The 129624-nt window shown below is 35.5% G+C and overlaps 4 protein-coding genes, 1 long non-coding RNA gene and 1 other non-coding gene across 6 annotated transcripts; 1 reads left to right on the forward strand and 5 right to left on the reverse strand.

Annotated features, from left to right (window-relative positions):
- Positions 1-9921: 9921 nt before the first annotated feature.
- On the reverse strand, positions 9922-33597 carry LOC123654379 (rho GTPase-activating protein 39). The gene is made up of 23 exons (XM_045590290.1): positions 33469-33597; positions 33197-33287; positions 30333-30425; positions 30133-30261; positions 28326-28468; positions 27806-27929; positions 26280-26436; positions 25072-25181; positions 24659-24757; positions 23926-24050; positions 23117-23269; positions 21466-21608; positions 20903-21019; positions 19033-19188; positions 18507-18790; positions 15810-16016; positions 15199-15404; positions 13336-13528; positions 13113-13244; positions 12416-12532; positions 12008-12131; positions 11327-11481; positions 9922-10232 (listed from the first exon to the last, which is right to left on the reverse strand). Exons 1-23 carry the CDS (start codon positions 33480-33482, stop codon positions 10008-10010), a joined length of 3297 nt encoding a protein of 1098 aa, XP_045446246.1. The 5' UTR covers positions 33483-33597; the 3' UTR covers positions 9922-10007.
- Positions 17032-17714, reverse strand: LOC123654381. Its single transcript, XR_006743233.1, has 2 exons — positions 17513-17714; positions 17032-17420 (listed from the first exon to the last, which is right to left on the reverse strand). It is a non-coding gene; the product is annotated as an uncharacterized LOC123654381 (long non-coding RNA).
- On the reverse strand, positions 20604-20707 carry LOC123654836. Its single transcript, XR_006743277.1, has one exon. It is a non-coding gene; the product is annotated as a U6 spliceosomal RNA (small nuclear RNA).
- A 10059-nt stretch (positions 33598-43656) lies between the features above and the next one.
- On the forward strand, positions 43657-59256 carry LOC123654382 (dipeptidyl peptidase 3). The gene is made up of 13 exons (XM_045590291.1): positions 43657-43785; positions 43863-44015; positions 46231-46458; positions 46573-46699; positions 47466-47754; positions 50930-51183; positions 51896-52038; positions 52248-52359; positions 52718-52850; positions 53455-53578; positions 58262-58409; positions 58582-58755; positions 59052-59256. The coding sequence occupies exons 1-13, from the start codon at positions 43666-43668 to the stop codon at positions 59201-59203; spliced, it is 2157 nt and encodes a 718-aa protein (XP_045446247.1). The 5' UTR covers positions 43657-43665; the 3' UTR covers positions 59204-59256.
- A 90-nt stretch (positions 59257-59346) lies between these two features.
- Positions 59347-109173, reverse strand: LOC123654383. The gene is made up of 27 exons (XM_045590292.1): positions 108941-109173; positions 82793-82898; positions 78306-78505; positions 77325-77433; positions 77149-77257; positions 76955-77074; positions 76736-76868; positions 76352-76430; positions 75694-75835; positions 74932-75037; positions 73892-74015; positions 73251-73341; positions 72973-73170; positions 72714-72834; positions 72388-72474; positions 71852-71964; positions 71283-71389; positions 70750-70850; positions 70246-70396; positions 69714-69878; positions 69281-69478; positions 68560-68619; positions 68142-68253; positions 67713-67810; positions 66110-66183; positions 60883-64387; positions 59347-60460 (listed from the first exon to the last, which is right to left on the reverse strand). The coding sequence occupies exons 2-27, from the start codon at positions 82891-82893 to the stop codon at positions 60400-60402; spliced, it is 6465 nt and encodes a 2154-aa protein (XP_045446248.1). The 5' UTR covers positions 82894-82898; positions 108941-109173; the 3' UTR covers positions 59347-60399.
- Positions 109174-122078: 12905 nt separating this feature from the next.
- Positions 122079-123490, reverse strand: LOC123654384. Its single transcript, XM_045590294.1, has one exon. The coding sequence runs from the start codon at positions 123078-123080 to the stop codon at positions 122325-122327; it is 756 nt and encodes a 251-aa protein (XP_045446250.1). The 5' UTR covers positions 123081-123490; the 3' UTR covers positions 122079-122324.
- Between the last annotated feature and the right edge of the window lie 6134 nt (positions 123491-129624).

Consider the following 129624-nt stretch of genomic DNA (forward strand, 5'->3'; position numbering starts at 1 on the left):
TTTGATTAGAACTTGTCTAGACACAAAGTCAAAAGAATCTTTTACAGATGCGGCTTTTCTAGGCGAACCAGTTTTATAAATCTTTTTATTAAATACTAGCGACCCGCTCCGGCTTCGCACGGGTATAAAATATAATTATAGCCTATGTCATTCACTGAAAAAATGATTAAAATCCATCAGTGAAAAAATGATTAAGTTCCAGTAGTTTTGATTTATTCATTACTGCCCGTGGCCCTCACGCGTTAACTTTAGAGTAAAAGCCGGCCGGAACCGCCGCTACGTACCGCAATTTTTAAATCTGTAATATCTTCGAAAATATTCATTGAAATTATATGCTGTAAAGGGCCATATTATAGAGATCTATATTAAAAGAGATTAGAGATCTATATTAAATCAACGTAACGTCTATGTATTTAAGGTATTTAATTAGATAAGAATTAATGCTGTATTGGTTAAAATCGCTTTGAAAATTAGCCATTATTTGTCGTAAAAAGTAAATGACACAAAAAATGTTGTTGTGGGATATCCATGAGCGATAGACGGAGTTTTCTGTAGACCTTTTCAATGTGTACAATACTAAGTACCTTTTTTTGATAAATCTCGTAGGGTTCAGGCTGCGTTTGCAATGTAAGCAGAAAAAGCAGTCGCTTATTTACGACATCACATTAGAAACCTCAAAAATAACAGTATTTCTCCACTATTTAATGGATGTTATTATACATATAAACCTTCCTCTTCAATCACTCTATCTATTAAAAAAACCGCATCAAAATCCGTTGCGTAGTTTTAAAGATTTAAGCATAGGTATATAGGGACATAGGGGCATAGGGACAGAGAAAGCGACTTTGTTTTATACTATGTAGTGATGACACTACTATCCCATCCAGTGCTACTACAAAGATATTTTACGGACTAAACGATCATCGCTGTCGGATGACAATTTTAATATGCTAATTTTTATGAATGGCAATGCACCTAAAGCTAGATTAACCTTTAAGTATGGACGTGGAGTTTCACAGGCTACTCGATGTTTTGGTTTTCTTAGTTTCACCTATTTGCCCTAACTCCTAGCGGTTGAGCAGCTCAGTAGCTTTTGTTTTTGTTGTAAAACTACCAACGAGAGAGGGGGTTGCATTTTCCAATGAATACCACCTAAGTAATGACCATCAAAATATTGACCGGAGCCTGTCAGGCTACACGTCCATTTTTGCCCTATGATATATTTTACAAGAGCGATTACGTTTGTATCAGATTTTGAAGTACAAAATGTCAAAAAGCAATAAAGCCGGTAGTTCTAAATCAAAACGACCATATACGAGTTCTGTTCAGGACCCTGTGAGAAAAAAATTTGTGCAGGAGATCCACTTTTTCGGTGAAGTGAGTTAGTTGTTATTAGCTTCGGATCAGTCTGACAATGAAGAGAGTACTGAAGATTTTTTTTTTTGATATTGGAGTCCAAACTGATACAAAATCATGAAAGTGACAGTGATGATGACCAGGACCAAGACCAAGACATAGGAGAATAATTTTGTAGTTATAGAGATAGCCTATGGTGTTGCTATATCGTGTCCTAGACTTGAGTACCATGAATGCGTACATCTTATATAAGATGCACCAAACAAAAGCTGCGGAAAGAGATTTAAAAAATTAGTACATGTGCTTGTGGTGCCTTATGTGCAAAACGGTTTTATAAATACACGACTGCCAGGAGAGCTGAGGTTGACCATGACTCTAGTTTTAGGTATATTATGGATGTCTAGGATCAAGAAACCAGTCAAAAAACCAGAAGAGCATATAAAATCTGTTCAACGAAAAAACATAGGATGATTATCCATGTTTGTATTGGGTGCAACAAACCTGTGTGTCTCCAATGTTCTAGACCTTTGTGCACTGACTGCCAATAAATTTACGTTATTTGACTGTTGTCAAATTTTTTTATATTGGTTATATGAAGTAGTTCTTTTGTGTTTTTGGTTTGTTATACATTATATTTCGAGAAAAAAAGACTTATTTTGTTATAGGAATAAGTTTGGCTGCTTTTATTACCTAAAAATGTAACCTAAGTAGATTTCGATTGAAAAGAGCCATAATTTTGTATTTTTAATATTTCTATAATTTTTTAAATAAAATTTGATGATATGGGCACGTTATTTAATTGCTAAACTACATAACTTTAATATGTAATTAGTTCTAAAGCGATCTTATATCAAATTCTCCAAAAAAAATTTGTTTGTATATAGGAGCCTGTGAGACTACACGTCCACAGTAGTGTTAAGAAAAAGTGACGTCCATACTTAAAGGTTAAGATTTATTATAATCAAAAGATTAAAATAAATAAAAGATTTAGAATAAATGTGTTTAATTCTTCTTCCTTTCTACTTATTTTTGTATTATTTACTTACCTATGTTTGAATGTTTAACTTTTAACGGTTAACTTTAACTAGCGTTAAATTTTCGAAACTTTAACGCTAACGATTATCGATGTTAACTTTTTAACTAAGGGTTTAATGATTAACGAAATTAACTTCTGGATTAACTGTTCCCAACTATAGTCCTATCTAATATCTATATAATTTATTCTTAATGTACATCGAAATACAGACACATATAAAGAAAGATACAATACAAGATGTACAAAGGCGATCTTATCGCTAAATAGCGATTTCTTCCAGATAACCTTTGGGTACTGGACACGGATACAGTAGCAGCGGTTAGGAGTGTGCACAAATTAAGGATGAATCAGTAATAACTAGATAAAAACTAAGATATGATACACTTACATAATTATTAAAGAAGAAAAAAAACATATAATAAGTAAATATTTTAGTATATAATATACATATACACACATATATACATAAAAAATATAAAAATATATACATATATACACACACACACACACACACAAACATAAATACATACATATATGTACACATAAAGTAAACTACAAATCGCAACAGTTATGACTAATGAGTGACATATAACGCTTTTTGAGGCGTTGCTTGAAGCAAGCTTGCGTTGGAGCTTGTTTTATTGAAAGCGGAAGAGAATTCCACAGACGAACAGCATTAACAGTAAATAAATTGGAGTAGAAGGAGGTAGAATGGGGAGGAATTTTCAGAAGCAAATTGGATTCAAATCTAAGGGAGCGTTCATGAGAATCGCAAAGAAACGTAAACCGTTCTTTAAGGCAATGAGGGGCATTAGGATTAAAAAGAACACAGTAGAGTAGAGTAAGTACGTGAGTATTCCTGCGAAGGCGAATTGGGAGCCACTTGAGTTTACTGCGAAAATCGAAGACGTGGTCATATTTGCGAAGACCAAATATGAACCTTATACAGAAATTTTGAAGGCGCTGATCCAAAAAACACGTATCTACATAGTCAAGGATTGGTAAAATCTATCTTATCAGATGTCTTATATTTCATTCAAATTTTTGATGACAAGAAACAAACGATAGCTGTCAAGCGCGTGATGATTTATGGTCGCACGCCCACTAGTGGTTGTATAGAGGTAAAAACTACACTGGATTCTGGTAAGTGTTAAGCTTTATTTCAATATAAAGCTTTTTCTCTACATAAAGAGGGAAATCTACATATTGCTTCTTCACACAACGCTGTCTGTTTTATACAACACATAATACCTAATTGTTTTATTGGAATCGCTTTAGCCTGTTATATCCCACTACTGGGCATAGGCCTCTTTCCCCATGTAGGAAAAGGATCAGAGCTTAATCCACCAGAGGTTAATGCTCCAATGCGGGTTGGCGGATATATTCCCTACTATGAGTAACGATCGCTATCAAGTGTACATGATAACAACCGGGACCGACGGCTTAACGTGCTCTCCGAGGCACGGTGGGGAGACCCCACAAGGACTGCACAAATACCCAGACCACGGCAAACACCTGTATGGCCAATACAAATGTTTATCATGTACGGGAATCGAACCCGCAGCCGCCAGCGCAACAGATACAATCCATGGCTGTAACCGTTGCGCCAACGCGGCGTTTGTTGGAATGCAAAACATTATAATATATGACCGTAAATGAAGAGTTAACAATAATCCCGGCTCGTTCAGCACGTGGAGAAAGGCTCGGGACCCGGACTCTCAGAATCTCAATTCGAGTTTCGAGCACGCCGGTCGACAATCGACGCCCTCAAACGCCTGCGGGCGGTGACAGATGAGGCGGAACACGGGAGGGAGGTTGTGATCGCGGTGTCGTTGGACATCGCGAACGCCTTCAACAGCCTCCCGCACGCAGTGATTCGGGAGACACTGAAATTCTTCGGAGTGCCCCCGTATCTAGGGAGGCTGTTGGAGGCGTACCTCTCCAACCGGAAAGTAGGCCTCGAGAATCGGTCGGGGTCCGTGGAGTGGCGGCAAGTCGGCTGTGGTGTTCCGCAGGGATCGGTACTGACCCGCTCCTATCGGGCACGACTGGGTCCTGCGAGGCCGTCTCCTCCCCGGGATGGGTGTTATCTGCTACGCGGATGACACCCTCGTTTACTCCCGGGAACAAGACTACAAGGAGACGGCGCGGCTGGCCGAGGTCGGACTCAACCTCGTGATCAGCCGCATACTTTGGGGCTTCGTATCAGAATTGACAAGACTAAAGCCCTCCTCTCTTGCGGAACCGATACTTAATGCACCTCCAGTAACGCCCCTGTGCCCGTGTCGGGGCGGGATGGTAACCCGGTCCTGCTAGACATGGCGTCGTCGGGATTGTTCAGAGGTGAGCAGCAGAGTGACAGTCCCCATGGAGGAGATGTCTAGTATTTTCGCCGAGGCCAGCCTGTCGCTGGAGGAATCGTGTTGCCTGCAGATCCGGGACCATCCAATTAATGCGGCTGAAGGCTCCCGCAGGGGTTTTGGTCGGTATTGCCCAAGTGCTGAAGTCGACATACGGTCTAGAAAAGCCTACCCGGGCATCCTAGATATCACCCGTAAATGGGTTCCCCTGCGAAACCAAAAAAAAAAGGGGGTTTACAATAAAAGAAAGTTTGGTTTTTGCATTTATCCAATGGATAATCAATTTATTTCTCTCGAAAGTCCGCGTTTGCAGCGATACTTCATTTATGAACATCATAGGCATTAGGTATATTGTCCCAATCAACATAGGAGGCATATTATATACATAAGGTTATAGATATTGAATTTTCTTATTGCATTTATTTATAAGCACTATACAATTTTACATATTTTGATATTACAAGCGATTTAATATACAATATAATACTATGATAAATCTAGCTGCCAAAAATACGGCAAACACCAGTATTTCTATTAGTAAATAAAACGGAAAATGAACAGTGCTCCTCACATGTTCATCACAAGTTCCCGCTTGCTTCGTAATAGAGTATTAGTCATGATCTACATTTATAACAGGACTTAACAGCATATCGAAATTATTAATAAGTTCAACTGCAACTTAGTAACTAGAACTATTATAGGTAGGTACATAAAATTCGAATAATACCAGCGCTAGGTAAACATTGGTGTGGGTCGATTATAAGAGTTAATTCGAGGCAGAAACAATTTTCGACTTGTTCAAGATTAATACAAGTATCAAATCTATAAAACGAAACAGTTTTGACATCGACGAAGGAAAATTTTCTTTACTCCTTAGTATAGTAATGGCACAATATATGTGAATTATTGCGGTAACATTTATGTATGCAGCTTCTTAATATGATCACAGCTTGGCGAAATTCAGGTTTTTGAGATTTTTTTTATAATGAAAATATTCTTTCAATACAGTTTGTAGCTACTCTGTAGGGTTAACTTTTCTTCCATAAAAAACATTACAGTAGCGTCTACGCAAATTTTACCAAAGAAAATTTTTATAGTAATTAAGTTAACAACTGCTGTAAGTAATTCGCCTACCATATTTTGCCACCCTACACAGGTTTACCCATACAGGTTTGATCGCTACAAGTGCAAAATTGCTAATATTGCTGTTTTTAAGATCTAATATTTAATCTGTTACTTTTCATTATTATATTCAAAAACTGTTTTTTAAGTAAGACAATCTAAGACATCTTCAAAAGACTATTTTTATATTAATATTTTTAATAAACAATTTATTGTTTAATGTTCTTTGTATTTTATCGCAAAGAGTATACAATCATATCTATTAATACGCTAAGTTTAAGATGTTTACCTCCCTTTTTAGAAAAAAACCTCACAATTACTCGACATAAATTATATATAATTTTGTAGATAATTGCTTGCTCTACTGGCATTCACAACTAAAAAATTTACAATTGCTTTTGTTTTTGTAAATTAATTAATCATTAAGATTATATATGTGACGGCTTTAATTTTGAAACGGTAATTTTTTTTCTTATTTAGTGCAAATGGTTCGTACAAGTATTGCTAGTGTTAATATAAATTGCATAAGCATGTCCCAACATTATAAAAATAATGTTACATTTATAAATCAAGTACAGACTGTATGCATGTGAAATGCCTTTTATTAAGTATCGCAGGTGTGCATTAATTGAAAGATCATAAAATTGTAGCAAGTACTATCGTTAGACATGTATTTTATCGTTTTTACGAAACATAAAACAAATTTTATATATGTCTAACGAATTAACACAAGCATTTAATTAAAACTGTTTAACTTTGATATTAACGAATGCATAAAGATTTTTATTGCCGCTACAAAGTCATATACATAATTGTATTTAAAAAGAAATTAGTATGTACAACTTAAATCAACAAAACTGCAAAAAAAAGTATTATGTAAATACATGCACAGAAGTTAACCAAGAAAAAAACGTATATCTTTTTTAAAATATTTTCGAGAATGGAATGTATTTTAACGTGTTTTGTGAATACTTTATATTACTTACTTCAAATGTAAGATACAAATTGTGTACAAAAATATAATTCATATTAATTCATTAAAAAAAATGTAATCTTTCACGTGGATGGATCGCGTCTCTATTTAACTGATTGCTAGTTATACATAACATATAGGTAAAGAATTCGAAGAGGTTTAATATAAATAAAACTTCTACGTAAACATTTCATTAAAAAAAAATAAACTCAATAAAAAAAACTCGCGCCTATAGCTAGCGCAACAAGAATGTTTTCTAGTACCAACTTTTATAAGAATATACTTAGTTAAGTCAACTATTTCCCAAGAACACTATATAAGGCAGGCAGCACAGAAATTTGAACATAGCATAATTATCTACATTCAATAACTGGTATAAAATTAAAATTATGTATATTTTACTACTACAATTTAAAATAAGATGCCGACGTAACTTTCGTAAATATCATTAGCTGCATTCAACAAGTCAATTTGCATTATTTATAAAAAAAAAAAAATATGTTTTTCTATTAAAATAGTGTACCTCCTCAAAATTTAATCAATATTTTGTCAACGATTCATTTTCAATATATAGACATGCTAAAGCTTAATAAATATTTTATAACGAATAGTAAATTAGCCCTATTTTTATGAAATGAGACTCTTTGTGGAACGAATAATATATACCTTTCTGACTATTCTATTATGTAGTATGTAGGTATTTAAATCTTATATCACTTTTTTATGAGTCTATTACGAGTCGCTACGTTGTTGCTAAATGAACATCCTATAAATACAATCACGAAGCATATCATTGGTAATTACATTAACTACAAGTTTCATTTTATAGTACATTTCATTTTAATATCGATTTTATTCCATAACTAGATAATATTGTTTTTTTTTTTTTTTTGATTCATAATGATTACTCTGGCATAACATATACATCCATAGACATCTTCGAGGCACAGGGTTGATAGTATATTTTAATTACATATGTTAGATGTCAATATGAAAACATTTTATCCTAAAATCATACGACATAAATAAAATGAACCTTTTATAATAAATGCATTATTGTGACCTTAGATTTATAAAGAGTAAAGTTTAATGATGAGAGAATGATAAGAGCGGTTTATGAAATTATTTCGAATGCCCGTAAATTACAATTACGACGCTAATGTTCGAAAATAGTATGGCTTTAATTTAAGTGCTCTTATCATTAACATCAGGTTCAGAATCTTTACGATATGGTTTGTATATTGATATTACCTTTCATATTTTTATATAATTTTACTTTTAGAATGCTGTTGTCTAATGAACTAGTAAATGCAAGCTTGTGCGTTTTAATTGTATCTAATCAGTATCGATGGAGATTCTGAGGTAAGTACTAAAAATTAATATATATTTTTTTATTTTTTTATTTTAATAGTTATTGTTAACTTGTAAAATGAGTAAACTACCCGTATGTGAAAAAATTTAGCCCGAAAATTTCATTAGACAACAACAATGTTACTACGTGAATCAGTTAGCAGAACATTACGGGACCCTAAAGTTGACGGTCGAAGCTACTAATATTGATCCAATAGCATTAGGTAGGCGTCACAAACGTACTAGTCCTATGTAATAGTTGTGATGTATTTTTTCGTAAAACTACCATTTTCTTAAAAATTAATCATTAATTCGTCATGGGGTTCGACTTTGTTCTTTCACGCACTAATTTGTGTATACCTAGAAGATAAAAATAAACCTTAACTTAATGAGTCCGCACATCCTCCACGCAAACTATACTAACTAATAACATACACGCAACCGTCCCTATAACAACTCAGCGCGGAACATTGCACATATATTTTTGTAAAGCTCAATTCTAAATATACTTTAAATCACATCTCATTAAATATCTTTGGATACGACCAAATAAAATTATTACATAGCGTACAAAAATACAAAAAATATACAAGAACGTCAAATATAATTCAATCAAGAGAATTTACACGTTCGTATACCACACGGTCACTCCCTAGGCTTAGACGTGGAAGTCGAGACACCGTACGCATACTCTAGGAAACGGTCACCGCGCCCGAACTACGGACTAAAGGCTCGCTTCTGATTAGCTACTAACGGCCGAACCCAATATTCAATCTAAAGATAGAGATAGGTAGTTATCATCGACTGCTAATAACTAACTATCTATCCTTTGTAGTTGTCCCAATAATTCGCATAGGGGACTACTATCTCCAGTTAGCTGTAGATAGACCGGCTACCTGAGCTCTTCCTTACATTCCAGTATACGCAGCGTCACAGACGGCCTCAGTTATGTTACACAGATGTTTTGTAGTATTTAAATTTGTCATACAAATTTTATTCATATCAAAGTAATCTTGTTTTATAAAAATATGGACAAATCAATTTTTACACAGACTTTTTAATTTAAAATAAATGATATTATTTTAATATGGAATCCATAGTAAATCTAGTAACGGAACGTTTTAACACGACACGAAAAGACGCTACGACGCCATTACCCTTTATTGAATCGTCGTTTCGTTTGAATTTGTATATTTTTTTTACAATTCAAATTATACAAATCATTGCAAATTATACAATCATTCACCAAATTGTTTGTTTTATTCACAAGATGAGTAAAGTAAGTATTATTTCAAGAAACTTATTATTTTTATTCAATTAATTGTTGGAAAAGAGCAATATCACTTGAACTGCTACTTGAACTTGAGTCTGCCGTTATTTTTCACTCGAAATTAATTTTATTTTAAACAAAGAAAATACTTTTGCTATTGATAAATCTTAGTTATCCCCCGAAAACTATAGATCGGATATTGTTGTTACTAAAGATAACCAACGTTACTGACAGATAGAACTCTATTATTATTGGGACGCTTACACTGTCATTTTCATACGAACTGTTATCTCTGGTAAGCTATCCTCCCTCTCGTCGATAGACAGCTTTGAAGGATAAGATTGCCTATCGTCGACAAGATTATTGGGTCAGTAAAATGAATGATAGATAGATATTTCTGTCTCTAGTAGGACATAACCAGAGATAGATTGAATATTGGGTTCGGCCGTAAGAGATTTCGTAAAGGTTTACACGCAACAGTCGCTAGGTGGCGCCGACGACGTTGTTGTTGCAGAGGTTGAGATTGGTTGGATCATTCGGTCACAGCAGGTCGCGCACGTGCGACGTGTCCAGGTTGGTGATGAGAGTCTTGAGGAAGGTCATCTCTTTATGCGCGTTTTCCAGAATAACGCGTGGGTCGGGCGACGTGCAGCGCAAGCAATTGGGCGCGAACACCATCGCCAGATTCGATGAGTCCATCTTGGTCTGGCTCACCACCTCCGGGGCCGCGAACTGTTGCAGGAAGCTTATCAGGTAGGTCAGCACCTGTACGATACATTAGCTTCGTTTCATATCGCGTTCAATACTGCATCTGCTTATATGGGACAGATTTAACTAATAATCCATATAGGATGTTCAGTCTGAAATCATTTTTTGTTTTAATTTGTAATTCAACCTTTGCATGCGCAATTTTATAATTGATATCACTTGTTAAAAATGTTTATTGAAATAAAGCTTATATAGGTTGAATCATACAAACCAAATTAAGCATTTAATAGTTCTGGGTGTAAAAATATGACCAAGGAAGTAATAAGTCTCCATATGACTAAGACTCCATATGCTTTGGTAACTGCTTAACATCAGGTTAGCCGTACGCTTGTTTGCTTCTTTATATTAGGTCGGCAAAAAGTTCTTCGTATTTTATACAGAAATTCAAGGTAAGATGTTACCAAATTTATTTACATTCATTATAATATATTTCTACCATTTTGTTTGATAACTTAACTCGGTCACTATCTTGTAGGTTGTGACAGGGTTAAGTTGCTATAGAAATTTTGTGACTTTTCATTAAAAATCCAAGACCTTTTCGTGGTATCAAAACCTGCCAGTTACAAAAAATACAGCAAAAAAAAAGTACATATATGGCAACTTTTTACTAGAAAATACGAAAAGGCCTTTTACCCGACCTTTTTTTTTACCCTACCTACGACCTATTAGTATCTATACTATTTTTTTTTTTACATTACTGGGTCGACAAACAAGCGTACGGCTCACCTGATGGTAAGTGATTACCGTAGCTTATAGACGACTGCTACACCAGAAGCGTCTTAAGTGCTTTACCGACCCTATCCCCTATTCACCCCAGGAGCTCCGGTCACCTTACTAGCCAACAGGAACACAAAACTGCTTAAAAACAGTATTATTTAGGTAGAGGTACTACCCCAGTGGATCTGCTCCATGTTTTGAGCAGGAAATTTCCTGCTGTGCCCTAACTCGGTTAAAAGTTCACAATATTATAAAACTGAAGTTTGTTTGTTTGAACGCGCTACTCTCAGGATCGGATAATCCATTCACCAAGGAAGGGTAGGCTAGACATGAGACACGAAAGGGACGCGAGCCGCAATACAAAGGCTAGCTACCAGCCGGTTGAGCGGCGGCAGGCGCTGCAGCGCGCGCGAGCAGGCGCCGAAGTCGCCGCCGGCCGCCACGCAGGCGCCGTACAGCGCGTCCGGGATCAGCGGCTCGTACAGCTCGCGGTACCACAGCTTGAGCAGGCTGGCCGGCGCGTGCGCGTCTGCAACCGAGCATCTCTCACTACGCATCTCTCACTACGCGCCACTCGCAGCGCACGCGGCGCGCCGGCTACAGTGCGGAGCCGGCGTTATTGTGCCGTGAACGTCGTAATAAAGGCAATCGAGATAAATATAATATAATAATAAACTATTCAAATACAAAAACTAAAGGTAAGTAATAATAAATCTAAAACTTATAGCCCACATCAGTATGCCTATGCACCTTGACCAAATGAATGCTGTCTGTCTGTCTGTTTGTTCCGGCCAATCTCTGAAACGGCTGAACCGATTTTGACGGGGCTTACATTAGCAGATAGCTGATGTAAAAAGGAGAAACTTAGGATACTTTTATTTTAGAAATTTATTTATTTTATAGCTCTGCAAACTGAACAATAATTTTTTGTTAAATTCCACGCGGACGAAGTCACGGGCACGGCTAGTACATACACTAAAATGCACAATAATATAAACAAAAAATGAAACCGAAAATATTTAAACTAAAAAACTACAAGGCAAATGGTTCCGTACCGGTGAGCATGGTCGCGTCGGGCAGTTCCCAGTTATCGATCTTGGCCTTGAGCGCGTTGACCTCGTCGACATCAGCGGGAACGCGAAAGATGCCCTCGGTCTCGCGGCCGCTTAGCGCCAGCACCTGATGAACCATAACTGAGGTAAGGCACAGCAGGAAATATCCTGCTCAAAGTCTAGAGCAGGCCAACTAGAGAAGTAACTCGACCTTACAGACGTCTTACATCTAAATTATACTGCTTTCAAGCAATGTTGTGTTACTGAGGTGAGTAAGGTGTCCAGAGCTCCTGGGGGGGACTGGGGGGGAGATGATTGCGATGCTTCTGGTGCTGCGTCTTGGCTACGGTAATCACTTACCATCAGCTGAGCCCCCTACGTTTGATTGGACCTAGTTGTAAAAAAAAACACCTGCTGCGACAGCGCCGTCTGCACCCATGGCAGTGCGCGCGCCGGGAACCGCTCACGCTGCAGCGCCATCACCTCCGCCAGCGTGTTGCCGAACATCGACTGCCGGAAGATCTGGATCTGAAAGTTACGATACCGTTAATTGAACTTGCTGACGTTCGTCACTTCATCAGCAATGCGTATTATATTAAAAAGTAGATGTGCCCGTAACTTCGTCGCGTGGAATTTAACAAAATATTTATTTTCAGTTCGCAATTATTAAGAAAAAAAACTAAAATAAAATGAGCCTAAGTTACTCTTTATAACATCAGCTAAAAAATGTTATTTTGGTATATGTACCGAGGTGGTTTTGCTGAAAATCGCTAGAAACTCATTTCTTTTACCTTTGACCTTGAATAATAAAAATTCCATACAGAGGAAAGAAGGGGAACTTTCAAATTTTATGTATTTTGTAATTACATTTTGAGCGATTTCACCAATTACCAGCTTGTAAACTTATGTAGCTTCGAATGTCTAAATTGACCGGACTAATGAGGAACAAGTTTCTACGAAATAGAACTTATGAAACTTAATCAAAATCTATCTGGTAGTTTACTACAATACATGCACAGCGCCAGCTCGTTATCTTGTTCTATTACATTATAACAAGCTATTAATATTCATTTATTATGATTACTGTCAAAAACAGAATGCAACTTACTCTAGCTTGATCAATATCTTCAGTGCTTGGTTTCCGCGGCGGCCTCTTTCCTCCGAATCCAATTCTTTCAAGTCTTTTACATGCTACGCTCGCATAGTGTGATACTTGAACGTGGATCGGCCATTTACCAACCTATAAAATAGGGTATTGTGTATACACGAACTTCGTATTAGGATTATAGAGTATAATTAAATAATATAAAAAAATATATATGGTACTTTACCTCTGGAAAACAGTCGGCAAATGCCGGATCTCGATGTCTATTAACGTAATTAGTAAGAGCGGGCTGGAAGGCAGGAGAAGGCGGCACGAAGGCGAGGCAGACCGCGAGCAGCTCCCAGCCGCGGAGGAGCGAATCTCGGAGAGGGTTTTCCGTTGTCTGTCTGCATAGCTGAACGTAGAGTTCATCTCGGAGTCTGTTTAAATATATTATTATATAGAACATTTTAGTAAAAATTAGTAAGACATTCTTACTAGATCGTTCAATAAGTCCCGAGACTAACCTGGAAATGGCGCATATATTAAAAACTCTTTTGATTTTTAAAAAGTACTGGCTATCAATACAAGAATATGTGTCATTTTTAAAAATGGAACAATAAAATTATTGATTTTGAAACATTTAAGTGACGCTACGGTTGTAATTTCGATACAATGGAAAAAAACGAGTTTCGCGTGTTGTTAAAACATTGTTTTTTAATGGGAAAAAATACCGTTGAAGCACAGCAATGGCTTATAAAATGTTATGCAGGATCAGCTCCCTCTAAAACAAACATTTGTCGGTGGTATGCCGACTTCAAACGCGGTCGCATGGACACCAATGATGGGGAACGCTCGGGTCGTCCAAATGAAGCAGTGACTCAACAAAATATTAACCAAGTCCTCAAAATCGTATTGGAAGATCGGAAGGTAAAAGTGCGAGAGATAGCCGAGATAGTGAAGATTTCAGCTGGTAGTGTTTTCACTATTTTACATAAAAATTTGGCCATGAAAAAGCTTTTTTCTAAGTGGGTGCCGCGTTTGCTTACAACTAATCAAAAGGAACAACGTATCAATGATTCAGAGCGATGTTTGGCGCTGATGAATCATAATAAAAAGGATTTTTTACGTCGGTATGTAACAATAGATGAAACCTGGATATACCATTTCGCTCCGGAATCCAATCGGCAGGCAGCGGAGTGGAGAGCGGCTGGTGAAAGCCGCCCGAAGCGTCCAAAGACTCAGAAATCGGCCGGTAAGGTTATGGCGTCTATATTTTGGGATGCGCATGGAATACTTTTCATCGACTACCTTGAAAAGGGGCAAAATATAAATAGTGACTATTACATGTGCTTATTGGAGCGATTGAAGTACGAAATTGCGGATAAACGGCCTCACATGAACAAAAAGAAAGTGGTGTTTCACCAGGACAACGCGCCTTGTCACAAGTCCGTGAGAACGATGGCCAAAATTAACGAATTGGGCTTCGAATTGCTTCCTCATCCCCCTTATTCGCCAGACTTGGCCCCCAGCGATTACTGGCTGTTTGCAGACCTCAAAAAAATGCTTCAGGGTAAGAAATTTGACTCAAATAGTGAAGTTATCGCAGCAACGGAGGCTTATTTTGAAGCCAAAGACAAATCGTTCTACACACATGGGATAGAAAAGTTAGAAAAGCGTTGGAGGGACTGTATCGCTCTTGGAGGAGACTATGTTGATGAATAAAAATTAATTTTATAAAAAAGACCTTTTTTAGTACTTAGTCTCGGGACTTATTGAACCACGTGTTAAAAGAACTGAAAACATTGCTATTTTATAAATCTTCACATAAACCGGTACCAACTTAATAACTAACAGCTGTAGAATGTTCTTGGCGCATGGTGTTATGCATATCACATCAAAACATAATCTACATGCATATAATAAGAAGTTAAGTACGTCTTTTTAAAAAAATGCAATACTAAGGGTAATTTCTTGCTTTTCCAAATTTAAAATATGTGTTGCTAGAAAGACGACAACTACAGTAGCGTCACACAAATAAAAGCTGTGTATTCATAGAAGGACGCACACATAGCTTGGACGCCAAGAAGAGAACTACATAAACACTAACTTCTCGTTGCTGAAGGTGGCGTGCAGGATGTCCTGCGCGACGGAGTTGAGCGTCATGCCGGGCCGCGCCTTGCGGTCGCCCATGTAGATCTGCACGAGGCGGAACAGGTCGATGGCGGCCTTCTTGTGCGCCTTGTCCCACTCCGCGCCCACCATCGGCGCGCTAATCGACGACGACGTCCACGACAGCATGTCGCGGACCGACGCCTGCGAGAGTTCACGAATAACATTACTTACTAAACTGTCGTGCTCTATGCTACTGAGTAAATTACAACACATCCGCTTTCCCATTACTTATGAGCTCAAATATCTTATTTAGGAGCTCTAGGGCCGCAAGTACTAATCGAGTTTTGTAGTTTTTGTCAGGAATAGTAACAAACATCATCAATTCATGTATGCATAAAACCATTTCCCAGCTTAAAACAAAATTTTTGGCAAAGAATGTTACTCATTGTAGGGAATATGTGTATATAGCAGCATGGTGGCTAACAACGTGGCTTCTATCCTTCTCCTACATGAAGAAAGAGGCCTTTGTCCAGCAGTTGGATGTTACAGGCTGAATCATATCATACCATATAAGGAACGTGAATCAGGCAAAGAGACGAGACCAACCTTCCTCCTGAATATTCCCTTATTGAAGTTGAGGTTGTCCTTGGCGAAGATCTCGATGTCCTGCTCGGGCGGCGGGTGCGCGTGCGCGTGCGGGTGCGGGTGCGAGTGCGCATGCGCACGCACTGGGCTGTACAGCGCGCCGTCCGCGCGCGCGCCGCTCGCCTCGCCCGCGCCCGCACTGTTGCCTCCTCCACCCAAAGACGACGTCTGAAGAAAAAAATATAAAAGATTAAACACTACCATACCAACTTTATGATTTTATTACCACGAGTAATCAAGGTCATTTATTTTGTTGTATTTACATTGTAATTAAATTTGGTTTACGTTAAGAGATATCTTAAAATACCTAAAATCTTAGTCGAGAGTTTATCTTAGAGTTAGAGTTTCCCATTAATGCTATATTAGCTAGTTATTAATTTAAATGAAAAAAATCCCAAAGTCCCTTTAACTTATCTACAATATGTGTATTAAGAGGGCGTCGAGCGCAAGACGCTGGTGCAAATTAGGTATTTTACAGCTTGTGTGCGTAACGCACTCACACAGCCATGCCTTTTAGCCGGCCATCAGTCGGTAGCGCGGTAAAACGAAGTAACTCATGTAAAATCACTTTCGCAATCACATTTATTAGTAAATTTAGAATTTTAGTATTTTGCTTGTATGTGTATTACAAAACGTAAATGTTGTAATGATGGATGTTTGTTAGGACCTCTTTCATACGAAAACTACAAGTATATTTTGCTTTCCTGTAAGTAGATATAGGTACACAATTATAGTTTATTTTTGAAGTGAAAACTGTGTGTATTAAATATTGTCACAATCTTGTACAGCCCGTAATATATTCAAATAAAAAATCTTATCTTACTAATATTATAAATGTGGAATTGTGTTTGGAGTGTTGTGGAGTGGTTTGGATGTTAGTTACTCAATCACGACAAAACTACTGAACGGATTCAATCGGATTTTTTTTAATATTCTTTATTGAAAGACAAATTAAAAAGTTCCTGACTATTTACGATAAAGTTAATATTTTTAGAGATATGGATTTTTAAACGTTCGAAAAATCTCAAATTTGGGTACTTTTGACCCATGAAAAATATATTAAAAAAATAAATAAAATATATATTCTTCTATTATTATATATATATCTTATCTTCTATTAAATAATTCTTTATACAATAGTGAATAATATTATTTATAGAGATTAAAATAAAATAACTTTTTATCAGTTTAATAATAAATATTTTTTTGTTATTAAAACAGAAATTAGTATTTGATAACTTTTTCAAACGAAGGTTATATATGTAGAAATATTAAATAATGAAACAAGATTTAAAATCAAGTATTTATTTAATATCAATATCATTTTTATATATTATATTTTTCGGTATGTTATTTGTGATTCTTTACTTCTTATTTGTTCTTGTTCTTTAGTTGCTTTTCGTTTTTTTATTATTTCTCTTTCCTTTATTGCATTAAGAATATAGTCTGGTTCTTTAATTTCCATTTGTCTATCTAACCTAGAGTCAATGAATTCTGGAAGCAAACAATCAAAATAAAAAAAGTTTTACACTTTTTTCGTAAAATATTTGTCTTTTCGCTTCCCCATTTTCACTAAAACAAAAAAAAAAACTATGTAATATTAAATTCTTTCGAACATCAATAAATATGATCTAGTAAATCAAAATTTTAAAAAGTATACATACATCCCTTTGGCTTTGTGCCGCTGTATACGCACAAGCTAGATCGCGATGAATATTTAGGAAGCGTCGCTCGGCAAACTGACGTGACCACTCCTTGAGCTCTGCTGAGCGACTGAATTTTTAGAAGCGCGCGTCGTGAATTAGTTGCGAATGCGCGCGCCCATAGTAATAATGTATGGGGAAAAACAGCCACTTTTTAAAAAAATCGCAATAAATAAATGTAAGCAAACATCCAAAATGTAATGCGGTCAAACTGTAGTGTAAACTTTGCTAAATTGATTGAATCGAACTTAAAATATTTTTTTGACTGTTAGACGTTGAATATTTACTAAACGCGGACATGCTTTTTTCGATTTTTGTCCTACTTTAGATATGTATATCACTATACCTACACATTATTTTAAAAATTGGGTTCGGTGTAATTGTAAAGGCTTTCATTTTCATGCCAACAAGGTATATTTGATGCCTATTATAAGAATATTTTACTTGCTATCTACTTAACCCGGACAGCCTTTCGAGCCATTTTTGCTCGATACAGTCTTAATTAAATCACTCTAACGATTTATTTTTGTGTTACCCACACATTAGGAAATTTAAAAAAAAAATTAATATCATATCAACGCCGTGGCCGTGGCGTAAGGTCGCTGAGACCGAATATAAAATCATCATATCAAAAATTTCTATCTAGCGAGTACATCGTTCCATAGCTTAATTGGCTAAAGCACCGACACGGTAAGTCGGAGATGCAGGTTCGATCCCCGCTGGAACTGTCGATTTTTGATATGATATTAAAAAATTGTTTAAATAACTCTATTTACATAAATATATGCGACATCCATTAATTTAACCATTATCATCACGGTTAACGGTCACTGTTATCACAAGTGTGTTGAAGCAACATGAGCTCGGGCTACATTGCTACAGTAATCCAACATTACTTGAAAACAATACTATTCATATTTTACTACTTACTATAATAAATAGTCGCACATCTCACCCTATGTATCCCGGGCGAGGGCTGCCGGTCGCGCTCGAACCCGACGAACGTGTTGTAGTACGAGACGCCGTGGTTCATGTACTCGACGTCCTGCGGGCGGTGCGCGTACGTGTGCGGCAGGTACACGCCGGAGCCGTCGTCGTCGTCCGGCGTCCGCGCGCCGCCGTCCGACGACTCGTTGTCCGGCTCGTGACCGGACAGCGACCGGGACTCCGACCCGGACCGGGACCGCGACGTGCCCGACTCGCCGTCCGACTCCGACCCGGCTGCGTAGCGTCCTCGACCTGTAAATTAGTACAATTACATATAAAATACTATAATACTATTATACTAAGCAAAAATAGTTACATAAATCTAGATCTTAGCATACAGACGGGGTAAATGAACAGCGGGAAGCAAATTTGTTTTATACTATGTAGTGATATGTACATTGTACACCGAACTCGTATAAATAAACAAACTGGACACAAAACTTTTATAATCGAAAATTATACAAATTACTACATCCAAAAAAATTAAGGCTTACTAGACAGTTTAGCTTGTTGTATAATATAGTCCTGCAGAGGCAATAAGTGTTGCATGCCACGCAGGTCCCAGTTGCAATAAAGAGGTGAGCCACCTCCTTCGTCGTCTTCGTCCTCGCCGTCCACTTGCGGATCTTCTTCTACAGGCCGCTTATGCCCTGGTACAATTAAGTAATACAAATTGCGATTAAAGTTTAAAAATTACTACAATTTCAAAAAGTAAAATGAACATAAAATTGCATTCAGCTTGTATAACATGACTGCCCGTTGATGACTAGCCCGTTGGCGAAGTTGTAGTGGCCCTGCTTTCTGTTCCGCGGGTTGCGGGTTCGGTTCCCGCCTGAGTTTGGGTGTAATATTTATATTTATACTAGCTGACCCGGCGAACTTCGTATCGCCTAACAGTCGATTCTTTAATTTTATTAATTTTTTTTTTTAGAATTTTTCTCTCCGTAAGAACCATCCTCGTACTTCAAGGAATATTTTAAAAAAAGAATTAGCGAAATCGGTCCAACCGTTCTCGAGTTTTGCGCTTAGCAACACATTCAGCGACTCATTTTTATATTATAGATATATATATTATTTCTATGTATATTTATCAAAAAAAATAATAGTTATAACCGTCGGCTGTTGCCAGTAACACAATCATTCAGTTGCTTATTATAGGAACAGACGACCGTGTGTGTATGTTCATCATCATCATCATCATTTCAGCCTATTGCAGTCCACTGCTGGACATAGGCCTCCACAAGTTCGTGCCAAAAATGGCGCAAACTCATGTGTTTTGCCCATAGTCACCACGCTGGGCAGGCGGGTTGGTGACCGCAGGGCTGGCTTTGTCGCACCGAAGACGCTGCTGTGTGGCTACAGCAATAAAGAATATAGCCACCCCCTCTCTTCCCGTAGGTGTCGTAAAAGGCGACTACGGGATAGCATAGTTCCACTACCACCTTGGAACTTATAAAGCCGACCGATGGCGGAATAACCATCTAACGGCTGGCTTTGAAATACACAAGCCGAAGACGGGCAGCAGCGTCTTCGGTGTGTGTATGTTATAAAATATTTATTTATTTATTTATTATAACATCCCACTGTTGGGCATAGGCCTTTTTCTCCATGTAGGAGAAGGATTTTAGCTTAATCCACCATGCTGCTCCACTGCGGGTTGGCAGATATATTCCCTACTGTAAGTAACGATGATAACAGGTGTATGTGTTAACAACCGGGACTGACCACTATCGTGTTCTCTGAGGCACGATGAGGGGGACGCACAAAGACATCCAAGCAGGAAAGAAATATTTGTACAAATACAAATACCCATCCCGAGCGGGAATCGAACCCGCAAACAGTTGGTGATTTTAGGCGACTACTCGCACCACTACATCAGAGCAGTTGTTAGAACAATAAAATTAGTAATCTTAAAGCCTCTAGTAAGACTTAAGAGTCGGTTTAGTTGATTGATCATTTTAGCCTGTACCATCCTACTACTAGGCATAGGCCTCTTTCTCCATGTAAGAGTAGGATCAGAACTTAATCCACCACACCGCTCCACTGCGGGTTAGCGGGTGTATTCAAAAATGTGCAACGCATCACGATTTTGCGTGTCATCTTTTCTCAGGAACATGCTGATATTATCTGTACCATACAAATTTTAGTAGTTATGTACTGCCCAAGCAAGTAGTTTTTGAGTCGGTTTACTTGAAATAATAAAATAGTATAACTTTAGATACAATTACAAATATTTTACATTATATTAAAGATCACTGCATAATATTTTCAGGCTTCTAGGGTTTGATTTAAGAAGAATCACTCCTTAGTTGGCATATAAATTACTAATTGAAAGAAAATATAACAATCATTAAATATACTTACGACGTGATTTTGTTCGGTCCCGTGGCGTTGAAGTTCTTTCTAGGCGTTGATTGTGCTTCTGTACATTGGGCTCCGTTAGAGCGGGTTCCAAATTGACGCATTTCAGTTTATAATTAACTGCAGAGAAAATTTTTTATAATTCATAATCACTTTAAATTCAAAATTTGATGATGGTTACCATAATGAAACATCGAAACTAATAAAACCGTAAAAAAACTTTTAAATTTATTTTTGTGAAAATTTATTAGGATGGGTGGATTGTACAGGCTAAACGTAATAATATAAAATTTAGTATTGTGATTCTTATTCATTATCGACTTATACAAGTAAAACCGCGGCGCAAATTGCAAGACCCTGTTATATTGAACTAGCGACCTGCCCCGGCTTCGCACGGTTGCAAAAACTATCAGTGTTCCTCTACTATATTATGCATGTATTATAGATATAAACCTTCCTCTAGAATCAGTCTATGTACTAATGAATCGCCGCATCAATACCCGTTGCGTAGTTTTACAGACAGCGGGTAGCGAGCTTGTTTTATAGAATGCAATGACGCTAGTCACCGGCGGCGACGTTGTCCTGCTCGATGGCGGAGGCGAGGCGCGTGAAGTTGTGCGGCTCGTGCGGCGCGCGGTGCTTGCCGCTGCCGCCCGACGACACGGACGCCTTGCTCGACGAGTAGCGCTCCGGCTCCGCCTGCTGCCGCCTGCGGGCGCAAGGGGCACGGGGCGTGACACGGCGCACGTGGCGTGTCACGGCGCACGTGGCGTGTCACGGCGCACGTGGCGTGTCACGGCGCACGTGGCGTGTCACGGCGCACGTGGCGTGTCACGGGGTACGTGGCGTGATAGATGTTGCGTGTAAGTTATGCGTAACAATTATCAGTAAGCGCGAAAGGATACTAGAAATAGTTTCCATCCTTTCGCGCTTGCAGAAATGCAAGTAATCCATCTTCTAAAATTCTAAACCATCGCGTTCTACGGTTTTAACATTTTAAGTCACTTATGCACTTTTACACGAACATCGAACACAGAATTTCACAGTCATTCATTTAACTTATAATGTTAAACTAATAATAAGGAATCTTTTTTTTTCTTTATTTTTTTTTTATTTTTATTTTTTTATACAATGATAGGCTTGCGTTTGACTACTATTTCACAAAAATGCGGTGAAAATGCGAAAATGCGGTCTAAGATGGAGCATGCTTACCTAGAAGTAACCTATTCACTCGCGACTTAAAGATCCCCAGGTTATAATTTTCTGGAAACACAGACGCTGGTAGAGAGTTCCATTCTTTGGCTGTACGGATCAAGAATGTACTAGCGAATCGCTTAGTGCGTATAAGGGGAATGTCAACCATATAAGGGTGGCGTAACGCAGAGCGTCTGGTTGTACGATGATGGAAGGGTGAAGGGGGAATCAGGTTATGGAGTTCCTGCGCACACTCTCCGAAGTGTATCCGATAAAAAACCGATAGGCCGGCCACCCTCCGTCGATGATGCAAGCTTTGCAGCTTTGCAGCGACCAGTGCATCGTCACCGATGAGCCTCCTGGCTCGTCTCTCAATCGACTCGAGAAGCTCCAGCTGGTACTTGGCTAAGCCATCCCAAAGATGAGAGCAGTACTCCATGCATGATCGAACTTGCGCTTGATATAAATTTAGAAGCTGTTCCGGAGTGAAGTACTGTCTCACCTTCGAGAGGACGCCCAGACGCTTTCTACCGAATTACGGTTCAGTCCCCTAGTTCCAGTTCTGCTAAGGTAAGCAGTTACCGTAGCCTATAGTACTAGACGTATGCAACATTAGGTGCATCACAAATGCGTTGTCGACCATATCCCCGCTTTCAACAAAGTGCATCCACTCAGGAGCTCTGCTAACTTGTGTTCCTTACACAACACTACTTGAGAGCTTAATATTTTGCTTTTACGTACCCAGTGACGCTGCTTCTGACTATGTGCGAGATAATTCCTACTGGATGATATCCCTTCAATAAGATAATAAACAATATCATTGAAGAGGCATTAGCACAACATACAGATGTTTGGGAATTTTTGGGCGTTCGTGCTTGTGTATTTTATGTTTCCAGACACCTGACACGGGATAATGCTAGTACCATTGAGTGTAAGGAGTGTGTGTCATAACAGGCCTATAAATTAAGCGTAAGACATTCTCAAATTTTCAATTTTTGAATTTTATATACATTGATTATGTACCTCGTGAACTCCCGAGGCGGATGCCAGCTAGATGCGTTGTGCCGAAGGTCGAGGCTGGTTTGACGGAAGGGTTTGTCCACACTGTACACGGCTTGTTTCTCCGGGTACCGCTCCATACGTTCGAGTTCCGCGAGACGTTCTTTGTCTAGGTGTCTGATAATGATATTATTAAATTTAAATATAATCCACTTATGAATTCAACCAATGGGATATTTAGAGGTGGTCTCTTTGTGAAGAGATTTTTTTTTAAATGGTATTATTTATATTTGTAATAAAAATAACTTATTTTATAATGCTCTCAGTTAATAATCTTATCAAATTTATCTTATATTAAGGAAGAAAAGAACATTAAATAGTCTACAACAACCAATTAAATTTATCTATATAAATAAAAACGAATGTTGCTAAGCGCATAAACCCGAGACTGGCTCGACCAATTCGGCTAATTTATTTTTTCGTATGTTCCTTGAGGCCCACGGAAGGTTTTTATGCAAAAAAAATTTACTATTAACTTTTGACAGAATGAAGTCTGTCTGGGCAGCTGGTTTAAAAAAATATATATAATAATTTATTTATTTATTTATTATTTATTTAAAGACTTTATTGTCCAACAATATAAACAACTGTAACAAAAGGCGGACTTAATACCTAGTGGCATTCTCTCCCAGTCAACCAGAACATATTGCCATGGCCAAACAGAAAATATTGTAGAATAATTACTGTGTACAGTAATTATTTATTTTCCCAAGTTGAAATTATATTTTCAACATAGTTTAATATAAGTATTTCCTGTTATATATACAAATAACCTGTCGGAGAAGCGCTCGCGGCCGTGTCGCGACAGCGGCTGCGGGCGCTCGAGCGAGTGCAGCGCGCGCGCGCCGTCCGCCGCCAGCGAGATGGACGACACCAGCGACGGCCGCGCCGCGCTCGCCTGCGGGCGCACCACGTTACAGCTGGCCACTGCCTACTTAGCTAAGTGGCTATAATGGATCACAAATTGAGGGAACTAAACGTATCTCTACGAGAGTATGGGGCTCCATATGGGGGGCACACAAAGTTCAATGACATACTTTATGTTTTTTTTTGTATACAACGAGGTCGGTAATCAAATTTACAGCCCACTTGATAATAAGTGGTTACTGTAGACCCCTTGCAGCACCAGAAGCATCGCAAGCGCGTTGCCGACCCTACCCCCGACCCTCTCCAACAGCTCTGGCCACCTTACTCACCAGAGGAATACAACAATGCTTGAGAACAGTATTTCATAGCTGTGACTTTTTATAATGTTAAGGTACTTTCCTAGACGAGCTGCTTCAACTTTTGAACAGAATATTCCCCTGCTGTACACTACCTCAATAAAAAAAAAATCATTGCTAATATAATGAAATGGATTTGGACGGACCTAAGGACTGAGACTTCCACATTTAAAGTTAATGATGGCATTATTTTCCTTTACATTAGATAAGATAAGAAATGCAGTGATATTCTGTGAGTGTTAACCTACCCTGGTCTTGTCAATTATCTTTAACATTAAACTACCTGTAAGAATGGTGTGGGTTGTGGTTTCTGCAATGGACTGCTCGGACTCTGTGGTGACGCTGAATCGCATGACGAACCCCCGGTTGATTGCTGTTTTAACTAAAATGAAGTGTTTAATAATAATAAATATATATATTTCTAAACTCAAGGAGTTATATACACAGAGTTTATTAAAAAGATTTACATAGTCATGTATCAAAGTATTTAAAAGACAAAATATATTGATATTAACATGGCACATTAACAAATTCGTGATTTATAAAAAGAAACATGATGAATATAATGATATAGAAAAAATTTGTAAAAATATAAAAACAAGGACTCAACCACAATTTCATAAACTAAAAACCAAATAAATAAATTACAATTAGTAATAAAATATACAACACAACCCTGCACTCTAGATTATATACCTTACGTCTCATTAAAGGTGTGCTTTCGACGGATTTAAAATACTTTTCGTGCATGGAATCATCTGAGGCATCCTTCCGAGGCGACACGAAACTGCCGCTTCGATTAAGACCTGTAATTAATGCGAACATTGACAATTAATTACAAATACATAATGATTAAGCATTATAGAACATATACATTTAGAACATATAGCTGACTTAAAACATCGTCGCTATACTAAGTCCGCAATCTGTGAACACAGTCTAGACACAGCTAGCCCTTATATTAGATTCGATAAACCACAGATCCTCGCAAAAGAACACCGATTCCAACCAAGGATGATCCGTGAGGCTATTGAAATTAAAAAACATCCAAATTTCAATAGAGAAGATGGCTGGCAATTACCACCTGCTTGGGACCCCATTATTAATATAATTAAATCAAAAACCAAGCATAATTCACCACAGATTAAAGACTCAATTAGCACATTCTGCGTAGATAGGACTATATAAGATATTGATGTATGTCGGGTAGTTTCGAATAACTTTGTAACGTTGGGACGTCTGACACCTCAGTCCTCCCGTGACCATGGTTGCTGTAAAGTATCCGAAACGTCGGGAATCAAAAGTTAATAATAAACCGCGATAAAATCCGAAAAAAGTTGTTTCATTAAATGAGTAAAATTCGCGTAAACATTAGAAAACAATATTAATTCTTCTTTATGACACGAGAATAACTTTCTAGTAATGAGATATTTATATTGACTGTATCTCTTAATATCGACATGCATTACCTCTATACAGTTGTATATATATAACAATATTAACCATTCACGTTGCTTTCGAATTCTACTTAAATAAGGAAATTTTTATTTTTATTTCATGTATAGGGTAGGTACACCCGCAGTGGGGCAGCATGGTGGGTAAAGCTCCTAACCTTTTTCTAAATCGAGAAGGAGGCCTTTGTCCAGCAGTAAGATATTGCAGTCTTTTTTTCGCTGGGAAATGCTTTTACGCACCTGGCCGTCGAGGCCGGCGAGAGTGTGGAACTCCTAACCCGGAGTGAAAAACCCAGAATACCCACTAAAGCCCAGCGGTGTCCTCATCATCATAGCGGGGCGCCACGGCATCGCTTTCGCATGCTTCCGTGACGCCCCGACGGTTGGCACGCCAGGATATTGCAATCTGAATCAAGTTAAGCGAAGGTATAAATAAGAGTCGATAATTACCGGAGTGCGGAGACCATTTGTCGCCATCGTGGGGTGGCGCAGGGTGAGTGGGGTGGACGGGGTGAGCGGGGTGAGCGGGGTGAGCGGTTTGCGCGCTCGTGCGCTTGCGCAGTTGCGGCGTACACGCGCTCGCACTACACGCGCCACTGCTCAGCTCCTGAAAGCATTTCGTCATTATAAATTACATTAAATTATATGACACGCATGACGTCTTTGTACGTCATTTTTAAACTGCATATTATCTGAAAACACATAATCATATTCATAAAAAAAAGCAATATTTTTTATACTATAGTTCGCGTCATGTAAAAAGAACGCTGAAAGAAACTGGAGGGGATGCGTTTGCGCATGGGTATACTCGCGCACAAAAGTACTACTGTTTTATTTTTTAATTAGGCTTTCACTCGCTGCTTCGTATAATATTTATTGGTAGGTACATTAAAAAATACTAGAAATACCAGTGTGAATAATTCGGACTAAATAAGTATAATAATTATCACTTTACAAAATTACAATTTTTTTTCAAACAAAAGCAATAACAAATTTTTTAGTTATTGAAATGTCCTATTCAAAAATATTAATTATCTGAACTCTCGATATTAGTATCTTAATAGTTTTTATGTGTTTAAAATGATAAATTGATATTTGCTTTTTAGTAAAATAAATAGTAAATGGAGTTTTACAAGTGTCCGTATGCCAATGTGTTGTGAAAGTGAGTGATAAATGCGGAAAAAACGTGAATTACGATTGACAGTGGTTTGTTTACCAAATAAGACTGTTCCAAAAAATGGACAGTACGAAAAAGTTTTTTCAAGAGTTGGCAACACTATAAATCGCCTTTACGCATTTTGACAACCAGCGTTCTTTTTACATGACGCGAATTATATGTTATAAATAATTTTTCTCACTTTTCTATGTAAAACTATTTCGTAATTTAAAACTTTTGTGCGCGATAGTATTTTGTGTCGACATATCACGTGTTGCCGGTGTGCTATTGGTTGGACACAACTGTTCAACCAATAGCACACCGGCAAGCATGCGACACGTGATAAACACTCGCGTCCCGCTACCCCATACCACCAAATAGACCGATAAATCGCTTCTGCGCAGCTTCAAGGCCAGCGTTCTTTTTACATGACGCGAACTATACTAGGTATAAAAAAAGAGACAAAAGAGTACAAGAGTATGGTTAAGTACAAGAGTACGGCTCATCTGATGGTAAGCGATTACCATAGCTTATAGACGCCTGCAACACCAGAAGCTGATCACCTTACTCACCACAGGAACATAACACTGTTTGAGAACAGTGTTGAGTGTACTTTCCCAGACAGGCTGCTCTAGATTTGAGCAGGATATATCCTACATTGCCCTACCTCAAGAAAGTCTTAAGAGTCATTATTAAGAATTATCTGTTTTAAGACATACTATAAACATATGATTTTAATTCAATCCTATTTAATGTAAGTTCTGGTTAAAATATAAACCAACCTTTAAAAAAAATATGGATATTTATGGTTGTTTCATACCTGCTTACGCCGCTGCTGCGCACTGCTAATGCTGCTATCCGAAGAACGACCAGAATCTGTGTGGCGACACATGGCAGTGGTGCCGTCTTCACTTAGCCGTCCACGCCTACTCTCCCCACTATTCCTAAACACAAAAGTTGTAAACTCAATAATATAATATTGGACATATTTTTAACTCTTAACTTGCTAATTGCGTTCCATATAATAATTTTGATTGAAATTTATATTTTACTGTCCGCTGACAGTCACGCAACATGTCGAATTCATCTTAATTTTTCTCATTTATGAACTGAACAATCTTGTCAGCTTGGGCTTTTACACTCGAGCGGGAATTCTCACGCCACTGTCGATGTTAATAGAGCTTTATAGCATTGCACGCTATTACACTAGGAATGTTTTCTTCCCTATATAGGCGAAAATAAATGTATATAGCAGTAGCCACGTTTGTAAATTGTTATATTCTGTTTCGATTTCAAAAGAATTCAGATGAACACTGTCAAAACAGCTTTTTGTTTATTACCTGTGATGATAGTGAGTTCTCCTAGTACGCACGGGGCTGGTTTGTGTGATAGTGACATTCTTGGTATTGCTCGGAGACAGTTTGCTGACACTCGCCACGGTGTTGTTGCCATTGCTACTAATCGGTTCTAGAGTAGCGGCCATCTAAAATTCAACGTTATATTTCATTAAAAACACAACGATTACATAATTAAAAACTTTACCATTAAGTTTTTTAAAAGAGCTAATTATCAGAATCGATAAAAATATCTTTGTGTTTACTTATTGAAAAATCAAGCATCAACCTATGACTCATAAAAGTAGCGTTATATCAAAAAACCATACGTTCGTAACTGTTTTAGTAATAGAATAATAAACGTTGTCTTGCCGCTAAACACTATTTAAAAATAGGGGTTAGTGGTAAAAGGGTGAAAATTTAGGGTTGTATGTATTTTTCAACGCCATATCATAATAAAATATAAAAATAAATAACTTATCTAAAGATTAAAAAAAATTAGGGGTGGACTACCCTTAACATTTAGGGGGATGAAAAACAGATGTTGTTCGATTCTCAGACCTACCCAAAATGTACACAAAATTTCATGAGAATCGGTCAAGCCGTTTCGGAGGAGTTTAACTACAAACACCGCGACACGAGAATTTCATATATTAGATAGATATAATTATATATACGGTCGAATTGAGTAACCTCCTCCTTTTTTGAAGTCGGTTAAAAATAAAATAAATCGTTCATTATTAAAGTAAAACTTGTTTACGTACGCTTGACTTGGAGAGCAAGCTCATGAAAGCGTGACGAGAGCATAACAAAAAATGTGATCGGGCGAGGCGAACGAAATTTGAGAAGGAGATATAAGTTAGTGAAGATAGAAAGAAAGAGAGTTACGTTTCGTAAGTTTTACTTCTGTCGTGTGGTCTAAAGCACACTTGTTTTTTTTTTACTATATACCGAATCGATCTTTATGAAATAATCGAATGCAATGAAAAATTAGAAACGACATTTTTTTTACTCAGTTCGATAATAAAAGACAATGGCAGAGGTCGGGTTAAGCTTCCGTCCTCGATAAGCACAATGAACTCCCGTATACGGCCGGGGATAAACTTTGTTAGACAGACACTGTTTTAGAATAAAATAAGAATAGGTACTTCACAACCGACCAGACATCCGTTTTCAGTTTTTGCAGATTCACTATAAGTAGGGAGATTTCGTATAGTAATAATAAGTGCAACAGACCTTTAGAATATTTTTTGTCTTGATTCTAAACTATGCACATACAGACTATTAACAGAGTGATAAGCTGTGTATCCCGCCGCGTTGGCGCAATGGTCACAGCCATGGATTGTACCTATTGCGCTGGCGGTTGCAGGTTCGATCCCCAGACACGACAAACATTCGTATTGGCCATACAGGTGTTTGCCGTGGCCTGGGTGTTTGTGCAGTCCTTGTGGGTCTCCCCACCGCGTCTCGGAGAGCACGTTAAGCCGTCGGTCTCGGTTGTTATCATGTACACCTGATAGCGATCGTTACTCGTAGTAGGGAATATATCCGCCAACATTGGAGCAGCGTGGTAGATTAAGCTCTGATCCTTCTCCTGCATGGGGAAAGAGGCCTATGCCCAGTAGTGGGATATTACAGACTGAAGCGAAGCTGTGTATCTACGCTATTATTCTGATTGATACCATTCACAGAATGTGATAAATATGCTAATAATACTACCACACATATACATAAAAAAATATAATATAATTAAACTATTGACCAAAATTAACCAACCGAATATGGTTCTTGAAAAATATGCATTTGAAACTACCTGCGGCACAGCTTGACTTGTTTGCGTTGCTGTCTCTCGTCTTTTTTGAGGGTCAGTGTTTTGCTTTAAAGTTTGTAACTTTGCTAGGGGGATAATATCACAATCTGTAGGTCTGTGCCACACAGTACTCTGAAAGAGAAAAATATTTTATCATATCGAGTTTTAATTTACAAAGTATGCCAATAACGTAACAAACCTACCTGTGTTGAAGCATTATAGTAATAAAATCTATGAGTATTTATGTCGAATAATTCCCACCATTGTGATGAATCTGTACGTTTCACCTTTACACCCTGGAAAAAAAACTGAACTGTATACCATTGTAAATTCTTCCATAAATTATATACATAAAAACATACAGTAAAATTTGCAATTGCAATTAATTTAACAACAAATCTATACATATAATAAAATGATAGGAAAGTCAAAACTGTACATTAAATATTTTTTTAAAAGAATATTTGGGGTGTGATCTAAAATCGATACCGAAGCCAAAAATATGGTTTTTAGAATTTTTGTCTGTTTGTCTGTATGTATGTCCAGAATAAACTCAAAAAGTACTGCATGGATTTACTTCAAATTTGGCACGAATATTATTAAGAACTCAGGTCAACATATAGGCTACAAATTATCACGCTATCACCTACGGGGAACAAGCAGTGAACCTTTATTTCTTCAACGCATTCTGTAACAACGTGTAATCTAATGACGCATATTTGAATGTTGTTATTATGTTAATAACCATGCTATAAGCTAGCTTCACACTATAAATAAAGACATTCTGTAGTATATTTAGTATCAGCATTGCACCCGTGCGAAGTCGGTGCGGGTCGCTAGTAATATAAATAAATATAACTTCATAATCATAATACTGTATATTATCCTATATCTAAAGGTTGTCTGGAAGAGATCGCTACTAAGCGATAAGACCGCCTTTGTACATTACTATCTCTATGTGTAAATAACTGTTTTATGTAAGGTTTTTTTTTTCCGAGTGGTGTGCAATAAAGTATATTCTATCTACTGTAATTACATCATAAAAAAACAAATCTAATAATATACAACAATATCAAAATTTAATTTTAGTGTTTATATACTATTTAATTTATTATCATTTATGATAGTATGCTGTACATTGATTTTAAATTAATTTCATTCTTTTCCCATTAAAAGTCTACACTATCCAGAAAATAAAAATAGGCTATGCAAAATTAAATATTGATCTTGAATTGAGAGAGATAGTTCCTAGCTTTATTTATAAATTTAAGCTCATCTTAATATACAAGCTAGTCACTCTTGCTAGGTACTTCTGCATAATCATCCAGTGAGCGCGTAAGCACGGCTATAATTTAAATAAATAATATTCTATTATTCAATATGCAGTTCTTTAGTTGTATTCATCAGTTAGAAATAATTTACCTTAAAAAGACTTGTTTATGTGCTCACAAAAGGTATCCTATCAAAGTATCTTGGCTATTTAAACAAAGTCAAATTTTAAAAGGGCTAACAAATTTTTTTTCACACGGAACGTGATGTATTACACCTACAGAACTCTGCAATTGAAGGAACGTAGTTAGGAGTCGAACACTATGTATATTATGCATAAGCAGAGTAGCATAGTTGAAGTAGACACAATTTTCCAATTTTATCAATAATTATACAACCACCATTTTTTTTAAGATATCAAGGTATTCAATATACTATTATTGCTTTCATTATTTTAATATCTTTGACATTATAAAAGACTGATGATGATGATTTTGATTATAAGAGGTTTAAATAATAATAATAAATTACTTGTCACTAAAATAACTAAAATGAATAATATTTTTTTTAATATTGAATAATAAAAATAAGTACAAAAAAGTAATAAGAATTACGGCCTTAATTCAGAAAGATGTCTATTATTCATATAATACTGTTGTTAAAACATTTTAGGCAGCTATCAACAAGAAAACCAACAGTAATCAGATTAGTTGCCCTTATTTGGCTTAGTGTATGTTCTGAGGTATTTCAGATTTAATAAATTGATAATTGAAACAATATTCAAAATTAGAAAACTGCCATTCTATTGCCTATATTTTTTTGCCAAGACACCAATGTTGATAGCCAATTTCAAGAGAATTCAATTTAGATAAATTCAATGTTTCTTATAATGGCTTATAATTAGCATCAACTATACGAATATTATTTCACGTTGTATATGGGATAGAGACAATACATTTCTTGATGAGTGCACTAATATTACATTGTCATTAGATATACCATTGACATGGTTAATAAGTAATAAGAAAAATCAAAACCTACTTAGGTTCATGTCTCCAATATAAGACTAAAATCAATTAATATAATTTAATTAATGATTTAATATTTAAAAAAAAATGTTTTTACATCAAATGTCGACTACAAGATTTAATACTTAATTAATGTATTTTAACACATTATACACAATAAATGAATCAAATACACAACAAATTAATCAAAAATAGCAAAATCTGCAATACACTTGCGCATTTAGTTTTAACTTTTATAAAAATTAATTTTTCCTTATAATTTTTATATTTACATGTAAGTGTTGTATATAATTTTAAAGGTATTTACATAAAATTGAGATATTGTTGTTATTTTAAAAAATTAAAATATTTATAATAAAGGGCAGAGCGACATTTTTCTACAATCAATATGGTGGTGACTGCAGAGTACCAAAATTACACGGGTGTCATCTAGTAAGTTTGATGTATAATTTTATAAATGGTTTTTTATCCATATAAATATAACGTTGTTAACATACTCTTTCCAGTAATAACTTTACTTTTAGAAAAATTTTAGATTTTTTTTCTCCTATTCACATTTAAAACTACATTGATTCTAAAGCCCTTCTCAATAGCGTCAGCATAGACATAGAACGAAGAACATTTGTCATATTACTATAAGACAAAAGACTAATAAGAAAACATTTTTTCCGGAATTTATAAAGTAATATACACAAGTAAATGTTAGTTAAATAATATAGCACTTGTGAAAGGGTCGTTGTAATTTCGGAAAACGTATTATTAACTTATACCTCAGGAGGATCCCATACACACTCGCCAGTTGTTAGGTTAGCATACATATGCTCCTTTGTCTTCGGTTCTATAATCTCCACCCATTCGACCCTAGAATAAAACATCACTTTGTTTTAATTTATCACAGCAATCAACCGTACACTAACAAACTAATTCAGGGCGTGACATTAGCGATTTCCGCGTACTTTATTGATTTTGCAACTTTCAACTAAATTTCGAAAACAATTTTATATCAGCGTCAACTTAAAAAAGAGCACATTTAACGCTTTACCTTTCTGACGACATTTTATGTATTTTATTTGGTTCCTCCTAAATAATGCTAAAGCATTTTTTACAATTTATTCTAAAATCCGAACGAAAGAAGTTAGAAACCATCCATGTTGAGTGTTTACTTCATCCCACAGATGCAAAAATATATCAGTGCAGAAACCAATCAAGCGCTTATGTCAGTTTACAGCTGTGTCACTTCTAGGAACATATATCAGCTGTATCTCTTATCTACTACTGTAGATAGTTACCTACTACCTAGTACCATGCTAGTACCTATTCAAAAAAGAATTTACGATGTTCCTATTCTAGCAAAGTATTTTTTTAAAAAATAATCAGATTAGGACTGTTGATAAAATATCGATATATCGAAATATCGATATTATTATTTAGAAATATCGATATTTATTAATAATATATCGATAGTTCGATATTGAAATTCAAATATCGACACTCGATATTTTGAAGTAAAACTTCTCTACACAAGCTTGTCTTGGGGAGTAAACTGGGAAATACGTGATGAGAGTGTTACGAAAAGTGACATCAGGTGAGGCGAACGGAAGTTGAGAGGGACACATAAGTTAGTGAAAGTAAAAAGAGAGAGACTTATGTTTCGTAACGCTTCAGTCGTGTAGTCTAAAACTTACTCGTTTTTCTGACTTCCAAAAAAGGAGGAGGTTCTCAATGCGACTGTATTTTTTATTTTATATATTTTTTTTTTTGTCTTTATTTAGGTGGACCGATTTCGACAAAAAAAATTTTAATCGAAAGGTGGTGTTTGTCATTTTACTCCACTTAAATTTATTTGAGATCTAACAACCACTTTTCGAGCTATATCTAATAATGCGTTTTTACTTGATTTTTTTTTGTCGACCTATGTTGTATTATACCGCATAGCCTTTTACTGGGTGTACCGATTTTGATGATTTATAATTTAATCGAAAGCTGACATTTATCTACTATTATATAAGCTGACATGACATTATGTATATATATTTAGTGCTGTGTGGCTACGGCACTAAAGAATTTAGCCACCCCCTCTCTTCCCGTGGGCGTCGTAAGAGGCGACTAAGGGATAACAAGGTTCCACAACCACCTTGGAACTTAAGAAGCCGACCGATGGCGGGATAACCATCCAACTGCTGGCTTTGAAATACACAGGCCGAAGACGGGCAGCAGCGTCTTCGGTGCGACAAAGCCAGTACTGCGGTCACCAACCCGCCTGCCCAGCGTGGTGACTATGGGCAAAACACATGAGTTCACGTTATTTTTGGCGTAAACTTGTGGAGGCCTATGTCCAGCAGTGGACTGTATAGGCTGTAATGAAAATGATGATAACATTTATCATGTGGTCACATTTAGATTTCATTAAGATCTGATAACAACTTTTTGAGTAATCTTTGATAACGCGTATTTACTTGATTATTTTTTCATCTACCTAAGTTGTATTACTTGTCAATGTAATTGAAGTCGGTCTTTTTTAAGTAACTATTTTTTTTTTCTCGTCAATTATCTAAACTAGAACATCATAAATTTAATCTACTGAACTTTATTTACACTACATTATTTTTTCCTCTTTTAGTTTATTTATTTACGTACTAGCTTTTACCCGCGGCTTCGCTCAAACTGAAGCCATTAAATAAGTACAGAGATTTTTTTATCTTTCATAAAATATATATTATTTTTTTTAATAAAAAGTATCCTATATACCTCCAAGAATATATGTACAAAGTTTCATGATGATAAATTAAATAGGTTTCGGGTGAAAGCGTAACAAACAAACACATTCGCATTTATATTATTAGTGGTAATTATCCTAAAACGAAATGTAATTTTCGTAGACACTTCGCCACGCAGAGAAAAGGAAACAACTTCATCATTATGGGACAGACATGAAGATATGCTCTTGAAAAATTTGTGTAATGCCAATGAATTTTTGTCACAAATTTTGTTACAATGTCTGCTGAATTAAAGCAGTATTTAGATCAACTGAATATTTCAAGGTCATTAAATACACTAAAATTTTGGATTGATAGTAAACATTTCACTTTTGTGCTATCAGAAATAGCTGTTAAATATTTAATTTCTTCCACTATATCTATAGTATCTGAACGAATTGCTTCTATAATCAATCTTTTAGTGCCTAATAATCGTAATGGTCAGACAATTGAACATGTAAAACAACGAGTATTTTTTAAACTCTTACTGAATATTTATACTCATTATTGTTTTATTAAAATTGAAAAATAATTCCGTAAAATCTTACATTTTATAATTTATTTAACAAATATACTGAATTATAAGCTGTGTAAATTATTTTTGAGCCAAATTACGATTGTTTTTAAAAAAAAAAACAAAGCCGATGAAATCAAATCGAAAAAATATCGATATATCAAAATATCGATATTTTTTTTCGATATATCAAACTCCAATATTAATATATTTCAAAATATCGGTATATCGAGAATCCGATATTTTCAAAAATATCAACAGCCCTTATTCAGATGCGCAAAATAATTACTTTAAGTGACTTTATCTTATATGCTTGAATATGTTTAGAGATGAATGTTAAACAAGTTAGTGATATAAAAACTGCCATGAACATAACTTTAAAAAAAATTAAAATATTGTAACATTTATAAATGAATATTACAACATTTTCAATTTTTTTTTTTTTTTTTTTACATTTATAACCCTGTGTAGCTACGGTAGTAAAGAATATAGCCAGCCCCTCTCTTCCCGTGGATGCCGTAAGAGGTGACTAAGGGATAACACAGTTCCACTACCACCTTGGAACTTATAAAGTCGACTGATGGCGAGATAACCATCCAACTGCTAGCTATGAAATACACAGGCCGAAGACGGGCAGCAATGTCTTCGGTGCAACAAAGTCAGCTCTGCTGTCACCAATCCACCTGCCCAGCGTGGTGACTATGAGCAAAACACATGAGTTCGCGCTGTTTTTGGCGTGAACTTGTGGAGGCCTATGTCCAGCAGTGGACTGTGATAGGCTGAAATGATGATGAACATTTACAAAAAATGCAAATAATTTGGAATTATAATCATATTTATCAATAATTATAAACTTGGTAACTTTTTTTTTTTTGACTTTTACCTAAAATACTCATATTCAATTATATTTCTCACCTCAAAGATAAAATGTAAAAAAAAATCTCATAAATATAGTAGAATTTGATACCAAAAAAGAATAATGAATCAAAAAGATTACAGTCAGATTTTATTATCCGTCAAATAACGTTATCCCCAAGTGGTAAAACATATCAGAACTATATAGTGGTGTTAAAAATGTGTTACATATTTTCAACTATTATGATCATGGAGCATAGAGAGATCTCTTTATGCTTGCCTTCGCCATCAGCGAGGTCTACAATGATATCTATAGCTCAAGCCCAATAATCCGTTCCCTGCACGTGGAAAGCTTCACGGGTGCGCGAATCTCTGCAAGAAGAACTGGACCCTATACCTGCAGCGTCACGCAGACGACGTCTTTCAATTCGTAGAATATTACGTCTACGTTCTTCCTCCGCATATCCCAATAGGAAAGCGCGCGCCATAATTATCACAAATATACTTAAAACGAAGAAAAACACTTAAAAGAACACAAAAAACAATTCCACACAATGTAAACCTATGTATCTTAACTTTCCGCGTTAGCAAGTACCCAAACTGTGTGTAGTATGTACTAAAATTATTAGTGATAATCACCTTCAATGTGTAAAAACACTGCTCTTGAGCAGTGTCTTTCAAAAATCTTTAGATAGTGTCAGTGACTATCAATTTGATGTCAACTACGCTTACAGAATCGCAACTTAAACTTTACCGATACAGAAACAGTTGTCAAAATATGTTACGGTGACTATCAACGAGCCTCGGTGCTTATGACGTCATCCCAGTCACTGACGTTAGCCAATACGAAACTAGCTGTTTGACAGTTCATCGTTGAGCATTATGCCAAGTGATCTTCACTATGAACTGTCAATTGAGATACGCAATAGGTCTTCTGTCATCACGCAACAGAAGAAGTTGCTGATGGACCATGGATACGGGAAAGGGGAGGGATCGCGTATCTTGATTTAAGAGTGTCATCATCATCCAGCCTCCCATTCCTCGTCGTTTTCTCGCGCGCTCTGTTTTATATTCATTTACAGATAAAACGGACCATATGTTGCAATAAAAGTAGAATACATAATTCATTTAAAATATAATATAGTTTAAAAAAAATATCGACTTCGATATTCAAAAATAAATTTCGATATATCGATATTTGGTGCCCTTCCCTAGTATAATCTATGCTAGTGACCATACGTGTACACCAAAGAGTATATAACTGTAAGTATTTGTATTACTATACTCTGTGTATATAACTATACATGATACATGGTAAAGGACGGAAAAAAAAGCGCGGGAACTTTGAAGTGAAAAGGCGGTCTTTTTTTTTCAAAAATATTTTATTTATTTTATAATTCATTCACTGGAGTTTTTTATAAATAAATACTTATAAATTAATCAAGAGATGGGGAGAAGTAAGAAAAGGAAAAAGAAGGAGGAAGATAACGCTGAGGACGACTCGTTGAGCTCCGACTCCGAGTCCATAAAATCTGTTGAGCTAACAGACGCCGAAAGGTATGCCCCGTTTCGGGTAGCCGATTACGTGCGGCACTACCCTGAGAACGGGGGTAATTTTGACTATATTGTATTCCTGGAGAGTACAGAGGCTGACAAGCCAATCGGAACAAGAGACATGATGACACTCGCTAATAGCATAAAAAAATATAATAAAGGCGTGAAACAACTAAAACGCATTAATAAAAGTAAAGTTGGAGTTATCTTTGATAGACCTGCTTTTGCTAACGCGGTCTTAGGCAACAAAAAATATCTTGATGGGTACAAACTTAAAGCTTCCCTTCCGGCTGCCGCTACAGAGGTCACTGGGGTAATTTCTCATGTGCCTATAGAATTATCCAATAAAGAAATATATTCAGCTCTAACTAGCACGAAAAATATTATATCTATACGTAGATTTATGCGACGTGTAAGAGAAAATGGAGAAATAAAATTAATCCCCACAAAAACAATTTCTATAACCTTTTCCTGTCCCAATTTACCAGATAGTGTGGACCTCAACAGCTGGCGGTTCGAAGTACGGCAGTACATCCCGCCAGTAAAGCAGTGTCTAAAGTGTTTAAGGTATGGTCATATCGCAAAATTCTGTAAAAATTCACAAAGATGCAGCATTTGTGGCGAAGGTCACAATTTTAAAGATTGTCAGACTCCTTATACTGCAGCCAGTTGCTGTCACTGCTCTGGCAATCACATTGCCATATCCCCTGCATGCCCTGTTAAAAAAGAAAAAATCCAGCTTAACAGAGATAAATTTCAGAAAAAAAGCTTTGTTGATGTTTTAAACAGCTCTCACTTTCCATCATTAAACAAAACTGATCAGTTCTTATCTCTTTTAAATTCCGAAATAATACTCAAATCTATTACAGAAGCTTTAGTAAAACTTATAACACTAAACAAAAATAATGAAATACCTATCTCTTCCCAAAATATTAAAAATGTCCTGCAAGATACATTAAAAAAGGTTACTAATAAATAATTTGTACTTTATGGATACTTTAAATATTGTGCAATGGAATGCTCAGAGTATTCTACACAATCAACATATTTTTAATTATTTCCTTTTGGACAAAAATATTCACATTGCGTTAATTTGTGAGACTTGGTTAAAGCCTTGTCAAAAATTTAAGATACGTCATTACAATGTAATTCGTCTTGATTCAGGAAACACCCACAATGGCGTAGCCATATTAATACATAGCTCTATTTCTTATTCTAAAATTGATACTTTTTATGATGACTCCATTCAAAATGTTGTTGTTCGTATAAAATACTCTAGCAACAAAGAACTTACTATCATAAGCTTTTACAGTCCAACTAATTGCAATCCTGCTTTTTCCAAATCTAAACTAGACAGGTTAATTAAAAGTTTACCAGAACCAATCTTCCTAGCAGGAGATTTTAATGGCCTAAACTCAGCCTGGGGCTGTTCTACTTCTAATTGTCGAGGCAAAGACATTTTAGAGTCTATCAATAACAATAATTTGGTTATACTTAATGACGGAAGTATGACCACTGTTGGTTCGCACATATGGAGACAGAATGCTCTTGACTTAACCATAGTATCACCTTCATTGGCTCTAGAGTGTGACTGGTCAGTACATGACGATCCCTTAGGCAGCTACCACTTTCCTGTAATCACAAAAATTTTACTTAATAACAATCATTACAATGCCACTCCTATTCCCAATAGTAGCTCACTACCCTGCTTCCCTAACCTGAACAACGTTGATTGGAACATTTATAATTTAAATGTCCAACTATTGCTCACTGAATTTTCTCTTGATACACAAGACCCCCTTCATAACTACACAAAATTTACAGATATTTTACACTCAGCACTGTGGAAATCATCTTCTATTTCTAAGCACTCTTTGGTTAATACAGCTTCATCTTCATGCTCTCCTTCTAACTTAAATAAAAAAAAAAAACTTCTTCCTTGGTGGAATTTCAATTGCACCAAAGCCGTATTAAATAGCAAAAACGCTTATTTGACTTTTAAATCTGATCCCACTGAGGCTAATTACATTAATTTTAAAAGACTACAAGCCACCAAAAAATATATTATCAGAAATGAGAGAAGAAACAGTTGGATAAAACTTTGTGAACAATTTAACAGATCGACTCCTATATCAGTCATTTGGACGTATATGCGAAAATTTAACAAAAGCTATTCTCCACCTTCCCATAACAACTCTGACTATTCTTGGATCTTTGATTTTCTCAAAAAATATACTCCAGATACTGTAGAGCCAGCCTTTAATCTTAATTCTTTCTGCCATATTCTTCCTAATCAAAATTTTATTATAAAATCTTTTACCATTGTCGAATTAAATTCTGCTATTTCATCCAGAAAAGACTCTACACCTGGCCTTGACTACATTTCATATAAAATGCTTAAACACCTGTCTTCTCAATCTAAACTAATTTTATTAAATATCCTGAATCTTCTTTGGGAGCATAATCTTATTCCTATGGATTGGAAGGTTGATTGTTTAGTACCTATCTTAAAACCCAACAAGGACAAGTTTAACTTTGATTCATATAGACCTATAGCATTGACTTCTTGCATGGGAAAAATATTTGAACAACTTTTAAAACAAAGATTGGAACATTTCATAGAGTCTAATCATATTTTACCTTCTAATCAGTTTGGTTTTAGAAGAGGCAGGTCTTCAAGGGAGAGCATTGCTCACTTACATCTTGATATTTATAATGCTATACAATCAAAGCAAGCTCTCGCTGGAGTTTTCTTCGATGTAGTTGGAGCCTTTAATAATGTTAACCATCATATTCTATCCACGGAATTAGCTGCGATTGGTTTACCTGTAAAAGTTATACAATGGATTTTTAATTTTTTGCACAGTAGGAAGGTATTTGTTAAGTATAATAATAGACTTATTGGTCCAAGGATTTCTCATAAAGGTACATGTCAAGGTAGCATTTTGAGTCCATTGATTTTCACACTTTATATACATAGATTAAACTTAATTCTAGGCTCTCATATATACAATTTACAGTTTGCTGATGATTTGGTAGTCTATTGTTCTAGTAATAATATAACTACCCTAAATCTTAAGTTAAACAAAGCTTTAGTTAAATTAAATTCTTATTTTAATTATCTTGCATTGGACATTAGCTTTGAAAAGTCTAAAGTCATAGTTTTTAATAAAGTAGGGTCTGAAAGAATTAAAATAAACTATAATAATATATCTCTTCTTATCACAAATGAAGTTAAATTTTTAGGTGTTATATTCATGAATAACTTATCATGGAACAAATATGTAGACCACATAGTTGATAGAGCTCTTAAGGCTCTTAATATTTTAAAGTCTCTTGCAAAAACATATTGGGGTTCTGATCCAAAAATCCTTCTTACCCTATATAAATCTCTTGTACGCAGTCATTTTGAATATGGATTTCTATGTTTTTCTGCTAATGACAAGTTGGTTAACAAATTAAATATTATTCAAAATCACAGCCTGAGACTTATCACTGGCGCCATGAAAACAACCCCAATTAATTCGTTACAGGTCGAGTGCAACATTTCCCCTTTACACCTTAGATTTAAATATTTGAAATACTGTTTTTTGCTAAAACTGTTTTCCATTAGTAATCATCCTCTAATTAAAAAGCTTAATTACTTACATAGTAAATATCCTGTAAATGCTCCATTAACTTCTAATAACCCATTTATTCTCTTCGAATATTCATTCATGTTAAATCTAAATAACCAACACAAAATACACAGTTCTAGCAATTGGATGTGTTACGAAAAGGAGTTTGACTGTCTTATTAATCAAATCGATATTATTATTGACCATAAGCTAAAAGAGCGCCAGGAAGTTTACAACCTCATAGCACAATACTCTGATAAGTTCAAACAAGTTTACACAGATGGATCAAAAAATGATATAAATGTTTCCATGGCCTATTATGTACCTCATCTGAAGTTTGGCCAAGGCGTCAGATTGAAAAAGGAGATATCAATATTTACAGCTGAAGCTCTAGCAATTACTGCTGCCCTAGAATTCATTAAAAAACAAACTAATCAATATTGGCTGATCATTACTGACAGTATGAGCGTTCTAAAGGCTTTAGATAATTATCAATTCAGTGCTAATACAAACTTCATCATTTTAGAAATAAGACATCTCCTTTATCAACTATCCAGAAGAAACTACAACATCAAATTATTGTGGACACCTTCACATATAGGAGTAAGGGGAAATGAACATGTGGACTTTCTGGCACGTTCAATTGTTGACAGTGACAGCGGCAGCCCTGTTGATGAGAATGTTGCCGTACCATACACTGATCTATTAGTTGCTATTAAATCAAAAATCCTATCTGATTGGCGTGATCTTTGGCGACAAACCTTGTTAAGAAAAGGATCTTGGTATGCTCAGATAAATCAAGATATTGGAAAAAGTCCTTGGTTTACTAAATCGCATCAACATAGAAGCAGAAAATATTATACAATACTATGCCGCTTGAGATTTGGACATTGCAGATTTAATGCACATTTGAATCGTATGCGTATCATTTCATCGCCCGTTTGCCCACATTGCACCAACAACTCTACACAGTCTTTAGATCACATATTTTTTGAATGCTCCGCTTTTAATCTGGAACGCCTCTTATTTATAGCCAACTTGTTATCAACTTCTGGACCAAAAAACGTCCCGCGCAATACACAAGATTTATTGACTAATTTGGATAACTATACTAGTATATTTGAATTTATTTGCAATACTATCAATGATATTTGAAACAGGATCAGGACCTTCATTCATCGGATGTGAAATTTTATTTTGATATTTCAGGCTTCGGCCTATTACAGACTTGGTTTCGACCTCGCCTATCACTTATAGACAAAGAAGAGTAGACGAAAATATGAAATTTCAGACTTGGTTTCGGCCTTACTCTACCAGTCATCGAATCAGAAGAACAATAAAGTTACTTCAGACTTGGCTCCGGCCTTTTGATATATCAGAACGAAACTTACAAATTCAGACTAGGCTGTATGGATTATAGTCCTTTGCCTTTCCCTATTGGGGATAAATTTTAAAACAACATGGTAAAGGACGGTCCGTCTTTTTAATTGAAATTATTTACTTTCCTTGAAGGAATCCTTTTTGTATTTAAAAGTAAATACAATATTTTAGTAAGTACGGCATTTTAAAATATATTTAAAGTATTATTGTAATCGCAGACAGGTATCTATTCTAATATTAAAACCAATGTTGCGTACCCTGACTATTAACCTGTCAAATAGCCGGCTTATTAAAAATGCTGATTCATTTATTGGTAAATACAAAAAGCTTTCATCAGGAGTTCCTTTATTAAACAGCGTTCATCCGGTAAAATCAGTTAATGGTCAGTATCGCTATTTAACAATATTAGTGCTTCAATCTCTAGTTTATATAAACATGTCTACAATTTAGGTAATACAATAAATTCTATATATATTTACTTGGTTTAAAGATAAAAGTATAAGTATATATATACAAGTATTCGTCTTTTACAACATTGAAATCTATTTATTGCCATTTCAGCTATGGAAGATAAGTCAATTTATGTCTTACCTAACAATCAAAGATTTGTCGAACTTGACAGTTCACAGGCATTTGAAAACTTGACTAAACAGGAGAAACTATATGCTCATTACTTAAGTAAGGTGAGTACTAATATTATTAAGAAATTTTCTTACAATACAATACTTTCTTTAATAACAATAAAGTATTTTTCTTGTAGGCAGCGTGGAATGGTGGACTAATTGTACTTTTGCAAACAAGCCCTGAATCACCAAAAATATTTTCTTTATTACATAGAATTTTTCTAGCTGAGCCCCTGGATGATCTAAAGAAGTCAGCAATTGAAGCTGGAGTATCAGAAGAAGATTATCGGGTAATTATAAACAAATATTTTAAAAAATTGTTGTTCATATTTTTAATCTGATCTTCTAATAGCCTACTAATTTTAATTAGCATGAAATTTCTCTGGGCTATTTTATACATAATCGGGATCTAACTTATGGGGGTTGGGGGTAGAGGGGTAGGGGGGGGGGTTGTGTGCTAGAATATAGGTATAAAAATTCGAAAATACCCAAAACCGAATCGTAACATCTCACTGTCCACGTGGTCTTGGTCTGCCCTACCCCTAGTGTTTTTTTCAAGCCGGAGGGGCAGAGGGACGAAAATATAATTAGATCCCAATTGTCTATAGTTTACCCTTCTCTGATTAGTATAAAAAAATCTCGGTAATTATATACATCGCCGGCAAGAAATTTATGGGCTTGGGGGGAAAGGGGGGAGGGGAGGGAGTTTGGGTTTTTCACCCCCCCGATAACTATTTTCATGTAAACCTCGTTGTTACAGAGATATCGTGGTTGAAGTTTTGAGGTTCAATTTTTAAATCGAAAAAAATTAAGCTAAGAATAACGCTTTGCTCCGGCGCTGCGGGAAGTGCAGCTCTTCCGCCCTTGCTAGCGAGGGCTGCACTCCCTCCGCGTCTCCGGCTTAAAAAAAAAACACTGGGGGTAGGGCAGACCAAGACCACGTGGACAGTGGGGTGCTCCGATTCGGTTTTGGGTATTTTTCGAATTTCTATACCTATATTCTAGCACGTAATGTTACTAATTTTATTAGAATATTATGTCTGATGCGTTATTTTGTTTAAAAGTGTCTATTTGTCAGTCGTTAAAGGTCAGTTTGTATCGTATTTTGATCTTGCAATAAAGATCATTTTTACGTAAATTTGTTTAATTCAAAGTTTTAATTGAGTAACAACAAAAATGAATATATATTGTGCTTGCTGAAACAAAATGTTTTCACAATTAAATTGTTATATCGCCATTACTACAGACTGTTTTATCAATATAATTACAATTGGTAAAAAAGTAGTTCCAACTTCCTTTAATGCTAAGATAAGGATAGCATAAATATGCAATTACTTGTATAACTTTGGCTTCTATATTGTATATATTTTGTTCTATGCCTCCTTGTATTGAATTATGGTTTTTCTTACATAGTTGTCTTAAAAAACATATAAAGCAGTCAATAGAACTTACCTTAAGTGAAGTTCTATCATAATTACGAGTATAACATAACAATACACTTTATTGTACACCAAAACAGAAATAATACACACATATTATGGACTTAAACAGAGTATCATCAGGTACAAAGGGCGGCCTTATCGCTGAAAAGCGATTTCTTCCAGGCAACCTAGGGTAGAGGAGATAGTATTGTGTCAGTGTAGGTGTACAAATTGAGACATAAATGTTTGAATATATTTACTTATTTACATACATACACACATACATACATACATACATACATACACATATACATACATATATACATAAATATACATATACATGAACATATACATACGCATACGCAAACACATACATACATACATACATATATATAATTTATTCACGTTGAATATCAAGAAAATGCTTCCTGACAGCCGTTTTAAAAAATAGTATGAGTATATTTAGGGTTTTGTACTTCTATATTAGACCACAAAGTGATAACCCTTCAAGTTACCCCCCCAGTATTACTCTGCAATGAGGAATAATTGTTGTTCAACGAAGAAGTGTTTGACAGAATACACACATGTTATAGGAATATTAAAGTCTTTGTGTAATAATAAAGTGATAACCCCTCAAGGTACCCGTAGTATTGTTTTTGTCATACATGCCACAGGAATTTTCGTTTAAATGAAAAGTTTTCATCTAACTGAATGCCTTGCGGTCATTTTATGGTGGTGAGGGGTTTCATATGTCTAATCCTTGTGAAATCCTTTGTCGATCCGTATGCCTTGCATACCTTAATCTTCAGTTAAGTCTTTTTATCTTTCTTGAATTTTCACTGTAATCATCAACTTTTCTATTTTCAAAGTCAGTGTAGATGGCGACACTGACCTGCATACTACATGACTGTGGTCTAATATAGAAGTACAAAACCTGAAACATAATGGATAATAACAATACTTCATATTTCTTGCTTATTGATATAAATTTTTGTTAGTTACACGAAATAACATAATTATTAGTATTGATTTATTTGTATTAATTGTTTTAAGTAACTTATTATGTGTATTTCTTTTCTCACAGGCATTTCTAATTTATGCTGGTGGTCTTTTTGCAAACAGCGGAAACTATAAAGGATTCGGAGACACTAAATTTATTCCAAATCTACCTAAAGAGTCATTTGAATCAATCGTAAAAGCCTCTAAAGCTTATGAAAATGATAGCACACATATTTCGAAATTATGGGAAAACACAAAAGATGCTATGTATAACATTGCTCCGAGATTAACTAGTCTTGGCTTATCAGATAAAGTAAGTGAAGACAGTTTAATCTGTTAAACAGTCACAGTTTCAATAAAAATATTAAATAAAACAATTGGATATTTTGCGTGAAGTTTAAATGATACAAATGTTTTGTTTACTTAGGGTGTAACAACATATTTCTCAAGCAACTGTACTGAAGCAGATTCCAATTTGGTTAACGATTGGATGAAAACAAAGCGCCTTGAAGCTTATATCTGTCGAACATTTAAAACTGTCGCTGATGATGGATGTGAGTGAAATTAATAACATTAATTATTTAATTATCATATAGCTATATTTTCATTAGATAACAAAAATATCATCTAAATAATTGTGTTTACTCGCAAACGAAAAAAAACCGACTTCAATTACATCGTGAAGTAATACAACGTAAGTAGACGAAAAAAATAGTCAAGTAAAAACGCGCTATCAAAGATCACAAAAAGTAGTCATCAGATCTCGAATTTAAATAGTACAAGACAAGCATTCACTTTCAATTAAAGTAAGAATCATCAAAATCGATAAACCCAGTAAAAAGTTATGCAGTATAATTCAACGTAGGTCGACGAAAAAATAGTCAAGTAAATATGCATTATGCATTATATCTAAAACTCTAAAAATACTTGTCGAATCTTAATTAAATTTAAACGGGAACAATTGACACGCAAAATCTTTCAATTAAAACAAATTTCATCGAAATCGGTCGATCCAGTCAAAAGTTCTGATGTAACATCCATTAAAAAAATTACAATCAAATTGAGAACCGCCTACTTTTTTGAAAGTCGGTTAAAAAGAGGTTAAGTAGTATCGATCTCTGCTCTGCCATATTTTTTTTTTTCATGAGTATATCGATTTTATTAATTTTTATTTTATCCAAACCACGTCCTGATAATAACGATCGAAAATAAAAATTCTAATTTGGAGTAGTAATTCAGAAATTAGGCTTGTATATACATTTCGTTGATACATTATTATTTATATGGATTTGTAAAACAATATATTAAACATTTTTTTAGTACCCTTATACACAATCCACTTGGCCAGTGTCGAGAAGAGTGCTAAACCTCCACTAACAATGGAAATAGAAAAGTACAAAAATGCATATTTCCAAGTGACACGAGGTGATTATTCTCCTCTACTCAGCCTCGTAAATGAGAACTTAAGCAAGGCTATTGAGTACGCTGCCAACGACAATGAGAAAAATATGCTTAAACATTACATAAACAGCTTTAGAGAGGGTGATTTAGATGAACACAAAGAAGGCAGTCGCTACTGGATTAAGGACAAGGGACCGATAATTGAGACGTATGTTTAATAAAATTTAATTTTACTTTTTCATTTTCATAAAATATGTATAAAAAAAATATGTGAATTTATAATAAATAAATTCACATAATATTTTTTTTACCAAACCAAAGTAACCTAGTAAGATGGGGTAAGTCTCTGAAAAAATTTGCTATACTTGTTGTTAGGCAGTAAGTACTGCTAGGCACTTATTGGTAGGTTGCAAGGTACTGCTTAATAGGGGTTATTACTCACGTCGAAATGTAGTAAGTCTTTCAGTAGCTAGAGCCCAAACAGGATTGACCATAAATAAACGACAAATTAACTTTATAAAGGATGGCTCAACTGTCAACTCTAAAAGCAAGCCTTTCTCAATCATAGGTACGGAATCTGATTGGACTATTTTAATGGATACGTATGACAAGCACTATAAAATCCCAGAGGACGTTGGTGTTTCGTCATCCAGACCTGATATATTCCGCTTTTCTAGACACATTAAACATATAATACTAGTAGAGCTCACTGTACGGTGGGAAACCTACATTCCTAAAGACCACACAATAAAATTAAATTAATATTACGATCTAACAAACAAACTTAACAAAAATGATTATGTGGTTAATTTATACGTGGTAGAAGTAGGAGCGAGAGGTATACCAGCAAAATCTCTCTATAATCTCCTGAAAGACCTTGGCCAGTCGAGAACTGCAGTAAGTTTTATTTTAGAACAAGTATCTAAGGCTGCACTAACAGGTTCCTACCAAATTTGGCTAGGCAGGGCGGGAAACTCGAGCAGTGAAGGTGAGCGTTGATGCGCATCTCAAAGGGGGCCTCCTACACCTAGGCCGCAAGTCCTGGGAACTGCTCTGAGTTTCTCCTTCTGCCACACGATGGACCCGGCACCCGCACGGTGAATCCATGGAATGCTAAGAAGTTTGTCTCTCTTTCTCACTATAAACCAAGTGATTCTCATCATAAGTTGACTCATAAATTGACTTCGAAAATTAACTACTAAAACATACCTTTCGTTTCTCTTAATGTTGTTAAATTCCCATATATGGATAAGCTAAAGAATCTGGGAATATTTTTAGACTGAACATTGTTTTGGACTCACCAAATCAGTGAAGTGAGTAGAAAAATGTTTTTGTTTGAGCCTGTGCTCATTGAGGCGACTGCGTCACTTGCTGCCAATTTCCACTAAAGTTACTTTAGCGCACTTGCTTTCGATCCTGGACTACGCTGGCATCTGCTACCTTAATTTTACCGAAAATTAATTAGATAAACTTGAGCGTCTTCAAAATTTCGGGACTCTGTTTATATTTGGCTTACCTAAATACGACCATATCTCAGAATATCGTAAGAAACTCAACTGTTATCCATTTTATACTGCGTATTATTTCATCCGTCAACACCTACTTACCTTAAGGAAAAGTTTGAATTTCTTGGTGCTGGTAGTCAGGTTTTAAGGTCATCTAAAAACCTTAAATTGCAAATTCTTTACATAATAAAAACTTCTATAAAGACTTTGCAAGCTGTCTTGTTGTGGAATACATTACCGGTCGCCATTAGACGTAGAACAGAAAGCAGTGTCACTACAAACTGCGCCAACGCACAGTGGGACAGAACCGTGCGTACCGTCTCAAAAATAGCTTTTCGTAATGTTCTATATTGAATATTTTGTTAATGCATATGTCTAGCTGAATGTTCAATGCATATTATATAGCAGTTGAAATACACTATTTCTCATTTTTTGTATTAGAATAAGGCTTGCAAGTTGACGCTCAAAATTAAGTCAATTATGTAGAACACAATTCCACCAGTTTACATGGTCATATTTGCATTACTTTACCAGCAAATTTGTAAGTGTGTTATATGGTTAGAATGGTGATGAAGTACTCTATTTAAAAATAATTTAAGTGAACCATTATGTGAAACCTGGGGAGGTAAAGAATTTTTATTTCAGGACCTAATATTCTATCCTTATTAGAAACTTTGCATAGACTTTTGACAGTTAGCGGTGTCTGCCCATGTCGTAATTTTTATAGCATCGTATAGAGCAGCTAATGTAAAAGTCAGGGCAAAAAAAATTGAGTGCCCGAATCTGCCCCCCTTGAAATGAAACGAAAAATGGCTAATGGGGAGAAAATACAAAATATTCCAAAAATTATTTTAGTTCTGATTAATGAGATTTTTGGATATTTAGATCACTTTTGACCCTTTTTTTTTAAACAATATTATCTATTTACTCAATCTTTAGGTAAAGTGGGAGTTTTGGGTAATGTATTAGTATGTAGTATATTTTTTTTATCGTGCTGTCAGGTGTGGTTAATGTTTTGTTATTACTGTGTGAATTACATGTTTCTCATATAGTTTATGTATTTCTCTATCGCGGTGAAGGAAGAAGCAAGTGGTATCTAGTTATAGTTGTTAGTGTACATTATCAGTACCTACCTACTACTAACCACCTTCATAGATAGTGGTTAGGAACTTGATAATGACACTAGATAGTAATATTTTTTCACACGAAATTTCATCAAAGGTCATTTATCTGAGGCTGCCCAAGAATCGCGTAATAAAGATTACAAAAAATTCAGATTGCGTCATGTAGAAAATGCTCTAGGTCCTTATATGTTAGATCCTTATATATCAAGTATCAGAAAACTATCAGTCACTATATCCAAGAAATTGTTAGAGGAAGCTAAGAACCTATTAGCTATTTAAATCGAAATAATTTCGTACATTATTTGTAAAACATATTTTTGGAGTGGGTTATTATATATTTGTCATTTATTTAAATGTAAGATTCATATGTAATATAAAATAACATAAAATAGGTTTATTAATATCATAAAACTGTAAAATTATAATTCAATAAGTTAACCAAACCATGGTTTAATATTAAAATAATACATTTTTATTTTGTTTTATTTTATTTTATATTATTTATTAAACATTTGACAATGATACATTCATTATTGGATTGTATGTACTCTGGAGACACTACATACCAAATTTTAGCGATTTACTTCAATCAACAAAAAAGTTACAGATTTTTGAGACGTACGGCACGGTTCTGTCCCACTGTGCAACGGGCGAGTCAAATTCTCCAAACGGGATATTCTCGACTCTACGTTGGCGGAATCAGCCGTGCTTCACTGGCACAACTGAAAGCCTATTAATCAATGGATCTTCCCAGGTACCAGGGCTTCATCGAGACGTACCGCGACCCGAGCGGGCAGCGCGGCGAGTTCGAGGGCTTCGTGGCGATGGTGAACAAGGAGATGTCGCAGAAGTTCGGCGCGCTGGTGGCCGGCGCCGAGCGCCTGCTGGCGCGCCTGCCGTGGGGCGCCGCGCTGGAGAAGGACGCCTTCCTGCGGCCCGACTTCACCTCGCTCGACGTGCTGGCCTTCTCGGGCAGCGGCATCCCCGCCGGCATCAACATCCCCAACTGTGACTACTTACTATCGTACCTTATTATTTGCCATCGCCGCGTAAAAATTAGGTCTTTTTTTTTTATGGCACTAGGTCGGCAAACAAGCGTACGGCTCACCTGATGGTAAGCGATTACCGTAGCTTATAGACACCTGCAACACCAGAAGCATCGCAAGCGCGTTGCCGACCCAATCCGCAATCCCCCCAGGAGCTCTGGTCACCTTACTCACCAACAGGAACACAATACTGCTTGAAAACAATATTATTTAGCTGTGATCTTCTGTAAGGTCGAGGTACTACCCCAGTCGGGCTGCTCCATATTTTGAGCAGGAAATTCCTGCTGTGCCCTACCTCAGTTATATAAAGTTCACGTTATACAATTACAATAGATTGTTTTGTACAAAATATCAGTGCTGATTTTTTTTTTTTTTTGAGTGTTGAAAAACTTCTTGTACATATATAAGTCTAGTCGCGTTAAGAAAATAATGACTCATCGCTGTCAGTTTAGCCACTCACCAGAGGTACTAAATTAGAATTCGATATAAATTCGACCACCTGCGAGCGACGCGGCTCAAATTTCTTAACGCGAATAGACTATCTTCATGTTTATAGAAAATGTTTTGAAAAATTACTTCATGTATTTTTAGACTGTTTAGTATATAAATGTTGCTTTACAATTATTAACAAACTTGTTACAGTTATTGTAATTTTTTCTTCTTCTATTTTTAAGATGACGAAATCCGTCAAAACGAGGGTTTTAAAAACGTATCCCTCGGCAACGTGATCCCTGCCGCGTACAAGGAGTCTGTCATCCCCTTCTTGTCTGAAAATGACAAGCAGCTCTTGGAGAAATACAGAGTTGCTGCTTTTGAGGTAATGATAGTTTTAATATACATAAGCCGATGTATTTATATGCGTTTATGTTTACTTTAATGATTTGAAAAACGTATTGAAAGAAAAAAAATTGGGTTAAATAGAGCTTCAGAGATTCAGAGAAACAAAATCTGTCGCTTCAATCATGAAAGTATTATAAATAGATAATTGAATTGTCAGTTAGACTCTTAAAATATTTTCATTTTTAGGTACAAGTAGGTCTTCACGAGCTCCTCGGTCATGGTAGTGGAAAGTTGTTGAGACAGAATGCTGACGGGACCTTCAACTTTGACAAAGAAAAAGTCAAGAATCCGCTTACAGGTTAAAAATAAATTAACGTAAATCGTACTTCCACACTTTATCTACTGTCTGTAAATTTTCGATTACTTCACAAAGACACCTACACTAAGAAGGATTGGAAGTTATTTCGATAAAATTGTAATATAAATAAATTATAAGTAATATAATAAATAATAAATAAATTAAACCAGCCTAGAGAAATGTAGGACCGACACAACATGTGTCGGTCCATAGCGCCCTCTTTTGTCGAGTTCGTGAATGAAAATACACTACGTAATATTAGGTACTAGGTACATCGCGACATATGTTCAACAATATTGTGATCTGATGCAACCTCTGTCTCCCAGATACTTAATATAATTTCTATATTGTACTACAGGAAAGGAGATAGAGTCGTGGTATACCGAGGGGGAGACGTATGATAGTAAGTTTACGACGCTAGGCTCCGCCTTCGAGGAGTGTCGCGCCGAGGCCGTCGGCCTCTACCTCTCGCTCGAACCAGAGATACTCAAGTGAGACTCGCATTGTAGTTGTTTTTATAGTCAAGTTAGTTTATAAGACGTCGTCCAAGCGATATCGTCGCGAATTCTATGCGCGCGTAAGTAATGTCTCATAATCTTTTTTCGCTTCAGTCTGTAATATCCCACTACTGTGCATAGCCCTCTTTCCCCGGTTAGGAGAAGGATCAAAGCGTAATCTACCACGCTGCTACAATGCGGGTTGGTGGATATATTCCTACTATTGGTAACGACTGCTATCAGATGTACATTGTAACAAATGGGACTGATGGCCTAACATGCTCTCCGAAGCACTGTGGGGGAGACCCACGAGGACTGCACAAATAACCAGACTACGACAAATATCTGTATGGCCAATACAAATTTGTGTCATGTGTCATCGAACCCGCAACCGCCAGCGCAACAGCCACATACCAGTGCTGAGACTGTTACGCCAACGCGGCGTCAACACATCTTTTTTATTCGATGTCAGCCAATATTAAAATATACTATTGTTTTTCTCAAAATTATATTGTAATAATCTTGATTTTATACCATCTATATGTTATATGCAATTTGTTTTATGTTATTAATTTATAAGAACATTAATTTTTCTTAGAATCTTCGGTTATGAGGGTCAAGAAGCTGAAGACGTGACATACGTGAATTGGCTGAGTCTACTATGGAACGGCGCTGCTAAAGCGACGGAAATGTATCAGCCATCTACTAAAACATGGTTACAGGTAATTTCTGTAACTTAATATTTCAATTATTTCATCTGCATGGTCAATTAATATTATTATATTATTGATAGAGTATTTTTTTTTTAATTCTTTGTTGTACTGTGTGGCTACGGTACTAAAGAATATAGCCACTCCCTCTCTTCCCGTGGGTGTCGTAAGAGGCGACTAAGGGATAACACAGTTTCGCTACCACCTTGGAACTTAAAAAGCCGACCGGTGGCGGGATAACCATCCAACTGCTGGCTTTGAAATACACAGGCCGAAGATGGGCAGCAGCGTCTTCGGTGCGACAAAACCAGTACTGCGGTCACCAACCCGCCTGCCCAGCGTGGTGACTATGGGCAAAACACATGAGTTCACGTTATTTTTGGCGTAAACTTGTGGAGACCTATGTCCAGCAGTGGACTGTACAGGCTGTAATGATGATGGAATGATGATTGATAGAGTATTTTTTTTTAATCCTTTGTTACAAATTCTCATAATGCTGAGTCGACAACAAGAAATTCTGGAATTTTGGTCTGTTTGCACATATAAATCAAGTAATTACTTAAATATCTAGCCCTTTACTCATTTATTTTCTAATTATAGTTTGGAGATTTGGTTATTATACTAATTAAATAGGTAAATACTGTATATATATATATATATATATATATATATATATATATATACAGGGTGTCCCAGAAATCAACGTCAAGCCGGCAATGGGCGATAGGCCAATTGATGGTGGTTATCAGAAAAATAAGAAAAAAAATATTTATGAATAATTTAAAAAAATAATGGCTTTTTAAAAAAAATCGAGAAATTGACACCCTGTGACAGTCTTTCAAGCTTTGTGACTAGAAACCTTGACTATGCTTCGTTTTTTTTTTGTGTAACGGGTCCCTGAATAACTGTTTTATTAATTGTAATCTAAAATTAATACTAAAATGCCTCAGCTTTAGAAAAACATCATTTTATTGCGCAACCATTACGCAAAAAAGATAACAACATCTATCTTTATGTGACTGTCTTGTAAAAAAAATGTACTACGCTCTTTTGGCAAGTAGCTTTAAAAGATGGCGCATTTAGTCTGGATTCTAAAATGGTACTACATTTAGTAGTTTACACCTAAGATTCGGTAGAAAAAAAATGTAAACCAAATGAAAGTTCATTATTTTTATCACTCAAATGGCTATGGACCGCGTTTGAGTACGAATGCTATAATATAGTGACCCTATTGTGTCGTGTGTGAGCGAGACAGACAGTCATAGTATTGTAAAAAGATGGCGCATTTAGTCTGGATTCTAAAATGGTAGTACACTTAGAAGACTACACCTAACATTCGGTAGAAAAAAAAATGTAAACCAAATGAAAGTTAATTATTTTTATATCACTCAAATTGCTATGGACCGCGTTTGAATACGAATGCTATAATATAGTGACCCTATTGTGCCGTGTGTGAGCGAAACAGTGACACTAGACTTAGAAGACTGTTACTTAAATTTGGACAAAAAAAAAAATACGGTTGAAATAAAATTCAGTTATTGGAATCAAAGTTTATTCATTCATAACAAATTTTCAAATTGTTTGCCTTCGGCCGAAATGCAAGCCCAACATCTTCTTAAAAAAGAGCGGTTTACAAGACGAGCGTACCTTTTCGAGTTGATCTCTTCAACAGCTGCCGCAATTTTTTCTCGTAATTCGTTTAAATTTTGAAGTGGTTTAGAATATACTTTTTCTTTTAACGTTCCCCAGTAAAAGAAGTCGACTGGATTTAAGTCCGGTGAACGGGCTGGCCACGAAATTGGACCAGACCGTCCTATCCATCTACCTCGGTATTCTAGATCGAGAAATTCTCTGACTGAGCGAGTATAATGTGCTGGGCAGTCATCTTGTTGAAACCAAATGCTTCGGTAAATGTCAAGTGAGACGTCTTCCAGTAAATTTGGTAAATGGTTTTCTATAAAATCCAGATAAACCTCGCCGGTCAAATTTTCTGGTAACTCGAATGGCCCAATAATTTTTCCATTTAAAATGCCGGTCCACATATTTATTTTAAATCGATACTGAGATCGATCTTCTCGCATTAAGTGTGGATTTTCCAAATGCCACTCGTGCAGATTATGCAGATTCATGTATCCGTCTCTTTTTAGGGTAGATTCATCGGACCATAGAATTTTGTTTAAAAATTGCGGATCTTCCCTATACTTTTGCAACATCATTTGACAAAATGCAAGCCTTGCAGGGTAATCCTGGGGCAGGAGACTTTGTACTCGTTGTACATGGTACGGGTGAAACTCGTTTCTCTTTTAAAATTCGGTGTGCTGTACTTTTTGACACCCCCGTCCTTGCTTCAATTAAACGGACTGAGGTACTCGGGTCGTAACTGACTTCTTGCAAGACCATGTCTTCATTAGAAGTATTTGGTCTTCCCTCACTAGTCACTTGGTTGGGGAATCGACCCTCTGAGAGTAACCGGTGCACATTTATAAAAACTCGATGATCCGGATAACGTTCACGATTTGGATATCTCTCACGATAGAGTCTAGCATTGCATCTGCATTCCCCATAAATGAGGTGCATGTTGGCATATTCCTCCGTCGTGTACAGATGCGGCATCACGGACACTCACTGTCAAATGAAACGTTTATACAACAAATCCAGATCACAACACAAACAAGTCCAATAAACAATCCAAAATTGTAAGTACGAAATCAACACGAATACAGAAAGATGCGTAGTAAACGAAGAAGCGGAACGTACTAAAGTATAACACAAAATGGCAGATGCATCATGGTGGCGTCACTATCTGTCTCGCTCACACAAGACACAATACTATGACTGTCTGTCTCGCTCACACACGGCACAATAGGGTCACTATATTATAGCATTCGTACTCAAACGCGGTCCATAGCAATTTGAGTGATAAAAATAATTAACTTTCATTTGGTTTACATTTTTTTTCTACCGAATCTTAGGTTTAAACTACTAAATGTAGTACCATTTTAGAATCCAGACTAAATGCGCCATCTTTTAAAGCTACTTGCCAAAAGAGCGTAGTACATTTTTTTTACAAGACAGTCACATAAAGATAGATGTTGTTATCTTTTTTGCGTAATGGTTGCGCAATAAAATGATGTTTTTCTAAAGCTGAGGCATTTTAGTATTAATTTTAGATTACAATTAATAAAACAGTTATTCAGGGACCCGTTACACAAAAAAAAAAACAAAGCATAGTCAAGGTTTCTAGTCACAAAGCTTGAAAGACTGTCACAGGGTGTCAATTTCTCGATTTTTTTTAAAAAGCCATTATTTTTTTAAATTATTCATAAATATTTTTTTTCTTATTTTTCTGATAACCACCATCAATTGGCCTATCGCCCATTACCGGCTTGACGTTGATTTCTGGGACACCCTGTATATATATATACAGTATTTACCTATATGTATGTATATATATATATATATATACATACATGGTGTGTCGTAAATAGTGTATAATCCGTTAACTGGGGGTAGCCCTGAAGTCGAGCTTCAAGAAAATGTACTTTTTATGTTAGGGTTGCCAACACTGAAAATTGTGAATATTTTTATTTTTTCCAAAAAAACTTCTACTGCGACTAGTAATTTGGTCATAATTTTTACAAAGTAAGGTATTTTAGTGTACTTATTTGTATTTTACTCGGAAATACTCGTACTATCTAATGAAATTACTATTTCAGGCATCATTTATTCTAAAGTTATGAAAATTAGCGTTAGAAGTTATTTTTATTCATTACTTTCTGTCAAGATTTAAACATTGATTGTGAAAAAAAATGTACTGCAATATAATTGCCCGGTGTTTAAAAAAATGGTTTCGTTGTGTAGTTTCTAAAAAGGTATAACAGTTAGTGCTTGACAAGCAAAATTACTTTGTAGGAGCGAATGAGCTTATCACGGTCAGAAAGTTGATTTTTCACGTAATGCGTCTATGTCCCGATTTAGGCACCTTAACTAATTAATATCATTTATTCAATAAAAAAATGCTATTGTATAACGTAATCTAGCTCATAGAAATGTTCAAAATTTTTTTTAAGGTTTAAAACACTCGTAAAATACGCCCCGCGTATATTGCTCTTTGTCGGTGTTATTTTATACGTCGCATGAGCTCTTGTTTGCTGTGTATTTTCAACGGTAAATTGTTATACTTGTTTAAACACTGGTCGTTTTATTTAGACGCCAGAGAGAGCTGAACGTTCCCAGGGTGAACTAGCGTGGTCGCCGAAAGAACGTTATGTACAAATGTTGTATGGTAGTCTCTGGTTAAATGAGAGATGACATGTGAGGGAAACTAAACCTAATGAAAGTCGAACACTAAGTTTATTAAGATTATTTTGAGTATATATAGGCAGAAGTTTTTTTTTTTTTTTTTTTTTACACACACGGTCGTCTGTCCCTAAAGTAAGCAACTTAATGCTTGTGTTCTAGGTAACAGCCGACTGGTATAGCTAAATTTTTTTTTGATAAACATACTTATGAATAATACATATATAAATATATAAATAAATATATACATTACAACACAACATCGAATGATGAAGTACAGACATCATCCGCAGCGCATCTGCAATTTTCGTAATAAGCTAAATTAAAGAGGTTATGAGTTTGCAAGACAGTCATATTGCTCAATGTGTTTTGACCCGTACAAATGTATTTTTACAGGCTCATGCGAGAGCTCGTTTTGTATTGATGCGATTACTAGAAACAGAAGGTAATGGATTGCTCACTATTACTGAAGAGGAAGTAGGAAAGAATCTGTTACTGAAATTGGAAAGAAGTCGTCTGGCTACAGATGGAAAAAAAATTATTGGTAAGTTGGTCATTATAATCTGTAACTACTGTAAGTTGTAACTTTTCTTAGCAAAAATATGTACATATTTTTCGGAATTCTTGTAATATATAATATTAAAAAATATTTACAGTAATTCAATAGATAATTCATCTTTAAATACATAAATATTTGTAGTTACTATTTTAAACAGGTGACTTCCTCGTCAAACTGCAAACCATAAAAGCGACAGGTGACTCGGCTGCGGGCGAGACTCTCTTCGATAAGTACAGCCGGCTCGACGAGCCTTGGAATCGCTGGAGGGACATCGTCATGTTACACAAACAACCCAGAAACATTTTTGTACAGCCAAATACCGTGCTCGAAGGTATATTTCATTTGAGAAATATGTATTCTAATTACAAATATAAATAATAGTACATATACTGAATTAACAACATTTGCAATTACTGACATGCATACAAAATAAGACGTTAATAATAGCGATCGTTACTCATAGTAGGGAATATATCCGCCACCGGCAGTTGAGCAGCGTGGTCGATTAAGCCCCGTTCCTCCTAATTGAGAACCCAGCAGTGGGATGTGACAGGCGAATCATCGTCGTACAATAAACCTTAAACAGTCCGGCCTAGTGTGTTCGTGCTAAGACGTGGCGTGTGGCAGGCGACGGCGTGCGGCTGCGGCGCTACGCGGCGAGCGCGGAGGGGCAGCTGGCGTCGTGGGTGGAGCGCTTCCCGAGCACGCGCGTGCACGACGCGCTGGAGCGCCTGGCCGACGAGCAGCGCGCGCACTTCGCCGACCTGCTGCTGCAGTGAGCCGCGGGGCGCTAGTGGCGCCGGTCTTGTGCGCTAATAAAACTTATACTCGACTCTCGACTTTCATTTCAAATTTTTAATACCAATACCTCGGATCGGCGGTGTATCGCTTAGTCGGATATCGGACGAGTAAAAGACGATAATTTTTTTTTTTCAACTATATAATTTATTCACATTCAATACAAAACGTGTGTGATAGCAATTACAATATTCGAAAGGTTCACATTGTCGATAAAATATTATTAATCACCACACTAATAAATAATTATTAAAATTCTAATGAAATGATAAAATAAATAATGACGAAGTAGTAATTATAGATTGAGTAACATTAAAATGTCGCTATAGAGACGGTGCAGCCACCTCACTGAGACTAGTTTTTCACTGACAATATGTGCAAATGGCAACAAATGAACAATAATAACTATTTCATTTTAAATATTTCCGTTTCATTTTAACAAAATAGATTCTTTATATTCGAAAACATATGTTTGTAACCTACACGATGTAAGTTGTAACTTTTTCTATAAATATTAATTACTTCTAAGAAAACCTTCAACTAAGCACCATTCTATTCGATTACTGTTGCGACTCGACTAAGCAGTCAATACTATATGGTTATAATAAACATTTAAACTTACGAGCTTACTAAGTTGTCAACAATCAATATTATCTAAAAAATTAAATTAAACATACTGAGTAAAACTGTGCAAAAACACTAAAACTCGTGTCATTTTCTTTTCATCAAACTTTACTTTCAAATCCGGTTGCTTATGTTATAAAGGCACATAAGATCAATTCACAATAAAGTTTCTAAAAAATTAATTATTGCAAAATATCATTAAAGTTGTATATACTTAAGAAAGATCCTTTTTAAATAAATAACATAGTCATTATATTTAGTTGTAGAAATGATTTTGAATCGATAGTTATTTCTTTTGGGATTTAGTGTAAATTGTTTAGAGATTCTTATTCGTAAACACGATTTTTAAGGTAAGATATGCTAAATTATTGGCAAGAAAAATACGCAGTCACTATTTACTATTCCCACATAAACGGAAAAATAGTAGGTGTATATGATGTATAGCTAAGATTAGGGAAACGTAGTTTTAAAGTGTAATCTGAAAATAAAACTCCTTATCAAAAATGCGTATTAAATGAAACTTCGTCGTCGATATTCTCGTCAATAGCGGCTCTCAGTCAATTTTCGCAGAGCGTTCTGAACCGTCGCCTTCGCTTTTAGGTGTGACATTGGATCTGAAATTCAAATTCTTCCTTATTTTTGCAAACAATAAAAAGATGCACCGTTGTTCGCAAAGTTGCTCAAATTCCTTGATGCTTGACAATTATAATAATGTGCCATGAAATATACAATCAACACTATTATTTCTACTGAATGAAACTGTTTCGTTAATTGAAAGTATTTGAATCTTGTTTTATTTGTATAGTCGTGTATCATTAGGGTGATTGATTAATCTAAGATTCACTCATTTATACATCTAAATTTACTTTTGATAACTACAAGTATTTATAAACCTTCTATATTAAAAACTTAAGCATTAGTTTCGTAAACTTAATTCAAAAGCGTGAAGCGTGCACAGAGAAAAATATTATACTTGGGAAAGTTATTTATAATTATTTACGTTACATGAAATAAACAAGGAATTATATATACACACCTCGGTACTGATTCCTTTTCATGGTCAGGTTTTCTGGTAACACTGATCGAAATTTTTCTTTGTCTTATTTTGTCTAATATATTTTCTGGACTCGGTTCTTTTTCGCTTTCTTTCAGTATTATAGCAGAGTTTCTCGTTCTTTTTGGCCTATATGTTGCATAACTACCCGGGGAGAATAGTGAACTAGTTCGATTATATTTGTGTGACTCTCTTGGAAGACCGTATGACTGATCTTCTGACAGATCACTGCCTTCAAACAACGATTTTGTTCTCGAATATCTATTAGAATTATAAGATGAAGGTTGATCATAATCTAGATATGACCTAATTCCTGAATACTTTCTGTCCAATGATCTATACATATCAATTTTGTCATTGATTCCATCGTACTTTAAGTTAGTTCTTGTAGTGATGGGCAGATCGTTAAGTATGGACCGGTAACGTTCCGTGGACGGTGATAAATCGGATCCAACAGATAAACCGGGTGAAAGGTCATAGCTTCCTGGAGAAGTCGGAGACACGTCATACTTTGATTCTGTTGCATGGGAATGGATTCGCGCTAACGGATCGTATTCTGTAGCTCCAGGACCAACTAAACTGCTTTTTCTTCTTTGTTTTTTCTCATTAAATCGGGAGTAAAAGCTTTTTCTTCTAATCCTATCAACTATGTCCTCCTTTTCTGGACTTATTGATTCATGATTTCGATAAGATAGGTGAAGTGAGCCATCATGTGATGAATGTTTTTCTTTAATATCTGGACTTGTTTCAGACTTAATATCAGAATTAGAATATATAGACCTACTTCGAGACCGACTTCGCTTCTTCGTATCAGAAGAGTCTTTATTTTCAATATTCAAACTTGATTCGTTTTTTTCCAACACATCACTTTTATCGAAATATTTTTCATCATTAGAAAAACTCATTATTTGTGGTTCTATCACAGAATTCGTAGGAACTATTTTTTTAACTCTTGGCAACCTAGAGAAATCTAATTTTAAATTAGGCTTGGAATCAGTTTCTTTTTTAAGTACTTGGCGTTCACTATTTTCTATATTTGTTACTGTGTCATCTTCGCTCGATGACCTGTTAAATTTATTTTTACGTCCTAATCCATTTAACAATAAAGAATTTGGCCGTTTCGGTTTATCTTGCAAGTCATTCAAATATGTATTTTCCTTTTTACTTAAATAGTCATTGCTATTGTTAACACTTTCTTTAGTATTTTTTTCTAAATTGGTCTTGGTGTTTTTTTCTTTTGGTTCAAATCTTTTGAATAAACCTAAAACTTTTGAAACAGTCGTTTTATTCAGGTCATTATTTGAATTTTCCAAGGCAGCAACGTCAGTTATAGTAACAGCTCTTTTAATCAAGTTTGATTCTGAAATTGTTTCGATGTTAGCTGGGACCGAATGTTCACGTTGATTTCGATTTTGCTTCAAAGATGAATCGTTTTTATTATTCAACGGTGTGCTATTATTAGAAACTTTTTCAGGCGAATTTGACTTAGACGATGCTAATTTTTCTAATTTATGTCCAATTGATTGTAAGACTGATTTCTTTTTGGGAACACTTGGTGTATTATCGTCTGTATTTTTATCTTTTTCTTTTACTTTTTTTATCGCCTTCTTTTTATCTCCTGAACCTTTAGATTCATTGGCATTCACAACATTAATATCAGTTTTGGATTTTGACGAAACTTTTTTAATAACTTTTTTCTTAATTACACCTTTTTTGTCATTTGTTTGGTTTTCTGTTGAAATTGGCTTAACATCGTCTTTTATGATACCATTTTTGATATTTTTCAACTCAGTATTATTATCTGTTTGTACATCAGGGGTTTCCACTTTTTCATTTTTGTCCTTTGAATTTATGACTTTATATTTTTTTAAAGTTAAAGTCGAGTCACTATCTATTTTATTTTCTAATTTTGAACATAATGATCCCTGTTTCGACTGGGATTCTATTGTAGATTTTGGCTTTTTAGGTAAAGTTATGCTAAAACTAACTTCTATATCTGTCTTATTCTCTAAGTCGGTCTCTTTTGAAGATTTAAATTCTTCTTTTGTATTATTACGATTAGTATAAACTTTTTCTGGAGAAGGGTTGCTTGTAGGATAGCTCTTTGGTCGAATCAATTTCGATTCCCTTCCAGCTTTTTTATCTTCTACTTCGTTGTCCTCATTTCTACAACTATCTGTTATTGCGTTTTTATTAATGCTTTCATATTTTTCGATATTTTTGATGGGATAGCTCTTAGGCCTGCTTAATTTTGAATCTAAATACATACTATTAGTTTTACTCTTAATTTCATTTTCTTCTTTTGATTCTTTTGTTTGTGGCAATACGACGGAAGAGTCTAAATTAGTCTCCTTTATATTATCTAAAATCGGGAAAAATGGTGTATTCGATCTGCTTCGATCTTTTAATATTGAATTAGTTATTGGGGATAAACATTTTCTAGAGCTTTCATCTTTAGACATAAATTGTAAATCATTCGTTTCGATCGGACTTTTCGCATTTGTGTTTAACGATTTATTTTTCTTTTCTCTAATTTCTTTCAAGATTTTCTGAGTTTCTAGTTCCTTTTCTTTTTTATGTTTAGCATATAAACTCTCATCTGGAGGAGTATCAAAGAAATCTGAACGTAGGAATCTAGAAATACGTTTTTTCGATTGATCTCCACTTAATCGTAGAGAATGATGTCTAAAAGATGGCACTGGAGTATTAAGCATCGCAGGCGATCCATACGCTGCAATATAACTAGGTTCTGACAATATACTACCTTCTGATAAATAAGACGTCTCGTCCAAAGAATTATATTTTTCAGGTGCTAAATATTTACTTAATAATGGGCGCTCCTGAAAACGCTGCACGTTTTCTGTTTTAGAACTATCGGAATCCTTAATTAAAGATTCTAATTTCGAGGCATTCCCTATCCCGGATTCCGTACTAGAAGGTGGCGGTTCCGGTTCTCGCGACTGAGATTTACGTCGTCTGAGACGAGGTAAGGTGCAAAACTGTGATGCGGAAAATTCGACGGTGTCGCGATCGAGTTTTTGCTTTTCGGCCGCAGACGGCTCGGGAGGCTGCCCGGAAGGTTCGTCTAGAGATTTTTCCGGGACGTTATCGTTATCGACGGGCGGATCGTCGGGCCGAACTCGGGGCTCCTCCGGCTTCGGGTCGCCGGAGTCCGGGGCTCTCTCGAGCGCCGTGGTCGCGGAGCGGCTGCGGGCGGGGTCGTGCGCGGCGCCGGGCGCGGGCGGCGCGGCGTGCAGCGACAGCGTGCGGCGCAGGCGCGCGGCGGCGCGCGGCGGCAGGTGCGCGAGCAGCTGGCGCTGCAAGCGCCGCGACAGCGCCGGCGTCAGCCCCGACAGCGCCCGCATCTCGCGCTCCGAGAACTCTATCGAACTCAAGTCCAGGTCTGACAGATCCAGTCCGTCGGGGACGCGAGCCTCCGAATTCGGCGAAGCTCGCGTTTGGTGCTTGGCGGTTTTCTTACTACTACCTGAAATGTAATCGAAAACACACGATTTCGATCATGCATGACGTTCGCTAGGATGGTATATTTACAGTATCGTTATGTAGTGGTGGATGGTGGGTCGACTCGTTTCGGTATACACCTCCGGTAGCGAACTGTTTTTTTTTTCGCGCAGACGACTCGTAGGCGGAAACCTTCGAGTCGTAGTTATTTTTTATTTTATTTTTTTCGATTAGGAGATGCAAACATCGATGCGACATGTTAATAGTTATAAGTTTAGTTTAAGTAAAAATTAACCAATTAATGTCATACTAAAAGCGTAAATGCAAACCAAAAAAACACAACAAATGTATGCATTAAAATGTTGCTTTCGAGAATAAAAAGTGATTTACCAGAATGCGTTCTATATCATTAATCATTGCATTAGCGATTCCACATAACGGAGGCGTCCGTTCTCTAATATCAGCCGCAACGCGCGATGCGCAACACAAAAACACAAAATGAAGATAATAAATATAGTTTAGTACCTATTCTTGCGTGGCGTTTGTGGTGGGTTTGTGGTCGGCGCCGGAGCCGCTGTGAAGTGGAGATTTGGTCGGAGCATGCAGTGTAACGCGCAACCCAACTGCAACCACACCAACACAACCTCACTACTGCGTGTCCGCCGCGCCCGCGCCCGCGCCGCTAGTGTGGCTAGTACCGATACTCGACAACCATACAACATCGACTAACTACGGCAAGGCTGTGACTCTTTCCAAACAAATTAATTAACTGTGGTTGTTCGACTTTGGCCTCGTAATTTGTGTCGAGATTTTAAATAAAAAAGAAATGTGTTCTACGTCATTCAAACAATACTGCGTTGCCTCGGCATTGACTACACGACGTGTATGATGCTTTAACTGAACACTTCATGCAATAATACGTAACTACGTAAATTAATTTATGATAATTGAGAACAAGGCAACATTTTCCTGCTAATGTTAGAGGGTAGTCTTCTACCACACCTGCACAAGATATGCTTTATAAAAACAATGTAAACACTACAATGCAAAGAAAAAGTTAAATTTAGTAAAGTGTTAATAAAATCTAAAAACACACTGAAACATAAAACAGACTATTTTGAATATATTTATATTCGCAACGGTCCGCTAAACGTGTCCATTATTTAGGGAAAAACTCAGACAGAATACGTTACTAATACCCGACGCGATTCCAGACGTAAATATAGCTCTCGACCAAATTTTAAATCCCGGTACATAGTTAATCGATTTGTTTAGTGAAAGCTAGCTGTATTGTGAGTGGGAGCAGTGCGGAATCTAGCTACTGGCTGTGCATATGATGTGTTTGTACATTTGGCATCTTTAGACAAAATTTTAGCAATTTAAAAATTTATTTACTTGAAGATGTAAATAAAAATAATTTAAAAAAATCAAATAAAAAACCCTGAACCTGACAAGCCATTACAACCAAAATTTGAAATTAAAAAAAAATTAACAGTTCTTTTAAAATCGTTTTCCCATTTAAAAAAAAAAAAAAAAAAAAAAAAAAAAAAAAAAAAAAAAAAAAATAATTGACTATAAAATGAAATGACATTCCCCATAAAAGCCAGTACAACGAAAGTAAAATGTTATTTCTGAAAGTCATATTATACAGTAGAACGTGTCACTGTAAGCTCGCGTGGTCGCGCGGTGGTCGCTAAGCGTGCGGGTATCGGCAACGCGTCCGTCGTGCAAGCGTGCGAGCACTCACCTCGGGGCGCCGGCCGCTTGCCGAACATGGAGTCGAAGGGCGCGTGCAGGTCGCGCGAGCCCCAGCCCTCGCGCCTGCGACACACACGCACTTTACTACCTCGTACACTTGCTTACTACTCTATTACTAGGAACATCAAATTCAAAAGTAATATTCTACTAAAAATCTGGAGCAGCCCGTCTGGAGAAGTACCTCAATCTTACATAACATCACAGCTAGATAATACTGCTTTCAAGTAGTTTTGTGTGGTGTCTGTGATGAGGGGTCGGGGGTTGGCAACGCGCTTGCGATGCTTTTGGTGTTGTATGCGTCTATAGGCTACGGTAACCGCTTACCATCAGATGGGCTGTAAGCTTGTTTGCCGACTTAGTCGTATATAAAAAAATGAAAGAATCCGCTACGGCGGTTTCTATTATAGAGGGAAAAGTTGAAAAACTATAAATTAATTATAGTCCATTAGCGCAACTTGACCTATTAAAAATAATAATTTAGAGCACTGCTTTCAAATTTACCAATGATGACCACTGACTTGAAGACTGAAGAGTGACCGATGTAGTAAGACGTTCAAATTAAGTATTAGACTTAATTGGACAAGGGGCGTGACTAAGCTAAGCCATAGCGATGTGTCTTTATTTTATAAACTCTTTATGGATTATAAGAATAGATTATCTGCTGAAATTTTTTTCACAAAAGAGACTTGTTTTTTGAATGTGGTAATAAATAATTTTTTATATAGTATTTTCAATTATAGACTCCTTGAAATGGTGATATTTCGTACTAGAGCCAAGGATTACATATTTATCTGATAATATTTTGAATTAAAGCATTTTTTTCTCCTTAGACAAAACTGTCACTGTTATTGTCAGAAGTTGGTTGTAAAAAATATATACATTACAGCGAGTTTTAAAATTATATATTGAAATGTGAGTCTTATGTCAAAAAACTCACGTTTCTGAAACGCTTCTTTTACTTTCCATATATCTATGGGTGCTGCATGTAATAAAAGTAAAAAACACTATTAATAAAAAATATGAACAAAAGTGTATTAAAAAATTATTGTTATTACAATGATATGATGAAAATGTTTGATACTTACAAGAGATTTCTTCGGGGTAAGTGGGGGCTGCATGCGGAAAAAACGTCATTATTTATTAGTCTGTTCACAGAAAAGCATGCGAAATTAATTAATTAAAACCTGGAAAAACCTGATTTAACAGAAATGGATAAAAATACCTTAAATTAGCATTAAAATTTTATTGCATTGAAATGTTATGAAATATGAGATTTATTCATATTATTATGAATTTTACGAATGGGAGATTTTATTAGTAAATTCATATGATTTTAGTACCATATAAAAAAAAGACATCCAACAAAATGACCATCTTCATTCGTAAAAACATCTTTGTATAAAACGTAGTTTATTGTTACTAAGTTATTAACAAAATAATAATAATAATAAACTGATATCTAGTATATGAATAAATTTCAAGTGTGATTACTAATCTGTTTCTTACAGTATTCTAATGGTCCCTTACTTCAGTCATGATTATCATTACTTTGAAAAACGAAAGAAGAAAAAGCGACAGGGGTAGGTCCTTACCTGTTGAAGAAAGGCGACTGCAGGTTGTTGAAGAGCGAATGCGGGTGCTGGAAGCCGGGGCCCTCCTCGCCGTTGAGGCGCTGCGTCAGCGCACGCACCTGCGGAAATCACCGGATGTAGACGTAATTGTTGTTTTTCTTTGCTATTTTTTTTTCTCAGTTGACCGAAAGATTAGGGTATCACACTGAACTGCCTAGTCTCTTGTTTAACTTACCTCAATTTAAAATAATTTTAGGACGTAACGCGTGTGTATATTTGGTGTGTCACATATATTTGAATTTCTCGATTTGATACCCGGATATTATATATTTATTACCAGATGTTAAGCATTAAATAGGTCTTTGGATACAATATATTTAAAATACTTAAATATTATTTAATTTATGATAGAACAGAACTAAATAATTGAAATTGAATTGAAATACATACTCTGTGTAATAGAGTGGAGAAGAGATTCTCAGCGGTGAGTAGATGGAAGCCCTCGTCTTCTTCGTCTTCTTCGCCGGAGCTCACGGACTCCGCGCGCGCAGCTCGGGTAGATCTAAATTAATTAATACTTAGGTTACTTATTATCTAAAATTGAGTAATTTTCGATCATCACGCGAATATTGCACAATCGCTTGCTCTATGCTAATTATAATAGTATCACACAGTCATCGACTGCTGATTTCTCTTTCATAAATATTTTAATATATTGATTGATTAAATAGTTTAATTACGATTATTCAACTCGTTTTAAAAGTAATTTTCTGATTTTTTTTATCATAATCATATCTTATTCAAGTTTGTCTTTTATGTAAAGGTATAATGTTCAAATTATACAAATGTTTTAAAAATAATGACTTACCTTAATCTATGCATATGAGTATCATCTTCTTCTTCTGATTCACCACCACTGACTAGACTGCTGCAAACAAACAAAACATCGTTTATGAAAGTAAACACGATCAGTATTTTCTATTTAAAACGTTCCAACATATGTACAAGTATTAATAATAATAGTTATATTCTACTGGTTAGTGTCTTTTATTTCATTGGTACCAATATAAAATAATTTCTAGAAATGACCGAGATTTGGTTAAAAAAAATAATAATTAAGTTATAATAAATAATTAAGAGTGTAACACAATATTTTGGTACCCGAGGAATGGGAAAAGAAATTGAGGTAGACAGTTTAGGAGGTGGGAAGATGAGATAAAAAATATAGCAAGAAAAACATGGACTAGAAGAGCACTTAATAGAACATAGTGGAAGGAAATGGAGGAGGCCTTTGCCAAGGGGCAGACAGACCGTGCTATCGATGTCGACGACTCAGCGACTCATTTATTCAGACGTATACAGACTGTATACGTCTGAATAAAGGCTTATATTATTATTATTATCGATCGGACGTCACTCCACCCGCCCAATATTTATTATTATTATTATTATTATTATTATAAGTAATTAAGACGACGCACGTGGCCAGAGGGGCCAAATCATCGTCAAAGTGGGGCGCCCCGGGGTCGCTTTTACCAATAACCCCAAAGCAAGTAAGACAGCGCGCGTGTCGCCGCCAGCGCACGCACCTGATGCGGCGCGGGCGCGGCGCGGCGCGGGCGAGGCGCGCGGGCAGCGCGTCGGGCTCGAGGCTGCGCTGGCGCGGCGTCACGTAGCCCTTGCCCTCCACCGCGATGGGGATGATGAACTCGCGGGCAGACTTCTTGATCGGCTCGCCCGACGACGGCGACGCGGCCTCGCCCGTCGACTCCACCGACGCCAGTCGTCTGTGCGTAATCGAGCTATCGGTTATTACACGGTGGTTACCATATGATACGTTTAATCCATTTTTTAAATAGAGGATGTCTATGAAGGAGTTTGCTTTATTAGGTCTAAAATAAACTCAATAAGCCGTCGACGACAACATTTGTCTGATGACACTAAATTATGATTTCAGCGCATTCAAGCAAACAAACCAGAGCAACCTTTGCTGTTTAGGAAATGGTTTTATCGAGTTAGTACCGTAACGGCGTGGCGCGCGAACCCGCTGGCGACATTGGCGACACGAGTGAAGTGAGCGAGGCGGGCGGGGACGTGGCGGGCGACGTGGGCGTGGCCGACGCGGCGCGCGCCGGTGGCTCCTCGCCCGACATCGTGATGGGGATGATGCGCTCCACGGACACGCCTCTGAAAATTTTGACTTTCGATTAAAGTGTGTTCTTAAAACCGCGACAGAAGTGAAAACTTTATTGGCAATCGCAATCAAGCAATAAGTCCCGAGTTCACCCGATCGAGCCTTTCGCCGTTTAGTAGCGAAGAGCAATTGTCTGTATCTTTCTCGCTCGAGTACACTCGGAAATCTCGAGTTCACCCGATCGAACTTTTCACCTCAGAGCGTAACGGATCAACTAACTCAGCCTAACTTACTATCTACGAAAAAATGTGTGTGCGGTGCGCTAAAAGAAGTTTTCACTTCAAAAAAGAGTCGACGAGATTGTGTCATGAAAATTTATTAGACATAAGTACAAAGACAAATCTGTTAATATATTAATACCTATTGCGATGATCCTCGACGCGATGCAGCGCCTCTGTGCGGAACACTCGCGGCGACTGCGCAGGCGCGGGCGAGCCGGGCGTGCCGGGCGGCGACAGCAGCGTCGCCACGCCCGCCGAGGACGAGCGCCCGTACGGGACTGGCGGCTTGCCTGCACATCACATCATTTATCAATCTGACTTGTTTTTTACACAGGGCTTGTTTCACAGGTTGTTTCACCATCGTATTCACTACTGCAATATTTATGGCATATTTAATTGCAATTGTAAATCTAAAAGTACTTGCCACATTGATTGGACATTATCGGTTACCGCTCATTATAATTACTTGAAAAATATCTAAATTCATCTCCAAAAAGTATAAAGGACAAGGAAAGAAGTCGTGACGTGTCGAATGAAATTCTGAGACACTTATGTATGTCCACCAATGCGAAGTAATACAGCCTACATTTTAAAACGATAGGGATCTTCATGGCTAGCAAATAAGAAAACACTGCTAGCGTACCTGTGCGTATAGCGGAGGAGATAATGTCTCTGGCAGCGCGACGGCGGCTGTCCTCGCCCGCGCGCTCCTCTGCCAGTTTTGCCATCGAGTTCTGCAGGCTCCTGGGAAACGATTCGTTATATTTATACGAGATTAAACGAGTATTAATAACAACGTTTACATATACATACTACAACTTTAAAACAAGATTAAGGTGGCATATACGGTGTCATGCAGAAAATGCAGTCAGTGATGAGATTTCATTAAGTTAGATAATAACCATAACTATACTGTTCATGTTCAGTAGAAATAATCACTGCAGACTAGCGATTCTCAGTCCACAAAATCGTGAACCCAGCTCTGATGGAACAGTTATTTGTCTTTAAAGTAATTAAACGCCGGTATTACCGATTAACCATTCGTTTTCCTCACGAAACTTTCATTAGTGTTGTTGAATTTTAAACAATGAGTTTGAACAGTTCGTGTACCAAAAAAACTACAAATTTTTAAATATAGAAACCGCGCTTAAGCGAGTAAAGGTCCTGTCGGCTCACCGGCGCGCGTCCTGCAGCAGCTCGCTGGGGTCGACGACCGCGCTGGAGTGCGACGGCTCGCTCTCCGTCTTCTTCACGCCGCCGCGGCCCGCGCCCGCACTCGCCACCTGCCACGACACGTGTACACTTACACTCACACGCACACTGCCTCCTTGGGCTTTCGGAGGAATCACAGGTATATATAATATATAAATAGATTGCTTTAACTCAACTATAAGTCTGATCCTGAATTTTAATTTTATGGCATACATTTTAAGATTCTTTAGAATACCTGTATCAGTTGTGATACGGTAGCTTTAAGTTCGGAGTTTTCAAGAATTGTGATAAGTTTTAAAATATACCAAAAATCTTAAGATTACCTACATGAAAACGCATTTTAAAATATTAATTTATTTTAAAAGAAATTCTAAGTTATTCTGAGTAACAAACTATTCTAGAAAAACAATATTTCACAAATTCCCCTCAACAAGTGAATAGACACTTTACCTAGCTATATATAGAACATTCACAGACGTAATATCTGGTGAGCTACATTTGTATAAGTTATATATAAGTAAAAGAATATTTACCGGTGAGGGCTCGATGCCTATCTGTTGCAGTCGCACGGTGCCGTTGTCGGGCGACTTGCTCGTCAGTTCGCGATCCTCGCTCTGAGCCTTCGGCTTGGCGAGCTTTGACACGACTGCCGACAAACATTACTACGTTTAAAGAATCTTGTGACAATACAGCTGAATCTTGTGAAAATGCTGTCACATACTACTTTAACTACTTAATTATACCTTTACGTATAGCACATTTGTAGTGCCTATGAGTAATCTCAAAAGAGTAAGTAAAAACAAGCCATGCTTGACATCGGACAATACTTTACAAAACTTTACGTTACAACGTATAACACGGAACAGTAATACAATGAAAACTGCGTGGGTTGCTTATTATTAAAAACAAGATTAAGATCACCACTACCAGCACTACTAGAAAAAGATAAAGATTATCAAATAATACATTTTATTAGAACAATAATAACAAAACCGCGCAAATTACAATGTTCATTAAAAATAAACTTGCTAAAATGTTATGGACTCCGAAGAAATAAAATAAAACATACCTGGCTTAGAAACATTTCGCTTGATCTCGGGGGCAGCAGTGAGAGAGGCTCGTCTCTCGAACTGTTCTTTGAAGCTACCGACATGGCCTCCTGTATACACCATAAAAAAATTAATACAATTGTAAAACAAGAGTTTTATTACTTTCAGTTTCTCGAGATCTAACAGTTTTATTGCTGATGAAGATCAATAAAACAACGCTTCCGATTAATATTATGAAAAAATTAAAGCAGATATCAAAGCCGTTAAACAATCTATGGAATGGCTATCTCTGGATAAATATCGCTGTTATTTGTACATTAAGATACACGTATTTGTGTATTTTCACCTGGTATAGAGAGTTTTTTAGGTTTAGCCGGCGCCGGCGCAGGCGCAGGTGTCGGCGGCGCGAGGGACAGCGACGTCAACTTTTCCGCCGCTGACGATACTGCATTTGTTTTTGTTGCATCCTGGTTAAGAAAACCGATCGTTTAACTTAAAGATTCATTTAATTTAGATGGAACAAAATTAATATGATGGAGGATCTTGATGGAGATCATGGATATCTCATTTTGAGCATATAGCCGTGAGCATAAAATCTACAATACCTTTGTCTCCTCTAATTTTTCTGATTTCTCGCCACTCTTTGGTGGCGACACTTTCTTCTTGATTACAAGTCTAGGTTTGTCTTTGAGTTCCTCTGGTGTATTTTCTGAAACTTCGGTTTGTTCCTTGACCGGTGGCGCGGGCGCCGGAGATATCGTCATCGTCGCCGAAGACTTTAATGAAGGCTGTGTGGGCTGTATCTGGATCATAAAGGTTATAATTGCAAATCCTGTATATTGTAAGGTAAATATCAAAATATTTTATAGTTCATTGTCGTTACCGAATCTTCAGACGTTTGCTCCGGAGGCGGAGAATCTGATTTAGCATCTTCTTCAGGTAAGGCAGGAGATAGTGGTGCCATACTTGCACAACTGTTAAAGAAAATAATAATTATTTTTAGATATACGTAAGTTTTATTTTATTTTTTTAAAGTCATTGTATGTAAGTTTGTCAACGGCTTTCAATAGTATCAAAAGAGTACAGACGATATAACTCATTGGTACCGAGGTTATCCAGACTCCTTAACGAAACTAAAATCGACGTCTTTGCCGACTCATTTACCAAGCTCAGACGGGAATTGTGCGATACATGGACGAATTGTTGTTAAGATGGCTACTTCTTATGTATGATTGGTGACTGTTGATTTTTATACATTTTAAATATATATATTTTTTTTTATATTGGAATGTAACGCTTCTTTTTGCATGTGGTGTTCACCTTAATAAATTGTAACACTTAGCTCTAAAGTATTTATTAAGATTAGGTTTACGTTATTGTGTAATTAGTGTTAAAAATTACTGGTGATCCTAAATAAATAAATAAATAAATAAATAAATATGGCCAATGCCACGCAAATGTCAGAACGATGTATTTCTAGCCGCTCCCGGCCACTGCGACCGCCACTCTCGAGCAATACGCCACCTGGCCACGCGCTCCTTCTTCCGCAGGCAGGAGGCGCTGGCGGCGGCGTCCAGCTTGCGCTTGTTGTCGGCGGCGCTCACGAGCGTGCGCGTCGGGGACGGCTTGATGGCGTCCTCGCCGCCCTCTGCCACACACGTACACGTATATTTATCATTTCTGTATTATTATTGAGGTTAAACTTCTTTACGCACGCTTGACTTGGGTTACGAAAAGTGTAATCGGGCGAGGCGAACGGAAGTTGAGAGGGAGATATGAGTTAGTGAAGATAGAAAAAGAGAAAGTTAGGTTTCGTATATTACTGTAGAGACAAATCATCATCATCATCATCATCATCATCATCATCATCATCATCATCATCATCATCATCATCATTTCAGCCTATCGCAGTCCACTGCTGGACATTAAGTTCGTGCCATAAATGGCGTGAACTCATGTGTTCTGCCCATAGTCACCACGCTGGGCAGGCGGGTTGGTGACCGCAGGACTGGCTTTGTCGTACCGAAGACACTGCTGCCCGTCTTCCGCCTGTGTATTTCAAAGCCAGCAGTTGGGTAGTTATCCCGCCATCGGTCGGCTTTTTAAGTTCCAAGGTAGTAGTGGAACTGTGATATCCCTTAGTCGCCTCTTACGACACCCACGGGCAGAGAGGAGGAGGTTATATTCTTACTGCCGTAGCCACACAGCGTGGGACAAATAAAGAAGTTTTACTTCAGTTGTGTGTTCTAAAGCTCCCGTTTTTTATATATACAACTTTTAATATAACTTAAATATATTTACTGTTATACAAATCGTACTTCTTAAAATGACTATAATATTTTTATTGCGGTTTTTCTTATTTTCTGTTTGCTTAAATTTAACAGCTTCATTTTAGTAACAATTTACATCCAGAATGTATCTAAAGAACTAAATGCAAGCTTCTATTTTCTTATTTTTTATTTTTTGAGCAATCTACATGAAACCCCCTTCTACCCATCTCTAAATAATATCACTACAGTTTAACAGTGATAAATATAATAAAAACGTAAATGTACTTCACATACCGGCTACAAGCTCCAAGATCCTCTTCTCGGCGGAATTGCTCGGCTCGACGGCCATCGACGTGGAACTTGTGAGATCTGTACAACTCTCCTCCGGTCCTAAGTCAGCCTGCTAAAACAAACAATATTAATTTATTTTAATTTACTTGTTCTAATGACTTTTCTGTAACTGTTTCATGTTGTACGGAGAATCTTTTTATCTGGTTTAAAACAGTTTCACTGTTGAGCATAGGCCCCTTTCTCTATGTAGGAGGAGGATTAGTGTTTAATCCACTATGCTATTCTACTGCAGATAAGCGAATGTATTCCTATATGGGTAAGCGAGTCTTACTAGACTCCCAACTAAATATTCTAACAACTACTAATTAGAAATAACTGATTGCTCCATATTTTTTCTAAGAACATTTGGTGTTCCGTTGCAAAACATGCATTTTGACCATTTTCCTTAATTACTTAAAGAATGAGTAGTAGGACACAGCAGGAAATATCCTGCTCAAAACCTAGAGCAGCCCTACTGGGGAAGTACCTCGATCTTACAGACGATCACAACTAAATAATACTGCTTTCAAGCAGTGCGTCCTCTGGTATGTGTACCAAGTAAGGTGACCAGAGCGTCTGAGGGAGGACGGGGGGGGGGGGGGGGTGTAGGGTCGGCAACGCGCTTGTGATCCTTCTGGTGTTGCAAGCGTCTATAAGATACGGCAATCGCTCACCACCAGGTGAGGCGTACGGCTCGGCCACCCGTTTGTATGAGACGAGGAGTACCTGCGCGGGCACGAGCACGCTGTTGCAGCTGGAGGGCGCGGCGGGCGCCAGCGACAGCAGCAGGTCCAGGCGCACGGGCGTCTGCGCCGCCAGCGCCTCCGCCACCTCCAGGCACGACGCCTCGCAGCCCGTGTTCACCCACCTGCGGCGGCGCGTGGACCGTCGCGTTGTCGTCCAAGTTAGTTTGTATTCGAAATTAATTTATGGCTAAAGCTAAATATTCGGTGGATATAATGATAAAGATGTGTGTTCATACACGATATCATCGATTTTATGTTAAAACAGTTTGTTTTTAAAATAACTACGAAATTTCTTGACGATTCTTCTCTGCAGAATCTACATTATTTTAATACAGTATTTTTTTGTTATTTAGTTGATTAAATGTAAATCCGCGATTACCGAATTAGATAAACAGATTTACGGCAACTTTGTTAAGTAGAAAAACTTTTGATATACATATGTATTATGCGCATGCCTTTATTATTGTAATATAATAAGAAAGTATTGGTAATGAGCAATCAATTCTTTAAAGTAATATCATATATTAAGATTTTTTTTCATTTTTACATATTGTTGTTTTACTATATTTTGCCCCTTTCTTATTTAACAAAATTAAGCTAAGTTCATTTATTTTGTAACTTTATCGACGGATACTTACGGATGATCACATATGTATGCGATGTCCGCTCTTTTCAAAGGATCCACGGTCAACATATCACGTATCAGGGGTGATGCCGCTAAATTGACAAAAATTCAAATTTTTAAATTTTGCAAGCTGCTGTTTGCAATATAGTGCATTATGAAATAAATTCATTACATCACGATAACAATACTACAATTTATCCATATTGAGGTCAGGTAATACGATATAAAGTAATTGATATTACGTAGGTAATATTATGCTATAACAATAGAACGGCATTCGGCAGATACCAGTTTTATTTAAATCAGTTCAGCCGTTGGCATAATTGGTTAACAAACACCCATCTTTATTTTTGCATTTAATATATAAGTAAGTTTAATAATAAAATAATAATCATACTTGATGGACTTTTAGGTTCATAATAATCGCCATTACTGATCTGTCGGACGAGACGCTTAAAGTTTGATCCATCAAACGGCATAGCCCCGTAGACTAGAGTGTAAAGTAGGACTCCCAATGACCAACAATCCACCTGAAACAAAAAAGCATATTTTATTTAATTTATTAAGGATACTGAAGAAAACCAATATGTACCTTTCTTGTATTTGCAAAACTTACCTCAGGTCCTATGTAAGGTGTTCCTTTAACTATTTCAGGCGAAGCATATAGGGGTGACCCACAAAATGTTGATAGTAAAGAAGTTTCTTTAAAAACGTTTGAAAGGCCAAAATCAGCTATCTATAAATTAAATATTTACATTATTTATCTGTCAAATAAATTTAATTTTAAATACTAATTATTTTTACACCCACCTTAGCACTACCAGTATCGTCGAGTAACACGTTTTCTAATTTTAAATCTCTATGGCATATTTTATGTATATGGCAATAATAAACAGCGGTCGCAATCTGTCGAAACAACCTGCAATTTCATTTTTATTAAACAATAGAAGAAATATTAAAATCCGTGTTAGTCGTTGTTTTCCCACCTTCTGGCTTCGTCCTCTTCTAATACTTTCTTCTGGCTGAGGTAGTCGTACAGTTCACCGCCAGAGCAATACTCCATCACAAGAATCATCTTCTCGCTATTTTCAAATACTGAAATTGTTTTAAGTGTCAAGCCTCACAAACTTTTGATTTTTAATAAAAACATTTTTAAACATTAAGTTTAACTTATAAAAACATTTTAATTAATATATTATTTTTAAAATTGTGGCTTAATTTTAAAAGGGGGAGGAGTGGAGAGGTGGGTGTCGTCTATGCTTTTTGTGATTAGATATCACGACAAAGGTTAAGAATTTTGATATATTTTCAAAATAAAATAGGCAAATGATTAATATGTATGCTATTTTTAATGTCGAAATCATTTATGCAGGGTGGGCCAAGTTTTTTTGTGACATTGTATTATATTTATTTAAATATTGGACTGAGCATGATATAGAGAGGGGAGAGGGGTTCAAAACGGTAACATTCGGAGTGACGTATTTTGGACAACCACGAAATAAAAATAAATAAAAAATATCTTTTGACTATAAATGTTATAATTATTTGTGCACAACAGGCGGCCCGCACTAGACAAAGCCTGTCCTGTACGATTACCTGTTGTTGCGTTACTGCGTTATGATTTATAATTCGTGATTATATATTATATGATTATGATATATAATTTGACGCTTATTTTAGTTATCATATAACTAAAGCAGTCTGACCGTAATTATTATGAATTATCGTCTTATAAAGCGTATGACAATATTAGCTTTTTGGTGCCAAAGTTAAAATTAGCGACTCGTGTGCCCACGCTGTAACACGATGTTGTGTGTAACGGCCTAATATTGTCCAACAGCAGGACAAAGACCTAACGAATGAACTGTTTATGTAAAAAAAAAAACGGGTTTCGATATTTCGATTTTAGTAATCAAGTAAATTTAACTTTAAAATTCAATAGAAAAAGTCTAAAAATGATGAGATACCTTCATAAATATGAACTATGTTCGGATGTCTGACGGAAGACATGATCTGAACTTCTCGCCTGATACGAATAAGATCTGCCTCAGTTTCAATTTTACATTTTTTAATCGTCTTGATCGCCACCTCCTGTCCTGTTTTCTTGTTGATACCGAGCTGTACTTTTCCATACGTTCCTTGACCTAGCTTTCTGACTATATCAAATCTGAAAGAATAAATAAAAAAGGGTTGTAAAAAAGTGATAATAAGTTTTTTATTAAAAAACAATACATACATTTAATTATTTCTATTACGACGTTTTTCTTACAAAATTAATTTACTAGTGTACATATTTGTATTCACAAATTTATAGGATTAGTGTTCCAGAAGATAAACTATATTATGAAAGGAAAACAGTTTATTACCCGACTGCCAAGGAAGGGTTATGTTTTTCGCGCGTATCCTGTATGTATGTATGTATGTATGTTTGTATGTAATATTTTTTACTACCTCATATTTCCAGAACCACTGAACGGATTTGCATAATTGAGGTATCGTTAGGTTCGTCTTAGCTGCCCAAGTGTTCTTAGATAGGTGACATTAAAAAAAATCAAACATGGCGGCTGCGCGAAGCCATTGTAGTTAATGAAAAAAAAAATTTTTTTCTCGAATACTACAATATGGGTATCAAATTGAAGGGCACAATACAAGGATTTTAAAAAGGTATATCGTGATTATTATTTTATTATTTTAAATAATAATTGACACAACGGATCAAAATACAAATAATGAACATATTATTGCTTAATTTATAATCAATATTTGACATAACGTTTATGACTGCATGCATAGTACCAAAATAAAAATTTATATTTAACACTAAATAAAGTAGTCGACGTGAAGGTGCGATATAGTGTGTGTGTTATCGTATAGTAATAGTGTGGTGCAGAGATTTCCTGATCTGAACCCGATCAGGAAATCTCATCTCATCCTGATCAGGTCCAGACCAATCATCTGCGTTACATGCCTTATCTAGCCCTGATCAGGCATGCCTGGTCCGGTCCTTCTAAGGAAGACGAAAAAATTTCTACTCGGGTAACTGAACAAGTAACAAAACTAATTTTATGTATAAGCACTTAAGCCGGTTAATTTTATTAGTTGATTGAATAAATAAATATTATGTCATATTAATATATATTAATACAAGATCAAGTTCTACCGCGCGCTTATGTCAATACATAGTGACAGGAACTTAAAACTACATCAACCTACATTTGGATAAAACATAAGTCTATAAAACTCAAGGGAAATACGTCGTTTGATTATATTAGATTTTCAGTCTTTTCTCTGTATTAAACGTATTCAGAGTTAAAATAACATTGACCTAAATCTCTGTAGAAGATCGGGATTTATTTATTATGCATTTATTTAAATTTAATATGTGCATAAATTTAGTAGGTAGCTTTTTAAAAGTTACATACATAATTGTTTTTTAGATTATTTTACTTAAAAAAAGAGTATTTATTTAAACTAAATTTCACATTGTATTCGAACAGTACAACTTGGTTATCAATAATACACGGGTGTAACCGAGGGATTATAAGCGTTGGAGCTATTTTTTTATTTCATACATAGTCATTACATAATATAATACCTTTGAATTAGGATTGAGTGTGGATGTGCGTTTATTTACTAGTTTCGATTTAGTTTATTGATTGTGGAAAAAGTTCCACCTGCACGTAAGTTGCAAATAGACTTTAACAGCATGAGATAGAATAGGCCATTAGGAACCACAATCTCCTCATTCCCTCATTCTCCTCAATTATTCACAATTACGAATATAAATATCTCATAAATAAATTAGGATTCGATAGAGTAAAAGATAATTGTGTTTGCTAGTACACGAAAAAAACCGACTTCAATTACATCGACAAGTAATACAACGCAAGTAGACGAAACAAATGAACAAACGCACTAGTCGCCACTAAGATTTTCCTCAATTTATATGGCATGATATCGTCAGATCCTGGTTTCCTTTTCATGGTACTACCTTTGCGATATTTCCTTTCTAATAAAAAAATCAGCAAAATCGGTTCATAAACGACGGAGTTATCCGCGAGCACACATAAAAAATATATACACGGTCGAATTGAGTAACCTCCTCCTTTTTTGAAGTCGGTTAAAAAATGTACTATAAACCTTTATCTGTTGGATACCGTCATACGCCAAATAGCGAAATCCACAATCAGTGTAATAGGCTCTAAATCCTATATAGTAGTCAACATATCAGTGTGAATTTTTTACGTAAGTATCCATATACAAACGAAATGAAGTAAATAGGTTATCTATTGAAATGAAACGGTGCATAGAATAAAGTCATTGCTGTTACATTTTTCTAAATTCGATTGCGGAGAACATAAATAGTTTCAGACATCACAAACTACGTACGTAAATTACTAAGTACTGACTTTTATAGAATAAACTTTACGATAAGATATTCATTTGTAATCCTGCCGCAACTTGCGGCATACTTGTAAAAGTCGCCGTTACAGACTGAAGGTTACGAGTATTTAAACAAGTTTAGTTTGCATAATCTAACGACCTCAACTGTTAAGCCTAATAATTATACATATTATATGTTCACTGTATTCCTTTTTTTTATGACAGAGACGATAAACAATTTATGTGTATATTGGTGTTTTTCGGTAGATCAAAAAACAAAATATCAAACATCAAGCCCACGTCAAACATTAATTAATAGCTTTCTATTACTAAAACTTAAATGTTCTGGAATAGAATCCGCCAATGCAACGCATATATCTTAATATATATAAATCTCGTGTCACAATGTTTGTCCTCAATGGACTCCTAAACTACTTAACCGATTTTAGTCAAATTTGCACACCGTGTGCAGTTTGATCCAACTTAAAAGATAGGCTATATTTTATTTTGATATATTATGTTATTATTATATTTCAGAAAAAAATAAGGTGATACGAAGTTCGCCAGGTCAGTTAGTATGTATATAAGGCATTAAGAGAAAATACTGTGCCTAAATGTAGATTATGCAACTAGGTTGGGTATCAAAAAAACATTAACGAACCAAAACAAACCGCATTTTTTTTTGGTTCGTTTAATGTCGCAAATTTCTTTTAAAATACGAAGATCAACTAAATATCATGTTTTATTCTCTCTCACTCCCTGGATAGCGGTACTTTAGATTCTATACCCCTCGTATATTATACATAAAGAACTCATAAATCGCCGGAAGTTTATTCCGAACGGAACGAGTTAAAGTATTCCTCGTGTTTCTTTATTAGGACTGAGTATTAAGACATGCATTTAAATTAATATTAAATCTATCTAATACTATTAAACGAGCAATTCTTGTATATATAGAATCTGAATCTCAGAAACGGCTCCAACGATTTCCATGAAATTTAGTATGCAGGAGATTTCGGGGGAGATAAATAAACCTAGCTATGATTCATTTTTAGAAAATGTCGTTTTATCCCAGTTTTTAGACAATGAAAAAATAGCTACAATATCGTTAGAATACCGCACTTGTTAATAACGTTGTAATAGCTCAGATAGGAAATAGCCGGTCGCGATCGACTGAAAAGACCACGGTTCAAATCCTCAAATTTCCCTATCGATTATTTTTTTCCTTTTTTTTTTTAAATTACACTCGTTATTTTTTATTTTATTTGCCAGTTATTATATTTTATTATTATGTCGGTAAAATCGATAAAATTTCATTCATATTTTACTATTATTATTTTTTATTTTTGATTTTCTATATTTTTTATTATTGTCGGTAAAAAAAATACTCATATTTTATAAATATTTAATTCGTATTTAAAATATGATTTCCAAAAAACACGATTTTCACAGCGTGTATTAAGCATCAAGTGAAGTGTCAAAACATAAGTAACTAAGATCATTGGGGGCTACATAAATGGTTCAAAATGGGCGTACTTCGCACCTATAATTACATGTTGTAGACTTTTCAAACACAATATACAGAAAAGATAAAAGTCGTAAGTTCTCAATGACGTCACTAAAACCTTTCCACCCACAATTTATCGGAGAAGCCAAGCGTAGGACGCGCATAAATCGAAACTTTAAAATGCGGTCAGTGGCTCACTGCGACTGCGAACGTTTGTAATAAATAGTCGAATTATCGCTCGTTTTCTTCGCTATTTAATTTTGTAAAGGATTCGATTACCTAAGTACTAACATAAATTTAGTTGCAACTACATTAAAACGTTAAAAATATAACTAGGCTGTACTAAACGTACATAAGATATAATTTGTCTTTGATGTTTTTTTATTGAAGATGAACGAAAGAGCTTTATTATTTTTACCTTGAATTACACGCACATGTCACGTGTACAAGTCATGTAATACATGATAAATCGTATATTACTTTATGATAAATTCACATAAATTCACTAGAGGACCTGATTCTTTCCCATTATATTATTAGTAATGCAATAAAAGAATTTATTACCTCTGTTTGAGACGGAGTCGGTGATCGTGGAGGCGGACGTCCCCCGTGTTCTCAATACCGTCCATAATGTTCGCGGTACGCTTGCTCTCACCCACCACCATTTTGTCTGTAAGATAAGAAATTATTTTATTTATTACTCCATAAATAATAGTAAAAAAACACACACAGGAATTTCGCTTTTAAAATAATGAAATAAATAAATATACTTTAATTGATTATCGTCTGCTCAAATAAGACTTTGTACATAAGTCTTAGACGGAATTCTTTAGTTGCATGCCGGCGACTATTTACGTTATTGAAAAATAAATAACAAAAAAAAAAGAGATAGAGCATGCAAAAGCGGCCTTAACCACAACAGCCTTATGTGGGAGGAATTAATTTAGTATGATGGTGGTGTCGAAGTAAATATTAAGATTAACATAATTGTTTTGAAGAAAAGCGAGAATGTATCAATTATATTTTATTATTAACAAGAATGCGCGAACATTCTCATTCCTTTTTTGTCACTATGAAATTGATGTGTCCTTACGTTTTCGTATCGTACTGAGATCATATCTATCGTTTTGCACGTTTTGTAAAATGTTAAAAATGTTATCTGTGGCTACGGCCGTAAAGAATATAATCAATCCCTTTCCGTGGGTGTCGTAAGGAGCGACTAAAGGATAAAACAGTTCCACTGCCACCTTGGAACTTTCTTTTAACTTCTTGGGCTTTCAAAAACACTGGACCGAAAATGGGTAGCAGCGTCTTCGGTACAACAAAGTAACCCGCCAGCGTCGTGACTAAGGGCACAACACATGAGTAGGGGCCAAAAATTTCGGTCCTCAGTTCCCAGCAGCCCCACTATTCCTTGCTACGGCAACAGTCGCGATAAAGGTAGGGCGATGGGTGCAATGAATTATCGAGTTACGGGAGGAAGATAGGGCGAGGACACGGTGATAATGGGCTCTCGGTACTTGTTCTACATCCGTGAAGGTGATGAGCTTTCCCAGGGTGGCGTCGGTTTTCTGGTCTCACTAGTAACTTTGTGGAAGTAAACAATGTGTTGACCCTGGCAGCGTACTTAAACTCACTGACAGGTACTCCCTAAAAGTGATATAGATACGCGCCGATCTCGTCACACTCTGACGAGAAGTCGAAGCTTTGCATGAAGATATTCAAAAGGGCCATACATCGAACTACTTCGGCCTTCTAGAATGTTGTTATGGGAGACTTTAACGCTAAAGTGGGAATATAAGACCGCGACGAATCGAAAATGATTACAAGGATTGAGACGCAGGAATCACAGGGCGCAGGTGCTTCTCAACTTCCTCGAAATGGATGGTTTTTTTCTGAATTCATTTTTCGAGAAGCTCCAAAGGCGGTGGACATGGCTGATACTGTGACGAGGAACGTAGTGGAAACCGTGTGTAAGCAAACGCAGTGTGGGACGTCCTCCAGCCCTTTGGACCGACGATCTACGTAACGGTTGCCGGTGGAGGCTAGAGAATTGCGGAAAACCGGGCTGTTTGGTGCGAACTTGAGAAGACCTATGTCCAGCAGTGGTCTGCGATAGGCTGAAGTGGCAGAATAATTTTCAAAAGGATTTAAAACCTTTTTTTAACTCTTAACTCTTTTTGTTTGAGTAAGTGTCAAGTGAATGTATCCCACTTTTCACTTTTTATATTATTTTATAGATACTGCCTGCTTTTATGTACCTAATTATGTTAGAATAATATCGTTTTTAAAAGTAAGACGATAATAAACTTAATAAGACTTTTTTTCCTGTAACATGGTAATTAAATCCTTTGTAACGCTGAAAGTATCTAACTTTCTAATATTGCTGCAGACTACGCAACCGTTCCACGTTTTATTCAAAATAGTCTATTTAGTAATTTCGACGCAATGCGCGATCAAGTTGCAACCGAGAGGCAACAATAAAAAAAACATAGTTTTGGATTCGAGTACTTTTTCAATATTTTCTATACAAAATTGAATCAGTTGTTTTGATTTCAATAATTTAAATTTTTGTCAAATTTTATTACAAATAGAATTAAAATTAATACTAATAATTCTATGTACTCAACACTATAATAACTGTGTTTGCAGGCAAACGAAAAAAAAATTGACTTCAATTATATCGACAAGTAATAAAACGTAGGTAGACGAAAAATTAGTCAAGTAAATACGCATTATCAAAGATTACTCCAAAAGTTGTAATCAGATCTCGATGAAATTTAAATGTGACCACATAATAAACATCGGCTTTCGATTAAATTAAAAATTATCAAAATCGGTATACCCAGTAAAAAGTTATGCGGATTTTCGAGTTTCCCTCGATTTATGGGATCCCATCATCAGATCCTGGTTTCCTTGTCATGGTACTACACCAGGGATATTTCCTTTCCAATAAAAAAATAATCATCAAAATCGGTTCATAAACGACGAAGTTATATATATACGGTCGAATTGAGTAACCTCCTCCTTTTTAGAAGTCGGTTAAAAATAGATAAAAGTTTCATATTTAATTGGAATGTATGTATATCCCTACGTAGACGTAGCTGTCGTATGTTTTATTTAAACACACAAATATTTGTTTTGTAACGTCCTTTTCGCTACTAGACCGACAGCGTGTGAACAAAAAGTGATGAGAGATGTAATGGGGTCATTGGTTTATAATCTTAATATATATACAAGTAAATAACGCGTCAGGCTGTTTGTCCGCGATGGACTCCGAAACTACTTTACCGATTTTAAACAAATTTGCACACCGTGTGCACTTTGATCCAACTTGAAAGATAGGTTATATTTTATTATGCAAGAATAAAAAATAAGGCTGCACAAAGTTCACAAGGTCGGCTAATTAGTAATTTACCTATATAAATGATCCTTACGTTTTTGTTCTTATTGTGACAGATAAATATTAAGTATGCAATTTTATTATTATTATGTATTTTTTTATGATCAGACAGCAGATTAAATAGCGTGTCAATTTTCTTTTTAAAGAGGTTTCAATTTTGACAAATTTTCCGTTTTCTGAGCAATTTTATAAACTACGAGCTGACTTGGCGAACTTCGCACAGGTTTTACAGGATTATTTCTTCTTTATACAAAGTTTGTCCTGACAATAACGTACAAAAAATTATCCAATATATTAGTTTTTTTTACGTTCGTTAAGTTTTTTTTATACGACTAAAGCGTCAAACAAGCACACAGCCTAGTAATGGTAAGCGATTATCGTAGCCTATAGACGCCTACAACACCAGAAGCATTGTAAGCGCGTTGCCGACCCTACCTATTGTTCAGTTCGCAGAGCCATAAAATAAATAAATTTCTAAAATAAAATTAGCCTAAGTTACTCCTTATTACATCAGCTATCTGCCAGCGAAAGTCCCGTGAAAATCGATCCAGCCGTTTCAGAGATTAGTCGGAAGAAACAGACAGACAAATAGACAGACGGAAAATGAAAAAAAAATGTTCATCTATATGCATTTAGTAAAAAAGCGGTTATTTTAATATTAAAAACAGACACACTCCAATATAATTTATTTGTATAGATACTAGATGACCCAGAGAACTTCATATCACCTACATACGAGTATATTTGTGAAAAAATATGGACAAGACTTTCTGATCGCACCAATAATTGTTTGATAACCAAGTGACAATTTTTTTGAAAAAAGACTTAATTATGTTTCACAGCAAGTACACTTGGTATTGGAAAATTAAATTGTTGTTTTTAGTATTTTTCGTTACTTATTATTTTTTTATCATCGTTTAAGCCTTCCCTGAGCTTCCACAACTATTTCAAGATCAAAATTAGTCAAATCTGTCCAGATTTCTCGAGTTTTAGCAAGACAAACGAACAGCAATTGATTTTTATATATGTAGATTAATGAAGTCTGTTTAAGAACTAAAAACATTAATGAAAATTATTTTTATTTTGTCTCGAGCGAACCAAATTATTAAAGATATGTATAGTAAAATCAATTTATAAATCACCTAATATTGTATGTGAATATTCGCTATTACTTACAATTTTGCGAATATTTTGAATATTATCTATATACTAGCCGAACCCGCAAACTTTGTTTTGCCACATATGGTAATAACCCCCTTAATCCACCCTCCCTTATTAATTAGGGGTATGAAAAATAGATGTTGGCTAATTCTCAAACCTACCCGATATGCACACAAAATTTCATAAAAATCTGTCCAGCCGTGAGGAGTATGTTAACTAACATTGTGACACGAGAATTTTATAGAATAAAAATTAATATATGAAGCAAAAACTTTATATCCTTTTTACGAAAATTGCGCGGTCAGAGGAGTATGAAATTTTGCACACTTATAGTTTCATCACTTCAGCCTATCGCAGTCCACTGCTGGACATTGGTCTCCACAAGTTCGCGCCAAAAATGGCGTGAACTTATGTGTTTTGCCCATAGTCATCACGCTGGGTAGGCGGGTTGGTGACCGACTCGTTTATATAGAGAAAGACTGCAGAATGCTAATATTTTTTAATTATTCATAAAAAAACATTAAATAAATAAAAAAAAAAACATACTTCTATGTATTTGACACACACACGCATATATATTCTTTTATTTATTATTATAGAAATATACCTAGTCTTTGTCAACAGAACCTTAATAATGATCAAACTTATAATTTTAATTAATAATGGTCGAATTTCAACCACTTGGCGACACTAGTCCTCATTAATCTTCTTCATCCCTTTTCAATGGGGGATGAGGAAATTCACAACTAGAGTAGCTTATCATCCTCTTAATGTCTATCTTTATACCAAAATTCATCAAAATTGCGACACAAAAATCACTTCGACATAAAAATCAATTTACGTATTACTACCAAATGTGTATTAGAAATATATTATTAATTTTTATTATATTTATGGTTCACTGTTGAATTAATTATGATTGATTGTTCGATCTTCTACTACTGTAATATAAACTCTTAGTAATTAAAAATTATTTTCTACTTTTTAGTTCGATTAGCTAAAAAAGCGTGGTTTTTTAGTTTTTTAAACTATAATTTATTTTATATTTTTTAGTTCGATTTTTCAATTAATTATTTGCGGACATGTGTTAATTTTCGATTATTAATATAAACAATAAAAGAAAACTATTCCGCGCAGAGCGAAGCTACGAACTTACGCCACGCGAAGCGGGCGGGAAACAGCTAGTAAGGAATAAACAAAGTAAAAATGCAACTAGCCTTACTTTTTCAGGCTAGTTGCATTTTTACCTTGTTGTGCTATGCCGAGCGTCCGAGCGAAAGAGTAAGTCCGAGACTGCAGGCCTGCGCAGTTCTCGTGCTAGCTTTATCTCTCTAACTTCCTTTGAAAGAATTTATTAATCCTGGCGGTCCTAATAAGGATATTGGGAAACTGTTGTTGAATTATTGCATTGCCATCGGTCCTTGATACGTGTGCAAAGTTTCAAATTAATCAAACTTCTGGAAGTTGGTGAAAATTACGCACAAAGATTCCATTACATACACAGATTTTTTTTTTTTATTGAAGAAAATAATTTGAAACAATTTAATAACATTTTCAATTCAAATGAAAGATTACTTGATTTAGTCCTGACTTGTAATACGCATGTCAATGTCATCAAATACCCAAACCCTATCAGCATAGTTGACAATCACCATCCACCCTTATTAGTTAGTCTTGAACAAAGCGACTTAGCTAATATAGATGAAAAGACTACTGAAAGATTAAACTTCTATAAGGCAAACTATGGTAATATTATCAATGATTTAAATAATACACCTTGGCTTAATTTATTTTCAAATTGTTTTAATGTCAATTCTATGCTCACAATATTTTATAATAAAGTGAGGGAAATCATTGAAAAACATGTTCCTAAGACTAAACGTAAAAACAGTAAATTCCCTATATGGTATAACTATAAACTAATTTCCATGTTGAAACAAAAAAATAAATACAGGTTAAAATTTAAAATATTCAAAAACAAACTTGATAAAATTTATTTTGAATCTCTAAGAAACGACAGTAACAAGTTAATGAAGGAATGTTATGATAGATATATTGCATCAATTGAAGATAATTTGACGAAAAATCCTAAAAGTTTCTGGACTCATCTAAAAAATATGAAGCAGTCAACAAATACATATCCCGCAAAGATGAAGCTTGGTGATAAAATTGCCACTGATGGCTCTAGCTTGTGCAATCTCTTTGCGGATTTCTTCGCATCAGTTTATGACTCGAGTGAATATTCACAAAATTACTCACATGTCTTGAATGTTATCTCAGGTAGCATTTGCAATATTAAAATTACCATTGAGGATATAATCAGAAAGCTGAAAGGACTTGATGTAAGAAAAGGATCAGGTCCAGACAATTTGCCTCCTTTATTCATTAAGGAATGCGCTGTTCCATTATCATTACCACTTCACTTAATATATAACAAATCTTTATGCACAGGTGTTTATCCTGAGATATGGAAGTTAGCAAGAATAGTCCCTGTTTATAAGAATGGCGATCGTGAATCTATAACCAACTACAGGCCTATATCAATACTCTCGACACTATCGAAAGTCTTCGAATCTTTGCTACATCCAATCTTGTCACGCCACGTTCACCATGCTCTCTCAGAATCTCAACACGGATTTATTGACTGTAGATCTACCATAACAAATCTAGCAAATTTCATGAACTTCGTTACAACATCTATAGATGCGTGTAGACAAGTCGATGCAGTTTACACAGATTTCTCAAAAGCATTTGACAGGGTAAACCACAAACTGCTGGTGGCAAAACTCTCAACTTTTGGCATAGGAGGGCCTCTTTTGTCTTGGATTTCTTCATATTTAGCCAACAGACGCTCATACGTAGTTATCAAAGGTCACAATTCTCTATTTTATCTCGCTGTGTCTGGTGTTCCTCAAGGATCAATTTTAGGACCATTACTATTTAATATTTTCATTAACGACATTACTAATTGCATCAAGAATTCCAAATGTTTAATTTATGCTGACGATTTAAAGCTTGCTAAAGAAATTACAAATAAGCATGACGTTAAGTCTTTACAAGAAGATATCAATAGAGTTTTCGAATGGTGTAAGTTAAATGGAATGGAGCTTAACCCTTCCAAATGTTCATATATTACTTTCACACGTAAACGATTTTTTCTTGAGGGAAAATATTTTATTGGTACGCACCAATTACAGAAATTGGAGTATGTTCGCGATTTAGGTATCACTATTGATGGTAAGTTACGTTATAATGTACATATTGATAACATATGCAGGTCGGCACGCAAGATGTTGGGGTTTATTTTTAGAAATTCTAAACAATTTAAAAAACTGAAAACCAAAAAAATTTTATTCACTACATTAGTAAGGAGTAAGCTAGAATATGGAACGCTCATTTGGAACCCTAACTACCAGACCCATAAATATAGATTGGAAAGTATACAGAGACGGTTTACGCAATTTTATTCTATTGGACAGGACAAAAGAATGCCCTACTACTCACGGCTAAATAAGTTTCGGTTAAACTCACTCTCTAACCGGCGCAAGCTACTTGATATGGTATTCTTACACAAACTAGTGAATGGAACTGTGGATAATTCAGAACTCCTAAGCAAAATTTCAATTAACGTTCCCTCTCGCATACCACGATATCCCCTTTCACTATTTGCTTATAAAACCCAGAGACCAAACCTCGGTTATTATTCCCTCATCCCTAGACTGAGTAGGCTCTACAGAGAATTTACAGTTAAAAACAAGTCATTAGACATCTTTGCAGATAACTTAGCTGTATTTAAAAAGAAACTATTAAAGTCATTTGATTCCTCAAATCAAAAGTTATGTAGCACTAATATTAACTTATCTTAATTTATAATAGTAATAGTTATGTATTTAGTTCTTTATTTTGTTTGTATTTTTTTTTAATTTAAATCCTATATGTTTAAAATCTTTTGATGCTGATGACTCAATTGTCTAAAGCGCATGCTGTAACTACCTTTAAGAGGAATTATATGTATATACTTAATACCTTTGCATATATCTAATTGTAAATTTTTTAAACATGCAATTCTGTTGGTGGTTCTAATTAAATAAATAAATAAATAAATAAATAGATACATACATACATACAAACAATCCAAGCTAATAAAAGCGTGGTAAAAAAGCAAAATACAACCTATACAACAGACACTGAGTGGGTAACGTAACGTGATGACACAAGTTGTACAATATTTTTATTTCCATAATCCAAGTATAAACAATTAGTCCAGTCATTATATACATTTGGAAATGCAAATGAACCGAGAAAGCCAAATTTTGGATAATACGTGGGGGATGGTTAGAAAAGCTTAAGTTCAAATTGTCGACTAAAATAACCTTGTGGGTTTTCCGCCATCTTGAAAAAAGGGTTAAACTCAGTTTTTTTATCATAACTCGGTTCCCCGTTGAGATACGAAAATTTTTATAGAATACTTTTTTGTTGCTCTTTTTACGATCTACAATTAAGGTCCTATACATTTTTCACGTATCTAAAAGTATTCTATAAAAATTTTCGTATCTCAACGGGGAACCGAGTTATGATAAAAAAACTGAGTTTAACCCTTTTTTCAAGATGGCGGAAAACCCACAAGGTTATTTTGGTCGACAATTTGAACTTAAGCTTTTCTAGCCATCCCCCATGTAATATCCAAAATTTGGCTTTCTCGGTTCATTTGCATTTCTAACCCGATTTTTCCGACGTAATGACTGGACTCAATGATCTTAGAAAATAATTGTGTTTGCTCGCAAACGAAAAAAAAAACCGACTTCAATTACATCGACAAGTAATACAACGTAGATCGACGAAAAAATAATCAAGCAACTACGCGTTATCAAAGATTACTCAAAAAGTAGTTATCAGATCTCGATAAAATTTATATGTGACCATATGATAAACATCAGCTTTCGATTAAATTAAAAAACATCAAAATCGGTACACCCAGTAAAAAGTTATTACGGATTTTCGAGAGTTTCCCTCGATTTCTCTGGGATCCCATCATCAGATCCTGGTTTCCTTATCACGGTACCAAACTAGGGATATCCCCTTTCCAACAAAAAAAGAATTATCAAAATCGGTACATCCAGTAGAAAGTTATGCGGTATAATACAACGTAGGTCGACGAAAAAAGCGTCAAGTAAAAACGCATTATTAGATATAACTCGAAAAGTAGTTTTTAGATCTCAAATAAATTTAAATGGGACCAATTGGCACACACCACCTTTCGATTAAAACAAAATTTGTCGAAATCGGTCTACCCGGTCAAAAGTTCTGATGTAACATACATAAAAAAAAAATACAGTCGAATTGAGAACCTCCTCCTTTTTTGGAAGTCGGTTAAAAAAAAAAGAGGGGTATAAGTGTTTAATTTTTTTATTATATTCAAAGTCAGTTGTAAAAAAATTAAAATAAATATTTTTCGGCTGCCTGCTTTAGTTATCTAACAACATGACTTAAAAATTATATCAGTTCATATACTATGCGACGTGTGTAAAATTTTATTACTAAGACCGTTACGCGCAATGAAGTAATATGAGCAACGAAGAGTGTCAACTATAAGCCTGAAAATTTTATTCCCTGTGATAAATGTATGTTATTTAGTCCTAGGACTGGGTAACCTTTCCTTTTTTTTCTCGCAAATTCAAATACTTCAGTTTTAATCAAAGTAATGAGAAAGTGAAGAGTAGGGTAAGATTAACTTCTCACATATGAAAATTATTATAAAATTACATATCATAATTTTTCCTATTTTCAGATTAGAAAAGCTGTTCAGTTTTTGTATCTCAGTTGCAATTTCAGTTTTGCAATGCCTCGATCTCTTTATTTTTTTAATTCATTCGCATAGTTATACAATAGTTCCTATTAGAATTAGTTAAACAAGAGCATTTTTCCGCCGCCCTCTGTGTTGCCCAATACGGTATAGTACAGAAGTGAGTAGAATAATATTATATTTTGTTGTACACGTCGTTTATTGGCATTCATACCAGTGCTTGTATTAATTTTATATGTATATGTTATATATGTATATAAATATAGTGTTATGCTGTTGATGTGTGTGTAAAAAATAAATAAACGTATCTTTCAAATTCGTCATCATTTAAATGATACTTCTAGTTTAAATACATTATCGATCAGACAACACGTTCATCCCAATAGATCCTTATGAACAATAATTATAAACTGTAATACTGTCATACTAATTTTTTATTTTTTTTATACCACTAGGTCGACAAACAAGCGTACGGCTCACCTGATGGTAAGAGATTACCGTAGCTTATAGACGCCTGTAACACCAGAAGCATCGCAAGCGCGTTGCCGACCCAATCCCCAATCCCCCCCCCCCCAGGAGCTCTGGTCACCTTACTCACCAACAGGAACACAATACTTCTTGAAACAGTATTATTTAGCTGTGATCTTCTGTAAGGTCGATATTTGTTTAACCTCAAGAATTTTATGAGTAATCGGTCAGTTTTTAAAAATAACTAATAAGAAATTTATATCTTTAATCTACATAATTTCGACTCTGTGTGGCTACGGCATTAAAGAATAAAGCCACCCCCTCTCTTCCCGTGGGTGTCGTAAGAGGCGACTAAGGGATAACACAGTTCAACTACCACCTTGGAACTTATAAAGCCAACCGATGGCGGGATAACCATCCAACTTCTAGTTTTGAAATACACAGGCCGAAGACGGGCAGCAGCGTCTTCGATGCGGCAAAGCCAGTCTTGCGGTCACCAATCCGCCTGCCCAGCGTGGTGACTATGGGCAACACACGTGAGGTCACGCCATTTTTGGCGCGAACTTGAGGAGGGGTCCAGCAGGGGACTGCAATAGGCCGCAGTGAGAGTGATAGTGACATAATTTCGTATCGTAGAAGTAGCGAAAATTATACATGTGCACCATAACAGACGTTGTGCTGTCTTGCGAATAAAATCTTTCAGTTTCCGCATAGTACGTACCCATAATAAACACTAATGGAGTACTAAGTACATCTACACAAAATCTTATCTCAAAGAACGTTTCCCACCTCGAGGTGAGAGCAAGAGGTGTTAGACACTTGTCAAACGTGTAAAGTTTAAATAATCGTACGTTTTGTAATAAAAAAGAATATATATATAAGTAAATTTAGCTAGCGTAACTCTTAATTTTTGGTCGGTGGACTCACGTCTGATTTAGAGATACTAAGCTTAGTTTAGTAAGCCAATTAGTTTTCTTAATGTAAAGTTGTAGCTCTAAGTACCAATGTATCGATTAGAACAAACATAAATAAAAGGAATAACAAAAGCACGGGCACTATAAGCCCGTGCTTAAAAAAAAAAGTAATCATTGAACGTTTAAAAAATACCCGAATCGGTCCAGCAGTTCTCGAAATTTACGCTTCGCACCACATTCAGCGGTTACTTTTTACTAATATAGGTAAAATATTTTTTAAACAGTATCTTTCCAACTAGATTTCTTTCTTTTAATGCTGCATAACCATTCAATATATATATACTGAAGTATTTGTAGATTTTATGTCTAACTTGTATATTTTTATTTGATATAAAGCGCCAAGGTATTTAATTAAACCATAACATACCTTATAGTAGGAGATCCGAACTTCGACCATCTGCTTTATGGGTGATAAATATTTTATTTAGATAAATTTTTATTGGAAAAATAATCGCGAAAGGGTTGCCCTACGAGTTTAAAGAATAAATTTAATACCGGCAGTACGAAGTCTGTCGAAAATGCAAACGTTGGTTTATCTTTTATTTTCCTGGCATAACTACTGGCTGGAAAGTATAAACGGGTACATTAATATACATTCTTCTAGTTATTTTCACTCACATATTTAATAAATAAATCTTACATCAAAATAAGCGCTTTTTCTTGCGAATACGATAACATAGTATTATGTTAGCTGGCCAGGCCTGGCCTGCTAAGTCTGGTTTGAGTGGTAGTTGCCGAATATAATAAAGTCTGGCCAGGTATCCAGCCAACTGTTTCGCGATTTATCTTTATAACACTAAAAATGATAATTATTTAATTTTAACATCCAATAATCAGATAGGTGAAGATCACGTCTAGTTCGTATCTTAGACTATTAGTAATTTTGTAACTCGGTGCGTGACGAGGCGAAAAATAGACATTAATTGATGTGTTATGTTTAACAGCATAACTAAAAGGCGGAGTTGCATGTTCATTACAATTAGTTAAAGTGATTAGGCCAGACGGAACCGGAACAGACCGTCTACATTTTACATAATGGACTGTTGGTATACCCACGACATTTTTTGTGGTATCAACTTAATTAAAATTAATACGGTGATACGACCCTTCCGTTTAACCTTAGTCGAATGTGTATTTTAATGCTAGGAATACCTACCAAATACATGAAACATTCGTCGTTCTGTAGGTATACAATTTAACTTATATTATATTTAAATTATTTATTGATTTAGTAATGTTTGTTCATTAAAAACCAACTAGGTAGACGTGATTCACAATTGAAGATCATGGATTAAATTCCTTTAATATTCATCTCGCGTGAAAGAAAACATCATCAAGAATCCAAGACCTGTGTATTTTACCCAATCTGGTGTGAAGTGAATGAATGTGAAGTGAAACTCAGATAATAGGAACCCATGTATATTAAGTGTCAGCGAATTTAGGCTTTTGAAATTCACCTAGAGGTCGTTCATAAGCTGCACTTACATACAAGAACAGGATGTTATCGATATCTCGATAGGTTTGATAAAACATGACCAAAAGGAACGAAGGACTCTAAGGATGAAGTACGGGACGTTTGCAATTTGTCAATATACATAGTTTTAGTACTTTTATATTTGTTTCAAAAAAGGGGGTGTAAAATTTTCTGATGAACTACTGTTAACGAGAGATGGTGAAAAAGGAATTCAAGATTAGCATCCTATTGAATATAGCGAATGTAAAATAAAACCATTTTATAAATAGTTTACTATATGAAAAATTATCAATCATTCAAATAATCTTAAATACTTATTGTATTTAAATATAAACCTTTACATAGTTAAAAAGAGATATGAAGGGATGGGAAGGATGAAGGGCAAAGGATGTCTAGCAAAAAACAAAATATATTCTAAGTTTTTGCGGTGTAAATCGTAGTTGTGTTACGTTACACAACCACAGGATTTTAATACGTTTTTACAATAGATTTTGTACTAATAAAATATATTTCCAGTCTTTTTTGTAAAAATTTATTATAATGTGAGATTCGAACACAATCTTAAGATACGAAAATATCACACGATATCACGCTTTCCGAAAGTTTTTCTTCGAAACAAAATCATTTACATTGCGCTAATTCACCTGTTAATTCAGCTGTTATGGAATGACCGTCATTTTAATTTACAAGAAATCCGTTTTCCCTGAATCACTTGAGAAAAATAGCACTGTTGTGATACAGATGTAATAAAACAAATTAAACGTGCAGAGGAAGTAGGTCGGTCGGTTACCCGGATGAATTGCTTTAGTGTGAATTCTTCGACAGTTCTGCATAATTTATCATCACGCGAAGTTAACACATCTGAATATTAGCTTCATCGATAAATACGTTTCTTGACGTCTCACAAATAAAACAAATATCTTAAATTATCCATTGCTCACAGACATTTCTGACATATTGTATGTAGTATTCTAAGTAGTTATTTTAGATATAATATTCGGTTTTCCCATTTTATTTAAAAGCATTAACGTTTAACAATGTGAAACTCTTTTGACAGATTTTGAAGCTCTCCTAAAATTAATGTAATAAAGATGTCAATGTTATCGGTCGGTAGCGGCCTTTTCAATGGCATTGGCGTCATATGAGCCGTCGTCCTGAAAAATGCGGCACAAGTAGCCAATTAATATGCGGGATAGTGTGAGGCCGGCGTCTCGGCGCCTCTATAAATATCACGATATACCGAACGAAACTGCCACAGCCGAACTGCCGCCGCCGCCGCCCGCCATCGACCGACGCGATTCAGTAAAGACGAGGCATAAATCTCAACATCGAAATGGTGACGTCATAAATATATGGCCCGACTTCATGTTTCTTACTCTCATTTCATTCATTTGCGAAAGTATTCAATAAACGTAATGTTTGACAATATCTATAAAGTATACTATATAAGAGACGAATCTGATGAAAAACATATTGTGTACAAAAACTATGTTGTACCTATGCAAAAAGAGTAATACAAAAATAAAGATTGTGTCGCTTTATTAACCACGTAACGTCATTGAATGTCACTGTTTTAATATTCGACTGCCTTTGTATCCCGGAAGCGCGGCTTGTCGCAAAGTTGATGGCGGCAGCGCGGCGTCATCATAGGTACGCGAGATGCCGCGAGTGATCGTGCTATTTCTGTCCACTCACCAGTTGAATAACCTCCAATCAACTATTCGCACTTAGTTCGCCTACGATACCCACTAACACGGACTACAACCAGTAAACCTAATTGAAATTGATACAAAAAACAGTATCTAAGTCACGACACTAAAATTACATTGCACGCTATGTACATACATACAAATATTCAAGACTATTTTTGTAAATCAAGGATTTAGTTCATAAAAAGACCACATTTCAAACGATTTAAGAAAGAATACATAAAAGTAACAGTTTTAAACATTCTTATAGAAAAATATTTTAATGATTTTCCCAAGAGATATATGATTTTAGACTTTTTTATTATTGACATTATTAGTATACACGAGGTAGTAATTGAATTACCTGCATTTCATCGGGGCAAAAGCTGTTTATAAATTTAAACGAAGTTAAGCTTGATTAGAATCTAGGCTACGTAGATAGACGATTACTGACTGACCACTGTTTGATAGATGTCAACTATTATTTTTGTTAAAAAGTCAACAACAGCAAGAGCCTTTGTTAAATAATTGTGTTTCCCAACAAACCGACTTCAACTATCGTCAAGTCATCCAATGTAGTCGAAAAAAAAAATACTATGTTAAAACGCATTATTAGGTATAATTCAAAAAGTACTTGTCATATCTCGATCAAATTTAAATAGGACTACACGGTATGCATAAGCTTTAGATTAAAAAAAAAAACAATAATCAAAATCGTTACTCAGTAAAAACTTATGAGGTAACACTCTTAAAAATACAGTGGAATTGAGAACCTCCTCCTTTTACGAACTTGTTTATAATATTTATTTTATCAGAAGAAATTCAAAGGCATGATTAACGATCCATAATGAAGACGCACAGCAGATCATGATACCAGAAATCAGGAATTCAGAAATTCAGAAATTCAGGTTTCAGAAATCAGGAATGATTGACTGATTTTTCTTCCAATAGAAGAAGCCATTCCATTAGCGGTAGAAACTTGCCGCAATAGTTATTATTTAATAGTATGTAGATCTGAAAGCAATGTAGTATAACATTATTCAATTTTATAGACATTACAAGAACGCGACAACAATAAAGGCGAGACGACGCAATTAGTTACATGAATATTTTTGTCGTAAAACTTTATAATTTGGCATAGTCTAGAACTTTGAAACATAACAAGAATAGAAAACAGTTTACATGCTACTGACTCAACAATGCATTTAACACTAAATCAAGATTATAAATTATATCTAGCAGTTCTTTCTCAAATATTTTCATTTAAGAGTGTTATTCAGTCAGATACGTTTTCATAATGTAATGTATAAGTATATTATAGACTAAATCTCTTGAACAAAAGTAAATAAATAGCTACCTTAATCGAAATATTGAACGTATGGATCGGTGTGGACCGATTTCGACAAAAATTTTTTTAATCGAAAGGTGGTGTGTGTCAATTGGTCCCATTTAAATTTATTTGAGATCTAACAACTACTTTTCGAGTTAGGTATATCTAATAATGCGTTTTTACTTGACGCTTTTTTCGTCGACCTACGTTGTATTATACCGCATAACTTTCTACTGGATGTACTGATTTTGATAATTCTTTTTTGTTGGAAAGAAGATATCCCTAGTTTAGTACCACGATAAGGAAACTAGGATCTGGTGATGGGATACTAGAGAAATCGAGGGAAACTCTCGAAAATCCGCAATAACTTTCTACTGGATGTACCGATTTTGATAATTCTTTTTTTGTTGGAAAGGGGATAATCCCTAGTTTGGTACCATAATAAGGAAACTAGGATCTGATGATGGGATCCTAAAGAAATCGAGGTAAACTCTCGAAAATCCGCAATAACTTTTTACTGGGTGTACCGATTTTGATAATTTTTAATTTAATCAAAAGCTGATGTTTATCATGTGGTCACATATAAATTTTATCGAGATCTGATAACTACTTTTTGAGTAATCCTTGATAACGCTAACTCTTCGATATAATTATTGAAGTCGGTTTTTTTTCGTTTGCGAGCAAACACAATTATTTCAAGTAAAAGACGGTTTCAAAATTAGTAAATCCGAGACATTATTATTATTATTATTATTCAACTACTTAATGTTTATTGAAAATGCCTACTTGATATGTTGTTATCTGAATATTGATAAATTAATATACTCAGTTTATATTATCTATAATATACTACACTAAATATAATAAAAAGGAAGGGTTCGTTTTTTTGAAGTGAAACTTCTTTAAGCGCATGGGGGTAAAATATTTACAGATGAAACGCAATAATAATAATATTAGCGTCACGAAGATGTGCAACGTTTTTGTCCAACAAAAAGGCATCTTACATGTACTACAGAAACTACAAAGGTTGTTACATTAATATCGATAGTATTACATTGCAAACAAACTAAATGGCGCTGGAACGGAAATCTAAAGCTTTAGATTTGTATAAATCTAAACGAGAGTTAAAAATTAGTTTGCCAAAAGTTTCACTTCCGACACGTGTACTTATTGTACGCACGCATTTTTTTTTTCTAGTTGTACGTAGTTTACTTTGAAGCCCGTATAGTGATGAATCTTAGCATTTTCTGAAGCCTGAAAATTATATTTTGAGAAACTACTACTTCAAGTTTCATCGGAATAGTCTCATTAATTAGATAAAGCGAAAAAAAAAGTAAAAGAAGGCAATTAAATTTAATTTCCCAGAAATTGTTAATTAAATTAATAATATTTCTATTTTCTGTATTTTATTTAACAAATGTTATATAATATAGTGCTAAATATATAATAAAAGTAAAGATAAATGTACGAACTAAGATAATCTTGCTTTAATATATCTATTGTCGTCCTGGTCATGTGCAAAGTTTATACAAAGTATTGAAGTGTACCGGTATACGAAAATGAAATGTATAAATACATAGATAAAAGTGAAGGTTAAATATCCAACCAACACAATAACTATAATTATCACAAAATTAAAACAATAATAATGAATACGTCTATATGAATCAAATTAAATATACAAATTACAATATTTTGTAATATTTCCAGCGCCAAGAGTATTAGTTACCTATAATATATATACATATATATTTTTTACAACAACATCTTTTGTGACGTCTTACCGAACATTATCGAACTTCTATGTAAATTTATACTGTCTCTCGTAACTCATATTTCTTAGGAGACATAAATTTTTAATTATTTACAGTTAGGTGAGATTACATTGTGTTTTATTTTATACTTATATAATAAGTTATTATGAGTGGCTGACTGTTTGACACCGTCAGTCATCGAGTGTAAACTATCGAAGTTCGATATATTTTATTTCTTTAATGCAAAAAAAAAATTATATTTAACATTACAGTGATATAATACGTGACTAATATGAATATGGCTAGTAAGCCTAAAACTTGACTAAAACCCTATAAGGAAAAAATTGTGACAATTCTGTTCGTTCTTATCTACTACTAGGAATTCAAATTTGCTGGCGATCAATATTTAATTCCTGCCTGTTTCCTCCTATTTTCTGCCTGGTAAGCCATCATTCATCGATATTGCTTTTAAATAACGATTTTGCGAAAATAAACTGTAATTTACGAGGTTAAAATATAGTAGCAGGTGATCAAAAAGTGGTACTAAAATATTATATTGCCTATAACCTCGTAAAAAGGACTATCCAAAACAAAAATATTTTTTTAATTCATAGCAGTAGTTCTTGAAATTAGCGCATTTAAACAAACTACAACTATATACTATTAGTATAGACAGTATACACGATTAAAATAAATGAAAAAATTTATGTAACATGCGTTTGCGTTTTGTTTTGCGTTTGTTTCCTATTTCCTACATAAAAATAATCGCAAAATAAATGGAAAGTATGGATGTTTTTCTGACATGATGTTTTCTGTTCGATGTTGTTTACAAATTTTTGAAGTTGCTATTTTTCTTTTATTGTTGCGCTTTTAATGAAAATGACATATTTAATTGTAACATACACTCCAGCGAATAGTTCCAGAAATAATATTAAATTCGTTGGAAACAATTAGGAAGTGTTCGTACCATGTCATTGTGAACTTATATTTAATTGTTGTTTCCTCCACGTTGATTTTAGATAAGATATAAACTTTAGTATAGTCGTATACCCATACGTTTTATTAACCGACTTCCAAAAAAGGAGGAGGTTGTCAATTCGATTGTATTTTTTTTTAATGTATATTACTTCAGAACTTTGACTGGGTTGACCGATTTCGATGAAAATTTTTTAATCGAAAGGTGGTGCGCGTCACTTGGTCCCATTTAAATGTATTTGAGATCTAACAACTACTTCTTTTTTTTTTTTTTTTTTGATATCGCAGGGTAACCCATTTACGGGTGATGTCCAGGATGCCCGGGTAGGCATTCCTAGACCGTATGTCGGCTTAGCACTTGGGGGTGCACTACCGACAAAAACCGCTGCGGGAGCCTTCAGTCGCTTTAATTGGAGGGTCCCGGATCTGCAGGCAACAGGATCCCTCCAGCGACAGGCTGGCCTCGGCGAAAAGACCAGACTTCTCCTCCATGGGACTGTCCGGCGCACCTCTGAACAATCCCGACGACGCCATGTCTAGCAGGACCGGGTTCCCATCCCGGCCCGACATGGGCACAGGGGCGTTACTGGAAACGCATTAAGTAGCGCCTCCTACGCACCCCCGTTCGTCGCCTGCGGACGGAGGCCTCGTCGGCGGCCCCCTCCCTCATCCGCTCGTCGTTCTCCTTCTGGGACATTACTGTCTCGCAGAAGGAGACCATCGCCTTCCAGGACTCGTCGTCGCCGAGCATCGCGGTGATAACGCTCGGCAGTGACAAGTCCCCTCTGAGGACTGTCGTCAGATCGCGACGTAGCGCCGCCCATCTCGGGCACACCTCGAGGGTGTGCTGGGCAGAGTCCACCGCCGCGCCACAATCGTGACATTCAGTCGTCGGCTCCCTTTGGGCCGTCCGACACAAGTATTCACCAAAGCCGCCGTGCCCGGTGAGAACCTGCGTCAGACGGAAGGTGAGGGGTTTGCGCTTACGGCGCATCCACCGCTCAAGGACCGGGCGCAAGGCAGCCGTTACGCGTGTGCCATACGGCTGCTCCACCAGGTCCTCCCCCCACCTCCGCATTAGTGCTTCTTGCCCCATCCGGCGCACCCGTAGGATCCCGTCCAGCGTGGGGTTCTCACCGAGAGCCCTCCTACCCGAGACGTATGAGTAGGTCTCGGCAAGGACCTCCGCCACGAGTTCCCACGGGGGATCGCCGGCTAGAGCAGTAGCTGCAGCCCACGATACCGTACGGTACCCCCGGATCACCCCCACCGCGATGATCCTCTGAACAACTACTTTTCGAGTTATATCTAATAATGCGTTTTTACTTGACTATTTTTTCGTCGACCTACGTTGTATTATACCGCATTACTTCTTACTGGCTGTACCGATTTTAATGATTTTTAATTTAATCGAAAGCTGATGTTTATCATGTGATCATATTTAAATTTCATAGAGATCTGATTACAACTTTTTGAGTAATCTTTGATAACGTGTATTTACTTAACTGAGGTAGGGCACAGCAGGAATTTTCTGCTCAAAATATGGAGCAGCCCGACTGGGGTAGTACTTTGGTTGAAGAAGAAGTTGGATGGTTATCCCGCCATCGGTTGGCTTTATAAGTTCCAAGGTGGTAGTGGAACTGTGTTATCCCTTAGTCGCCTCTTACAACACCGACGGGAAGAGAGGGGGTGGCTTTAGTCTTTAATGCCGTAGCCACACAGAGTCGAAATTATGTAGTTTAAAGATATAAATTTCTTATTAGTTATTTTTAAAAACTGACCGATTACTCATAAAATTCTTGAGGTTAAACAAATATCGACCTTACAGAAGATCACAACTAAATAATACTGTTTTCAAGCAGTATTGTGTTCCTGTTGGTAAGGTGACCAGAGCTCCTGGGGTGGGGGGGGGGGGGATTGCGGGTTGGGTCGGCAACGCGCTTTCGATGCTTCTGGTGTTGCAGGTGTCAATAAGCTATGGTAATCTCTTACTATCAGGTGAGCCGTATGCTTCTTTGCCAACCTAGTCATATATATTTTAAAAAAAAACTTGACTATTTTTTCGTCTACCTACGTTGTATTACTTGTCGATGTAATTGAAGTCAGTTTTTTTTCCGTTTGCGAGCAAACACAATTATTATTTTACGCAGCAAGGTTTTGGCATGGGTTTTAGCTATTCCTTAGAGAAGAAAATTTCTCTCAATATTGATTTTTTTCTCATTATATTAATATTCACATGCATTTATGTGTAAAGTAAAAATATACTTTCGCACACCAATACAGTTTTAATAGTATTACAAATGATATATTAAAATAGAATTTGCATCAGTTGCAACAGGCGGCCTTATCGCTAATACAGCGATCTCTTCCAGGCAACTTTTGTGCAGAGGACTAAATAAGGAATGTGGGATGGGGCGCAAAAATGTTATGTAACCTACACATGAACATATTATATTCATATACGTACGTAAACACCACATGCATACATATACACATATACATATACATACACAAATACATATATATCTATAAAAAACTTAATAAATTTTAAATAAAAGACAAAACATCATAGCATAAAGTAGTGATATAATAATTGCTTGACATACATTAAGACGATAAATACATCTAAGTTATAGAATTATAGAATTTTTGTACACTATGCATAGAAAATAATAAAGGTACTTAAAATTTTTCAAATTGTATTCGGTAGAACCATAGTACAGGTGACGACAACATGCACGATTCCTACTAATCAATCCGTGTTTAGTGTAATTAAACATCCTATGTGGCGCGAGTTGAGCAAGGTTAGACAGTCTGGCTCGGCACTCGGTAATTTGCACGATCAATTGCTGTCAGTTTTTCAACACGGAGCAAAGTCATCGCGTGTCCTTCATAGTCTGTGTTACAGAATTCACGCACAGTGTGGAGTTGTGGACACATAGGTATGCGTTGGGATAGAATAGTGTCGTGTCAATAACTGAACCGGGATCACGAGGTCGGATCCCGCTTACTCAACCTGACATACGATCCATTGTTATTTAAACTAACCGCTCTCAACGACGATTATGTACGCCATAAAATGAACGAAATGCATGATAAGTTTGACGAACATAATCATTATTTTGTTAAAAAATTCAACAATTTGCAGCGTAGTTGTAAGTCTATCCATAATGAAATGTCAAACCAAACTAAACAAAAAGCAAGTATCAGCTTCTAAATGGGTTGTCTAACATAGCAGTGTTGTCAACTCAAAGTTGTGAACATCTAAAAAACCCATTAGTACTTTAAAATACCACCAACCAACATCATAAAAGTTAAAATTTAAGTTATTAATCATATTGACAGAAATTTCTTTAAATTTTTCATTTAACATATGCCGCATATGCGTCTAGACTTAATAGTAAACCCCGTGGCCGGCCAGCATTTAACACCATAACAGGATGACATTTCTGAAGCCCTCGTTCGATGTAATAGTCGGAGTCAAACGTTAAAATAGCTGTTCCATACGGCCGTCATTTTAAGTCTGCCGTGATTTTGGACGATTTAAGTGTCATAATGTCTTTATAAAAAAAACTAAGCGTACGACTAAATAGCGTTTTTCGATGAAAATATCTAGCTATCAAACTGTCCTATAAGTCCAATAATAAATATATTATAACAGTACTATAATACCATGCCAACATTCTTGATCTAATTGTTTTCAACCTATATGAGACAAAATAACGCGTTAATTTCCGCGTACATTAATTACCGTCAATGCAAATGAAGAGGCTATAAATTGATGGATTGGGAAAAAGATGATATTGCGGTTAAGACTAAACCTTATTTAATTTGTTTAGATTATTAAAAAAAGATTAATAAAGAAATTGAAACTGTGAATAATAAACATTAAATGTCGTTTCTTTGTTTACAGGTGAGTTTTACTTAAGTTTAGAGTGTAATAGTGTGTAAGTTTCTAATAGAATATAACTCAGGCAAATAAAACTTTGTTTACAGAGCAACACATCGTTTTATTTCATTGTCAATAAGATCCGTACATTATATGTATATATGTATATATATATATATCAATCAGAAAATAAAGGTCTTAGGTCTGGGATCTTGGGACTATAACGCGCTACGAAGTCGCAACTAGCCGACTGTCCCTTTCCAAAGGTCGACGTGAATTAATTATTTATGGCCAGGTAGTAGATGCTCTAAGAGTCGATGTCTTCGGGCAATAAAATATTCAAAGTGTTATATTACACGCTTAAATTAAATTTACTGTTGACACGGTAAATGAAACTGAGCTCACGACGAATCCCGTAACTTTTGACCGCTGTAAATCAAAGATTTAAAATTTGGCAAAGAATTTTATTGTTCATACCCGAAAAATAAAATCCAAGAACATTGACCTTTTAATCTGAGGTATACTGTTAAACTTAATTGTAACCAAACGTTTACTTGATTGAAAATAGACATGGATAATCGGGCCATTGTATTATTTAGAAGAATCTTAAACCTCTCACCTATCATGACAAAGATACGAAAAATGACGCTACGTTTATGAATAAGTGTTTTGTGTAATATGTAAATTTCTAAGTCACAGTTCTACGTAGATCTGCGTAATTTTACTGCATTGTTACTAATAAGGAGGGCACGAGCTTTGGCGGATATATTCCCTACTATGAGTAATGATCGCTATCAGGTGTACATGAAAACAACCGGGACCGACGACTTAACGTGCTCTCCGAAACACGGTGGGGGGACCCACAAGGACTGCACAAACACCTAGACCACCACCCACGGCAAACATCTGTATGGCAATTACAAATGTTTGTCATGTGCGGATCGAACTCCCAAACGCCAGCCGCAAACCAGTGCTGTGACCGTTGCCCCAACGCGGCGATTGAAAATCAGCATATAAATTAGGTATATTCAATTTTGTTGTTATAAGACCACAAATAAAATGACATTCACATTTTACTGAAAAATTGTAGACCAAAACCGAAATCAATACATATTATAATAAAAATGTAACGGGTCGCTGTCTGTACATTTAAGATATATAAGAAAAAATATTATTGGGACCTTTATCAACGCAAATAAAACCCTAAATAATGATTGTTAAAATTTTTGTCTGTTTGTCTGTGCATTTGTGCACGCTAATCTCACAAACGGCTAATCCGATTTAGATATGGTTTTTACTAATATATTGATTGCTTGCTGCGTGGTTACGGCAGTAAGAATATATCCACTCCCTCCCTTCCCGTGGGTGTCGTAAGAGGCGACTAAGGGATGACACAGTTCCCACTACAACCTTGGAACTTAAAAAGCCGACCGATGGCGGAATAACCATCCAAATGCTGGCTTTGAAATTGAAATACACTTTACTATCTTGGAGCTCGAGTCTCCCTACAGGATGTTTTACAATATATTATTTTTAGTCACCAGAATATGCTGGCTTTGAAATACATAGGCCGAAGACGGGCAGCAGCGTCTTCGGTGTGACAAAGCTAGCCCTGCAGTCACCAACCCGCCAGCCCAGCGTGGTGACTATGGGCAAAACACAAGAGTTCGGGCCATTTTTGGTGCGAGCTTGTGGAGGCCTGTGTCTAACAGTGGACTATATTAGGCTGAAGTGAATATATTGTGGCAAGTTTAACTTATCATTTAGTGTTTATTCCATGTCAGGTCGGTTCATATATATAAAAAGTTATGCCAATTTAACGAATCACGTTGAACATGTAGTCACTATTCCACGCGGACGAAGTCGCGAGTCGAAATAAGGCTGTATGGTCTTAGACCTTTGCCTTTTACAGTTATTTAGACAAAAACTATGAATTTATGCTTACATTGCTTTGGAGCGAAACGATATGTGACACGCCATTTTTTTTTTAAGTATCTATCTCTTAGTCGTTAAACATCAGTTGCATCTTTGTTAAAAAACAGTGTGAAAACGTTAAATTAACGTGGGAAGTGTGAAAATAACGTGCGATATGTGAAAATAGCATGTGAAAGCTACGGAACGGAGCATGAGTACCGTAAGTTGTATCGTTTGTTGATCTTGGAGTCGAAATCGTTTTTACATACTCCTGTTCGAAAATAACCTGTGACAATAACGTGTGAAAGCTGCAAAGTTCTTCTTCTAATCTCAAAACATCATCACTGTCACTCATCTCTGTCGAGGGGACAGTAATAACATATTACTTTATAATTATAGTCGGGTTAGCATTGATGTTCATTCTTCAAATTTTAAATAGCTCTCCACACAGTGTTTTCAAACTTTTCAGTTAAAGCAAAATAATTACCTCTAATCAATACAATATCTCTTATGTTAATAGGTTTTTTAGGAGTGGATACAAAGAAAATGAAAAAATGGTTATAGGTTTTAAGGAATGAATACAAAATACCTTTTCTCAGCTACTGAGATCTTTTGCCTGCTTATAATTATATTAATAATTTATTTTAACGGTCTTTGCAGTCTTACTTTCTGCTTTTGTTTTTAATGACATCTATCTATTTTCATTTTTAAATATAAAAAAATTATATAAAATTCATTCAAGACAAATTTAAGTTTATTGAGATAACAAATAAATTTTAAAGTGTAATTTAAGGCAAAACAATATGTTCTGGGTACGCTACGTAATATAATTAAAATAAACCAAGATAAGTGAACATCTATTATATAAATAAAAGCTAAAATTATAAAACATTTTGAAAATTTTATTATCTAATAGATAATAATAGAAAAATAATTCTGAATGGTATTACTTTTTTTTTTGTAGTAATTACAGTTTTTAATTAATTTTATCTTTTATATTAAAAAAAATTAAAAGTCCTTTTATGGACTATAAGTTGTTCCCATTATTTAAAAAATAGGTATTTTACATAAAAGTGTAATCATTATTTATTTACTGCATATATTTAATTCAGGTGTACTTGATTAATCTTAATTTATTTGACCTGATGACCGATAAACCTATGCTATGAGAATTCTGATTACAGATTTGAGACATTTAAATAAAAAAAGACATAGTTTTCTATTTAGCTCTTTTATAATTAGAATGTAACTATCCAACAATTAGCCAAGGACAGGCATTTGTTTCAAACTTCTAAATAAATTTTCAATTTAATTTTTTATGCTATTGTATAAAATGTGTACATAAACCATTCACTTAATATTAAGTCTTGTTTGAATATGATATCATTGACATACTTAATACTTTTTTTCTTAAATAATGTTTTTTAACTAGTTTCTTTAAATTAAAATATAGCACATCAAATAATGTGAGTTAAAAGAATACAGTGAGTAAGTGTTTAGTTCTTAAGCGATGCTTTCAATAAAATGTTAAAAATACACTTTTTTCGGGACGATTATATAGCCGGATGAATCATAAACCCAAATGTTTACAAAAGTTGGTATCGCCTGCTGATGTCATATATGCTCGCAAAGGAATCCAATAACTCAAGATGATCATGATTTCTGTTTCTATTCAAGCTATGGCACGTACAGAAATTCCACGAACTCTTGAACTGCATACGAAATCGAAACTCATTTTTTTAATATATAAGGATCCAGCCCTCGGTGTCAATACTTATGTAACAGTTTCAAGCAGAAGTTGTCGTTTACGCCGTAATAAATGCGTAAAGATTTATCGTTAACCTATAGAAATCATATTTAAAGCGTAGGAGTAAAATACCTTTATTTTATGTGTAATCCAATATCCCAAAGAATGTCGTAGTCTTAATATCACACGAGTAACACTGTCATTTATGTAAAATAACACAACATCACATAGGAGCACTACACAAATTTTCACTTATAATTGATAAAATTTGTGAAAAATATCACATAATGCGCCATTTTCGCAATATATCCATAAGACAGCAGACGGCAATCGCTGCCATCTTTTTTGTCAAATGTCTAAAAACTAAATATAGCGCTTTAAACGAACTCTAGTGTTATTTTTAGAAAATACGTTTGTGTGTCTAATGTAACGCCATCTACTGGTATAACTAACTTACTGGTGTAGCACCTACATACTTTTGTTAGATGGCGTTCATTTCATTGGTATAATTGAATGTTAGTGTAAAACATTAACTACAGAGGACGCCACGATATTAAAATGCAAAAGATTTTGTTAGCTTTTTAACCGACTTCCAAAAAAGGAGGAGGTTCTCAATTCGACTGTATTTTTTTTTTTTTTTTTTTTTATGTATGTTACATCAGAACTTTTGACCGGGTAGACCGATTTCGACAAATTTTGTTTCAATCGAAAGGTGGTGTGTGCCAATTGGTCCCATTTAAATTTATTTGAGATTTAACAACTACTTTTCGAGTTATATCCAATAATGCGTTTTTACTTGCCGCTTTTTTCGTCGACCTACGTTGTATTATACCACATAACTTTCTACTGGATGTACCGATTTTGATAATTTTTTTTTTGTTGGAAAGGGGATATCCCTAGTTTGGTACCGTGATAAGGAAACTAGGATCTGATGATGGAATCCCAGAGAAATCGAGGGAAACTCTCGAAAATCCGCAATAACTTTTTACTGGGTGTACCGATTTTGATAATTTTTAATTTAATCGAAAGCTGATGTTTATCATGTGGTCACATATAAATTTTATCGAGATCTGATAACTACTTTTTGAGTAATCTTTGATAACGCGTAGTTGCTTGACTATTTTTTCTTCGATCTGCGTTGTATTACTTGTCGATGTAATTGAAGTCGGTTTTTTTTTCGTTTGCGCGCAAACACAATTATTATAAAAAAATACTGAACACGATTGCCACAAAATTCAGAAAAAATAGTTTAAGGGTATTCAACAAATAGAAAAAAATAGTGTGTGTGCTTAAGACCGCACGACAGAATTGAAAACTTCATTGGCAATCAATGGCAATCAACAATAACAATAATTTTTTTTAATGTTAAATGTGTATAACTGTATAATATTTTTTCAATATATAATATTAGCGCGATAACCACTAACAACAACACATTAACCTCACAATGTAAACCAAATAATTGTTAAAATAATTATTATTACGTAACAATAATAACTATTAAATTAATAATAACAGGCATTACGTATTAATTTTATATACTAATATAACACAGCGACATACCAACAGCAAAGAGGAGCTGACCTGCTGACTGTGTCTTTCTCGCTCGGGTACCTATACTCCGCGGTCCCGAGTTCACCCGATCGAGCCTTTCACCTCAGCGTGTGACAGTTGCTCGTGGTCTTCTCACACTACCCTCTGAGAAGGGGGTGTGGGGAATTGACTCGCATGATCCGAGATCATTTTCTCATGGTTTCTACCGCCACCTATGAATATATGTGGGTCCTTGGGTTTGGCTTTCATTTAGCCTCGTGGAAATTTCGATATGGTGAATGGAGTAGCGGAGGTTGGGAGGCGGGTTGGTAAATAAAGCAATGTGTTGCGTGAAACCCTTCTCGAGTATGGTCTGGATCCAGCCGGGTGACACAAATCACACTTACACTATTGCATCGCCACAAAACACACAAAGCTCTAATTTTAAAGTAAAATTTAATAAATTAATTATAGACTATTAGTTTATAACTAAGTATAGATATAAGAGTATACCGTTTCCCATATTTTGTCTCTTGATAAACGTAATTACGTATCCATAGGCTATTTTGTAAACCTACTCGGCGACTAATTACTTAATTCAACCATGAAAAGTCAAATGATAGCTGTTATAGTTTCTCTTAAGGCTATCCTCATTAATCATTGCTTTCGTTACAACATTTTATACCAATATGTGGTTGGTTATATAATATACGAACAGATGTTTGTAGAAAATATGTAAAAGGATATGTTTGTTGTTTTTTCGGACGCATTTTCACTTCATGACGCATAATTTTACTTATTACTGTTAATTATGTTTTGGTGTATATAATAAATGCATAGGTACTATAAATACAGTACATAATTAAATATATATAGTGAAATTCTCGGAATTTACCAAAGATCTTACAAAATATGTAGGTATGTCTATATGCTTAGATCTTTAAAAGTATGCAGCGGGTTTTGATGTGGTTTTCTTTAGTAAATAGAGTGTTTCAAGATTAAGGTTTATATGTATAAAACATACATAATATAGTAGAAGAACACTGATAATTATTGCACCTGTGCGAAGCCGCGGCGGGTCGCTACTATACATATAATCACGCCTCTTTCCCGTAGGGGTAAGCAGAGACCACTTCTTTCCATTTACGATCCTTACATACTTCTTTCGCTTCGTCCACTTTCATTATTCCCTTCATACATGCTCTTCGGTTTAGGGTACTCTTGACCTGGCCTTTTTTTTAAACGTCGCTTATTTGGTCTCGGAACGTCCGCCTTTTTTTATAGATGGGGAAATGCTATTTACGCAGTGACCCCGCCACCCGAGAGTGACGGGAGTGAGGAACTCCCAGCGTGTGGTGCAATGCCAGACTATCCACTAAAACCCACATATTTTATCCGCTGACCGCTTGCGTATACTACCACCACGCCCCCGGTGATCGCCTTTCGGCCCCGTCGGAAGGGACGCTCAACCGTTCCAAGTCAATCCCACCGCCGTCTGCAGGAGCTCACAAGTCCACTCTGATGACCAGAGCGGTACCCGGAGCGCATCATCTGGTTTTGGTCCGCGGACTACCACCCGCAGTCGTTAAACCGCAGGCATGCCCCTATCCGCCACCCGGTGGATGCGCCCAGTAGAAGTCCAGCAACTCCTCCCTTGGTCCCAGAACCTCGGTCCCAGAGCTCATTCTGAGGCCTAGGCTCCAAAGGCCTGGGTCCGAACGTCCGCCTATGTCTACCCCTTCCAACCCTTCCATTCACACTCGCATTATACATTTTTTTCGTCAATCGTTCTTCACTCATTCTCTCATCATGACCAAACCATCTGAGCATACCTTTCTCAATTTTTGTCACTACATCTTTTTTCAGACCACAACGTTTCCTTACCTCACTATTTCTTATCCTGTCACTCAGTTTAACTCCTATCATACTTCTTAACGCTCTCATTTCAACTGCTTTTATTCTGCTTTCCTGTTTCTTCTGCCATACCCAACTTTCACTTCCGTACATGAGTGTCGGAAACAACATTGGTTTGGCTGTGAGGACCCCCTCATGCACAGCCAAACAAGCCTTGTTAGACACCTTCCGACTGCTCATAAAGGAGTACCAAACCTCCATTTACCCTGTTTCCTGCATTCACTCTTCTTTCAATATCACTCTCACACTTTACATCTCTTGTAAACTTTGAACCCAGATACACAAATTCATTCAACTGTTCAATTTGTTTAACTCCAATCACGATATTGCAGTCTGTCACTGCCTCATTTCTTTCAAACACTATCACTTACGTCTTCTTTACATTCATCTCCATTCCCTTTCTTACAAAAGCTTCACTCATAGCAGTTACCATCTCCTGCAAGTCCTCGGCCGAAGACGCAAATAATACTTGATCATCAGCATAGAGAAGACATTTGACGAGTAACTCATTCATTCTCAACCCACTTTCATTCTCTTTTAAATCTGTCAAACAATTGTCCATGAACAGATTAAACAGCCACGGTGACGCTACACATCCCTGTCTAACACCTTTTTCAATATTAAACCATTCAGTGCATACCCCGTTTATTCTCACACAAGCATTAGAATCCCTATAAAGAGATTGCAATGCTCGTATGAGGATACTGCTCACACCATTCACGGACTATGTCGACCACAATTAATTCCTCATCACTCTATCATAGGCCTTTTCTTAATCCACGAACATGCAATAGACTTTTTTATTTTTAGCCAAACACTTTTCGGCTATGCACCGCAAAGAAAAGACCTGACCCGTGCATCCCATTCCCTTTCTAAATTCTGCTTTTCTTACTAAATATGTACCATTACAGGAACATTTCTTGAGCCTGTCAAGCTCCGAATCGCAACATGTCTACGGTTTTGGGTTCCGGTCTGTGCTCCTCATAAATGTCCCTGTGGCAGTGATGTCGACAAGCTAGGACATTACGGTCTGTCATACCATAAAAGTGCAGGCCGCTTCTCGAGACATGCCGCACTTAACGATATCATACGCCGGTCCCTTGCCACCGTCAACGTGCCAAGTCTACTTGAGCCAACTGGTATTGCAAGAGATGACGGCAAGAGACCGGACGGTATGAGTTTGATTCCATGGAAGATGGGCCGGGTGCTGGTGTGGGATACAACCTGTCCAGACACGCTGGCAGCTTCTCATCTACATGGAACCAACAACAGAGCTGGTGTGGCTTGTGAAGTGGCTGAAAAACTAAAGCGTACAAATACAGGGGTCTAGGCTCCGAATATGATTTTGTCCCATTCGGTGTCGAGACCCTTGGTCCGTGGGGTCCTAGCGCTATATGACTTTTTAAGGAAATAGCAAAAAGGTTATTCGACGTCACAGGAGATCGAAGAGCTGGCAGCTACTTGGCACAAAGAATTAGTCTAGCTATTCAAAGGGGGAACGCTGCCAGTATCTTCGGAACCTTGCCTAAAGGGACTCCTTTTAATAATATTTTTTAGTTATTATATTTATATGTATATATACTTAAGGTTTTTAATTTTAGCTAAAACTCTGATATTATCTATTTATTTATTTATTAACTTATTTTACTAGGTGAATTATGTTGTATATTATTATTATTATTTATTATTATTATTATTACAAATATATGTACCTAATTAAATATGAAACGTTAACACGAAGCAATGTCTACTTTGTAACTGTTAGTAACCATATAGTTGGCCTTTTTTACAAAAATGTGTACCTGGTACAAACCAATGCATAATTTCGTAAATATTGATATTGAGTCGTTAAAATTTAAGTTAACAATCGTGCAATACGTAATTCATGCGTCACCGCCGAGCACGGTACACGTTAGCACCTCTCGTTAGCGGTAGTTCGTAGCGGTGAAAGTGCTTGTTCAATGATGCAAACATTGACTGCAGCTTCCAACTGGAAACGTTTAATAACTGCATTTATTATACTGTTTGAATGTATGCATAAAAAAATCCTGAGTACTCTTTAACTTTTAATGAAAGAATTATATTACTCAATGTATCTATTAATAGGAAATGGGTGCTTTCATTTAAATTTCGTAAGTGGTTACACACCAGCGAAGCGAAGACTAGATGGGTGAGAATTATAATCAAGATCTCTATGAAGAGATTCAACTTATCCACAAGCAGAATCAATACTATAATTTGATAGAAACTCGTTTACTATCACCACCTTTCTCATTTTAGTCTAATATATTAAAAAACAGCTTGTTTAATTTATAATTTCAGAAATATCTTTTTTGGCTCTCTACAATAAATATTTAGTAAAAACAATTGAAATCACAGGTAGCAGGTAAAAAAAAATAAGAGCTTCTGCTGGTCTGCTGCTGATTGAAAGTCGTTCATTATTATTTTTACAAGTTTGACATACCTACTCAAGCTCAAAGAAAACTATTTTTATGATCAAAAATTGATTATTATTACGTACTAGCGACCGGCCCGACTTCGCACGGGTGCAATGCTGATACTAAATATACTACAGAATGTCTTTATTTATACTGTGAAGCTAGCTTATAGCATGGTTATTAACATAATTACATCAATATTCAAATATGCTTCGTTAGATTACACGTTGTTACAGAATGCGTTGAAGAAATAAAAGTTCACTGTTCGTTCGTAGGTGATAGCGTGATATTATGTAGCCTATATGTTGACCTTCTTAATAATATTCGTGCCAAATTTGAAGTAAATCCATGCATTACTTTTTGAGTTTATCCTGGACATACATACAGACAAACAGAACAGACAAAAATTCTAAAAACTATATTTTTGGCTTCGGTATCGATTGTAGATCACACCCCAAATATTCTTTTAAAAAAATATTTAATGTACAGTTTTGACTTTCCTACCATTTTATTATATATATATATATATATAGATGTTACTAATTTTGTACTAAAACACAGTTTATATTTTATTTTTCAAAAGAGTAACTGACGAGTTTCTTGCCAATTCTTCTCTGCAGAATCTACATTCCGAATTGGTGGTAGCTTTACTTTTACAAAAATAATAATTTATTTTTAGTCTTATTTGTAAAATGACGATTCGAAAGTGATTTTGGGGCCTATTTGAATAAAGCTGTTTTTGATTTTTATTTGGATTTTGACACATGTCGAAGACGGGCAGCAGCGTCTTCGGTGCAAGGAAGCCAGCTCTGCGGTCACCAACCCGCCTACCCAGCGTAGTGACTATGGGCAAAACACATGAGTTCACGCCATTTTTGGCGTGAACTTGTGGAGGCCTTTGTCCAGCAGTTGATTGCGATAGGTTGAAGTGAATTTTATGGTGACAAAAAGGAATAAATATTAATAAATATCTTCTAATAGAACGTTCTTCATGTTAGCTAACCACCTCAAACTGTTCTGTACAAGTTTTTGTAGTAAAACATAGTCTGTTTTATTAAAAATTTCAACATTAATCTCGCATTAAATTAAACTTCTGTAGAAAAGAATTTAGTCAGTTGCCACCATCTATACACAGAAAATTTTAAGCCACGATAACAAAATAAATACTAACATTTTAAATTACCACTACATAAGCCTGTAATTGATATTCTCTGATTACTGGTTTTGCTTATACTTCTTGTACGTCGAGTGGAATGTAATAGTTATCAGGAAGGAACTGCGGTATGAATAGGTACCTATTAACAGCTTAGATAACCAGTTTGCGCAATAGTGTGTAGAGGTCTCCTACTGAAGTTATGTTTTAGTTTTTTTTTTTTTTGTAAGTTTATATGCAACAACAATTAATAACGTTATTCATAAGTTACGTTACTACACTGAAACAAGAGTCGTTAATAATTCTGAACATGAGTTACGTTATTAGAAACAGCAATCATTAATAACATTGCACATAACTTACGTTACTTAACAGAAAAATATTTAAAATTATCCTATAAAGGAAAATAGTTTGACAGGTTATTTGTTTGTGCACGCTTACCTGAAGACATACTTTTGGTTTCGGAGCGTTTGGAAACAATTTATATTAATTTACTATTAACTAACTTAATTTAAATAAAATAAAATGAAAGACATGTAACCGATTTGGAGGCTTTAATGTCTCTGCTTAACTACTACAGTCTTGGGCCTAGCGGATGTCAGGGGGAACCGACCAGACGCTGAGTTTGCGTCTTTTTTTATTCTATGAATTATTTTATATATCTTATTCTATGTACCTTATTCTATGTATCTTAGTCTATGTATAATATATAAGGCGGATGGACGAGTCGTAATTATAACTCCTCCATCCCTAAGAGGAAAATTATCGGAAGGATCGATTTGAGATTTATTCCGATAATTTTACTTAAATAATAAACATTTTGACAATTTTAGCCACATTACATAAAATATAAAAAAAGAAAAGACTTATAATTACTAGAACTAATGCTACGTATCTTAAAATTTCACTGAAGTTATCGTCTTTCTTATCATTAGAACACTTTTAATCACTGCACTATGTTTTAACGAAAAGGCCATATATTTCACTTCATCTAAACTTATTCCTTTCATGTTGAGTACACTTGGACTAGATAGAGTCATATCCGTTTTTAATTGGGATCTTCTTAGCGACATTTGATTCTATTAGAGCTCGGTGGTGGAAGGGAACTCCGTGAATTGCTAGGTCACAGGGTTCATCGATAGTCATCAGGTAAGTGCCAAATACAAATTGTTTACTGACCTCAGGACCACATTGCTTGGTCAGCGTTGTCTGAATTGCATAGGAATTGGTCGCTGGTCGACAATGAACAGCACGGTTTTACAAGTGGTAAGTACTTTATTCCTTTCGCCAAAAGGTAAGGATATTTAGGAATAATGGCAACAGTTTTGTTTTCTGATTCATGAAAAATTGGTAATGAATATATCTTAAAAAAAATTATAAATGTTGAATTAACAGGGTTATTAAAGTGGATCATGTAACAATGTCCTCTCGTTCAGATAAAAGCGCAGCTGCATCATCTCTTAGTCTACTCGTAAGCATTAAAAACGTAAAGATTTTGTTCCTCGTTACCTATACCGCTCAATGACGTAATGACATTTTCGTAAATAAAGATTTAACCGTCTTTTATCACCACTATATAGCGGAATTAGATCTATAATTTCTTTTGGTATTAGTGATACGGTTGTTGTTGTCATGATTATAGAGTAATGAAATGATCAGAGGATGCAACTGGCTTACATATTAAATACTTTCACACGAGAAAAAAATCACACATAATAAAAAAAACACACACAATAAAATGATAATATAAATCAAATTAAAAAATTTAAACAAAAATTGTAAAATATAATTTGTAAATTTATAAAATGATATATTGTAAAATCGTCTTAGAATTTATTAGCATTTAAACTTGTAATATCAATTGAAACTTATTATATGTTTAATTATATAATAATTTAATATTATTTATTTTTTAATTCAATTGAAAATTTAATTTTATTAAATTATGTATCATAATAAACACTTAAATATTATAACAATTTATTAATTTAATTAATTTTTTTTTATTATTTTCTTAAATAAAATATCATGATACCTTAATATTATACCTAACAATTTATTAATTAAATTCATTCAATTCAATTTTAATTTTATTTTCTTAAATAAAATATCATAACACTAATATTATAACAATTTATTAATTTAATTTATTCAATTCAATTTTAATTTTATTTTCTTAAATAAAATATCATAACACTAATATTATAACAATTTATTAATTTAATTTATTCAATTCAATTTTAATTTTATTTTCTGAAATAAAATATCATAACACTTTAATATTATAACAATTTAATACAATTTAATTTCTATAAACAATTCGAAATTTATTTTCTTAAATAAAATGTCATAACACTTTAATATTATAACAATTTTTATGAATTTAATTTATTTCATTCAATTTCAATTTTATTTTCTTAAAAAAAATATAACACTAATGTTATAACAATTTATTAATTAATTTTTATTTAATTCAATTCAAAATTTAATTTTATAAAATAAAATATGATAACATTAGTATTATAAAAATTTAATATTATTTAATTTCTTTAATACAATTCTAACTTTAATATTTAATTTAATGAAGTATCTATGTTCCTTACTACTCTATGTTCCTATTCTAAGAAAGATAAGTCCGAATAATTTCATACGGAGATATCAATTTCACAACGTTATAATGAGCAAGGTTTGATCTCAAAAATAACAATAACTTAATAACTTATATGAAAAATACAGGAGGATTACGGGAACAAGGATTGGCGAAAAGATTGACTCACCAAATGATCGCTACTCCCTATTGTCTTCTCTGCTTCTCGAGACACAAAAGAATATTTATTTGGTTCGAAGGATCTCTGCTCACGTAGAATATTCGCGTAATTTTTGTCGACGAATTTTGACGTCGGAAAAACACGAAAACTACGGAGGCTATAAGAGAATCCTCACCGGCTGCGCCACTTTTGGTTCGTTTGGAAACAATTTATATTAATTTACTATTAACTAACTTAATTTAAATAAAATAAAATGAAAGACATGTAACCGATTTGGAGGCTTTAATGTCTCTGCTTAACTACTACAGTCTTGGGCCTAGCGGATGTCAGGGGGGGCCGACCAGACGCTGAGTTTGCGTCTCTTTTTATTCTATGAATTATTTTATATATCTTATTCTATGTACCTTATTCTATGTATCTTAGTCTATGTATAATATATAAGGCGGATGGACGAGTCGTAATTATAACTACATAGTGAGTGACATGAATTATTCAGTTTGTTTATTTGATGTCAACTTCAAAAAATTTCTCTCTAAATTTTATTTTTATATTTTATTATTTCGTTCATATTTCTTTATTAATAAATAAATAAATAAAATGAGCCTTTATTGCTGTTAGATTTAAACTTATTGACTAAACATTACTTTTAAAAATAATAATAATAGAGGTAAGAAAACTATGACTTAACTAAACAAAAACGTATTCTCGACATTCGGCTTATCTCTCCTCTTAACAGCTTGTCTTTCGACAAAGGCCTCCTCTAAGGATTTCCATTTGTTTCTGTCCTTTGCTGTACGTAACCATTCTGGCCCCGCTACTTGCATCAAATCATCTTCCCATCGCTTCGGTTGCCTTCCTCTACTTCTTCTGCTTTCTCTAGGGTACCATTCCGTAATTATTCTGGTCCATTTCTCTTTCTTTTCTCTCAACATATGTCCTGTCCAACGCCATTTTAATTTTCTGCATACGGATTGGACTTTTTCAAACTTAGTCTTTCCTTTAATATTTTTTAATTGTATTTTATCCCTTCTTCTTACTCCTAATACGCTTCTCTCTATCCCATTCTGACATATATTTAATTTATTTTGTTGTTGTTCAGTTAACGCCCAAGTTTGGCAGCCGTACGTAAGACATGGCAGTATGCAAGCATTGAAGACTTTTCGTTTCTCTGCCATAGGCATTTCTTTATTTTTCATTACTTCGCTCAACGACCAGAATCTCTTCCAAGTGTTTGCTATTCTTCTTTCTATTTCTTTCTGCATGCTCTCTGTCGTTGATACTAAGTGACCTAAATAAATGTATTCGTTTACATATTCTAATTGCTGATTATTAACTGAAATAACATTTTTTTGTGAGGAATTGCTCATTACTTTTGTCTTTGTTAAATTCATTGTAAGTCCTGCGTTTGCACTTTCGTCTGATAATTGTTGTAGCATTTTTTCCAAGGTCATCGGACATTCGGCGAAAAGTATTAAATCATCAGCGAATCTCAAATGACTCAATTTTTTTCCATTCACGTTGATCCCGAAATTATCCCAATTCAGTCTCCTAAAGATCAACTCCAACACAGCTGAGAATATCTTCGGCGAGATAGGGTCTCCTTGACGAACGCCTCTTTCTATCGGGAAGTCTTCACCTGACCTTTTCAGTTTTATTTGTGCTGTGCTTTTCCCATAAATCATTTTTAGTATGCGTATGTACTTTTTATGGACCCCTTGTTGTTCTAATGATTTCCATATATAGTGGTGTTCCAGAGAATCAAATGCCTTGTTGAAGTCTACGAAACCCAAATAATATATTTTGTTGTATTCTCTGTATTTCTGAAGTATCTGGCGTAGGACGTGTATGTGATCAATGGTCGAGAAGTCTTTCCTGAATCCAGCTTGCTCTATTGGTTGGTTTTCGTCAAGGGTGTTAGTTAATCTAAACAATATTATTTTAGAAAATACCTTATATATATTAGACATTAAACTTATTGGTCTATAGTTGTTAATATCTCCTTTGTCTCCTTTTTTGTGTAATAAAACTATCACTGACTTCGTCCAATCTTCTGGTATAACTTCTGCTGTTACTATTTCGTTGAACAAATTGGTTAGTTTAGGCACAACTACCGGCATAAATATTTTAAGGAGTTCATTGGTGATTTGATCTGGTCCAGGTGTTTTCCCTAACTTCTGCGTACAAATAGCTCTCTCTGTTTCTTCTTTTAGAATTTGTGGTATAGGTTCAGTATGTTACGTATCGTCTGTCATAATTGTTTCAAGTTCGTTACTTCTGCTTTTGTATAGCTCCTTATAATATTCCGTAGCAATATTTAATATATCTGGCCTTTTTGAAGTACATCTTCCTTGTTTATCCTTGATATTTGGCATCCAATTCTTTTTCGATTCTAGTTCTTTGAACGCTTTCTTTACTCCACCTGTTTTCTTAATATGATATTGAAAAGTATGTATCCTTTTTTGTTTCCTATCTTTCCTTATATTTATATTGATTTTTTTACTTAATTCTGCGATATCTTTTCGCGTTTCTTTGGTTTTCTTGCCTTGTAAAAGTATTTTTCTTTCTTTAAGTAATTGAATGGTTTCGGTGGATAGTATGGCTTTATTATTTGAAAATACTTTCCTAGCTTTAGTTTTGAGAGTATTTACAAAGTCGCAATATTTCGCCTCAATCGGTTTGTTGTATTCTTTTCCTTCTCTTCTCTTTAGAGTTTCTTTTAAGCTTTTCATTATTTCTGCGTTGTTTTTAATGTTCACATAGGGAACCGATTCAGTGTGCAGCCTTCGACTTTTCTTTGTATAAGTACCTCGTAACGTAGCACGAATCATTTTATGGTCCGAATTAAAATTTAGATTATGTAAAATTGACATATCTTTAAAAACTTTTGGTTTATTTGTCATAATATAATCAATTTCATTTTTAATGAGCCCATTTGGGGAAGTCCACGTCCATTTCTTATTCTTTTTCTTGTTAAAGAAACTATTCAGGATACTTAATTTATTTTCTAAACAGAAGTTAACCAATCTTTGCCCATTTTTGCTCCTGTTACCATAACTGTGTCTTCCTACGGTGTACTCTTCGCCACTTTGGCACTCCCCAATTTGTCCATTAAAATCACCCATTATTATTATATTTTTATGAGCAGTATCCACAGTACTTTGTAATTTTTGGTAGAATTCGTCTATTTTGTTTACATCTTGTTTTTTATCTGGTTCAGTTGGCGAGTACACTTGAATAATTGACCATAATTTATCTCTGCTGTTTTGTACGGGAAGTTTGATGTTGAGTATTGCTATTCTTTCAGATATGCCTTTCAATTCTTCGATTCTGTCGGTATATTTCTTTTTTATTAAAAAACCAACACCGTATTGCCCCGGTGTTTCTCCTTTGTAATGCAGTAAATACTTCCCGCGGTCTTCTATTCCTTCTCCTAGTCTTCTCACTTCGCTTATACCAATAATACTCCAATTTATTTCGTCTATTGCTGTTTCTAGTTCAATGAGTTTATCTGGGGATCTTAGTGAGCGTGTATTAAGCGTCGCTATATGTATGAGGCAGTTATTTTCCCTTTTTTGTTTGTCTATCCTTAGAGGGTGTTGGTCGTTTTCCCCCACGAGGACCAGTCGGCTTGGGGGAGGGTGTAGTTTTGTACTTGAATATATTTTTGTTTCTTGTTTTTGTTGGATTTTCCGATTGCCGAGAGTTTGTTGCTACTGTTGCTTGTTTGTAGGGGCGTTAGTAAGAGAGTTAGATCTCATTCTCATCAAATTAAATGCGTTTGTTCTATTGGCCTTAAAGGGTACGGTGGCTTGCTGTTTTTTACGTTGAATATCCGAAGAATGTGGTGAAGAAGAAGTTTCCCGTTTTCTTTTTTCGTTGTTTGTTTCAATTTCCTTTACTACAAGTCTATCATATTTCAAAAACGCTATTTTCCCCTTTTTCCTTTCTTCTACCAACTCCGCCTGCAACGCCTCCCTTTTCGCCAGAACTTCCTTTGGGTAGTCTTCAGTGACGTATATCTCCTTAAGATGTTTTTTGTTTTTCATTATTTCATTCTTTTTCCATGCGTTAACGAAAGAACAGAAGACTGGCCTCGGTTTGTTACCTTCTATACTTTTTTTCCCTAATCGGTATAAATTGTTTATTGCATTTTCTTCGATATCAATATTTATGTCGCTTTTGAATGTTTTAGTTATCATATCCATTAATTCTAATGTTGATTTTTCTATTTCTTCCACACCAAATATAATTATATTGTTATTTCTTTTTTCTCTTTTTAAATATTCTATTTCTTTCACCTGGGATTCTATTTTTAGCTTTAAGTTTTTGTTTTCTTCTATTATCGGTGTTAATTTTTCATCCAGTCTAGACATAATGTTCTTCGTAATGGATTCAGTAATTTCCTCAGATTGTTTTTGCATTTCTAGTTTCATTTTATCGAACAAAAGTTGGAATTGTGTTTCCATTTTGTTATGTTTACGTGAAACGAAACGTAATCTCAAAAAACTATAGATTTTTTTTTTCAGCACTTGCAACACTGATGTGTATGTCAGTCAATAGTTATCAGCAAGTAACTATTTTTCTTGTATCTATGGCAAGTTATTAATGCTTCACTAGAACTGTCAAAGTCGAAAAAATATCACTAGTAGAATAGTTTATGATCTACCCTCAAAACTTTGTTGATGTGATTTCTTCTTTGTTCTTTGCTGCGATGTTATGTGCAAATTACTCCTTCGTTGATATCTCCAGCACAATCAAGCCTCCTTTTCGTTGTTGCACGTTAGTATTTTGTAGTGTATGGTGTTTATAAATATTTTATTTTAGTTTTTAACGCGACTTTAATGACGATGATGTTTACACTTCGAAGACCGGAACCGGAAAAATAATATTTCTTTATTATTTGACATCAAATTGCATAAAATAATTGCGAAAATATCGGAATTATGTATAAATTACAAGATTCCGCTTTAACGTCTTTTCTTTTTCAGATTTCCTGAGCGTGGCGTTGCCGAGCAATGACAGCGGCCAGAGGCAGGCAGCCGGGTGACCCTGCAGCGGGTATCCGTGCTGCCGACGCCGCAACAACGCCATTATAGTGACTTTATGTGTGTTTATTTACGTGTACATTGTTTAGTTGCGATATTATGTCAAATAGTTTTAAAACAACCAATGTACCTCAACCGGAACTTTTCACTTGTCCAGAATGCACTAACGGAAGGTTGCTTAGAGGCCGCAAAGACTTAAAAATTCACACCACCCGTTGCCACAGCGATCCATTAGTGCATTCATTACCTATTTTAACCGACCGTTTAACTTCATCAACCGTAACCAGTGATAACAATTCGGTCTCATTTGAAAAATTTATTTTGAAATGTCACCAAAATATCCCGCTTGTTAAACGAGTTCCTAGAGAAGCGAGGATGTTTCTAGCTAGATCTCTTTCATTTGTGATTAAAAATATTTCGGACACTATTCCGCCTGGCAAAATCGTTTTTTGTTTTCCTACAAATTTTTACATGTTGATAAAACCAAAAATGGTTCTTTATCAACCAAACTAAAAAAGAATTTAGCTTGTTAGACATTCTGATTATCAATCCAAAAAAACCCACGACCTTTATATTCTTATTCTAGTAAAATAATTGAAAATAAAGCAATTGATGGAGATATTGAGAATGCAGCCCGCATTCTTTTCTATGGTGATACCCTCGCACCTTTTGATAATAAAACGCTAGAAGCCTTACGTGAAAAGCATTCCTTACCGAATCCGGCGTCCTTGCTCCCAAGTCTACCTATTTTCAATAATGTTTTACAAGTTAAAGATGAAGACACCTATGCTGCAATTATGTCGTTCACAAGTGGCTCTGCTAGCGGCATAGATGGCATCACACCACAACATCTTAAAGATCTTGTGAGTGTCTCAGCCCGTGTCGCTGGCAGGGCTCTCTTAAATGACATAACCAATCTTTGTAAATTCATGCTATCTGGCAACGTATCTTCATCTTTTTTGTCTCATATTTACGGTGCAAGACTATGTGCCTTTAACAAAAAAGACGGTAGTATACGTCAAATTGCTATTGGGTCCACATTTCGTCGTCTGGCATTTAAATGGGCATGTAGACACATAGTCTCTAGCCTAAAAACAAAATTTAAACTTATACAAGTGGGCTTTGGGAGCAAAGGAGGCTGTGAAGCAGCAGTTCACGCGGCTCGTACTTTTTTTTAAAAACTAATGAGGCTGAAGTTCTGCTGAAAGTTGATGTAAAGAATGCTTTTAATTCTTTAGACAGAGCAAACTTGCTTAACGAAGTTTCATTACATCTTCCTGAAATTTACCCTTATGTTTGCCAATGTTACAGTTCACCATCTAAACTACTTTTTGGCGAAAATACAATTTTTTCTAATGTCGGCGTTCAGCAAGGAGACCAACTATGTCCGGCTATTTTTAGTCTAGGTATCCACAAATGCATCTCAAATTTAAAATTAAAATTGAACATATGGTACCTAGATGATGGCACCATATGAGGTAAAATGGACGATGTCGTTAAAGACTTAATCAAAATTAAAAACGAGTTTGATAAAATTGGTCTCAAATTAAATTTTTGAAAATGTGATTTTTTTTTCACAGATCTTTTATCACTTTCCAAAATTAATTTGGCAACGGAATTATTTGATAAAATTGCTCCTAATTTAAAAATACTTCAAAGAAGTACACTTTGTCTTCTAGAAGCATCACTTTTTGATGAAGGTATAGCTATAGCCAATTCTGGATAGTAAAATTAAATCGTTAAAAACACTGACAAATTGAGTACTCTTAATTCTCATATTGCCTATACTGTATTAAAATATTGTCTATTTGTCCCAAAATTAATGTATATTTTACACGCAATCCCAATCCCAATTTGAAAATTTCCTGGAATGACCGAAAAACTTGATGCCACTTTAAAAAATTTATTAGAAAAAATTCTAAATTTATCTTTTGATGAAAATTCGTGGAAAAATTTCTAGTGTCGCTCTTCCTGCGTTTCTTGCTTCTGTGCATAGTATCAAGGGTTTATGTTCTGACATCTTAAAATCTAATTCAATCCAAATTACAGATGCTACAGATGTAATAGAAAACTGAAAGCTAATGTGTCCAAATGGCGATATCCCAAAGGACGTTACAAAACAAAAACTTTGGGATATGCCAATAATTCACAATACTAATATAAGTTTGACGCAAAATCTTACAAGTGACAAAAACCGTGCCAGGCTTTTAGCTGTGTCAAATAAAGAGTCAGGTCACTGGTTTTTTTTTTTTTTTATAAATAAAGTTATGTCCACAGGCTTAAAGTGCCCATGCTTTTGTTATTCCGATTTTTAGTTTTATTACTGATCGTTTACTTGTTACACTACTGCAGCTTACATTAAGAGACCTAATTATTCTATCTTAGTATCCCTAATGCAGACGTGAGTCCACCGACCAAAATTATGCTAAACTTAATTGATATCTTACATGCAAAAAGACATAGAATTATATTGCGCCTTACTTTAATTATTTTTGTCACTATTATAATAATAATTATTATCTATGTTTATATATACACTTACTTGCTATCTATAATATATGTACACTTATTGTCTAGCTAACGTATATGTACACTTATGGCCTACTTGGCCTACTTACAATAAACACTTAACCTATGTTATTATTAGTATTTTTTTTTTTTGTTTTTTTTACTTACTCCTAAGTTTTTTCCTTACATTAAATTACAATTTATTCCTACAAATAAGGTGTGCTACAATTTTAACATTTCGAGCACACCCTCAATGACGGCGGCATCCCTGTGGTGAATCGCCATCCCGAGGCTGTGCTCGAGGATGTCTTTTTCAGAAGTTTCCGCTGCCTTCGCCACAAAGCGACCGATTGCGTCGTCACGGTCGTCGGTGTAATAGACACAGGTGTTGGTGTGCCTAGTCACCGCGACTACAGCGTGCGAGACGCTGTCGTGAATCTTGAGCCTCCTTGTCTTCGTCCGGAGGACAATGACGTCCTCATAGGTCTGGCCCTGCGCCTCATGGATGGTTAAGACGCGCGATCCCTCACCGGACCCGTATCCCTGGTCAGTCAGCAATCTCTTCTCCTCTTGCGTAAAGACCAGGTACAAGGTCCGGTCCCTTCCTACAGGAATGCGCGCGCCCGTGAGGCTCTCCACTCGCAAAGATCGGATCTTTGTGCTTGAGCTGTACACGGTCTTGTAAACCTCACTGATGGCAAAGGCGACGTCTTTGGGGTTACGATGCGTGCATGACAACTCACACTCACTCACAGGTCACTGGTTACACGCAATGCCGTCAAAAAATCTTGGGACACTTTTAGACAATGAAAGTTTTAGAATTGCTCTCGGTCTTCGGTTGGGAGCTCCACTGTGCTTTGAACACAGATGTCCGTGTGGAAAAGCCTTTCCTGTAACAAGAGTTCAGGTAGGTTTTCCCACCACGGTTCCCTAAACGATACCATAAAAAGAGCTCTTGCCACCATCGACGTTCCTCCTCTTATAGAGCCTACTGAAATTAGTCGCAATGATGGCAAGAGACCTGATGGATTGACGTTGGTTCCCTGGGAAAGGGGACGGGCGCTATTGTGGGACGCAACCTGCGTTGACACACGTGCTCCGTCTCATGTAAGGGAAACAGCCTTAAAAGCGGGAGCTGCAGCGGAAAAAGCTGAAACGACTAAACGGCACAAATATTCGTCACTAATTCCAAATTACATCTTTGTGCCGTTTGCAGTCGAAACACTTGGACCTTGAAGTAGCAGTGCAAAAATTTTTTTAAATGAGATAACTCGCCTTATTGCCTCCACTGTTGACAAAAGGGCTGGTGCGTTTTTTGCCCAGAGAATCGGCATAGCGATTCAACGGGGAATAGCTGCCAGCATTCTTGGCACAATTCCACGCAGACATTATTTATACCAAAACTATCTGTAAATATTTAGTTCTTAAGTTGTGAATTGTAAATATGTACAATGTTTTTTAAAATTAAAAAAAATTGTTTAATGAGGAGGTTATATACTACAAAAAATGATTCTGTAATTATTGGACGGCATTAAATAAACAATATGATATGCATCGAAAGTTAATTAATGCGTATTCTCCACACAGATCGTGTAGTATATGTCTATCATAGAAATAAATTTTCGTTGATAAGCTAATTACTTAAAATACAAGTTATTTTGCGCGAGCGATTTATTTATATACCTAATACTCGTAATCACGAGGAACCATGGCGCCTGGAACATCGCAAAAATATTGGGAGTTTCAAAAATAACAATCGTGGAAAATCCTGTGTGTGGAGTCAAGAATTTAAAGTGACTGTCAAACTACACGAAACTACTTTTTAACCGACTTCCAAATAAGGAAGAGGGTCTCAATTCGCGGGATCGCGGAAGTGCTTAGCGTGATCCCGTGATCCCGTGACCCCGTGATCTCACCCCAGGCGGGCGAAGGAACACCCCAAAGGTTTTAGTCCGTGTGAATCGGACATACCCTCCAGCTCCCCGGGCTGGAGGCATCCGTTAGGGATTTCCTCTGCGTCAACAAAAAAGAAAAAAAAGGAGGTTCTCAATTTGATTGTTTTTTTTTAATGTATGTTACTTCAGAACTTTTGACTGAGTGGACCGATTTCGACAATTTTTTTAAATCGAAAGGTTGTGTGTGTCATTTGGTATCATTAAAATTAATTTAAGATCTAGCAAGTACTTTTCGAGTTATATCTAATAATGCGTTTTTACTTGACTATTTTTTCGTCGACCTACGTTGTGTTATACCGCATAACTTTTTACTGAGTGTATCGATTTTGATCATTTTTAATTTAAACGAAAGCTGATGTTTATCATGTGGTCACATTTAAATTTCATCGAGATTTGATTACAACTTTTTAAGTAATCTTTGATAACGCGTATTTACTTGACTATTTTTTCGTCTACCTACGTTGTATTACTTGTCGATGTAATTTGAAGTTGGTTTTAGTCCTTTGCGAGCAAATACAATTATTAACTTAAAGTAATAATCGTAGTTTTGTGGTTTGGTCTAAATATGGTATTTCGAGTTATTTTCAGATTCTTGTTCAAAAATAATAGAAATATGTCCGAAATATCAATAATTAATTTGAGTTTGAATAAAATTTGTGGATAACAAAAATATGCGTTAAAAATTTAACGGTAGGTACACAATCTCTTAAAAGTTACGTAATAAAAAAGCAAACAAATATAACAGCACCTACTTATACAATAATTTACAGTTTAGATTAATTTACACCGTTTCACCGCTGTTATATAACTTGGTTACGGATATAGCGACAATTTAAAACAAAAATCACCAAATTAATGTTAGTCGTGAGTGTTTTACAACGTAAAAAGTTTTAATAAAATGTTCTGCTGTATAAATTTTATACTGTATAGTAAAATGTAATACAATGTTTCTTTAAATATTGAAAATTAAAATGCCAGTTTTTTTTTAACCTTCTCTTTATTAATATATTGAATCATTATAAAACCACAAACTACAAAAAAAAAAAAAATATTCAGGAACTAAAGTAATGTAGATTCTCTAAAACGTTTTAACGTGTTAGTTCAAAATTAAAATAATAACCTCATAGTAACAAACAATAGTCACTTATACTAGTAAGAAACATAACATTTCCTTAAAAATAATCCATAAAGAGAGCACTGATGTAATCGACAATGCGCCGGCGTTGAGTGAAGACACTTTTCTCTTGAGTTTCTCCAATGCAGCGCACGCGCAGTCCGACTCGCGACGTCGCTACGTACGCTCTATTGTAGAGAATTTAACGTTCCAGCAATTCGAAAGCAAACAGAACGAATCGGTGTTACACGGTGTTACGGTGGATTAAAGATACTTGTGTTTATATTTTATTGTTTTGTGTGTGAATTTGCTACTTTGTTTTGAAAAAAGAGGCTGCGATAAGGACTTTTAGCTCGTAACGTACCTGTTCGTGTATCTGTAAGGTTTG

Source organism: Melitaea cinxia, chromosome 6, assembly GCF_905220565.1.
Source record: "Melitaea cinxia chromosome 6, ilMelCinx1.1, whole genome shotgun sequence".
NCBI classification, from domain to species: Eukaryota; Metazoa; Arthropoda; class Insecta; order Lepidoptera; family Nymphalidae; genus Melitaea; species Melitaea cinxia.

Bases quoted from the DNA above. Each gene is read 5' to 3' on its own strand.
- LOC123654379 (XM_045590290.1), bottom strand. The intron at 30,426-33,196 runs GTATAAGTTAAT...TTTTTTTTCCAG, and splicing joins GTGTATGGGATCCTCCTGAG to GGTGTAAAGGTGAAACGTAC. The intron at 11,482-12,007 runs GTACGGAACCAT...GCTCGGTTGCAG, and splicing joins CGACGCGACCATGCTCACCG to ACGCGCACGCGCCGGCCAGC.
- LOC123654382 (XM_045590291.1), top strand. From the start codon at position 43,666: ATGGAAGATAAGTCAATTTATGTCTTACCTAACAATCAAAGATTTGTC. The intron at 44,016-46,230 runs GTAATTATAAAC...CTTTTCTCACAG, and splicing joins TATCAGAAGAAGATTATCGG to GCATTTCTAATTTATGCTGG. The intron at 53,579-58,261 runs GTAATTTCTGTA...GTATTTTTACAG, and splicing joins CTACTAAAACATGGTTACAG to GCTCATGCGAGAGCTCGTTT.
- LOC123654383 (XM_045590292.1), bottom strand. From the start codon at position 82,893: ATGGTGGTGGGTGAGAGCAAGCGTACCGCGAACATTATGGACGGTATT. The intron at 73,171-73,250 runs GTAACGACAATG...TTTATGATCCAG, and splicing joins AGCAAACGTCTGAAGATTCG to ATACAGCCCACACAGCCTTC. The intron at 66,184-67,712 runs GTAAGGACCTAC...TGTGTGTCGCAG, and splicing joins CAGTCGCCTTTCTTCAACAG to GCGCGAGGGCTGGGGCTCGC.
- LOC123654384 (XM_045590294.1), bottom strand. From the start codon at position 123,080: ATGGAAACACAATTCCAACTTTTGTTCGATAAAATGAAACTAGAAATG.